The sequence below is a fragment of the Coregonus lavaretus genome (assembly GCF_964263955.1).
Source record: "Coregonus lavaretus genome assembly, chromosome: 13".
Taxonomy (NCBI): domain Eukaryota; kingdom Metazoa; phylum Chordata; class Actinopteri; order Salmoniformes; family Salmonidae; genus Coregonus; species Coregonus lavaretus.
Window position 1 is genome coordinate 24,249,406 of NC_140000.1, and position 112,288 is coordinate 24,361,693.

At 43.2% G+C, this 112,288-nt stretch overlaps 6 protein-coding genes and 1 pseudogene across 8 annotated transcripts; 5 read left to right on the plus strand and 2 right to left on the minus strand.

Annotated features, from left to right (window-relative positions):
* Positions 1-3,243: 3,243 nt before the first annotated feature.
* Positions 3,244-12,241, plus strand: LOC311140287 (nuclear receptor subfamily 1 group D member 2-like). Its single transcript, XM_084175270.1, has 8 exons — positions 3,244-3,687; positions 6,117-6,344; positions 8,098-8,186; positions 8,350-8,494; positions 8,682-9,361; positions 9,626-9,802; positions 10,084-10,294; positions 10,905-12,241. Exons 1-8 carry the CDS (start codon positions 3,669-3,671, stop codon positions 11,099-11,101), a joined length of 1,746 nt encoding a protein of 581 aa, XP_084031396.1. The 5' UTR covers positions 3,244-3,668; the 3' UTR covers positions 11,102-12,241.
* Positions 12,242-21,723: 9,482 nt separating this feature from the next.
* On the plus strand, positions 21,724-32,254 carry LOC311139985 (retinoic acid receptor beta-like; the record flags this gene model as incomplete). The annotated part of the gene is made up of 9 exons (XM_084174970.1): positions 21,724-21,874; positions 25,208-25,359; positions 26,904-27,045; positions 29,110-29,139; positions 29,250-29,416; positions 29,966-30,142; positions 31,056-31,260; positions 31,552-31,710; positions 32,088-32,254. 9 exons carry the CDS (start codon positions 21,724-21,726, stop codon positions 32,252-32,254), a joined length of 1,350 nt encoding a protein of 449 aa, XP_084031096.1.
* A 1,807-nt stretch (positions 32,255-34,061) lies between these two features.
* LOC311140134 (serine/threonine-protein kinase Nek10-like) lies at positions 34,062-52,153 on the minus strand (the record flags this gene model as incomplete). The annotated part of the gene is made up of 33 exons (XM_084175072.1): positions 34,062-34,145; positions 34,302-34,372; positions 34,542-34,647; positions 36,394-36,504; positions 36,657-36,757; positions 36,853-36,890; positions 37,034-37,088; positions 37,201-37,266; positions 37,356-37,654; positions 37,814-37,884; positions 37,981-38,110; positions 38,309-38,384; positions 38,599-38,701; positions 38,859-38,980; positions 42,209-42,254; positions 42,422-42,559; positions 43,055-43,183; positions 43,943-44,045; positions 44,131-44,195; positions 44,296-44,373; positions 44,521-44,582; positions 44,696-44,835; positions 45,197-45,421; positions 49,968-50,054; positions 50,156-50,235; positions 50,423-50,490; positions 50,774-50,852; positions 50,952-50,993; positions 51,185-51,269; positions 51,362-51,457; positions 51,544-51,677; positions 51,768-51,828; positions 51,996-52,153. 33 exons carry the CDS (start codon positions 52,151-52,153, stop codon positions 34,062-34,064), a joined length of 3,309 nt encoding a protein of 1,102 aa, XP_084031198.1.
* Positions 52,154-52,987: 834 nt separating this feature from the next.
* Positions 52,988-70,971, plus strand: LOC311140508 (septin-7-like). Of its 2 annotated transcripts, XM_084175596.1 has the most exons (14): positions 52,988-53,114; positions 54,873-54,975; positions 58,696-58,802; positions 62,830-62,930; positions 63,101-63,235; positions 63,975-64,092; positions 64,358-64,450; positions 66,676-66,772; positions 66,882-66,933; positions 67,084-67,212; positions 68,410-68,430; positions 69,131-69,266; positions 69,593-69,735; positions 69,954-70,971. In XM_084175596.1, exons 2-14 carry the CDS (start codon positions 54,966-54,968, stop codon positions 69,991-69,993), a joined length of 1,182 nt encoding a protein of 393 aa, XP_084031722.1. In that variant the 5' UTR covers positions 52,988-53,114; positions 54,873-54,965; the 3' UTR covers positions 69,994-70,971. The 2 variants fall into 2 exon arrangements, with proteins under 2 accessions (XP_084031722.1, XP_084031723.1); XM_084175597.1 differs by lacking the exon at positions 68,410-68,430 and having other exon boundaries at positions 53,025-53,114.
* A 4,834-nt stretch (positions 70,972-75,805) lies between these two features.
* On the plus strand, positions 75,806-87,727 carry LOC311139986 (annotated as a pseudogene). The gene is made up of 13 exons: positions 75,806-76,203; positions 76,319-76,458; positions 76,715-76,890; positions 77,114-77,274; positions 77,570-77,628; positions 77,925-78,006; positions 78,140-78,261; positions 78,913-79,081; positions 83,403-83,548; positions 84,185-84,310; positions 84,513-84,639; positions 85,585-85,718; positions 86,805-87,727. The product of its transcript is annotated as an uncharacterized misc_RNA (transcript).
* A 402-nt stretch (positions 87,728-88,129) lies between these two features.
* Positions 88,130-99,193, minus strand: LOC311140135 (uncharacterized protein; the record flags this gene model as incomplete). Its single annotated transcript, XM_084175073.1, has 35 exons — positions 88,130-88,302; positions 88,458-88,731; positions 89,125-89,309; positions 89,562-89,895; positions 90,405-90,625; positions 90,715-90,751; positions 90,838-90,873; positions 90,958-91,038; positions 91,215-91,283; positions 91,393-91,461; positions 91,622-91,690; positions 91,804-91,872; positions 91,976-92,044; positions 92,152-92,220; positions 92,347-92,415; positions 92,501-92,572; positions 92,662-92,730; positions 92,850-92,921; positions 93,043-93,111; positions 93,248-93,316; positions 93,444-93,512; positions 93,672-93,740; positions 93,878-93,946; positions 94,151-94,219; positions 94,309-94,377; positions 94,958-95,011; positions 96,019-96,063; positions 96,167-96,211; positions 96,303-96,329; positions 96,471-96,515; positions 96,616-96,669; positions 96,835-96,894; positions 96,986-97,006; positions 97,694-98,256; positions 99,067-99,193. The coding sequence occupies 35 exons, from the start codon at positions 99,191-99,193 to the stop codon at positions 88,130-88,132; spliced, it is 3,561 nt and encodes a 1,186-aa protein (XP_084031199.1).
* A 1,600-nt stretch (positions 99,194-100,793) lies between these two features.
* Positions 100,794-110,472, plus strand: LOC311139741 (GATOR2 complex protein MIOS-like). Its single transcript, XM_084174676.1, has 12 exons — positions 100,794-101,064; positions 101,642-102,519; positions 102,688-103,177; positions 103,624-103,722; positions 103,902-104,156; positions 104,581-104,750; positions 106,641-106,706; positions 106,835-106,993; positions 107,426-107,578; positions 107,952-108,156; positions 108,780-108,909; positions 109,113-110,472. The coding sequence occupies exons 2-12, from the start codon at positions 101,701-101,703 to the stop codon at positions 109,201-109,203; spliced, it is 2,637 nt and encodes an 878-aa protein (XP_084030802.1). The 5' UTR covers positions 100,794-101,064; positions 101,642-101,700; the 3' UTR covers positions 109,204-110,472.
* The last annotated feature ends 1,816 nt before the right edge of the window (positions 110,473-112,288 follow it).

Genomic DNA, 112,288 nt, shown 5'->3' on the forward strand with positions numbered 1-112,288 from the left:
CAGAATTTGTGGGTTTTTGTTTTGTCCACCCGCCTCTTGAGGATCGACCACAAGTTCTCAATGGGATTAAGGTCTGGGGAGTTTCCTGGCCATGGACCCAAAATGTTGATGTTTTGTTCCCCGAGCCACTTAGTTATCACTTTTGCCTTATGGCAAGGTGCTCCATCATGCTGGAAAAGGCATTGGTTGTCACCAAACTGTTCTTGGATGGTTGGGAGAAGTTGCTCTCGGAGGATGTGTTGGTACCATTCTTTATTCATGGCTGTGTTCTTAGGCAAAATTGTAAGTGAGCCCACTCCCTTGGCTGAGAAGCAACCCCACACATGAATGGTCTCAGGATGCTTTACTGTTGGCATGACACAGGACTGATGGTAGCGCTCACCCTGTCTTCTCCGGACAAGGTGTTTTTCGGATGCCCCAAACAATCGGAAAGGGGATTCATCAGAGAAAATGACTTTACCCCAGTCCTCAGCAGTCCAATCCCTGTACCTTTTGCAAAATATCAGTCTGTCCCTGATGTTTTTCCTGGAGAGAAGTGGCTTCTTTGCTGCCCTTCTTGACACCAGGCCATCCTCCAAAAGTCTTCGCCTCACTGTGCGTGCAGATGCACTCACACCTGCCTGCTGCCATTCCTGAGCAAGCTCTGCACTGGTGGTGCCCCGAACCCACAGCTGAATCAACTTTAGGAGACGGTCCTGGCGCTTGCTGGACTTTCTTGGGCGCCCTGATGCCTTCTTCACAACAATTGAACCTCTCTCCTTGAAATTGTTGATTTAGGTGCAATCTTACTAGCAGCAATATCCTTGCCTGTGAAGCCCTTTTTGTGCAAAGCAATGATGACGGCATGTGTTTCCTTGCAGGTAACCATGGTTAACAGAGGAAGAACAATGATTTCAAGCACCACCCTCCTTTTAAAGCTTCCAGTCTGTTATTCTAACTCAATCAGCATGACAGAGTGATCTCCAGCCTTGTCCTCGTCAACACTCACCTGTGTTAACGAGAGAATCACTGACATAATGGCAGCTGGTCCTTTTGTGGCAGTGGAAATGTTTTTTGGGGATTAAGTTCACTTTCATGGCAAAGAGGGACTTTGCAATTAATTGCAATTCATCTGATCACTCTTCATGACATTCTGGAGTATATTATAATAATAATAATAATAATATGCCATTTAGCAGACGCTTTTATCCAAAGCGACTTACAGTCATGCGTGCATAAAACATTTTTTTGTGTGTATGGGTGGTCCCGGGGATCGAACCCACTACCTTGGCGTTACAAGCGCCGTGCTCTACCAGCTGAGCTACAGAGGACCAAATTGACATCATCAAAACTGAGGCAGCAGACTTTGTGAAAATTACTATTTGTGTCATTCTCAACTTTTGACCACGACTGTACATACCGAGTGTGCTTGTTTATGGTTAGATGAAGGATTAGTGATGAACTGCCTCTACTATGTACAACATGCCAATATGGCTCTGCAGCAGTCCATTAAGTGGCTGTTTTACCCTTTACCAAGAACAGCTGTTCTAAATGGACCAGAAATTATCTAAATGAAACTATGGGCCCTGAGGTTTAAACAATGAAATATATAACAGGTGTGGCAATGGCAATATCTGATTTAAGATGCATTAATATACATAAAAACAATACCTTTACCAAAATATTTACTATTTATGCAAGTCATTACAATAATAACAACAAACATCTATTTCCATCTTATATGGACCCTAGCCTCATTTAAAGTCCAAGTATACTCTCACTTGTCAGTAGTATTAGCTGCATGCCTTTTAATCAAATTAACTCTTACCTGTCAAAATACATCTGGCATTTGAGGTTGACAGACTTTAACCTGCAATGTGTTACTTAACTACTAGAGCAGTAGGTCTATGATAGGCAAGATACAGGCTTTTTAATGTTGATGACATCAGTGCTCACATTTGTACACACACCGATTGTAATTTCCTAGTAGGGACACAAAGCTTTCTAGCATATTCTTTATTATTGACATAACTTTACTTGTAGAGCCCCTGTGTATTGTTATGAGTTTGTGTAGTGTTTGAGTTGTATTTAAGCGCTAATGCCCGAGAAGCCAGTGTTTGGAGGATTCGTCGAGGGCCGGCAATCCGTGCCAATATATCCTCCAAACACCGGCTTCGAGGGCATTATTACTTTTATACAACGGGTTACCAACATATTCAAATAATAATTTACATATTTTCATTAAAAACGTTATTTTGATTAATTTATTCATACTATTTCATCCTTCCACAAGATAAAGTCCCGATACAAATCTTGGGTTGCTACCCAAGCTGGCTGGTCGTTCGTTTTTATCGGTTCGGTTGCTAGAGACGCGACCCAGTCTTTCAGTCTTTTTGTTCTATATGTTCCATTGCCATACTGTCTGGCAACGTTCTTATCCATTGCTTGCTAGCTAGCCAACTAAGGCTAACTTACAGTCACGTCAAAAAGTGCAGCCAGAATAACAGCAAAGTAGCCTTATTTGCATTTGTTTAAGCTGTTTTCTAGTGACATTTATTTGGATACATCCATAACAATGAGCTAATGAGGTACGATTTCACCTGGCATAGAAGATGTGCTCACTTGTAAGGACACTGTTGTTCAAAGGAGCTAGCCAACAACACAGCTATTGAGCTAACACAATCACTTCAAACTGAAGCCGGAAAGACTGCAAACTAGCTGCACTTGGTTTCTTTTGAACTTTTTTCAATTTACATATCTTTGTATATATCCATTCAAATTATGCCAGCTGATTCATGATTTCGACTAGCTGAGAAACGCTGCCTGCCTGTCTGTCTCATCCCGACTCCCGACACGTTCATTACTATGGGACAGCTGAAAACGGAAAACGGAAAACTAGTTGTTATTGGCAGAAAGGTATGGAACTCTCTTATTTGTTTATTAAGGACTTTGTCACCAGGCAGGCCAAAACTCCATCCCACCAAAACAGGCTGGAATGTCAGATGGTCTTTTCAAACAGCTCTTACACTAAAATGCCATTATCATGATTTTCACAATTTCACAGTATTATTCCAAGCTCATAGTGTTGATATACAGGATGTGTGTGTGAAATAACAGGAAAATCAAGTTTTTGAGTGCACTGTGCCTTTAACTCTGCCTCTGGTCTGTGAAAGTGTGTCACTGGGTTAAAGTGTCTGTCAAGCGCCCAGGCAAGTGGGAGTGGCTGACAACTGGGTCACATGGTTAACACTATTGAGAACATTCAGTACAGAAGAGTCATCAAACAACGGAGTTCATCCTGCGTTTCTCATCTTGTTACACACAAAATCAATTCGGGTTGTATTAGATGCCACAGAATTGTCTCGGAACATTTTGACTGAAAGAAGAGCAGAACTTGTTTTGTTCAGGATACTGACAGTGGAGTGCAGATAATTATATTAATGCTACAAATATTTACTACAGTAATGTCATTGAGACTGAAATAAGAAAAAGTGTTGAGCTTTAGATGATCGACGCTTTGAATTTGAGTTTGTTACAGTGAACCACTGTGCTACTAACGAAAATAGCACTTTGCAATCCTTGAAGAAAACATCCAGTACACTTTGTGAAACTGGCGAATTATTGACAAGACATTGAGTCAGCATAGGTTGCTTTCTCTAACGATTCCCGGAATCGAGGAGCCTGCAGACATGGGATCAACCAAGCCTGGTAAGACCGGCTTTATTATCCGTGCTATTACAATGTTACAATGTATCTTGTCACTGTCCAACTCTCGCTACATTGAACAGTTACTTTGTTACAAATGTGTTACTTTGTTACAAATCTAGTGTTACTGTCGCTTTCTATAAATATTGTGTCGTTCTAAGTATCTGTTCTAGAAAAAAGCTTGTGCAATCTGGCTATTATCTGTTCATATTTTATATAGTTGTGTGCTTTTTATAAATTGTATATGGAACACAATTAGAAACCTTCTAATAGATTATTTAGCTTTTCTGGTATACTTATTGTCAAGCCATGTATATGGGTAAGGAATGGCATTGTGCTACGGGGTTTTTGTTTTGACACTACGATGTTCTGCTTTGCTTCACCTCACATGGACCAAGCTGCCTAGTCATGTGCGGATCCCTCTCGACTCTCACTGCTCATTGGTCGAGAAGAGGCTGTGACGCAATCATTGCGTAATTCTGTCCCAGCTCAAGGGCTGCATGCAGGTCCACGTGAGACCACGTGACCTAGATTTTCTCTTAGACATGACAGCTCCACACGTGGGTGGGTTTTGGAAGCGAATAGTCATAGCTGGTTAGGTAATCATGGCCAGGTCTTCGAGAGCATGAACTACATTTATGGCTACATAGTAGAGCATATATGTTGATTTAGTGTCTGAGCCTCCTCTACCCAAAGCAACAGGTGTATTATTTTCCCTAGCTGAGCTTATTTAGCCCATATTCAAGCTTTTGGTTTAATAATGTCAACATTCTTATGTAATATCGTGACATAACACCAATGACTACAGGAATAACTTTGCTTTTGCCAGAAACAAAAATATGATATATTATTATGCCCTGTCAAGCAAAAGAGCAGTAACTGCTCATAAATTGAAACTTAGAAAAATGACTTCAGGGTTTTTAAATTATCGAGCCAAATGAGTTGTAGTCAGATCATTGGAGATATTATCTGTTGTCTTTTCTCAGTTTATTTTGTATTCAGATTGACCCTGACCTCTGACATTATCTCTGTATTCATATTGACCCTGACCTCTGACATTATCTCTGTATTCATATTGACCCTGACCTCTGACATTATCTCTGTATTCATATTGACCCTGACCTCTGACATTATCTCTGTATTCATATTGACCCTGACCTCTGACATTATCTCTGTATTCATATTGACCCTGACCTCTGACATTATCTCTGTATTCATATTGACCCTGACCTCTGACATTATCTCTGTATTCATATTGACCCTGACCTCTGACATTATCTTTGACCCTGGACGGCAGTTACTGCCTTCTTGCTTGGTACACCCACTGGAATGACAATTTTTTAAAACACAAACTTGTGTTTATACATTTATTTGTATGTGGCTGTCAGTGTCATATAGTTTGATACTTGTTTCAACAGGCAACAATAAATAATGCCAAGGTAAACCATAGTAACTGCAGCCCAAAGCTTAGTGATTCAAGGTAAAAAGCAGTAACTGAGGTGAGCGATTGCAGTTGCTGCTTTTTTCCTTGGTTTCACTAACTTTTTCCAGCTACTGCAAACATGACGTCCCATTTGATCCGAAACAGATTTTGTCCACATGATAAAGCATGTATTTAGTGTATCAAAAATGTCAACTCATTTTTGACCTAATGTGCAATTACTGCTTTTTTGCTTTGTAGAGGGCGGTATTCATCAATTTAATATATTATAGAAGAACTGAGAAACCCAACGCCAACCTAGATGGAATAGAAATGTTAAAGCGCATACAAATGATTACAGAAACACATATGTTTTTTTTTTACACTTTAAAGTGTCATGTTTTGACGGTACACCATTAAATAATTTAGGTAAAATTGAAGATATTTGTGATTGTTATTAGGTTTCGGTGTATCATGTAACACACCTTATCACCCTGTGCCCAAAAGTCTTCAAATAAAGTCTTCAAATAAAAATAATTTTTGTTCAATAATGGTGACATGTATGACCCTGGCTGGGACTGCAGGCTTTGCTGTACTATTTAGGATAACTGTACACACCCACAGAGCCGGCTTGTAATGTAACAGTGGTGTTATTCAGTCCCCAGGCATGAGGTAGTAAAAGCAGGTCAAACACCAGGATGAATGAAGGAAGGGGGGAAACGGTCTGGCATACATATATTGGGTGTGGCAAGGGCAAACAGGCAGATGGTTTATCAGATTTTATGGTTTATATTATGTTTATATATGGTTTATTATTTACCTTTGACCTAGTTGGTCCAATTCCATCACTATTATAACCTTACTCTGACTTACAATTGGGTAAAAACTTAGAATAAAACTTTGTGTCCCTCTTAGTTGTAACAAAATATTACGACATCAATATTATGTTTTTGATATGACGTAAATTTGAGTTAATTCCACTAACCTTGTGGTTTTTTCCTTCTCCCCTCAGGTGGTGTAATAGCCTACATCTCTTCTGGCTCCGCCTCCAGCCCGGAGTCCTGTTTGAGTGACAGCTGCAGCAGCGGCTACCTGTGCTCCTCTCCGCCTCATCCCTCACTGCCAAGCAGGGCAGTAGGAATCATGGTGGACATCGCCCGCCCTACCACAGCCAAGCAACCACGTAGCCACGGCACAGAGAAGACTGGGCGATCCACCTCCACCAAGAGCAGCATCACCAGTGAGTGTATTTCAGTCCTGGAAATCCATTCAGTATGGCAAGGATACTAGATACAGTGGGGGAAAAAAGTATTTAGTCAGCCACCAATTGTGCAAGTTCTCCCACTTAAAAAGATGAGAGAGGCCTGTAATTTTCATCATAGGTACATGTCAACTATGACAGACAAAATGAGAATTTTTTTCCAGAAAATCACATTGTAGGATTTTTAATGAATTGATTTGCAAATTATGGTGGAAAATAAGTATTTGGTCAATAACAAAAGTTTCTCAATACTTTGTTATATACCCTTTGTTGGCAATGACACAGGTCAAACGTTTTCTGTAAGTCTTCACAAGGTTTTCACACACTGTTGCTGGTATTTTGGCCCATTCCTCCATGCAGATCTCCTCTAGAGCAGTGATGTTTTGGGGCAACACAGACTTTCAACTCCCTCCAAAGATTTTCTATGGGGTTGAGATCTGGCCACTCCAGGACCTTGAAATGCTTCTTACGAAGCCACTCCTTTGTTGCCCGGGCGGTGTGTTTGGGATCATTGTCATGCTGAAAGACCCAGCCACGTTTCATCTTCAATGCCCTTGCTGATGGAAGGAGGTTTTCACTCAAAATCTCACGATACATGGCCCCATTCATTCTTTCCTTTACACGGATCAGTCGTCCTGGTCCCTTTGCAGAAAAACAGCCCCAAAGCATGATGTTTCCACCCCCATGCTTCACAGTAGGTATGGTGTTCTTTGGATGCAACTCAGCATTCTTTGTCCTCCAAACACGACGAGTTGAGTTTTTACCAAAAAGTTCTATTTTGGTTTCATCTGACCATATGACATTCTCCCAATCCTCTTCTGGATCATCCAAATGCACTCTGGCAAACTTCAGACGGGCCTGGACATGTACTGGCTTAAGCAGGGGGACACGTCTTGCACTGCAGGATTTGAGTCCCTGGCGGCGTAGTGTGTTACTGATGGTAGGCTTTGTTACTTTGGTCCCAGCTCTCTGCAGGTCATTCACTAGGTCCCCCCGTGTGGTTCTGGGATTTTTGCTCACCGTTCTTGTGATCATTTTGACCCCACGGGGTGAGATCTTGCGTGGAGCCCCAGATCGAGGGAGATTATCAGAGGTCTTGTATGTCTTCCATTTCCTAATAATTGCTCCCACAGTTGATTTCTTCAAACCAAGCTGCTTACCTATTGCAGATTCAGTCTTCCCAGCCTGGTGCAGGTCTACAATTTTGTTTCTGGTGTCCTTTGACAGCTCTTTGGTCTTGGCCATAGTGGAGTTTGGAGTGTGACTGTTTGAGGTTGTGGACAGGTATCTTTTATACTGATAACAAGTTCAAACAGGTGCCATTAATACAGGTTACGAGTGGAGGACAGAGGAGCCTCTTAAAGAAGAAGTTACAGGTCTGTGAGAGCCAGAAATCTTACTTGTTTGTAGGTGACCAAATACTTATTTTCCACCATAATTTGCAAATAAATTCAAATTTTTTCTCAATTTGTCTGTCATAGTTGATGTGTACCTATGATGAAAATTACAGGCCTCTCTCATCTTTTTAAGTGGGAGAACTTGCACAATTGGTGGCTGACTAAATACTTTTTTCCCACTGTATATTCAAAATGGCAAAGGATAGGAAATGAATTGTATGAGTTGCCACACTATTCTCAAGTCTACATGAGTCATCCTCATGTACGGGTGGAATAGTACATTTGTTAGAGAGGTATGAATTAGTAGTAACATTGATGTGTGTTTTTCCTTACAGAGATCAACGGCATAGTGTTGTTGTGTAAAGTGTGCGGCGATGTAGCCTCAGGGTTCCACTATGGCGTCCACGCCTGCGAGGGCTGCAAGGTAAGACTAGTCCTGACTGCTTCTCATGGAATTCCACACTGCTAGTCCTAGGTTTCATTCATGTTATTCAATGGCTCTGTGTCATAAGTGTTTTAACAGTGCCATTAGTGTTTTAACTGGGTAATAACCATGCATAAACAATGTTTTATGCTATTATTCTCAGGGTTTCTTCAGGAGGAGCATCCAGCATAACATCCAGTATAAGAAGTGTCTGAAGATGGAGAGCTGCACCGTCATGAGGATCAACAGGAACCGCTGTCAGCAGTGCCGCTTCAAGAAGTGTCTGGCTATGGGCATGTCTAGAGACTGTGAGTCTCCACTTTTACATGTACATAGAAAATAATAACTTAATTTTTCCCATATGGAAATACAATGGTTAATGGGGGTGAGGAGTTTCCTTTTAGAAGTTTGATGGATTGACTGACTGTAGGGATATTTGAGCCCTTATTAGTGATATATGTACTAATGTGTGTTATTTTTGATTGCCTTCTCCAGCTGTTAGGTTTGGCCGTATCCCAAAGAGGGAGAAGCAGCGCATGCTGCTGGAGATGCAGAACGCCATGAACAACATGATGAACAACAACAGCCAGCTCCACAGTATGCTCCACGGCACCCAGAGTCCACCCCGCCCCATGGAAGGGCTCCCCAATGACGGCAGCTCCTCTTCCTCTTCTTCCTCATCTATCTCGTCTTCATCAGGCTCCAACCCTTCCTCACCCCGTTCCGCTCAAGACTCCATGGAGACCAGCTCTGCCTCTTCCTGTTCGTCGGATGACGAGGTTCCTCCTTCCAGGGTGTGTCACCAGGGCACATTCACGTACCGCCGTGAGCAGCGACAGTCCATCAAAGAGGAACCGGACGAGTCGCCTTCGCCGGTCGCCAGGGAAACTGAAAAAGACAGGAGAGACAGCCGCATGGAGGAACCGCAGGAGAGCTGGAACCGCTGCAACGAAGATGCCATCGCCAGGGGTTACCAACCTAGTTGTAACAGCTATCAACACGTCACCAACGATCTCTACCGGGAAGAGAGAGTTGTTTACCAGCAGCGGCCTCCGCAACTAAACGGCGCCCCAAGCCTCCATCACAGGACCCTCAACAAAATGCACAACGCACAGAACGTCTCCAATGGTTACAGTGGACCATCATACAGCCTACAGGACCACAGGACAAACTTGGTGAGTGTCCTTTTATCATTTAACTTGCCTTTATTGAAAGATTGAGGAAATGATGAGATTGAAAGCCTTTACAAACTGTTACAGTAGAAATGCATTGTATACTGCACACCTGAAATTACACCATAACCATGCCTAAAGCACACATGGAAAATACCTAATAAGCCCTATCCTCTAAATCCCCTCCATCTTGTTTCTTCTGCATTATTGCTCCTGTATCCTGTTTTCCATTGCTGAGGGCCCTGTTCTCTACTCTTGTCACCCCAGGTCACTCCCAGTCTCTATGTGGACCCCCGCCAGCGCAGCCAGGAGATATGGGAGGAGTTCTCTCTGAGTTTCATCCCGGCTGTGCGCGAGGTGGTGGGGTTTGCCAAGAGGATCCCGGGCTTCCGAGACCTGTCCGAGTACGACCAAGTCAGCCTGCTCAAAAACGGAACGTTTGAGGTAAGAATCCCTGGACTATCTGAGACCAAAAATAGATATTTCCCACCTCTGGCTGTCGTGTTCCAAATGAACATTGCACTCTCTTTAACTCTGAGTGTTGAGTTGAATATAGTACAGTCTGTAGAAATGTTATGGTAGAGTATCAGTGTATTTTAACTCAACATTGAACTCTCTCTAACCCAGTTAGGTGGGCATTATCACTGTTGCCGGGATGTTGTCCAGTGCTAGACACCATAAATCCCTGTTCTAACACACCGTCTCTCCTCCCTCTCTCTCTCCAGGTGCTTATGGTGCGCTTCTCTTCGCTGTTCGACGTGGCCGAGCGCACGGTGACCTTCCTGACGGGGAAGTGTTACAGCTTGGAGCTGCTGCGCTCGCTGCGGGCCGGGGAGCTGCTCACCTCCATGTGTGACTTCAGCGAGAAGTTGGCCGCTCTGCAGCTGGACAAGGATGAGATGAGCCTCTTCATTGCCGTCGTCCTCGTCTCCGCCGGTAAATAACACTGTCCCTGTAAACAGTGGCCTTGTAAAACACAGTGCCCTTTTAAACACGTTGTAATTGTAAACACACTGTCCTCATGTCGCTGGCTGGCTGTCCTCTGGCTGACTTGTTGGCTGGCTGGCTGTCCTCTGGCTGACTGGTTGGCTGGCTGTCCTCTGGCTGACTGGTTGGCTGGCTGTCCTCTGGCTGACTGGTTGGCTGGCTGTCCTCTGGCTGACTTGTTGGCTGGCTGTCCTCTGGCTGACTGGTTGGCTGGCTGTCCTCTGGCTGACTGGTTGGCTGGCTGTCCTCTGGCTGACTTGTTGGCTGGCTGGCTGTCCTCTGGCTGACTGGTTGGCTGGCTGTCCTCTGGCTGACTGGTTGGCTGGCTGTCCTCTGGCTGACTGGTTGGTTGGCTGGCTGACTGTATTATGGTTCTGCGTCTAAAATGGCACCCTATTCTCTATATAGTGCACTACTTTGGTCAAAGGTGACATTTAAAATGCAGTCCTGTACATACCATTCAGCCACTGGTGTTAACAAACACACAATACTTATGTGTACGATGAAACCCAAAGCCTTCTTTGATACTGACTGTTCTTATGCTCTGTTCTGTGATCAGATCGTTCGGGGATCCAGGACTTGAAGTCAGTGGAGGCGCTGCAGGACACGCTGATCCGAGCGCTGCGGAGTCTGATCATGAAGAACCACGCCAACGAGACTACCACCTTCACCAAGCTGCTGCTGAAGCTGCCCGAGCTGCGCTCCCTCAACAACATGCACTCTGAAGAACTGCTGGCCTTCAAAGTGCACTCATAATGGGGCTCATCTGACTCCTAAATACCCTCCTTCCACACTTTAAAACCAGGACTGACCTCCTCTGCCACTCCTATACCAGGACCTAGGGGAGACCTTGGGGACCTACTGTTTGCAGTCGACGAACTGAGTGTATTTCTCCAAAATGTAGTGAGAAGTTATTTTGGACTATGTTGAAAGGGACAAAGGTCAGAGAAGAGAAGATACTGTACTCTATTCATAGGAGATGGCTATGAACAAGTGTGTGTGTGAGAGGCTTGTAGTTTTGCCAAGTTAGAGGTACCTTTCTATTTTTAAAGAAAAAGATGAAGAAATACTATACAGGCTTTTTGAAATGAAGAAGTGCAGAACTACTTGGTTTTGTTAAAGCCGTTTAATTCCAAAGTGTATTGCTCACGAGCAGTGTGAATGTGATGATTATGCTATCTATTGGATGTTTCAAACGATGCGCAATATCAATTGGTCACTGTTTTCGACCCAATATATGTTTGATAAAAGCCCTCAAGACTCAATGTAAACATCTATCTATCAGAAAGAATGCTTGATGAATCAGATGATTGCTGCTATTGCATGGCTATCCTTAAGTGAACAACTTGATGTTGTCGTGCCCAACCCTCTGAGGAAGGAGTCATTTCTTTATTTTTGAATTGTTCAACTGCATTGTCATCTTTACTGTCCTTTGTGGACATAGGGTATTTCATTCATCTGAATATTTTGAATATTTTATTTTTTGCAAGTCTTTGACAGCTGCTTCTACCACGCCTCCTTCTGGGGAGTTGTTGATAGGACACTTTTTCAGCAACACAACTTTGCACATTGTGTTGTGGACTGTCAACCTCCAAAACCACAGATGCCAGCACAGACCCACATCATGTGTGCATAATGTAAACATGATGATACTGAAGTGTTCCTTAACTGATTTCCCACCTTCCTCACAGTGAGGAGTCACTGGGTGGTTTTTACTTTACCTCCTGGCATTTTGGCACAGCACATGACTTTGCAACTGAAATCTTTTCCCATCTGTTGTTTTTGGGGAATGTCTATATGTGTCTCCTTTTACTGACAAGATTGCAATTTGTAAATAAATTATGTATATCTATCAGATAAATATATAAATAGTATAAATAAATACAAGTGAAGTTATTTACGGTCTTGAGGTTTTTTGTGTGCAATATGTTTGAACTCATTTGGTGATCTAATATGAGCATCCATGAGGGGTAAAGCACTAAGAACTGTAGTTTTATGGTTAGTTATATTGCGATATCATTTATAGGGGTACCGTTATTGTATAGTGATTTTCCATATTACAAACCAGGTCCAATTAATTGGCTTAAAGCACAGGTGACAAACTCATTCCAAGGAGGACCGAGTGTCTGCGGGTTTTCGCTCCTCCCTTGCACTTGATTGATGAATTAAGGTCACTAATTAGTAAGGAACTCCACACATCTGTTTGTCTAGGGCTTAATTGAAAGGAAGAACCAAAAACCTACAGTTTCGAATGAGTTTGACCCCCCTTGCTTAAAGTCACCACCCAACTCTGTAACCACATGGACCTGAAATGCAGTGACTAAGTTCCTCCACAAGGGTATGCTGTCCACACATTTTTATGTCGTACAACTATTTCCATGTTGAAAACTGAAAACTGATATCAATACGTTTATTTTTGTAATACAATGTCGGACAACATCAGCAGAGGAGCTGCACAGTGACCGACAGAAGTGGAGTCTTTGTAACGGATGCGTGAGTGTAAGGTAAGTACAAAGTACACTTATTTCAATAAAATTCTGACTTATGAATAAGTTATAGCTTGCATTTGCATTTTAATGGACTTTGCATAAAAATGCCCTGAAGAAGCAATAATGAGCATTAATTATATTTTTATAGTTTTTTGGACAGTGATAGTCAGCTCTCTCGTAGCCGGCCGCGACCGGGAGACCCATGGGGCGGCGCACAATTGGCCCATCGTCCTCCAGGGTATGGGAGGGAATGGCCGGCAGGGATGCACCTCAGTTGGTAGAGGATGGCGTTTGCAACGCCAGGGTTGTGGGTTCGTTTCCCACGGGGGGCCAGTATGAAAAATAAAAATAATCTATGCACTCACTAACTGTAAGTCGGTATGGATAAGAGCGTCTGCTAAATTACTAAAAATGTAAAAAATTAGACAGGAAGGGCTGAGATGGGATTCATACTGACGTCGCCAGGGGTATATGTGGTTCTGAGTCTGGAGGGCTGACCACTACGTCAGACTCCGGCACAATGGGCATCAAGTCTGTCCTAGAATAACACATTTCATTTCAGTGTGCTCAGAGAATTATGTTTTACACATAGTATCAACCGGGATTGTGCCCCACACTGTTTTTAGCGTAAAGGTTTGAATAAATATTTCCTTACCAAATTCTAGAGAGCTATTGGTTGACTTTTGTTTTTCATTTGTATAGTGTCCTGAATAGTTGTCCAGCACCAGCTAGCTAGATCATGGACATACAGGCTTTCCTAGAGTTTCCCCTCACCACTGTTGAATTAAAAGGATACTTAGATTTTAAAAAAATACCAGCATTAGCATTATTGGGCTAAAACAATGTATCTTATAACCTCAAAGTATCTTGAAACATTGTAGTTGATGTTTGTGTATGGTGGGTCACATCCTACAGGCCTTAGTTTTATCACACCTGGACTACTGTCCAGTTATATGGTCAAGTGTCACAAAGAAGAAGATAGGCAAATTACAGTTGGCCCAGAAAAGAGCAGCACGGCTGGTCCTTAGATATACACAGAGGGCTAAATATCAATTACATGCATGTCAATCTCTCCTGGCTCAAAGTAGAGGGGAGATTGACTGCATCAATACTTGTCTTTGTGAGCGGTATTGACATGTTGAAAGTATCTGTTCAAACAGCTAACACACAGCTCAGACACCCATACATACCCCACAAGACATGCCACCAAGGGTCTCTTCACAGTCCCTAAGTCTAGAACAGACTCTGGGAAAATAACAGTACTACATAGAGCCATGACTACATGGAACTCTCTTCCACATCAAGTAACTCAAGCGAACAGTAAAATCAGACACGCATTCTATTGTGGTATTATGGATTTCATATTGTAAATGTGTAATAATAGAGTAATAATGTATTGTATTATGTATTGTTTTATTTATGGTTGTTGTTGTGTTTTGTTGTGATGTAACTGTTTTAATCCTGTTTCGACCCCAGGAAGAGTAGGCAGCTAATGGAGATCCTACTAAATACTAAATGAACATAGTTCTTTATAGAACCTTTCAAAAAAAGGTTATACATAGCAAAAGAAAGGGATCTGCTATGGTTACAAGCCAAATAACCCTTATTTGGCATTACATAGAATGCTCGCTTTCGAATAACTCTTCTAAGAACGCTTTTCCATAATGCACCCCACCGATCCTCATTCCTCACCTCACCTGACCTCACCTCACCGGTACCCAAACCAAAAACAGATTTAATTTGTCGCTCAGTTATGTATTAAGCCATGTCATCATGGAATGCTCTGCCACCATAGGTTACTGCAAAAAGCAATACATACAACAACAACACTTCTCTTCTTTTTAAAGATCTAATTTAACTCTATTGTATATAAGAATATAAATATGTATATATGAATAGTGTGTAAATAGTATTTTTGTTTTCTCTTGGTGTCTTAAAAAAAGTAATATATTAGGTTGTTCTTGTCTATAACAGTTCTGTTCTTTTTCATGTATTTGTACATTTTATGTGGACCCCAGGAAGAGTAGCTACTGCATGTCCTAATAAACTAAACTAAACCTCGTCACCAGGCTAATTGCTAGAGCTGGCTGGTGAACGAGACTACCCCTGACCTGATGTGACCTGCAATAACCTAATCTCACCTTCTACACACTAAAAACAAATGGTTCTATATAGTGCCAAATAAGGCTTATTTGGCTTGTAACCACAGCGGAACCCTTTTTGGTGCTATATGGAACCTTTTTTTGAAGTTTCTATAAAGTACCATGCTCATCGGTTTTTTATTCTGGTTTAATAGCCATATTATATTGTTAAAATTCTGTAGGTTTTAATATTGTGTTAATTAACCAGTTGAATCAGGTGTGCTAGCTCTGGAACGGCTGGGGGTCCCTGGGGAAAGAATTGAGAACTATTGACTTAGTCAACCGTTCTCAATTGACACAAGGCCATACGTGAGTCTTTCACAAGACATCCTCACTGGACATAGTCATAAATAACATGTACTAGCATAAAACAACAGATTAGATCAACTGGAATGACACTCACTCATGGTTGCACAAAAAGAGCTGTGAACAAACCACCCCCCAAAATATTTGAATGAGCCGCCGCTCCTACATTTTAATTATCGCTAAAAGAGGAAAAGCAAAGAACCATTGAAGGGCTCAAAGGGTTAAAGGGTTATTTGGATCAGTATGGTTCCACATAGAACCATCACCCTTCCCAAAGAACCCTAGAAGAACCCTAATTTTTTGGTGTGTACCTGTTTGATTATGCCCAGGTATGTGTTTGCAACACATGAGGTTGGTGGCACCTTAATTGTGGACTTGCCCATGACCTGGGCCTAACCACAGAGCTACTGCAGAGAGAAGTATATTGGCCTGGCCACCGTAGACAACATGGAGGATATGACTACACTGAATAACATTACGGCTGATTATACTGACATGGTCTGGATAGGACTGTATGATAACTGGATATGGTCATTGGCTAATAGCACTGGTGAGAAAGATACAGGGTTTCAAAACTGGTGGACCGGTCAACCGAATAATAAGCATAGCGATCAGCACTGTGTAACGATAGAGGGGAAAATGGGGATAGAACAGACTGGAATGATGTGCCCTGTAGTGATTGGAAATCCTTTGTCTGCTATGATGGTAAGAGCCATACACAAACTGTTCCGTCAATTCAACAGCAACTGCGGAATGGTTTCCACTATGGAAATTATACAATGTAGTGGGACGAGATGGGATTGTGGTTGGGATTGAATGTCCTATTGTGTCATTTAAGGAATTTCATTTTATTGTTTGTTTTACAGTAAGAGTATAATGTTTATCTCATTGTATGCATAAAATAAGTAAAATGTGTGCAGAGGTTTGGTAACTAAATCGAAATATTAAATTGATGTGTGCAGTGGTTTCTCAAGTGTAATCTGCAAATTGTTGTTAACCTGTGTTTTGTTGGAAATAATACTTTGTGTAAGTAATTATGTAGTTTGTACATCTGCTTTGAAGATACTCAGTATTTTTAGTAATTTAGTAGTATTTTTAAAAATGTTTTTGGTTCATTACAACATTGGACAATGATAATATAGCTTAGTAATTTTCAATGAAACAATTGTGTCAGACACACTTTGTAAACATCCTTTGAATACTCTGCTCTGTGTCACATGACCCATGCTATAATCCATGCAACTCATCTATCTACTGGTGTAGGATCTTCATTTGATCAGGCTTTTTCTTTCCTGCACCACAGGAAATGCAGATGGGCTTCATGATTTACATAAATTAACTGACAACCTTTCATAACACACGGTTATATTAACAGTATTGCACTTTTCAGGTAGCTAATAGCCTAACCACCCATCAACCAACATTATGGACTAAACGTTGAAATCCTGTAGCTGCAGGATTATTTTGCAGTGGCAATACTGGTGAAATTTAGATCCTACATCTGAATGAATTTGACTGTGTCTTTTACAAATATGGGTCAAGTGCAGATGAATGTCTTTATTCCACATAGATTAGGGTTACAACATGGTCCCAAAACAGAGACAGCATGGGTGTCCTCAATCCCCATTGGCAACGGATGCCCCATTTTGAATAACCATGGCAACCATACATCAATCAAGAAGATGGTTTTCCTTTGTTTGCTTCTTAATAGGCCTGACACTATCCCTTTAGAAAATCAAACACCCCTTTAAAAATAGTTTGATTGAACATAGGCAGCTTTAAAGCCACTTTGTCCCTCTCATCCTGTTGCTGCTTGTGTAACAGCCCGTATAAAAGATATATAACTCCAATAAATAACTCTTTAAAGATGTGATGAGCTGAGTGAGGGCTAACAACAGGCTGTAAACAGCTAAAAATCAAAGATAACATTAAAGAAAATGTTGCCTTTACTCATAGTACCGCTTTTCCAATTCTTGCCTTTTTAAGGGTGAGAAGATGAGTATCTGTCATTCCTTCCAGAACTAAACTATAAGGATATTCCCCAGGGTTTGGAATGGGATGGGTGTAATGTAGTTTGATGTTGAACAGCAATAACATGCCAATATTTAGTCAATTATACTAGTTCATTGATGTAGTTTATGTGGGTAATGAGTTTGTGTAATTGGAACAGATTTATTGGATTATGTGTGAAGAGAAAGAGGACTGTCATATGTCATATACAGGACCATATTTATTCAACAATAATAATGTATTCATCACAAATAAATGTACTGTGGTATCGATGTTTCACTGTGATCTGAGTAGCACTGGGGGAGGATGCATTGTGACAATCTAACTATGGTGTTAAGGTAATCTGCTTCCCATATTAGGGCATCCTTATCTAATCAGTGCATATTTGCTAGTAATCTGCACTACTGCACTCCTTTGAGATGACATTTCACAGCTATTTCACATGCGTGGGAAGAGAGTGCTTATCTTGGTAGAAAGTAATGCTATAATTTTTTTATGCTCAACCATTGGTAGATATCAACATGCCACAGAAACATATGGCATCATATAAAGTGATGAATTGATGAACAGACAGGCAGACAGACCAACAGACAGACATGCAGACCAACAGACAATGGTGGAAAAAGTACCCAATTGTCATACTTGAGTAAAAGTAAAGATACCTTAATACAAAGTTACTCAAGTAAAAGTGAAAGTCACCCAGTAAAGTACTACTTGAGTAAAAGTCTAAAAGTATTTGGTTTTAAATATACTTAAGTAGCAAAAGTAAATGTAATTGCTAAAATATACTTAAGTATTGAAAGTAAAAGTAAAAGTATAAATCATTTAAAATTCCCTATCTTCAGCAAACCAGACTGCACCATTTTCTTGTTTTTATTTATTTATGGATAGCCAGGGGCACACTCCAACACTCAGACATAATTTACAAACGAAGCATTTGTGTTAAGTGAGTCTGCCAGATCAGAGGCAGTAGGGATGACCAGGGATGTTCTCTTGATAAGTGCATGAATTTGACAATTTTCCTGTCCTGCTAGCCATTCAAAATGTAACAAGTACTTTTGGTATCAAGGAAAATAAATGGAGTAAAAAGTACATTATTTTCTTTAAGAATGTAGTGAAGTAAAAGTTGTCAAAAATATAAATAGTAAAGTAAAGTACAGATGCCCCAAAAAACTACTTAAGTAGTACTTTAAAGTATTTTTACTGAAGTACTTTACACCACTGCCAACAGACAGCAGGTCATGTACCATGTCCGTGGTGCGGTGGCGCTGAAACATTTTTCCAGAGAGAGAGAGCGTGAACGGGGATGTATGATGGAAATTGACAGATTGAAAGCGAGGGAGTACATACCAGCAGCATACCACCCTGCATCCCACTGCTGGTCTCTGAAGCTAAGCAGGGTCGGTCCTGAGTCGATCCCTGGATGGGAGACCAGACGCTGCTGGAAGTGGTGTTGGAGGTCCAGTAGGGGGCACTCTTCCTTCTGGTCTAAGGAGATAATAATAATAGATTTATTGTCACATACAATGCCACAGGGCAGTGAAGGGGACATTGCCCTGCAGAGGGTGCCGTCTTTCGGATGGGACGTTAAAACGGGTGTCCTGACTCTCTGTTGTCACTAAAGATCCCATGGGACTTATTGTAAGAGTAGGGGTGTTAACCCCGGTGTGCTGGCAAAATTCCCAATCTGGTCCTCATACCAACATCGCCACCTAACCATCCCCAGCTTGCAATTGGCTCATTCATCCCCTCTCCTCCCCCTGTAACTCTTCCCCAGGTTGTTGCTGTAAAATATAATATGTTCTCAGTCAATTTACCTGGTAAAATAAGGGGAAACTTGAAACTTTGAGAGAGAGAGAAAGGGAGATACTGTAAAGGGAGAGGGAGTGAGGCTGCCTGGGCTGGGTGGTGGGGGGGCAGCAGGCTGCAGGAATGCTCTGCATGCCTGTCCTCTGAATGACCCCTCCTCCCTGGAGTGTGGGAGATACTGGGTAATTAGCCTCCTTTAACATTGGAGCTATGGTCCCGTGAATGAGGTTAGCAGTGGCATTGAGGGAAACTATTAAGTGTATTTACCGTGTAAAAAACTAAAATTCTAAAATGTTCATCTTTATTCTCTCAGTCAAACCACCCCCATCCGGTTTATGTACATTCCCAGTTGATATTTTTGAGTTAATCCCCCACTCCTCCTATTTCTTTTGGTTTGTTTCCAGTTGATGTACCTGCAGTTGGTGCTGTTATGTTGAAATTGAGCAGATGTCTCCCCCCCCCCCCCCCCCCCCCCATCTTGATGGCCTAGTTTTACTCTCCTGCACTAGATTTAATTATGGTGCTCTCTCTCAGTGAATTTGTCTTCCTTATGTCAGGAAATAGAAATGGAAGAACACATGGATTAAGAAAAACGGAAGCTAAAGAGTATGGATTTTCCAGAGACATTGTAGTTTAGATCCCAAAATGCCAATACTGTGACATCCTCCTTATTTGTTTTATTTATTTATAGACTCTCTTCATTTTATTGAATTCCGAGTGTCCCTTTAAAAGTGACAGTTAAAGTGGCCTTTTCTGACAGTTACAGGTTCTGAATTTGCCTTAGCCACCTCTTTGCTTACAAACCACACATTCACAGGGAAAATATATTCTTAAAAACAACTACGTAAATCGGCTTTAAAGCCACACTGTGAGCTGCATAATAATATTTACATTTACATTTTTAGTCATTTAGCAGACGCTCTTATCCAGAGCGACTTACAGTTAGTGAATAATTTATTTATATTTTTATACTGGCCCCCCCGTGGAAATCAAACCCACGACCCTGGCATTGCAAACGCCATGCTCTATCAACTGAGTTACATCCCTGCCGGCCATTCCCTCCCCTACCCTGGACGACGCTGGGCCAATTGTGCGCCGCCCATGAGTCTCCCGGTCGCGGCCGGCTGCGACAGAGCCTGGATTCGAACCAGGATCTCTAGTGGCACAGTTAGCACTGCGATGCAGTGCCTTAGACCACTGCGCCACTCAGGCGCAGTGGTGGGATTGCCAAATGTGTGCAGTCTTTTTGGTTAGGAAAGGCAGTTGTACTACTCTCATTAAAGTATTTAACCTATCATATCTGTTCTTTAAAATCAAGGGGTATAATTCTTCAGTTTAAATTAATGTATATCTTACAGACTGCGGCTTTAAGGTTCCTTATCGGGGACGTCCTTGTTATTTAAGGTTTTACTTAAAGCAAAGGAATTTGACATATTTCAAATTAGAATCTATGTCCACATACCTCTTCTGACCTCTCCTTTCTATTTCATTCCATCTCTATCTTTAGCGCGAAGCTCAATCATTTTCTTATCATCTATTTTCTGCTGATGGGAGAGCTTAGAGCATAGCCTTCGTTATAACACTGTTCAATACTTGAACTGCTTATCTATCTTACCCACCCAAGATTTTCACTTACAGAAACATTTAGGTCCATTTTTAGGTATAGAGTACACAATTGGCCTTATGTGGAAAAAAAAGAGTAGGGCCGATGTCATTAATATTAGACCTACTTTCCAGATATGAAACACAGCCTAACTTCCACTTATTCACAGGGTGAGATTTAGATGATTGCACGTGGTTGCTAGATAGCCTACATTTTGAATTAGGGGAATCATGCAATGAAAGTATCTATTTTATTCCATTCTGTTCTGTTCTATTTCATTATATTCTATCGTATCAGACTTCCCAAAGACATGTCATTTCTATAGTCAGTAAAAAGTGTGAAATCAATGAAGAATGAAATCAGAATCCTACAACCTGCTCGCACACTGTATTTCTACTACCATTTGACCTAACATTCTACCCAACATTCTACCTAAGTGTGCACCAAATATTGACGTTCATCACGTCTGGTGAGGGAATCCTGGTACTTAGACAGTGTTTGGGTCATTTGAAGGTTAGCAGCCGCCGAAAAAGTTCAGGGAAAGTTCACCCGCATATATTAGGTAATTCAATCGGTCCCTGTGACATAACTAGTATGAAGTGGTTGTGCTGAGACAGCATAACCCATTCGTCAATAAATGGGAGCTAATAACTCCAACACAAACTTTGTTATGTAAAATAGCCAACAATTCTGTTTTATATCGGATTTTCACAAGGACTGACTATTTTGCTGTGCTCCCTGCGCGCGATGGACCCAATGATTGTTTGATGAATGCGTCGATGGAAATCGTTTCTCGGATATTTTAGCATGGACTCAAATTAATAAAATATAATTTTGGTCAATTACAAACTTTTAACAAAAATGTCCATCATACCCTTGACTGATTGGGGGGAAATAATCCTACTTGGGCGTGCGAATTAAGGACAGTTGCGTTCCATTTGTTCCATTTTTACATTTATTTAGATCCTGGCGCATCTTGATAAGGAAGGACTCGGCCTTACACTAATGTTATAGAAAACCATGTTTGACTGTATGGATTTTCTCGCAGTCTGTCCAGGAGAAATGCTGGATTTCTATACGGCAAGTCCTTGTCTGCTCCAGGAACCATCTCTAACTGCATGCTTCACTGGACTAACAGAAACCGATTGGCAAATTCATCGGATCGCGCAATGTAGGTGAAGCTTTATTTTTATTTGGTCTATTTGAGGATTTAAGTAATTTTCCCTCAGTTGCCCACTGTTTTACTCTACATTAAATCTAAATATTTGTTGTGATCATGTTACATGAGGAAAGACTGAACGTGGGACTTGACTTGATTCACCCAGTTGTATCTTCTCCTCACACCTTTGATGCAATATTTATAATATAGCCTATTCCTGTGTCAGTTGTTCGTACATTGTAGCCTAAACTGTTCCCTGTGCAGTCCTGTATCATTGCATATTTAATCCAAAGACAATGTAAACATATTTATTTAGGTCATGTTGTATGTAGGCTACCATCTTTTTTTCAAGATGTAGTTCGATGGCATTTTTCATGTATCTTTCTGAATATGTAATTGGTGGTTCTAGTTCAAATGAACTAAAATTTGAATATTATTTCAGATATAGGGCCTACAACAAATTAAATATAGAAGCCTGCACAGTAAAATCAAACTTAAACAAAAAATAACTCACAACAGCATTTATGTAGGCCTACACGTTCAAGTTTATGTTAAAGGTGTAATCTGCAATATTTACTGCTTTAAGGTCATTTCAATTAATGATACCCATTGAATCTTGAAGAATAACTTATAAATGCCTAATGCGTTTAGTACAAGTGTATTACACCACTATAAGCCAAAATATAAGGTTGCTTTTTGATTTTACTCCAAAAGCAACCTTTACTGTTTGTAAATAATGCCTTTGTAAACAATGTATAGCTTCAAAATATGTTTCAAACTATAATGTTGATATAACTGTCAGTCCTTGCATCCATAGCTTCATTGATAATTGGAGAGTGGTTACATTTCTCAAGCCCCATCCCTCAGCTTTATAATATAATATATAATATAGCAAACCAAGTGACAGGGCTGCCATTTGGCTGAAAAATGATTGACTGATTGTGCCTTTATAGCATGGGAATAGGGTCAATATTGTTGTTATTTTACTTGTGCACATTGTTTGCTTTGTTGCAACTGATGATTGCATTAATTTAGTATTGGTAAGCCTACCTTCTAGTTTATGGAATGAATTCACCGTTGTGCAATCAATCAGTATACTTACTTGTTATCCTAATCAATAATACATGGATTATTACTGTGAACTCATTGATAATGAATTGGCCATACAATCTGCACTCTTATTTGACTTGTCACACCTCTGTTGTATTTTTTTTCTTCATACTGGCCCCCTGTGGGAATCGAACCCACAACCCTGGCATTGCAAATGCCATGCTCTACCAACTGAGCTCATCCCTGCCGGCCATTCCCTCCCCTACCTGGACGACACTGGGCCAATTGTGCGCCGCCCCATGGGTCTCCCGGTCGCGGCCGGCTACGACAGAGCCTGGATTCGAACCAGGATCTCTAGTGTCACAGCTAGCACTGCGATGCAGTGCCTTAGACCACTGCGCCACTCGGGAGACTACTACTACACTCACTGTCCCTCTTCAACTAGTTGTTGACATTTACAGATCAGATTAGGAAGTCAAATTCCGTTCTGATACCTTTGGTTTCCTCTATCAGCTGATAGATCTAGCTGTCTCTTTGGAGGTTTTTATTTAGCCTAACACCAGGGCTTCACAGGACATTATGTTCCTTATATTTTCTGCGATATCAAAGCCAAAGCCTATTACAAAATTAGACCTTCTCTGGCAGCGCTCAGTTTGGAGATGGAGGAGCATCTCAACTGAAGCCAGTGCTCAGGACGGTCACTGGGTTTCACCGAGGGTTCATTGGACGGTCACCAACAAGAGGTCAGACGAGACCCAGACTGCTTGGCTTGTCTCCCCCACAGCAAAGTAGTTGTTGGGAACTCTGCAAGCAAAGCCTAATAATATATTTACCTCATTCATCACTTAGGCTATTTTATGAGCACATTAATGTTGTATGCGCCAGCGATGACATCCAAATAACTATAATTGCTGTTCCTGTTTACAAGTGTAATATTAAGAGTGTTTGGATCTCACTGAGCAATTGGCCTCATGGTGAGTAGCCTATTCACAACCACAGAAATTCCCTCACTACAGATTGTCTTTACTTTCAGCATCTAGCCCCAAAAGTCCCCCAAAAGACCTCAGTGAGAGTGTGATAGCATTGTGATAGTGTGCAGAGGAAGTTACTTTTCTTTGACATAGTGTAAGCAGATCGTGGCAAAACATTACTCTTTACCAGTTTCTCTCCTAAATGTGGGTGAGCAGCTCCCTCCCCCTCCAAACCACTTAGGCTAGCATAAGATTCCACTGCTTCATCAGTCAGTTGATCTTCTGGCATGCTCCGCCATTGTTTTGCAGTGGAGAGAATACTTGCTAATGGGTGTGTTCTGTTGTTTGACCCAGAAGGGGTAGGTTCAACTGGAGGCCATGGGTTCAAGGGGATGGATATAAGGAATTTTTTATTTTTTTATTTTTATAGTTATCTGTCACTGGCCCTATGTGCTTTAATGGTGGAGGTGATAAGAAGCCAGCATGGATGCTTGTCCTGTCGCAGTGGGGGCTCTCTATAAAACTGAAGCGATGTCTTAAGAGTGTCTGTTGGCGTCTTTTTTTTTATCCCACAAAGTATGGCATTGGAATAGTATGACTCTATCTTGCCTCTTCTTCACCCTTGCACTCTCTGGGAAAAGGACGACTTAGAAATCTTAAAAGAAAATGTATAAAAATAGTTTTACCTGAGCATTATCTCAGTCAGATATGCCTATCAACACAAGGCCTCAACATGTCCCCGGGAACACAAGTGGACTTGGCACTGTGGGCTGATATGACCTGTGTTTTCAAGTCATCTACAGTACATTTGTGAATCCTTTTCCATATTAAAAAAACTGATTGAATACTATGTTGCGTAGTCACTTTGTAGAATGTTTACTGACCATAAAAATAACTGTTGGTCTTCGAATAAAAGAGGAGGCCCAAGGACATATTGCAATTTGTTTGATATTTCAACCGTTTTTCGGGATCAAATACTGTTTTACTTCAACACATTACTGTTTGAAGAACATTAAGCTACATACATTCGATGTATGACTGCATTTTCAGCAGCTGCATTGGAGTTTTCTCCCTCTCCCAGCATTGTCCTAAAATCACTTTCCTCTCCTCCTCGTCTTCATAGTAGAGATTTTTGTGAATTAAAGTGACAGAAAAATGATGAAAACCCAGTCACATCTTATGATAGAAAGACGATAAGGAAAGGAAGCCATTTCAGAGTGTATGCAGTGGCAGCCCTCATCCCACTCCCAACACTCAGTGCCTGTCTTTCTTACCAGAGCCTCATCATCCCTCTCTCCGTCCCTCTCTCCCTCCTGTGTGTCAGCAGCTGTGGAAACCCAGAGCTCCAGCTCAGAGGACCTGTTCGCCAGTCCTCTCTCACCTCCGCCCCCTCCTCGCACCTACAAACCCTGCTTCGTGTGCCAAGACAAGTCCTCAGGCTACCACTATGGTGTCAGTGCTTGTGAGGGCTGTAAGGTAAGGGACCAGACTGATCATGTACATATCGCAAAACCCATCTGACTGCTCAAACGATGAATAATTCCACTTGTATTTCTTCAACGGTTTTAACGTATTCAGCATTTCTACTTTGGAGTTCAATCCAAGATCTAATTTACCTATGATATGGATATGTAAAGCAAGAAACTGCAACAAGCATCACACACACACACACACACACACACACACAATTCCCACTATTCTCTTGGGTTCTCAAATGTCCCCCATCTACCACCCTTTAATAGTCCATGGCAGTGAGCTATAGTGAGTAGGTGTTAACACAATTGTTAATGAAAGCAACGCCGATTGGCCCTCCGCTGTAGCTGAATGCTCGGGCAACTAAGGCTCCACAAAGAGAAGGTAAATCATTGATGGGCAGCACAGCAAACAAGACCAAGAGCGTAGAGGAGACCATGACTACAGATTACATTCTCTCCTCCTCATCTTTTAGAACAAGATGAAAGGTAATGATCCTAATTATAGATTAAGTGTGAGATCACATCTGTGTTAGAGATGAGAAGTGGCATTAGTTACAGAGTTGGCTCTGTGACTGTTTAATGCAGGAAGTGAGCATGGAGCTTATCTCTCTTATCACCTTCACAAGCCTGCCCTGGAGGGGGACCTCATATAAGGAGCTGCATGAAAGAGATTTGTCAATTGTTCGTTTTCTCAATGCGTCGAAAGTGGAAATGGAAAACAGTAAAAATTGCATTCTTTAGAAATATCAGTTGGTGTCTGTTGATACATGTATTGATCTGACCTGGCATATCTATTTAGATGTTCAAATTAAAAATATTTTTACTCTAGAAGGAAGGTAGCTTGTAGATTTTTTGATTATTTTTTTACTCCTGTAGCCCAGAAGTAACCCAACTTACAGTACAACTATGTAACGTTACCCAACCTACAGTATTTAACCCTAAATAGTAGATTCAAGGCCACTAGGGACTGTTTGGCTGCCGTGTTTACCCAGAGCAAACACTAGTATCACTAAAACAGCTGTGTCGGGATCAGACAGCATCAGTCAATACTATTGACAGACTATGGACAGGACACAGCTTCAGACACAACACGTGTGATGTTACCCTGCTACACCCTATACTATTGACGTGTTTCACAACATGATTCTGGTTGCATTTGGTCTGTTGTTTTTTCTTTCTATAATTTCATTGTGATTGTGTGATAACAGTAATTCATTATAAATGAAGTAATTAAAAGTAGTTTTTTTTCTTTGCATATGGAAAACACATGTTGATGTTAAAGGGATACTTCGGGATGTTGACAATGAGGCCCTTTATCTACTTCCCAAGAGTCAGATGAAATCATGGGTACCATTTTTATGCCAAAATTCCGAAGTATCCGTTTAATATCATAATTTAAGAAGGATATATGTATTCAGATGGTGATGTAATAACTACGCCACCTCCAAAGTCATTAGAGCTCCTTTCAGATATCTATAGAATGTTAACTTCTGGTTGCTTCTCTATTGAAAACATATTATTATCCTTTCCATTGGTGCCTCCCAGGGTTTCTTCCGTAGAAGTGTCCAGAAGAACATGGTTTACACGTGCCACCGGGACAAGAACTGCATCATCAATAAGATCACCAGGAACCGCTGTCAGTGCTGCCGGCTACAGAGGTGCTTCGCCGCGGGCATGTCCAAGGAGTGTAAGTGTCAATAATATTTCAGAATGTCTCCATTCAACCACTGAAGAGCAACATTTCTAAACATCGCCCAACTCCTCTGTAATACACCCCAAAACGGCAAAACACTGCTATGCAACATTCCCAAACTGTCTCATAAAACTCTTACTCAAAATACTCAGTGCCTTCAGAAAGTATTCACACCCCTTGAGTTTTTCCATATTTTGGTGTGTTACAAAGTGGGATTAAAATGGATTGTGACAATATGTAACTTTTTGGGCGACCTGACCAAATTCACATAGAAATGTGTGTTATAGACCTATCATTCTACTTGAAAGCAAGCCTAAGAAGCGATAGATCTGTTCTATGTGTGCTATTTCTATGCTTCCCGTTTATAAGTTTTGTTTGTGCGTCTTTTACTTTCGGTTTTGTACACCAGCTTCAAACAGCTGAACCAAACATATTTTTGATGATGGAAAATATATTTCACATCGGTTTAGATGGTACAATGATTCTCTACACTTGCTGATTTTGTCACATAAACTGAAATTAGGCGAACTATTAGAGTTTTAGCAACCAGGAAATGGGGGAGCGATTTCTGCATTGTGCAACTTAATTGTCATTTTTTGTCAACGATCTACACAAAATACTGTGAAATGTCAAAGTGGAAGAAATGTTTTACTTTTTTTTACTTAATAGAAAATAAAACGCTCATATATTTTGATTAGATAAGTATTCAACACCCTGAGTCAATACATGTTAGAATCACCTTAGTTTTTCTGGGTCATTTGACTTAAATCGGCTTGAAAATCTATGGCAAGGCTTGAAAATGTCTGTCTAGCAATGATCAACATCCAACTTGACAGAGCTTGAAGTATTGTACAATCCAGGTTTGCAAAGCTCTTAGAGGTTGTTTTGGAATATTTTTTATTCGGTACAGGCTTCCTTCTTTTCACTCTGTCATTTAGGTTAGTATTTTGGAGTAACTACAATGTTGTTGATCCATCCTCAGTTTTCTCCTTTCAGAGCCATTTAACTCTGTAACTAGTTTAAAATCCCCATTAGCCTCATGGTGAAATCCCTGAGTGGTTTCCTTCATCTCCGTCAAGGACGCCTGTATCTTTGCAGGGACTGGGTGTATTGATACACCATCCAAAGTGTAATGAATAACTTCACCATGCTCACGGGGATATTCAATCTCTGCTTTTTATTTTTACCCATCTACCAATAGGTGCTCTTCTTTGCAAGGCATTGGAAAACCTCCCTGGTCTTTGTCGTTGAATCTGTGCTTGAAATTCACTGCTCTACTAAGGGACCTTACAGATAATTGTATGTGTTGGGTAAAGAGATGGGGTAGTCATTCAAAAATCATGTTAAACACCATTATTGCACACAGAGTTAGTTTTAACTCAACAAAATGTGGAAAACGTCAAAGGGTGTGAATACTTTCTGGAGGCACTGTACCTAAAAACCTGTCTGATGATGTCAATGCTTCTGCTGTCCGAACGTTTTCCAAGAAAACTAATTCCACCTCTGCTGTCCAACACATGAAAGCACTTCAAACACCATTGCCCAGAAGGCCACTGACCCAGATACAATCTCTGTTGTGGGTAGGGGGATGGTGTCATGGTGATGGATGCCTACCAATGTCATTCATCCCTTCTACCCAGCATGTCAGCATTACATAAATCCATCAGCACATGTATCAGCCTTGTGGCCTTGTGGCTGGTATGTAACGGCTACTACTACTACCATTGTCACTGATTGGTGTGTAATGCAGTGTTTACACAATGATTACAGGAAGTAGGGCAGACTAGATTAGACTATCCATTGACTGCACAGATCAGTCTGATGCATGAGACCAGTTGCATAAGATGGATCTCTCCCTGAGATCTGGCTCAGTAGAATGAGTGGCCTGTTGAAAACCAATGGTTGAAGTACGTTAACATGATTTATAGATCAGTTGGAAGGTAACATGATTATTTTTACATTACTTACACACTCATTGGTAAATGTGCATGGCTTGTTTAGAAAAATATGGTAATTTAACAGACTCTTTACTGTTAACACCTACTATATATTCTGCAGGTGTTGCCCACAAGGGAAATCACACTAGAAGTATTGTGTTACAAGCACCATGATCTAACCAACTTAGCTATTGCAACCAATTCAATTTCTTTTTTTTCTTCTTGAGTTAGCTCTGTTCATATTTCATCCTCTCTTCCCAGCTGTCAGGAATGACAGGAGCAAGAGGAAGGAGAAGAAGGAGACTCCCAAGATGACCATCATCGAGACATATGAGCTGACAGCAGAACTGGGCTGTGTAGTGGAGAACATCTGTAGGGCTCATAGAGAGACCTTCCCTTCCCTCTGCCAGCTGGGCAAATACACTACAGTGAGTAACAACCACTGCCATGTTAGCACCATAGATATGTATTACATGTATCATGGATAGTGTTCCATTTAATTATGTGGGTAGCCCTGTCTCTGTTAAGGCTCAGAAACACTATCCCTGTACCATAATTCATTAATCTAAATGGATCATACTGGTTGTATTGTTGAGATAATACTCAAAACGAATTGCTCTCTCTCTCTCTCTCTCGCGTGCGGCCTCTCTTTCTCTCTCTCTCTCTATTTCTCTTTTCCTTTCTTTCTTTTCTCTCTCTTTGTCCCCTCCCCATCCCTCTCTCTCTCCCTCTCTCTGCCCCCCTTCTCTCTGCCCCCCTTCTCTCTCTCTTTCTCTCTTTCTCTCTCTCTCTCTCTCTCTTTCTCTCTCTCTCTCTCTCTCTCTCTCTCTCTCTCTCTCTCTCTCTCTCTCGATCCCCCCTATTCTCTATCTCGATCCCCCCTATTCTCTATCTCTCACCTCTCCTTTACCCTTTCTCCCCCCCCCCCCCCCCCCACCCCCCCACCCCCCTCTCTCTCTCTGTCCATCTCTCTGTAGAACTCAAGCTCAGACACTAGGATCCAGTTGGACCTGGGGCTGTGGGATAAGTTCAGTGAGCTGGCCACCAAATGTATCATCAAGGTTGTGGAGTTTGCCAAACGGGTGCCTGGCTTCACCGGCCTGACCATAACTGACCAGATCACCCTCCTCAAAGCAGCCTGTCTGGACATTCTGGTGAGCTGTGTGTGTGTGTGTGTACTGTACGTTTGTGTGTGTATACTGTATGCGTGAGGGGATGTGTGTGTGTGTGTGTGTATACGTCCACATCATCATCTCCAAAGCACATCTCGCACCTCATCAACTGGCCCGTGTGGAGTTAGAAGGGTTCACTCACAGTGTGCTGTTTGGTGCAGACACTATGGATCTGCCGTTACATTGTCTCAGCATACGTTTGTGCTGAAGACAGACACGGTGGTGATGGGTTCAGACAGAGTGTTACTGCTGAAGTTATGTTTTATTCTCTTTTATCTCCCCAACTCTTCTGGTTTTCATTGTCAACTCTGTCCTTCTCCAGCACCATCAAAGGTTGGTGGATTCTCACTAGCTGCACAATGGTGATTCACTCACGGCTCTATTTTCTCTATGGGAGCTCCTTAATCTGAAATCAAAGTGCCATCATGTTTATTTTCCATTACTGAGGTGGTTTCTAATGAGGTGTGTAGGGACAATTACTGTGCAAAATTTATGGTGATTTATGTCGTTTGTGAAACTTGACTCAGTGCCTTGTTGTGATGTAGCATTATTTATGCTCTGACGGGTTTTTAAAAGAGTTTTGGAAGTTCTCGCTCTTGATCTGTCTATCTCTTTCTCTATCTTTCTCTCTCCCTCTATCTCTTTTTTCTTATGCAGACTCTTTCATTTACATTTACATTTACATTTACGTCATTTAGCAGACGCTCTTATCCAGAGCGATTTAGGTTTATGTTTTACCTCTATACTTCTCTCTCTCTCTTTCTCTCTCGTTTTCTCTTTGCCTGAACTGTCTTTCATGTCTTTTAATTTCCATCCCCCTCTTCTTGAACCTGCATCTCTCCATTGCCTTTTTCTATACTGAGCCATCCCTTATGTCCCCTCTGTCTCCCTGTAGATTCTGCGGATCTGTACGAGGTACACACCTGACCAGGACACTATGACCTTCTCAGACGGGCTGACCCTGACCCGTACACAGATCCACAACGCTGGCTTTGGCCCGCTCACAGACCAGGTGTTCACCTTCGCCGGCCAGCTGCTGCCCTTGGAGATGGATGACACAGAAAGCGGCCTCCTCAGCGCCATCTGCCTGGTGTCTGGAGGTACTGCAACTAGCCATAGCTTCAGTACAGGCAGAATGTTTTATATGGAACGTGAACTATCTTTTTTTTGTTTTATGAATGGATGTACTTTTTGTACATTTATTTACAAATATTTACTCCAATAAATTAACCTCATTGTTGTTTTTGTGTGTAGAAGTTTCCGTGGGTGTAGTTAAATAATACATATAGCCCATGTAGAGGAGTCACACAAACAAAATAGATATATGAGCTGTATTAGCTGTAGATTAATGATGTGTAGGTCTCACACTGACAATGTCTCTCCTGTGTCAGATCGGCAGGATCTGGAGGAGCCGTCTAAGGTGGAGGTCCTGCAGGAGCCCTTACTGGAGGCCTTGAAGATCTACTCCCGTAAACGCCGGCCCAGCATGCCCCTCATGTTCCCTAAGGTCCTCATGAAGATCACCGACCTGCGCAGCATCAGCGCCAAAGGTTAGAGGTCAACTCCCTATCGGCCATGACACTTACTTTGACCTTAACTATAAACCTCCAAACAACAGGCTTCATGGCTTGGCTTCATGACCGTTATAACCAGGTGTTATGGCATATTGTGTTTTTACAACACCAGTGCACATCCAACCACATCCAAGGATGTAGTGTAAAGAGAAAAGTAGAAAATCGGGTGGCCTGTGGATGTCGGTGTGGGCAACATGTCTAGTCAGTGTCAGAACCCTTTAAGACATGCTGGGTGGAGGTGGGTTAAATAGGAGAAAATAAAGAAAATCTGCCTCTGATTAGAGTGATATAGTTAAGAGACACTTCTACTACTCTAGAAAGTCTAATTGACATTTTCTCTTCTAATTCCACAGGAGCTGAGCGTGTGGTGACGTTGAAGATGGAGATCCCAGGTTCCATGCCTCCTCTGATCCAGGAGATGCTGGAGGAGATGGAGAACCTGGAGAAGCAGAAGCAGTCTGAGGAGGAGCAGAGAGCAGACAAGAACATCACACCCACACACACCATGTCCACACAGTAAATAGACACTGGCCTGTTTGCCTGAAAACCTTACAAGAAAAATATACCTCCAATGGGATGTCCCGGAAAGGAAATTATGAGGATGGTCAAATGTGAACAATACCAGTGAACAGTGTATTCAGGGTTGAATATGTAAAGGGAATTGTAAATAGAATCATGTTACAGTACTTAGTTACTCATAACTGGATGTGATTGGAGATATAACAAGACTAGCCTGTGTGTTGGACAGTATCATAAGGTGCTCAGAAGGTGCATTGCAGTACTAGAGAGTAGCTTAACGTATTAATCTCACACAGAGCCTTTCTATACGGATGGGAGTGGAGATTCATGTGAATTATGAATAGACATTCCATTGTGGTGCAACACAGGGGCAAAGCATGACAATTTGCATTATATGTATTCAGTTTAACTCTCGAAAAGGATGCATTTCTCAGAGGTCATTACTGGGTGTGTGTAGGTCACAAATGTATGAGATTTTAAAACAGCAGAACTGGGCTGTTTCCATTATTTCAAGTCTTGCATGATTGGCTTTGTTATAAGTAAGTGCCATTACTCTCATCATGTCAACATATATTCTACATACCATTGTATGGCTATGTTTCTCTCTATGATGAATGTCATGGTGCATATTTGTGATATTGATTATGATCATATTTCAGATAGTTATTGGTCTATTAAAGTCTTGAAACTATTAATACCCTGGGTGTGTCTGACTCGTAAAAAGAAAAATCTTTACACGATCCAGTGCTCCATACAAAGGTTGATACTGCCCCCTGTGGTCTTTGTAGAGAATTACACTCATTGCCTCGGTGGAAAAACTACCTTAAAAACAAACACTTATGATATGAAAGAGTCAAGAGTTGCTCAATAATCTAAAGCCAAACATAAAAACAGGATTCTCCACAAAAATAGATTTATTTCCCATGTAATGGAAATGCATGCAAGAGTTACTATTACTTAACACACAGACCTGAGTATACCAATTCCTTTCTGTTGAAAGTTAAACATAGGTAGAAAGTGCATCAAGCTTCACCTGAGATTTCCTCAAAGCATAGCTGTTTAGAAACAAATTAAAATGTACAATTCATAACATTTAACAGAATATAATCTGGAAGTAGACAATTTAGTTATGCAAAGTCCTCAACAACAAAAAATGAATTGTATAGAGACATTAGAAACATCCCTTCTGATGTGCAATTCTGCCATACAATACTAGAGAGATAAGGCAGCAAAATCCTTATCCTGAGTCTACTTCCAGTTAAAGAAAGTGTAACCTGAGAGAGATCACAACAGAATCACACAAACCTCACACAAGCACACAACAGCACCCCACTGAGAAAGACCCTACAAACTGTATAGATTTGTACATGATCCATGTATGAGTACATTAGCTCAGTGCAAGCTCAAAGTGGAAAAACTCCCAAGTAACCATACAGCAAAAATGTCATAGGCCATAAATAGGCCCCTCCCCCTCCCTCTCCCTCTCTCTGCCCCCTTCTCTCTGCCCCCCCCCCCCCCCCCCTTCTCTCTCTCTCTCTCTCTCTCTCTCCCCCCTATTCTCTATTTCTCTCCTCTCCTTGATAGAGAAGTATGACTGCTTACTTTGACCCGAAATCAGTACTCTGACCTTAATTGTCTCTGTTTCAGCCTGTAGTGAAACACCTCCCCTTTATGCAGACTGTGTATCATTGATCTACTTCTTTGTCAAGGTTATCAGCCTCGCAAAGAAATTTAATGCTATCCCATTTCCACAACGTGACTGGAAAATACCAGCACACTAATAAAGATATGATTTATAAGGATGGAGGTCACTTGTTTGCCCCTGTTGCACCCTGGTCATTCCTCATTGCATTGTAGTATCCATTCTCCTCCAGAACCTCCTCTATAATGGCCTGAAATGAAATATCTTATAGCATTCATATTTCTTAACCAGTTTCTCCATTTTAGCCAGGCATAGACATCCACAAATATGTCAACTATAACAGGCTATCTTACTGTATGCATCTGCCTTTTATTTCTATACATTAAAAAATATCCAAGCTACTAACCTGCATCTGCTCATAGTTGATTCCCTCCTTGAGATTCCCATTTTCCATATCCCCTGTAGCACAAAGTTGCACTTGTTAGCAGAGCAATTTTAGGCATCTAAACACCTAGGCAGAGTTCTAGCGACCCCCATGGGAGACAATGTGAGAACACAGCACTTATCATGTAGCTGTGCCTCTTGGCTCAGTATTCTGTTAGATTGCTATGTTAACCAGTATGCACTAGCACTGAGGTTAGTTTACCTTGCTTGGCAGCACCTAGATGGTCTCCTCCAAAAGACTGGACCAGAGACCACCATTCTGAGTTGGCAGAGCCTGACTCCATTAGCTCTGGAGACCCCTGGAGCAGCTAGAAACAAAATGGAGATCAACACATACTGATTTAACCCATTAAATCAAATCAAATTTTATTTGCCACATGCGCTGAATACAACAGGTGTAGACCTTACAGTGAAATGCTTACTTACAAGCCCTTAACCAACAGTGCAGTTTTAAGAAAAAAAGTGTTAAGTAAAAAATAGATTAAAAAAAGGTAATTGAGGTAATATGTACATGTGGGTTGAGTTAAAGTGACTAGCAGTAGCGTAAAGGAGGGGGTGGGGTGGGGGTGGGGTGGGGGGGGGGGTACAATGCAAATAGTCCGGGTAGCCATGATTAGCTGTTCAGGAGTCTTATGGCTTGTGGGTAGAAGCTGTTAAGAAGCCTTTTGGACCTAAACTTGGCGCTCCAGTGCCGCTTGCGGTGCGGTAGCAGAGAGAACAGTCTATGACTATGGTGGCTGGAGTCTTTGACAATTTTTAGGACCTTCCTTTGACACCGCCTGGTATAGAGGTCCTGGATGGCAGGAAGCTTGGCCCCAGTGATGTACTGGGCCATACGCACTACCCTCTGTAGTGCCTTGTGGTCGGAGGCCGAGCAGTTGCCATACCAGGCGGTGATGCAACCAGTCAGGATGCTCTCGATGGTGCAGCTGTAGAACCTTTTGAGGATCTGAGGACCCATGCCAAATCTTTTCAGTCTCCTGAGGGGGAATAGGCTTTGTCGTGCCCTCTTCACGACTGTCTTGGTGTGTTTGGACCATGATAGTTTGTTGGCGATGTGGACACCAAGGAACTTGAAGCTCTCAACCTGTTCCACTACAGCCCCGTCGATGAGAATGGGGGCGTGCTCAGTCCTCTTTTTTTCCCCTGTAGTCCACAATCATCTCCTTTGTCTTGATCACGTTGAGGGAGAGGTTGTTATCCTGGCACCACACGGCCAGGTCTCTGACCTCCTCCCTATAGGCTGTCTCACTGTTGTTGGTGATCAGGCCTACCACTGTTGTGTCGTCGGCAAACTTAATGATGCTGTTGGAGTCGTGCCTGGCCATGCAGTCATGGGTGAACAGGGAGTACAGGTGGGGACTGAGCACGCACCCCTGAGGGGCCCCCGTGATCGTATACAGATGTGTTGTTACCTACCCTTACCACCTGGGGGTAGCCCGTCAGGAAGTCCAGGATCCAGTTGCAGAGGGAGGTGTTTAGTCCCAGGGTCCTTAGCTTAGTGATGAGCTTTGAGGGCACTATGGTGTTGAACGCTGAGCTGTAGTCAATGAATAGTATTCTCACGTAGGTGTTCCTCTTGTCCAGGTGGGAAAGGGCAGTGTGGAATGCAATAGAGATTGCATCATCTGTGGATCTGTTGGAGCGGTATGCAAATTGGAGTGGGTCTAGGGTTTCTGGGTAATGGTGTTGATGTGAGCCATGACCAGCCTTTCAAAGCACTTCATGGCTACAGACGTGAGTGCTACGGGTCGGTAGTCATTTAGGCAGGTTATCTTATTGTTCTTGGGCACAGGGACTATGATGGTCAGCTTGAAACATGTTGGTATTACAGACTCAGTCAGGGAAATGTTGAAAATGTCAGTGAAGACACTTGCCAGTTGGTCAGCGCATGCTCGGAGTACACGTCCTGGTAATCCGTCTGTCTCTGCAGCCATTAGATGAACTAGACTGGTATATAGGCTTTCAATGCCACGCTAACTACCGCAGTGCAACTCCATAGTTGAGACAGACTGCACTAACGTTGTTGTAAGTTCCTGGTGTCTGGTGCTTACCTTGTTAAGCTCCACCTTGAGATTGTAGGGACTGCTTCCATAGTGGAACAGGGATTTTTTGAATCTCTCAATCACCCGCCGTTTGACACTGTGCTGAAGAGCTGGGGGAAGCTGAACATAAAATGGTTAAAAACAGTACAATTTAAAATATAATGGCTAAAATGTCTAGCCATACTGTATACACCAACCAATTGGTACATAGTTCTCATTATTATTACCTGAACTCTTAATCAAATGAAAATCTAAAGTACATAGAGACTTACCTGAGTGATGTAAATGATCTTATGCAGTTGTACCAGGAGTCTTTGGACAGGGTCATCAATCTGCCGAACCTTCCTCTGAGATACACAGATTCCTGCTGACGCTATGAAACCCACATGTTTATCAGTTGAGTTGAACCCACTTAACCAAAGAGTTGAAGGAGGAAAGAAGAACATCCTTCAAAATGGCCCAATTTACCTGGTCGAGGATTTGGCTTCGGAACAGCAAACTCACCACTGAGGAAAACAAGATGATTCTTTTATCACCTGACTGACAAACTGTTGTCATCACACAAACAGTACCTCTTCAGATGAAATTATGATATGGGTAATATTCAACAGCATATAATATATCAGAGTATGATCGTATACAGACTCACCCAGCTAAGTTTTGTTCATCTGCCACAGAGGCACCGACGCTGCGCTTTATCAGCCCTTTAAACAATTACAAATATAAATTGATTCCAATCCAAACATTACACTTGGAAATACTCCTAGTAGTTGAAAGATCTAAATTCAAGTGAGCATTTTGAATTCAAGTACTCACCAGCGTCTTTATACCCCGAGGCAGTGGAGATGTTGGTATGAGAGGGATCTAGATCTGAGCCATTATCTATAGAAACACATAGATCATAATCAACATGGTAGCAAATGTTTTATGAGAAACATGAATTATGGCCATATAATCCAGGGAAGATTTACCTTGGCTGTGCATTTGTTTGCTTTGGTTTGAGCTGTGGCCTAAAGAGAAGTATGGTACCATGGACTCATCAGTCCTACTAGTGGTTTTCTCCTGGTCTTTAGATGAGTGGCAGCAGCTGACCTTGCCCCGATGGCTCTCCAGGAAGTACTTCTGTGCTCGCTTCCTGTCTCGCGCCGCCCTCCTCTCCAAAGCATTCTGGGAGGTGTACAAGCTGTCCATGAACCTCATCATGATGTCAGAGATCTTGGAGCTGACTTCCACGATGTCTGGACGCAAGTCTGCATCAGTTGTCAGGCACCTGAGGAGTATTATGGGAGTTATTTAGGTAATAATCAGATAATGTAGCATCTTATCAAGCACTGTCCATCATTGATTTGTGTGATGCAATGGGAGCCCTTTGCTATCCACATCAAAGATCTTTAAGTGAAAAATAAATGAATTCACTTGATCATCTTACCATTTAATCATGTCTGTGACTCTCTCTGAGAAAAGGCCTTCCTCCACTGGTTCATAGACTGCCTCCACAATCTACCAACACAAACCACAGTTTAACAATAATAGCCTTAGATACACAGAGAACCTATGTGAGTAGTGTGTGTGTGTATGTGTATTTGTTTGTGTTACCTTGGTGGCGAGGGAGAGCATGTTACTGCTGTAGAATGGAGGCCTCAGTGTGGCCATCTGGTAGAGGATACATCCTATAGCCCAGACATCAGCCTTCTCCCCATACGGCTCACTCTTCACTATCTCTGGACTACACAAATACACACACACACACACACACAGACACAAAAAAAAGAGGCAGTTTTAGAGATCATTCAAATGATATTGGAGTGTCAGTAATGAAGCTTGCTAAAGGAAGTCGTACCTTAGAGATGACCTACTTCATCATCAGAACAGATCTCCCTGAAATCTCCCCTGATTATGAGTAACTATTATACACAGAACTCACCAGGAGTACAGTATGGTCCCAACCACTGATGTTAGCTTGCTGTTCTCCTGTTTCTGTTTAGCCAGCCCAAAGTCAGCTGAAATAGATTCAGGTCACATGTTACCAAAGACAAATGTTTTATCGACACATATACCTTCAGGCAAAAGGGCATGATGTAAGTAAAATGAATGATAAGTGGTTTGCTGAAGAATTTGACTTATTCACATTTACAGTACCTGCGCTTCTAGTTTTAGTAGGAGATGACATGAGAGAGAAATAGAGCATGAAAGGAACAACTGTGATTGACTGACTGATAGAGACTTTGTCCATCTTTCCCAGCATGACGTTATTAGGAGTGAGGTCTCGGTGGACGATCCTCTTCTCCTTGTGCAGGTACCTTAAAGCCAGACATATCTGAGGAATTTCATCGGGAGAAAGAAAACAAGGATATGCACTCTTTAGTAAACAACATCATAGCATTGATTCACTCATTCATAGTAATTATCCAAGAGAGAATTCACGGTCACAGTAGGTTTCTTGTCAGTGCAATGCAATGGAGGCCGATACTTACCTGGATGAATATGTTCCAAAGTCGCTCCTCTGTGAATTGCTGCTCCTTCTCTTTCAGAGAGTTGAAATGGTCCCAGAGGGGAACTCCTTCTATCAACTCCATGACAATGTACAGCCTGTCACCTAAAACAGTGTTCATAGCCATTTATAAAGCTGATACAGTGGGGGAAAAATGTCACGGTTTCGGCCGAGGCTGCTCCTCCTCCTGGTTCGGGCAGGCTTCGGCGGTCGTCGTCCCCGGAGTACTAGCTGCCACCGATCTATGTTTCATGTTCTTGTTTGGTTTGTGTTAAACCGTAGACATCACGTTATCGTCCGTTGTTTTGATCGTGTGATCATTCTATTAATAAATATGTACGCATTCAACGCTGCGCATTGGTCTCTCCCTGACGATCGTGACAGAAGAAACCACCAGAACTGGACCAAGCAGCCTAGTGAGGAGCAGAGTGGGTGGACTTGGCAACAGTGGAGGCAGAGCTTCGACTGGGTCAAGCCGAATGAGGAGCTGAATGGCGGAGATTGGAAGCAGAAGAGCGAGAGTTGGGCGAGAATTATCGAGGCCTGGCCCACGGGGAGGAGAGACTCCCAGAAAAGTTTTAGGGGGGGGCTCACGACGTCGGACCAGCAGGAGGCCGCGATAGAGCGGCCCAGCGGGTTGCCAGAGGAGGCCGCCAGGTTACGGGGGCCACTGGTCGAAGAGGGGATGGAGGATGTAGAGGCACGGCGAGAGGTACTGGCGTGTGTTGCCAGTCCGGTCCGGCCCGTTCCAGATCCCGGTGTAGGGCCAGTGGTGTGAGTCCCCAGTACGGTCCGGTCCATTCCTGCTCCCCGCACCAAGTCTGTGGTGCGTTTCGTCAGCCCTGTCCGGCCCGTTCCTGCTCTCCGCACCAAGTCTGTGGTGCGCGTCGCCAGCCCAGTCCGGCCCATTCCTGCTCCCCGCACCAAGTCTGTGGTGCGTTTCGTCAGCCCTGTCCGGCCCGTTCCTGCTCTCCGCACCAAGTCTGTGGTGCGCGTCGCCAGCCCAGTCCGGCCCATCCAAGCTCCCCGCACCAAGTCAGTGGTGCGCTTTGTCAGCCCGGTCCGGCCCGCTCCTGCTCCCCACACCAAGCCAGTGGTGTGCGTCGTCGGTCCGGCACGGCCCGTGCCTGTTCCACTGGTGCCTGGTCCGGCACCGGTCAGATGCGTTACGCCGGAGCTAGAGCAATCCGCTCCATCAGTGTGCAGTCCAGCTCCGGCCAGCGGGGCCAGACCGGACCAGGGGTACTTTGGGGGGTTGGAGAGGGAGTGGGGATCAGGCCCGGAGCCGGATCCGCCGCCAAGGCGGAGTGCCCACCCGGTCCCTCCCCTGTGGTATTTAGTTGGCGCGGTCGGAGTCCGCGCCTTTAGGGGGGGGTACTGTCACGCCCTGGCTCTGGGGACACTGTTATGTTGAGCCAGGGTGTGTAATTCTATGTTTGTATTTCTATGTTGGCCTGAGTGACTCCCAATCAGAGGCAACGAGTGTCAGCTGGTTGTCTCTGATTGGGAGCCATATTTAACTGTCTGTCTTTCACTTTGTGTTTGTGGTTTCTTGTTCGTGTTGGTTTGTGTTTAAACCATAGACGTCACGTTTTTCGTTTGTTGTTTTGATCGTGTGATCATTAAATAAATATAAATATGTTCACCTTCAACGCTGCGCATTGGTCTGTTCCATATGATGATCGTGACAAAAAAAGTATTTAGTCAGCCACCAATTGTGCAAGTTCTCCCACTTAAAAAGATGAGAGAGGCCTGTAATTTTCATCATAGGTACACGTCAACTATGACAGACAAAATGAGAAAAAAAAATCCAGAAAATCACATTGTAGGATTTTTAATGAATTTATTTGCAAATTATGGTGGAAAATAAGTTTTTGGTCAAAAACAAAAGTTTCTCAATACTTTGTTATATACCCTTTGTTGGCAATGACACAGGTCAAACGTTTTCTGTAAGTCTTCACAAGGTTTTCACATACTGTTGCTGGTATTTTGGCCCATTCCTCCATGCAGATCTCCTCTAGAGCAGTGATGTTTTGGGGCTGTCGCTGGGCAACACAGACTTTCAACTCCCTCCAAAGATTTTCTATGGGGTTGAGATCTGGAGACTGGCTAGGCCACTCCAGGACCTTGAAATGCTTCTTACGAAGCCACTCCTTCGTTGCCCGGGCGGTGTGTTTGGGATCATTGTCATGCTGAAAGACCCAGCCACGTTTCATCTTCAATGCCCTTGCTGATGGAAGGAGGTTTTCACTCAAAATCTCACGATACATGGCCCCATTCATTCTTTCCTTTACACGGATCAGTCGTCCTGGTCCCTTTGCAGAAAAACAGCCCCAAAGCATGATGTTTCCACCCCCATGCTTCACAGTAGGTATGGTGTTCTTTGGATGCAACTCAGCATTCTTTGTCCTCCAAACACGACGAGTTGAGTTTTTACCAAAAAGTTCTATTTTGGTTTCATCTGACCATATGACATTCTCCCAATCCTCTTCTGGATCATCCAAATGCACTCTAGCAATCTTCAGACGGGCCTGGACATGTACTGGCTTAAGCAGGGGGACACGTCTGGCACTGCAGGATTTGAGTCCCTGGCGGCGTAGTGTGTTACTGATGGTAGGCTTTGTTACTTTGGTCCCAGCTCTCTGCAGGTCATTCACTAGGTCCCCCCGTGTGGTTCTGGGATTTTTGCTCACCGTTTTTGTGATCATTTTGACCCCACGGGGTGAGATCTTGCGTGGAGCCCCAGATCGAGGGAGATTATCAGTGGTCTTGTATGTCTTCCATTTCCTAATAATTGCTCCCACAGTTGATTTCTTCAAACCAAGCTGCTTACCTATTGCAGATTCAGTCTTCCCAGCCTGGTGCAGGTCTACAATTTTGTTTCTGGTGTCCTTTGACAGCTCTTTGGTCTTGGCCATAGTGGAGTTTGGAGTGTGACTGTTTGAGGTTGTGGACAGGTGTCTTTTATACTGATAACAAGTTCAAACAGGTGCCATTAATACAGGTAACGAGTGGAGGACAGAGGAGCCTCTTAAAGAAGAAGTTACAGGTCTGTGAGAGCCAGAAATCTTGCTTGTTTGTAGGTGACCAAATACTTATTTTCCACCATAATTTGCAAATAAATTCATAAAAAATCCTACAATGTGATTTTCTGGAGAAAAAAAATCTCAATTTGTCTGTCATAGTTGACGTGTACCTATGATGAAAATTACAGGCCTGTCTCATCTTTTTAAGTGGGAGAACTTGCACAATTGGTGGTTGACTAAATACTTTTTTCCCCCACTGTATCTTAATAATGTTAACTCAAAATAGTGGTGTGTGTCTGATACTTACCTTCCAAGAATGTCTTGTAATATTTCACAACATTTGGATGGGTCATCTTCAGGGAACAGAGAAAAAAGCATGAGTGCTCATCATTCAAAAATAAGTACTGACTGGTGTGTTGTAGGTAATACTGTATATAACCACATGGTAGAATACCAACAAACAAAAGCTACGTGTGAGACATGAACTACTGTATCTGGCCAATAGTAAACCAATGCTAACCTGTTCCTTAATGATGGTGAGCTCAGACACTATCTTCTCCACATTGCTGTCTCTGGACTTCTTATCTTTGCCAAAGGCAGGGTTGTGGAGATTCACTTCCTTCAGAGCCAGAAGGTTCTGACCACTCTGTTTCCTCACCTCTCAGCACAACCCCACACAACAACCAAAACCAAACAGGCAGAAAATATACCATAAAGAATGTTCATGTGTGGAATGATATTAGTGCCTAAATACATTTCAGATTCAATTTCTTTTGGCACTAAAATCACTCCATAGTCATGCCAAATTGTACAAATTCAAACTCAAGCATGTAGAGGTAGCTAAATTCTAGTGATTGCAATTCATGATCATGAGTCATTGAAATCAAAGCACAATCAGACATGCCACATAAATCACAACCACATAGGGTGAACGCACCAATTTGCGAGTCGCTCTGGCTAAGAGCGTCTGCTAAATGACGTTAATGTGCCCTTGAGCAAGGCACTTAACCCTAATTGCTCCTGTAAGTCGCTCTGGATAAGAGCGTCTGCTAAATGACTAAAATGTAAATGTAAAATGTAATGGTTGTCATGTGTCCACTCTTACAGGCACGTTAAGGTTGGCACTGATGAACGGCTCAGTGGGAGGCTCTACCTTGAACACACTGCCGAAGGCCCCAGTGCCTAGATGGTCCAGTATGGAGTAGCCATTGATCACTCTCAGAGGAGGGCGGTTCTGGTCGACAGCCTCAATGCTCTCCCTCAGGCTGTCCAATTCCTCCTGCTAAAGGCAAGCCAATACACGCCAGTAAACAATCCTCACTGAGTTGAGTAGGGTAGTAATGACCGCAGAGCATAGGTAATGAAAATGGTAATTTAATCATTATTATGATTATATGGGGCTTTACTTTACAATCTAAATGTATTTAACAGATAAGAGGAGACAGGTGAGGGCCCTTGAATGTACAGATAACTGCCAAAATAAAGGAAACACTTGAGTAAATGAGGGATACAAAGTATATTGAAAACAGGTGCTTCCACACAGTTGTCGTTCCTGAGTTAATTAAGCAATTAACATCCCATCATATTTAAGGTCATGTATAAAAATGTTGGGCAGGCCATTATTTTGGCTACCATGGGTATGCCACCATAAGATGACAATGCCCCCATCCACAGGGTACGAGTGGTCACTGAATGGTTTGATGAGCATGAAAACGATGTACACCATATTCCATGGCCGTCTCAGTCACCAGATCTCAACCCAATTGAACCCTTCTGGGAGATTCTGGAGTGGCGCCTGAGACAGCGTTTTCCACCACCATCAACAAAACACCAAATTATAGAATTTCTTGTGGAAGAATGATGTTGCATCCCTCCAATAGAGTTCCAGACACTTGTAGAATCTATGTCAAGATGCATTGAAGCTGTTTTGGCTCGTGGTGGCCCAACGCCCTATTAAGACACTTTATGTTGGCGTTTCCTTTATTTTGACAGTTACCTGTATGTTACAGTATAGTCGTTTTTACAGTATATTAGTTCTCACAGTGTAGAGAGAAACTTTTGCTTGAAGTGCTTCATAGACAGTGATGTCTCTCACATAATGTCCAACATCAATGAACAGCTCAAATAAATCTGTAGGAAAGAGCCTGAAACAGAAAATCACTTTCACACATTTTCTGAAAGGAAAGAATATGTACATTGACTTTAAGAAACAATGTCTTACGTCATCACCTTTTAAACAAATGTCGGTTACGTTCCATGCTGAAGAGGAAACGTAGGGTCCGAAATGCATAGCACTGTCAACATCAACAATAACATAATTACTATCATTGTAGTGTAAGGACAGACATGACATGATAATTGTAATTACACCATTATGTAATGCATGTGTAATACCTGTAGGGATATTGCTTTTGGTCCGTTGCGAGAGCTTTGTGGCAGAATCAATTTCGCTATTACATAGACTCCATTCTCCTGACGTAGCAAAGAGAACGTATTTCAAAATGTCCTTTCCACTAACACAATTCTGAATCAATATCATAGTCCTATATATTGTCCAGTTCATTGACCATTCTAATGGCAGCCAACACTCTGTTTCTGTTTGTGGGTAGGTGCCCTTACCTGAACCACCTGATGTGCAGTGGTGTCATCCAAAACAAGCTCAGTCAGAGCTGCACAGCATGCTGCAATAGACAAGTCAGGAAAAGATCGACATTTACACAAGATCATGTTGGACATAGATCAATCTATATGATCTATAGCCAAAATATCCAACATATCCAGTGTGTGTTCCTACCTGACTGTAGAGACATGGTGTCGTCCACATCCTCCTGTGGACTGAGCTCCTCACTGATGCACTGTCTCTGGATGTGTCCCACTGCATTGGCGCTGTAGAGGGCCTCGATAGAGGAGCGGTCCGAAATATACGCCTGCTCACTGGAACAGACAACATACATTACATTACGGAACCCTACTGATCTGGGTTGCATACCGCTTTCTCATAATCTGAATTTTGTCATGGTCATAATATGCACTAACCAATGCTTCAACCACTGTCTTTGACCCACTAATATCTTGAGTAACTCTTGATTAATCTATGCTCTAAAGTTTACGATACTATATTAGCCTAACCAGAGGTTGCATATCCTTCTCTCATAATCATAATTTACTCAAGGTCATATAATATGCACTAACCTCACCCAATATACTGCATTTGACCCAGTGAACTCCTGAATAGTCTATGCTCTCCATTAACTTTTATGATACCTCTTTAGTATATCCAGAGGTAGCCTCTCACCTGTTGAGGATGCGGAGCACCTGTTGCACACCTCCCCAGGTGCGTATCTCAGCACTGGTGTCTGGCTCCTCACACAGCTGGACCAGGACCCACACTATGCTCCACAGCAGCTTCAGGTGTTCCCCGTGCAGCAGGCTGAGCAGCACCGGCAGGCCCTCGCACTCCCTCAACTGCTCCCGCACCTGCCGCACCGGGGAAAGCAGCCGCAGCAACTCTGCACTCATCCTGAAAGGAATTCAAAGAAAAATGGATATGCAAAACATATATCAAAGCAAGACATTGGAAGGTACAGTGAGGGAAAAAAGTATTTGATCCCCTGCTGATTTTGTACGTTTGCCCACTGACAAAGAAATGATCAGTCTATAACTTTAATGGTAGGTTTATTTGAACAGTGAGAGACAGAATAACAACAAAAAAATCCAGAAAAACGCATGTCAAAAATGTTATAAATTGATTTGCATTTTAATGAGGGAAATAATTATTTGACCCCCTCTCAATCAGAAAGATTTCTGGCTCCCAGGTGTCTTTTATACAGGTAACGAGCTGAGATTAGGAGCACACTCTTAAAGGGAGTGCTCCTAATCTCAGCTTGTTACCTGTATAAAAGACACCTGTCCACAGAAGCAATCAATCAATCAGATTCCAAACTCTCCACCATGGCCAAGACCAAAGAGCTCTCCAAGGATGTCAGGGACAAGATTGTAGACCTACACAAGGCTGGAATTGTCACGGTTTCGGCCGAGGCGGCTCCTCCTCCTTGTTCGGGCAGGTTTCGCCGGTCGTCGTCTCCGGAGTTCTAGCTGCCACCGCTCGATGTTTCTTGTTTGTTTGGTTTTGTCTGTTAGTCACACCTGTTTTGTGTTAGGTCTCATTTAGCACCCTATTTAGTTTCCTTGTTGTTAGGTTTGTGTTGTGTGTGATTGTTCGTGTCGTGGTTGCGCTACCCGTGTCGGTACGCTATTTCTCCTGAGCTTCCTCCTCGTTGTGTGAGGAGAGATTTACGCACCTGTGTGTGCGCTTGTATTTTACGCCTGTGTGCGTCTTTTGCCTCCGGGCTGTTTTGGATTAATTTTCGTGCTCAGTAAAGTCTTGTTGGACTTACCCTCTGCTGCCTGCGCCTGATTCTACACCACACCCATACACAGAACCGTGACAGAATCACACACCAAGTGTGGGCGCGGAGGGCACACCGCGGCTAGGTGCTGGGGAGGGTCCCCTGGTGAGGGAGAGAGCAGGTCATACAGTGGGGAGTCCACCCAGGTGAGTAGGCGCCCTACTTACCCAGAGCTTTCTGTCGTTCACTTTACCTTACCTGTTTGTTTCCCACAGGTTGCACCTCGGTCCCAGCATAAGGCGCTAGTCGATTCAGGCGCAGCTGGGAATTTTGTAGACCGGAGATTCTGTGTTAAGTTAGGGATTCCCCTCCTTCCAGTCGAAAAACCCTTTCCTGTACATGCCCTAGATAGTCGTCCGTTAGGATCTGGGTTGATTGGGGAGGTCACAGCGCCACTTAGGATGATGACGCAGGGGGGTCATGAGGAGACGATTCAACTCTATCTTATCGACTCTCCTGCGTATCCGGTGGTACTGGGGCTTCCCTGGTTGATGACCCATGATCCTACTATTTCGTGGCGAGAGAAAGCTCTTAAAGGGTGGTCTGCTCAGTGTGAGGGGTTATGTCTGGGTGTTTCCGTAGGGGCGACCTCGGTGGAGAGTCCGAACCAGATGCCAGCACTGCACATTCCTCCTGAGTATGAGGATTTGGCGCTCGTGTTCAGTAAGACCAGAGCGGCACAGTTGCCACCTCATAGACAAGGGGATTGTGCGATAGACCTCCAGACAGGAGCAGCGCTTCCGCGGAGCCATGTGTATCCTTTGTCACAGGAGGAGAAAAGGGCAATGGAGACTTACATTGCCGAGTCTCTGAGACAGGGATACATACGGACCTCCACTTCTCCCGCGTCCTCGAGCTTCTTTTTTGTGAAGAAAAAGGATGGAGGTTTGCGTCCGTGTATTGATTACCGCGGTCTCAATCAGGTGACGGTGAAGTACAGCTCTATTTACTCACGTCTTCCGGCATTACGGGGTGCCCGAGGATATAGTGTCCGATCGAGGCCCCCAGTTTACCTCCAGAGTCTGGAGAGCATTTATGGAACGTTTGGGGGTCTCGGTGAGCCTTACCTCGGGTTACCACCCGGAGAGTAATGGGCAGGTTGAACGAGTCAACCAGGATGTGGGTAGGTTTCTGAGGTCATATTGTCAGGGCCGGCCGGAGGAGTGGGCGAGATATGTGCCCTGGGCCGAGATGGCACAGAACTCTCTCCGCCACTCCTCCACCCAACTAACCCCTTTTCAGTGTGTATTAGGGTACCAGCCGGTTCTGGCACCATGGCATGAGAGCCAGATCGAGGCCCCCGCTGTGGATGAGTGGGTGCGGCGCTCGGAGGAGACGTGGGACGCTGCACACGTGTGCCATACGTCGACAGAAGACGAGCGCCGACCTACACCGCAGTGAGGGGCCAGTGTACGCACCTGGAGATCGAGTCTGGCTCTCAACCAGAAACCTGCCCCTCCGCCTGCCCTGCCGGAAGCTGGGTCGGCGGTTTGTGGGGCCTTTTAAAGTCCTGAGGAGATTGAACGAGGTGAGTTACAGGTTAGAACTACCTATTGATTACAAGAATATTAACCCCTCGTTCCATGTGTCTCTCCTCAGGCCGGTGGTAGCTGGTCCACTCCAGGACTTTGAGATTGAGGAGACTCCTCCGCCCCCGTTGGACATCGAGGGGGCTCCGGCGTACACGGTTCGGACCATCCTGGATTCGAGACGCCGGATGGGGGGTCTCCAATATCTCGTGGAGTGGGAGGGGTACGGTCCGGAGGAGCGGTGCTGGGTGCCAAGGAGGGACATTCTGGATCCGTCCCTGATGACCGAATTCCATCGTGGTCATCCTACGCGCCCTGCTCCGCGTCCCCCTGGTCGTCCCCGAGGCCGGAGGCGGCGCGCGGCTGGAGCCGCGCGTCAAGGGGGGGGTACTGTCACGGTTTCGGCCGAGGCGGCTCCTCCTCCTTGTTCGGGCAGGTTTCGCCGGTCGTCGTCTCCGGAGTTCTAGCTGCCACCGCTCGATGTTTCTTGTTTGTTTGGTTTTGTCTGTTAGTCACACCTGTTTTGTGTTAGGTCTCATTTAGCACCCTATTTAGTTTCCTTGTTGTTAGGTTTGTGTTGTGTGTGATTGTTCGTGTCGTGGTTGCGCTACCCGTGTCGGTACGCTATTTCTCCTGAGCTTCCTCCTCGTTGTGTGAGGAGAGATTTACGCACCTGTGTGTGCGCTTGTATTTTACGCCTGTGTGCGTCTTTTGCCTCCGGGCTGTTTTGGATTAATTTTCGTGCTCAGTAAAGTCTTGTTGGACTTACCCTCTGCTGCCTGCGCCTGATTCTACACCACACCCATACACAGCACCGTGACAGGAATGGGCTACAAGACCATCGCCAAGCAGCTTGGTGAGAAGGTGACAACAGTTGGTGCAATTATTCGCAAATGGAAGAAACACAAAATAACTGTCAATCTCCCTCGGCCTGGGGCTCCATGCAAGATCTCACCTCCTGGAGTTGCAATGATCATGAGAACGGTGAGGAATCAGCCCAGAACTACACGGGAGGATCTTGTTAATAATGATCTCAAGGCAGCTGGGACCATAGTCACCAAGAAAACAATTGGTAACACACTACGCCGTGAAGGACTGAAATCCTGCAGCGCCCGCAAGGTCCCCCTGGTCAAGAAAGCACATATACAGGCCTGTCTGAAGTTTGCCAATGAACATCTGAATGACTCAGAAGAGAACTGGGTGAAAGTGTTGTGGTCAGATGAGATCAAAATCGAGCTCTTTGGCATCAACTCAACTCGCCGTGTTTGGAGGAGGAGGAATGCTGCCTATGACCCCAAGAACACCATCCCCACCGTCAAACAAGGAGGTGGAAACATTATGCTTTGGGGGTGTTTTTCTGCTAAGGGGACAGGACAACTTCACCGCATCAAAGGGACGATGGACGGCGCCATGTACCGTCAAATCTTGGGTGAGATCCTCCTTCCCTCAGCCAGGGCATTGAAAATGGGTCGTGGATGGGTATTCCAGCATGACAATGACCCAAAACACACGGCCAAGGCAACAAAGGAGTGGCTCAAGAAGAAGCACATTAAGGTCCTGGAGTGGCCTAGCCAGTCTCCAGACCTTAATCCCATAGAAAATCTGTGGAGGAAGCTGAAGGTTCGAGTTGCCAAACGTCAGCCTCGAAACCTTAATGACTTGGAGAAGATCTGCAAAGAGGAGTGGGACAAAATCCCTCCTGAGATGTGTGCAAACATGGTGGCCAACTACAAGAAACATCTGACCTCTATGATTGCCAACAAGGGTTTTGCCACCAAGTACTAAGTCATTTTTGCAGAGGGGTCAAATACTTATTTCCCTCATTAAAATGCAAATCAATTTATAACATTTTTAACATGCGTTTTTCTGGATTTTTTTGTTGTTATTCTGTCTCTCACTGTTCAAATAAACCTACCATTAAAATTATAGACTGATCATGTCTTTGTCAGTGGGCAAACGTACAAAATCAGCAGGGGATCAAATACTTTTTCCCTCACTGTACATGTGATTGCTACTGATATAGTCATGCTGTTGATGGGGTGTAAGGCGAACTGTTTATTTTTAAGCAACTTTGTTGTGTAAAGATTAACGCAAAGAGTGTGACTGATTAGGAAGTTAGGTACTGTACCTTTTGGACAGTAAGTCATACTCTTGTAGTATAACAAGAAGGTTCTCCATGATTGCCAACTCTCCTATCTTCTCCTTGCATTCTGAACTAGGGGATAGATCAAGTGATGTATTTAAGTGTTAGCTACAGTCTATACTTTTACTAAAAGTATGCATGATGTCCCAAGGTCCCTCTATAAGAGCAGTTACCTATCAGCCAATGAGGTGAGTGCTAGGAGGGCACCTAGTAACACACTGCTGTCACGCGTTGATAGGAGCTTTACCAGGGTCTGAGCATGAAATATTATATCATTATATGCTCATTAGTTACTACTTTCCCAGACAGAAAAAACTAAAACCGATCCACAAGTAATAAGGATCAGACATTGCACTAATAGTCAGTTAGGAGCACAGTTCTTAATTTAACACAATCCTACAGTATTTGTATGAGGCAGTGCAATTTGTGCAATTGTTTACCTTATGAGCTCCACTCTCAATAACCCACTGCCTTTGGTCCTCCACTGCAGACAGTTTCTGAAACATATCTATTCAGGAATGAAGAGACAAGGAATGATAAGGAAGGACATTGAGGGAAATACAGGCTACTTTTGGGGGGGACGATGGATGGCGCCATGTACCGTCAAATCTTGGGTGAGATCCTCCTTCCCTTAGCCAGGGCATTGAAAATGGGTCGTGGATGGGTATTCCAGCATTACAATGACCCAAAACACACGGCCAAGGCAACAAGGGAGTGGCTCAAGAAGAAGCACATTAAGGTCCTGGAGTGGCCTAGCCAGTCTTTTGGGGGGGGGGGATTTGATAACTCACATGTCATAGTGACCAACTTCTCTATGGCAAATGTCTGCTCTCCACACTCCAGATAACTGCTGCACACCAACTCCATGTACTGAAGAGGAAGGGGAAGGGATAGAAAGCAACAGCGATAAAAAGCAACACAGGACTGTCAGACTAGAAGGTTTTTAAAATAGATTTAAAGTACATTTACCCTTGCGAGAAGATCAACACCTTGGAGTTGATGAAAAACTCTCTGAAAAGAGAGGGTATGAAGAGAATTAAAAAGATACCTGAATTCAGAGTGTTGAATTGTCCTACTTGCTTGTCAGGTTTTTGTCAACAAGTCATAAGAGAAAGGCAGCACAAGTCATATCTATTTTACAAGGAGCCATGCTGATGCATCATATGGTGTTGAAGGAAGAAAAGGCCCACCATTAGTTTTACCTGATAAAGTGGTTCTCTTATAAGCAATCGTAAACAGATGAGCACTCTAAGGACAGACTCAGGTGGTGCATGGTTGACCCAGTCACTACAAAGGAAGTACACACATAACTGAGCAACTTTCAAGACCTTTGTCAACAACATCAGCTGCACAAAAATTGTTGAAACCATATGGACTACCTGCACAGTCTGTTCTTGACCAAAGAGGTAAGGATCTCCAAAAATAGCTTATGTTGAGGATGACTGCTGAAACAATGTTGATTTCTGTATGTTGCACTGTTAGAACGGAAGATGTGTAAGAAAAGTTAATTATGTGATCAATCATATTTAAGGAATCCAAAATGCATTATTTAGGGGTATACCTGAATTTCTCCAGCTCAGGATCTTCAGAGGTTATGTGAATCTGATTATTTTTGCTGGCATTATTTAGCTGGAGAGTGGTCTGGGATCTTCCTCCACTGTTGCGGACCTTACATGACTGACTCAATGCTGCCACCTGGAATGTCAGGCAGACAAACCTGATCACATCATACTGTACAACACAAAATAGAGGGTTTGACATTCATATGAATTGACATTTCCTTACCTGGTGTCTGTGAGCATTAGTTGCAAGCAGGGACAGAAGTTTCCTGAGATCATGTGATTCCCTGAAAATGTTACACTTAGGTCAATCCTTTTATTCCAGTCAAAACAGGATATCAGTTGTGTGCTAATATTTTAGTTCAAAATGTCCCCAAAAAGTAGGCCTATTTTGACATTATGTATGTGCAGTATCTGAATTGACTGAAACTGAAATTACTTCAATACAACTTACTTGTTCTCTGGTCCCTTTGACTTCTGGAGTAGTTTGTCTGCTCTTATCAACTTTTTAACTGGGTTGGGCATTATACAAACTCCCCTCTGTTTCCATAGGTAATACCTGACGTTCAACTTCCGACAATTGACACAATATAACAATGTATTCAATATCATGGCATTTGGTACATTGTAACTGCTCTCAATATACAAATAAACATAGTCTGTTTTAGAAACATTAGACTAGCGGTAACAATGAACAACAACAAATGCGACATAGTTCAGGCATAATGCAGCCATCCACTACAAGGGAACTCAAAACAAAGGAGAAACATTTGACCAATGAGCAGTCTCTTACCCTCCTTCACCATGGCAAATATGTAGGATACACCTGTTATTTTATTATTATTTTTCAAGCTTGTTTTCTCCTTGAAGGTGGCAGTTTATTCATGGCCATATCATGGGAAAGTATGTGCCCGAATTGGAAAAGGTCATACTGAAATTGATGATAGTTTTAACCAATAGGAGGAAACAACATTATTATGTGGTAGTTTCTATGGATACAACTGACGCCTTTTCACATTCTGTCAACAGATAATTTTGTCTTTGGAATGTAGTTATTTGTTGTTCCCCTATTATTATAGCTCAGTAGTTCCAGTTTCACCAAGTGCATAAATAAACACATTAATACTAAATAACTGTAATTAACAAGTAGGTTTATAGCTCTTATTTTGATTAGTATTTATTTTTCATAAACTGCTAACCTGTGTGCATCTATCTATATGCAAAAGAAACTTCAGATTTTGGAAAGTTAGGTAAATGCAGAGTTTCTGTCAGGTATCTGTTGATGGAAAATAAATAAGATGAAAACAGAGATTCTCTAAGTTTTTAGCGAAATGTAATATTGTTGTCGCGATAGCATGTGGATAACTCAGGCAATGCACAAACTACCGCGAGATATTTGGTCCTTCATTTTTGCTATTCATAATCTCAGTACGCATTGTATCTGTCGTACTCGTCGTCGTTCAGGTGTGACATTACGTCGGCCATAGTACGTAGGTATGCGCTAGTGGTAAGAAGGGGAATGTCGGGTTGTGGATGATCGGTTTCTGTGCGGTAGCGAACGACAACATTATGGGTGAGCCTACTTACTGTATCAAACATTTCCGAAAACTGCTTTGGAGATGACATTTATAACTTGTTGTATCAGAGTTGATTTTTAAAGTAATGGTTGTTCGTGACTTTCTAGTTGTCTGAGTAACCAACGCCCAGTCGTCCCCCAACCAGTTGTTGGATGAGATGCTAGCCTAGCTAGCAGGTTAGCATTAGCTAAGGCATTTCCTGTGTGGTTATTTTGTCCCTCATCACGAATTACTTGACCCAATTTTACCTACCTAGTGGTTCATTCCAAAAGCTAATGTTTTATTTTATGTATCTGGTGTTTGTTAAGTAAACTCCATCGAGGTAACACTAACTAGCTTTTTTAGTGTGGCGATAACGTCATCTTTACCGCCTAACGTTAGCCAGCTGGCTTGCTAGCCTACGATTCAGAAAATGCTAACGCCAAGTCCTTAGCCTTAAATTAAATTATTGTCCCAGTAGTCACCAAGCAAGCCATTGTTTCTTGTTAATGGTTAACTAGCGAAACAATGTCAAGCAATTTATTTTCTTCCAGCTATTTCATACATTTGATTACCAATGAGTGCTACACTGAAAAATAGATTGAAGCGTGTGTGTGTGTGTGTGTGTGTGTGTGTGTGTGTGTGTGTGTGTGTGTGTGTGAGAGAGAGAGAGTGACCATATAGTGTAGAGGGAAACCGCAAAACAGAGTATGTTCTGATAATCTCAGGGAAGGGGACAGATGAGGATAAACACTCGCTCAAGCCAACACAGTTAGATTCTCAGACCTCGGATAGATCTAAGGACAAGTCAAGGGTGAAGATGGGTATCCTTGGGTGTCTGCCTTTTCAAATTGGTTTGGGGGTAGGACCAAGTGAAAGTGAGCCAGGTTTTTATTAAAGAAGCCCTATTAAATTGCGATGAAGATACTCTCATGACTGCATGAGAAAAATGTGTACACCTCTCACCACTTCCTTCAGTTGACCCGCTAACTGAAACGGAAATACACTTGCAGAATCATGAAGAAGGATTTGAATCAGTTGCCATTTTTTTTTGCTTTGTAACAGTGTATGCAGTGGAGGCTGGTAGGAGGAGCTATAGGAGGACGGGCTCAATGGTATCAAACAAATGGAAACCAAGTTGGACTCAGTTCCTTTTATTCCATTCCAGCCATTACAATGAGCCTGTCCTCCTATAGCTCCCCCCACCAGCCTCCACTGGTGTACAGGTAGTGATCTCACTCATACCAACGCAAATGCAACGTTTCTTACATGGAGATAAAGAAGACATACCATTTTAAACGATAATTTCGCACAGACATAGGCTTTCAATTGAAAACATTTGAACAACAGTCCAAGGCTAGGGGCATCAACAGAGATTGTACTCCTTTTATAGCCCAGGGCGAAGCCAATAACATTGTATCATACTATCCAACTCTGTGATGTTATGCTTGCTAGCCTAAACACACATTATTTATCTGCAGGCTTTACAGTTTGTGAAATTGATTATGAAAACAGAATGCTTTGTTAGGATGATTGCTGATATTGATTGTTGTTGTCGCCTGTGTTCTCTCCTCTGGCTCTTCCCTCACTTTGGACCACATCGCATTATTATTTCCATAACACAGCTGTAAGTATGGATGGATTGGTCAGTTAGGCCAATGTTTATTTGCCTGCTTATCAGAATGACTTTCCCCTAATTTTGAAGTAACCTAGGCCTGTTACATAACATTGCAAAAGCTGTGGTGATGATGTTGTGCTCGTATGTTACTTTCCAGCAACAAAAGAATCTGGAGGGATATGTGGGCTTTGCTAGCCTTCCCAACCAAGTGTACAGAAAGTCTGTGAAGAGAGGCTTTGAATTCACCCTGATGGTTGTGGGTAAGAAAATGCTTTTCATATATTGAGGTCATGGTTCAACAGAGTCATGTTTTCAGTCATTTCAGTATACACAATACAGTTGACCAGTTAAAGCTGTAAATGGTAAGTTAGATTTGGAGACAGGAATATATGTGTGTGACCACAGTTGTGTACAAGCAAAGTGCGTGTATGTGTGTGTCCTGTGATTTTTAACCTCCTCGAGTCAGGAGAGGGAAGATAACCTCTCTCGTTTACTTTTTTTTCCACATCCTGCTTATTAAAATAGCATTATTTTGATTGGATTTATTCAAAACTGTGCAGTATTATAAAAAATACAAGAGTGCTGTTGAAGTACTTGGATGTGGTCGTTGAACTCGGCAAGGACCTTCATTTGCTAATCAGTCACTGTTTGGAGGGAAAATGTTTCTTTGGGTCAAACCATTTCCTGTGGTCGGCATAGCAGAATTGGTCCCTCACTGTTCGTATCGCATTTCATCTGAACCACAGCCTCTTTCTGAGCCAGTCATGGGTTTATCATTGATCAATTTAAGAAGTTAGGCTACACTCCTCATTCTATCTAAACATGTCTGCCTTGCCAGGCACTCGCATGCAACAGGGTTCCTCTTAAACAAGTCATGATTTACCCTGCTGTATAAAATGTCCTTTAAAGGCAGTGTGTTGGATGGTGCCCAAGTTGGCTGTTGGGGCCCAAAAATGCCTTGAATAATTTGCCAGCCTGATTGCTGCAATAATAATAATAACATGATTTTAAAGTCCTATTTCTGGGAATGCAAACGCATCACAAACGATGCATACTGTGCATATGTGAAGTAGGCTAGTTTATATCAATACACCAGTGTTTTCCATATAACAGGACAGGTTGGCATGCTGCGCTCAGCGAGGCATAGTGTGCTGTGTCAGTCACTGCTGATAACGCTAGCCCTTTCTCACACTACACCACCAGTGACCTAAACCAGCAGGGACATGTGGGCTCAAAGCTCCGCCTTCTGCTGAGGCAATGTGTATGTAACAGTGTACGAGAGTGATATTGCTGAATTAGCAAACAGTCAAACTATCAACCTTTTTTTTTTTTTGCTGTGGATTTTGTATACATTAATGTACATTTTAAAACAACATCTACAGCAAAAAAGAAAATGGTTGATAGTTTTACTGTTTACTAAATCAGCAATATCACTCTCGTACACTGTTACATACACACTGCCTCAGCAGTAGGCGGAGCTAGCTCCTCTACTCAGTCCTGAGGAGCAGTGCCTGGCAGTGTGACTGGCACAGCAGTGACTGGCACAGCACACTATGCCTCGCTGAGCGCAGCACGCCAACCTGTCCCATTACCTGGAAAACACTGGTGTATTGATAGAAACTAGCCATCTATATTCATAGGAGAATGAAGATGGGCATTGAAATGCACATTGTCAAATGCAGTCACTCAACACATAAACGGTAGCTCTCAACTCCCAATACTGTAGCCTGTAAATGGCAGCTCGTTGACGATCGAGCCGTAGCCCCCAGCCAGTGAGGTCGGTGCCAGTGGTCATTTCCACTGCCCTAATGATTCCATTCACCAGGAGCATGGAGACCAGGAACACAATGGTTAGCCATACTGGAGAAACGGGACCACACAGCCAACATAAGAGGCATTCTCTAGCCATGTTCAGACTAGGAGCTGTTGTCCTATCCCTTTACACAATCATTCAGATGGATGGTCGTCTTGGACAAATGTCAATGGCCCTCAATCAAAGACATGACCTTTGATGGGATTTATTGGCTGGTCTTTATTAGATGCTTCTACAGTACTATTGTATGCCTCTAAAGTTGCATGACTGGCTATCACACAGTGGGATGTACCTGCTTTCAACATGTATTGTTAGCTATTTATAATGTCAGTGTTCCCCTATATCTTTAAATGTTGTGTTCTTGCTGATATAGCTACATTGTATACTGTGCACACTAGGCCTATACAGTGGGGGAAAAAAGTATTTAGTCAGCCACCAATTGTGCAAGTTCTCCCACTTAAAAAGATGAGAGAGGCCTGTCATTTTCATCATAGGTACACGTCAACTATGACAGACAAATTGAGATTTTTTCTCTCCAGAAAATCACATTGTAGGATTTTTAATGAATTTATTTGCAAATTATGGTGGAAAATAAGTATTTGGTCACCTACAAACAAGCAAGATTTCTGGCTCTCACAGACCTGTAACTTATTCTTTAAGAGGCTCCTCTGTCCTCCACTCGTTACCTGTATTAATGGCACCTGTTTGAACTTGTTATCAGTATAAAAGACACCTGTCCACAACCTCAAACAGTCACACTTCAAACTCCACTTTGGCCAAGACCAAAGAGCTGTCAAAGGACACCAGAAACAAAATTGTAGACCTGCACCAGGCTGGGAAGACTGAATCTGCAATAGGTAAGCAGCTTGGTTTGAAGAAATCAACTGTGGGAGCAATTATTAGGAAATGGAAGACATACAAGACCACTGATAATCTCCCTCGATCTGGGGCTCCACGCAAGATCTCACCCCGTGGGGTCAAAATGATCACAAGAACGGTGAGCAAAAATCCCAGAACCACACGGGGGGACCTAGTGAATGACCTGCAGAGAGCTGGGACCAAAGTAACAAAGCCTACCATCAGTAACACACTACGCCGCCAGGGACTCAAATCCTGCAGTGCCAGACGTGTCCCCCTGCTTAAGCCAGTACATGTCCAGGCCCGTCTGAAGTTTGCTAGAGTGCATTTGGATGATCCAGAAGAGGATTGGGAGAATGTCATATGGTCAGATGAAACCAAAATAGAACTTTTTGGTAAAAACTCAACTCGTCGTGTTTGGAGGACCAAGAATGCTGAGTTGCATCCAAAGAACACCATACCTACTGTGAAGCATTGGGGTGGAAACATCATGCTTTGGGGCTGTTTTTCTGCAAAGGGACCAGGACGACTGATCCGTGTAAAGGAAAGAATGAATGGGGCCATGTATCGTGAGATTTTGAGTGAAAACCTCCTTCCATCAGCAAGGGCATTGAAGATGAAACGTGGCTGGGTCTTTCAGCATGACAATGATCCCAAACACACCGCCGGGCAACGAAGGAGTGGCTTCGTAAGAAGCATTTCAAGGTCCTGGAGTGGCCTAGCCAGTCTCCAGATCTCAACCCCATAGAAAATCTTTGGAGGGAGTTGAAAGTCTGTGTTGCCCAGCGACAGCCCCAAAACATCACTGCTCTAGAGGAGATCTGCATGGAGGAATGGGCCAAAATACCAGCAACAGTGTGTGAAAACCTTGTGAAGACTTACAGAAAACGTTTGACCTGTGTCATTGCCAACAAAGGGTATATAACAAAGTATTGAGAAACTTTTGTTATTGACCAAATACTTATTTTCCAACATAATTTGCAAATAAAATCATTAAAAATCCTACAATGTGATTTTCTGGATTAGTTTTTCTCATTTTGTCTGTCATAGTTGACACACGTGTACCTATGATGAAAATTACAGGCCTCTCTCATCTTTTTAAGTGGGAGAACTTGCACAATTGGTGGCTGACTAAATACTTTTTTCCCCCACTGTATGTTGATTGAATTGCATTGATTCACTCATTTCAAATGACACTGATGGACAATGACCCTAATGTAGCAACACTGCCATTAGGCTATATGATCCATGATAAAAAAAATAAAAAATAGATTCAGTTTTATTGCAACAGTTTTTTTCTTTCTTCTAGGTGAATCAGGATTGGGCAAGTCTACGTTGATCAACTCTCTGTTCCTAACAGACTTGTACTCTTCAGAATACCCTGGGCCGTCACACAGAGTCAAAAAGACTGTACAGGTAGTTTAAAACACTTCTGCATAACAGTCCTGTATTCTCTTGTTGAATATCCTTCTTCCACTGATGACCATGTTAGTTTGCCTCAGTGTTGATACCTTGGCATTTGAAACACATTCTGCGATATAGAGCAGACTAAAGTATTCATACCCCTTGACCTATTCCACATTTTGTGTTACAGCCTGAATTCAAAATGGATGAAATATATTTTTTTGTTTGTATTATCTTTTACCAGATCTAATGTGTTATATTCTCCTACATTAATTTCACATTTCCCCAAACTTCAAAGTGTTTCCTTTCAAATGGTATCAAGAATATGCATATTCTTGCTTCAGGTCCTGAGCTACAGGCAGTTAGATTTGGGTATGCCATTTAGGCGAAAATTGAAAAAAATAGTCCGATCCTTAAGCTGTTAAGTCAAAACTGTAACTCGGCCACTCAGGAACATTCACTGTCTTCTTGGTAAGCAACTCCAGTGTAGAGTTGGCCTTGTGTTTTGAGGTTATTGTCCTGCTGAAAGGTGAATTAATCTCTGTGTCTGGTGAAAAGCAGACTGAACCAGGTTTCCCTCTAGGATTTTGCCTGTGCTTAGCTCTATTCCGTTTCTTTTTTATCCTGAAAAACTCCCCAGTCCTTAACAACTACAAGCATAGCCATAACATGATGCAACCACCACTATGCTTAAAAATATGGAGAGTGGTACTAAGTAATGTGTTGTATTGGATTTGCCCCAAACATAACACTTTGTATTCAAGACAAAAAGTTAATTGCTTTACCACATTTTTTGCAGTATTACGTTAGTGCCTTGTTGCAAACAGGATGCATGTTTTTGAATATTTGTATTCTGTACAGGCTTCCTTCTTCTCACTCTGTCATTTAGGTTAGTATTGTGGAGTAACTACAATGTTGTTGATCCATCCTCAGTTTTCTCCTATCACAGCCATTTAAATGCTGTAACTGTTTTAAAGTCACCTTTCCGGCAACTGAGTTAGGAAGGACGCCTGTATCTTTTTAGTGACTGGGTGTGATGAAACACCATCCAAAGAGCAATTAATAACTTCACCATGCTCAAAGGGCTATTCAATGGCTGCTTTTTTTTTTTTTACCCATCTACGAATAGGTGCCCTTTGCAAGGCATTGGAAAACCTCTTTGTGGTTGAATCGGTGTTTGAAATTCACTGCACGACTTGAGACGTTTCAGCTTTTCATTTATTTAATGAATTTGTAAAAAGTTTGAACAACATTGTTCCACTATGACATTATGGGGTATTGTGTGTAGGCTTCTGACAAAAATGTAATTCATTTAAAATTCGGGCTGTAACACAACAACATTTGGATAATGGCAAGGGGTGTGAATACTTTCTGAAGGCACTGTATGTCATTTAGTCCAGAAACTTGCTCTACGCGGTCTCCAAAACACAACGTTATCTCGACACAGATGCTCATCTGTTTTTCTGGTTCCTCTGCATAGTTAGGTAATAGTACAGTGTTGGGCTGCATGTTGATACATGCAGCTAGAATGAGAGTCACCCACTGGCCTCAATGTGTGATACACACATTTAGACTAGTAATTGGGGACAAGTTGTCTTCCTGAGAAGTTGTTTTGGTACTCTTCTTTCCCTTCATTGGGATTGGCAGTATGCTAATTCCTTCTGTGTTGTTGCAAACACTCTTGTGGAGACCGGTGTTTGCTCAACGCAGTGGGGCCTGCGTTGTTGTCCAAAGGTTAAACAACCAGAAGTGTAGTGAGTGCTTAATATTCAATCAATCAATCAATCAATCAATTTTATTTTATATAGCCCTTCTTACATCAGCTAATATCTCGAAGTGCTGTACAGAAACCCAGCCTAAAACCCCAAACAGCTAGTAATGCAGGTGTAGAAGCACGGTGGCTAGGAAAAACTCCCTAGAAAGGCGAAAACCTAGGAAGAAACCTAGAGAGGAACCAGGCTATGAGGGGTGGCCAGTCCTCTTCTGGCTGTGCCGGGTGGAGATTATAACAGAACCATGCCAAGATGTTCAAAAATGTTCATAAGTGACAAGCATGGTCAAATAATAATCAGGAATACATCTCAGTTGGCTTTTCATAGCCGATCATTAAGAGTTGAAAACAGCAGGTCTGGGACAGGTAGGGGTTCCATAACCGCAGGCAGAACAGTTGAAACTGGAATAGCAGCAAGGCCAGGCGGACTGGGGACAGCAAGGAGTCACCACGGCCGGTAGTCCCGACGTATGGTCCTAGGGCTCAGGTCTCTCAGTTGGCTTTTCATAGCCGATCATTAAGAGTTGAAAACAGCAGGTCTGGGACAGGTAGGGGTTTCGTAGCCGCAGGCAGAACAGTTGAAACTGGAATAGCAGCAAGGCCAGGCGGACTGGGGACAGCAAGGTGTCATCATGCCCGGTAGTCCTGACGTATGGTCCTAGGGCTCAGGTTCTCAGAGAGAAAGAGAGAACGAGAGAATTAGAGAGAGCATACTTAAATTCACACAGGACACCGGATAAGACAGGAGAAGTACTCCAGGTATAACCAACTAACCCCAGCCCCCCGACACATAAACTACTGCAGCATAAATACTGGAGGCTGAGACAGGAGCGGTCCGGAGACACTGTGGCCCCATCCGAAGAAACCCCCGGACAGGGCCAAACAGGAAGGATATAACCCCACCCACTCCGCCAAAGCACAGCCCCCGCACCACTAGAGGGATATCCCCAACCACCAACTTACAATCCTGAGACAAGGCCGAGTATAGCCCACAGAGGTCTCCACCACAGCACAAACCAAGGGGGGGGCGCCAACCCAGACAGGAAGATCACGTCAGTAACTCAACCCACTCAAGTGACGCACCCCTCCCAGGGACGGCATGAAAGAGCACCAGCAAGCCAGTGACTCAGCCCCTGCAACAGGGTTAGAGGCAGAGAACCCCAGTGGAGAGGGGAACCGGCCTGGCAGAGACAGCAAGGGCTGTTCGTTGCTCCAGCCTTTCCGTTCACCTTCACACTCCTGGGCCAGACTACACTCAATCATATGACCTACTGAAGAGATAAGTCTTCAGTAAAGACTTAAAGGTTGAGACCGAGTCTGCGTCTCTCACATGGGTAGGCAGACTGTTCCATAAAAATGGAGATCTATAGGAGAAAGCCCTGCCTCCCGCTGTTTGCTTAGAAATTCTAGGGACAATTAGGAGGCCTGCGTCTTGTGACCGTAGCGTACGTATTGGTATGTACGGCAGGACCAACTCGGAAAGATAGGTAGGAGCAAGCCCATGTAACGCTTTATAGGTTAACAGTAAAACCTTGAAATCAGCCCTTGCCTTAACAGGAAGCCAGTGTAGGGAAGCTAGCACTGGAGTAATATGATCAAATTTCTTGGTTCTAGTCAGGATTCTAGCAGCCGTATTTAGCACTAACTGAAGTTTATTTAGTGCTTTATCCGGGTAGCCGGAAAATAGAGCATTGCAGTAGTCTAACCTAGAAGTAACAAATGCATGGATTAATTTTTCTGCATCATTTTTGGACAGAAAATTTCTGATTTTTGCAATGTTACGTAGATGGAAAAAAGCTGTCCTTGAAACAGTCTTGATATGTTCGTCAAAAGAGAGATCAGGGTCAAGAGTAACGCCGAGGTCCTTCACAGTTTTATTTGAGACGACTTTACAACCATCAAGATGAATTGTCAGATTTAACAGAAGATCTCTTTGTTTCTTGGGACCTAGAACAAGCATCTCTGTTTTGTCCGAGTTTAAAAGTAAAAAGTTTTCAGCCATCCACTTCCTTATGTCTGAAACACAGGCTTCTAGCGAGGGCAATTTTGGGGCTTCACCATGTTTCATTGAAATGTACAGCTGTGTGTCATCCGCATAGCAGTGAAAGTTAACATTATGTTTTCGAATAACTTATATTCTTATGACAATTCTTAGGAAAGTTGTATTGTTCACTGTCTATCTCACTGTCATACACCAAATATGAACAGTAACAGTATGCATTAAGACAAGACAACTATTGAATGCTAATACAATTCTCTATTTCCCAGGTGGAGCAATCCAAAGTGTTAGTAAAGGAAGGTGGTGTCCAGCTCCTGCTCACTATAGTCGACACCCCAGGATTCGGCGACGCTGTGGACAACAGCAACTGGTATGCAAAGCTTGACAACTCCTCCATTTTGGCTCCAATAAATGCATTGATCTTGACCCATTTGACAGCCATTTTGGCTCATAGCTTGCAAACAGGTTTCCACGAAGTAGCATCCATTCTGGCTCAATGTGTGTGGGTTTGTTTCCTCCCTGGGGCTGTGTTCCGTGCAGCTGGCAGCCGGTCATCGACCACATAGACAGCAAGTTTGAGGATTACCTCAACTGTGAGTCGCGGGTGAACAGACGACTGATGCCCGACAGCAGAGTGCAGTGCTGCCTCTACTTCATCACCCCCTCGGGACACGGGTGAGTCTGGGAGGGGGGAGAAAGAGAGGTTGGACAGTGTGAATGAAGGGGGAGGGCTTCTTATGATTTAATAAGATTTCACAAGTGTAAAGTAGAATACTCCATATTAGAAATTTCAATCATTTTTGGCTACTGCCTCTAATAGCCTTTCTCTCTTTAGGGTTGTTTTGCAATATACATACATAGTTGTGTTTCATATGACTGATAGTGCTAAAGGACATTGGCTCTCTGTCAGAGAAGGCTGTGTGTATCGTGGCTGTGGGGTAAGGAGGGTGTGTGCGTGCGTTCACTGTTCATACTCTGTTCTATGAGACATTGTGTCCATACAATCCCCCAGTCAGTGTTGAGACAGGCTCTTAGGATGAGAAGCTTATGCTGGCCTCACACACACTGACCCCTCACACACACTCTCCTCACAGCACCAGCTGATATAGCTCACTCACGCTCGAGTGCCTTGCACAGTGACACTGCTAACGAGAAACAGCTGGGGAAAGTGTTCTGGACACACAGACCATACTGTTATTTGTGTTGTCATCGTTGATAAATTACTTGTTTGTTTACACTACTGGAGCTCCATTGCAAAAATGGTTTATTAGTTAATAGAATTAAGGAAAGAAATGTGAGCTTCGTGGTTTGCTATTCAAATACTGGACCTGTCAGGAATCTGTCCAAAAGTACCCCTAACCCACCATTTATGGTATTAATAATAACATGATTATTTTGTCATGTCTCCATCCAGACTGAAGCCTCTGGATATTGAGTTTATGAAACGGTTGCATGAGAAGGTGAACGTCATCCCACTGATTGCAAAAGCAGACACTCTCACCCCAGAGGAGTGCCAACAGTTCAAGAAGCAGGTCAGTGGGCTCTGTCTGGGGGCTGGGCATCAAGATTTACGCAGACAAAGAATTGAGTGTTGCAGATAGAAATGCACAGTTTGGCCAGAATGGTGTTTCCCTATTCCACATACTGCTCTGACGATGCCCTCGAAGTTTCCCCAGGGTAGTACATTGATACAGTCTGAATGGAGTTGATACCACATGATAAAGAACTGTCCCACATGTCTTGGATTGTCATTGGGGTCCTTCTTAATAAAACATACTGAACCTTCCCTCTCCTCAGATCATGCGGGAAATCCTGGAGCACAAAATCAAGATCTACGAGTTCCCAGAGACGGATGATGAGGAAGAGAACAAACTAGTGAAGAAGATCAAGGTATGAAACAAATGTACCGCATGTAGTTGTAAGCACCATCCATGCACCAACGAACTTAGTCATTTAAACTGTTTGGCACCAGTCCCGCCTGGATTTTTGCTAAATCAACAATTCCCGCTTATTATGCGAGGGCGTGCAAATTACCAATAACTGTACTATTACCCAATAAAACAGTAAAATCATTGCAATATTACCGCATAGAACTCTCCAGTCACCGCACACACAAAAAGAGTGCTGGACATTTTAACCAATCACGCACTTTTACTGCATAAAATGGTTCAATCAAGCAAGATGTCAACAAACATTTTCCCTTGTCAGGACTTTTTTGTTACAAATTGGACAAAATCATCGCAAATTGCCATGCAAAATGTCTGAATTGCTGCAGCAAAGTATTTTGGCCCACCACTAGCCGATCACAAAATCCTGGAGGGGCTGTTACATACATACATACATACAGTTGAAGTCGAAGTCATTAAAACTCGTTTTCCAACCACTCCACAAATTTCTTGTTAACAAGCTATAGGTTTGGCAAGTCGGTTAGGATGAACCAAGTTGTGCATGACACAAGTAATTTTTCCAACAATTGTTTACAGACAGATTATTTCACTTATAATTCACTCTATCACAATTCCAGTGGTTCAGAAGTTAACATACACTAAGTTGACTGTGCCTTTAAACAGCTTGGAAAATTCCAGAAAATTATATCATGGCTTTAGAAGCTTCTGATAGGCTAATTGACATCATTTGAGTCAATTGGAGGTGTACCTGTGGATGTATTTCAAGGCCTACCTTCAAACTCAGTGCCTCTTTGCTTGACATCATGGGAAAATCAAAAGAAATCAGCCAAGAAAATAAATAAATAAATTGTAGACCTCCACAAGTCTGGTTCATCCTTGGGAGCAATTTCCAAACTCCTGAATGTACCACGTTCATCTGTACAAACAATAGTACGCAAGTATAAACACCATGGGACCATGCAGCCGTCATACTGCTCATGCGTTCTGTCTCCTAGAGATGAACATACTTTGATGTGAAAAGTGCAAATCAATCCCAGAACAACAGCAAAGGACCTTGTGAAGATGCTGGAGGAAACCAGTACAGAAGTATCTATATCCACAGTAAAACGAGTCCTATATCGACATAACCTGAAAGGCCGCTCAGCAATGAAGAAGCCATTGCTCCAAAACCACCATAAAAAAGCCAGACTACGGTTTGCAACTGCACATGGGGACAAAGATTGTACTTTTTGGAGAAATGTCCTCTGGTCTAATGAAACAAAAATAGAACTGTTTGGCCATAATGACCATCGTTATGTTTGGAGGAAAAAGGGGGTCGCTTGCATGCCGAAGAACACCATCCCAATCGTGAAGCACGGGGCAGGCAGCATCATGCTGTGGGGGTGCTTTGCTGCAGGAGGGACTGGTGGACTTCACAAAATAGATGGCATCATGAGGAAGGAAAATTATGTGGATATATTGAAGCAACATCTCAAGACATCAGTCAGGAAGTTAAAGCTTGGTTGCAAATGGGTCTTCCAAATGGACAATGACCCCAAGCATACTTCCAAAGTTGTGGCAAAATGGCTTAAGGACAACAAAGTCAAGGTATTTGAGTGGCCATCACAAAGTCCTGACCTCAATCCTATAGAAAATGTGTGGGCAGAACAGAAAAGGCGTATGCGAGCAAGGAGGCCTACAAACCTGACTCAGTTACACAAGCTCTGTCAGGAGGAATGGGCCAAAATTCACCCAACTTATTGTGGGAAGCTTGTGGAAGGCTACCCGAAACATTTGACCCAAGTTAAACAATTTAAAGGCAATGCTACCAAATACTAGTAGAAAGAGGAGGAAGGGAAGCGCTACTAAGGTACACAATAGTAAATGTTGGTAGACAGAAGGTGCTCTTTGGTCAAAGGGGTGAATTGGTCATCAAAAAGAAAGGAGGACCAAGGCACTCTTCATATAATTAATTAAAATGCCTTTATTAGTATGGCATGTTCAATAGAAACAAGATTATAATTTTTTTTTATCCGACGCGTTTCGGCTAAATGGCCTTAAAGTGGTGAATCCTAACTGACCTAAGACAGGGAATTTTTACTAGGATTAAATGTCAGGAATTGTGAAAAACTGAGTTTAAATGTATTTGGCTAAGGTGTATGTAAACTTCTGACTTCAACTGTACATACACACATTCTCTCACACATCATTGTGTTATTTTGCTTGCAGGACCGTCTTCCCCTGGCCGTGGTGGGCAGTAACACCATCATCGAGGTGAATGGGAAAAGGACCAGAGGACGACAGTACCCCTGGGGAGTGGCAGAAGGTACCAGGCATGATGGGAGATGTAGTTTGATCAGGGAAAAGGAAAATCTATAGAAAGAGGCTCCTTTAGGAGAGGGGTTTAAATATGTATTGATTTTCTTTCCTTGCAGTTGAGAACGGAGACCACTGTGATTTCACCATCCTACGAGACATGCTCATCAGGTACAGACCTTAAAACATGAAGTTACAAACATTTATAGAAAATGGGGAAATGACAATGCATTTTTTGTAGCATTGTCAACCACATTGACCTTAGCCTCAACTTTAAAGGTTTCTAAGACTTGTTTTGTCTGTCTTTCTGTGTGCGTACAGAACCCACATGCAGGACCTGAAGGATGTGACCAATAACGTCCACTATGAAAACTATCGCAGCAGGAAGCTGGCGGCCGTCACCTACAACGGACAGGACAACAACAGGGTCAAGGGTCAACAGTCGACCAAGTGAGTCCAACAGCTACCAATGGTTCTCTATTTAACAAGGCATAGCCTAACTATTTTTGTCAATGATCAAAGGCATATTTTACCTGACAGATAATCTACTGGACATCTGAGACTTTTGAAATGTTTTATCATATTGATGTGATTTTTAGGCTGTATAAATGGATGTTATTGTCGTAGTGGTGTCTCTCGAGTGGCGCAGTGGTCTAAGGCACTGCATCGCAGTGCTAGCTGTGCCACTAGAGATCCTGGTTCGAATCCAGGCTCTGTCGTAGCCGGCCGCGACCGGGAGACCCATGGGGCGGCGCACAATTGGCCCAGCGTCGTCCAGGGTAAGGGAGGGAATGGCCGGCAGGGATGTAGCTCAGTTGGTAGAGCATGGCATTTGCAACGCCAGGGTTGTGGGTTCGATTCCAGTATGAAAAAAATTAAATAAAAATAAACATGTATGCACTCACTAACTGTAAGTCGCTCTGGATAAGAGCGTCTGCTAAATGACTAAAATGTAAATGTAAAATGTAGTGTTCTTGGAGGTATTTTTGTCCAATATAGGTCCATCATTCCAAATGCAGGTATTACAGCTTAAAGGGATACTTCGGGATTTTGGCAATGAGGCCCTTTCCCTACTTCTCCAGAGTCCGATGAACTCGTGGATACCATTTTTATGTCTCTGTGTGGAGTTTTAATTAAGTTGCTAACTAGCGCTAGCGCAATTGCTAACTAGTTTCGCGAGCCAATGCTATCTCGAACTTCCTTCATACTGGACACAGATATACAAATGGTATCCACAAGTTCATCTGACTCAGGGGAAGTAGAAAAAGGGCCTAATTGCCAAAATCCTGAAGTATCCCTTTAAATTCCACACTGCTGCTCTCTCACACCTAAGACCCTCTTATGTACACCAACCACGCTCAGCATCTTAGCTCTTTACTGAGAAACACCCTCACACACTGCGGTTCCTAACGCACAGCTACTCACCAAACACATGCTACTAATGTAAGGCTACTACACACACCGTTTCATGCCTCTTGAAAAGTAGTTTTGTTTATTTGTGAACTTTTCCTTGTTTACCGTGAGAAAGTAGATGTTTCGTTCTTAGTCCATGTTTTTGTTAGTGCGGTCAGTCCGTTTAGTTTTTCCGTTGTCGTAGTGCATGATTTCATCGCAGCATGCTAAGTGTGTGTGTTTCTGTTTTTTTAGACATGACACAGGTGAAGGCATGTAAGTGGTCAATTTATGTTTTCTTAGAACCTCCTGTAAGATCATTTTTTTAATATACCTTTTTCCTCCCCTGTTCGTGTTACTTTGTCTGGGTTCTCTCTTTCTCCCAGTTCAGGGTGTTTTCTTCTCCTTTCTCCCCCCCCCCCCCCCTTATGTCAGACAAGGTCTCAAGGAACACTGTAGAGATGCCAACATTGTGAGAAAAGTTAACTGGGAATTGATAAATATGCATATTACATTGCAAATACTTCAAATGGAATTAGCGTAGTTGGACATGAGCGGAGTCTTATCCATTTAAATCTTTTTTTGTTTGCTCAACTGGTGGCTTCTTCTCACTTTCAATTGAGTTTACTAACATTTAGCTAAGCTAACATCCCAAAGCACCACTATTTCACTACAGTTACTCACTAGCCTATGCTAACAGCTTAGCTAACTCAGCTCAGGGACTGCTTGGTGCTGGTCTTTGAGTCCCTGCTCCAGAACCAATTGGGTTTCTTCTTCCCTCTGCTTATCCACACTTCAGTCACCACACTGTTGGGTCCTACCATTCCTTTCATGCATAGATCCTTGTATGTACCAATTCCCTGCAGAGAAATGGGGGTGACGTTACTGTGCGGATTGTTCCACTGTGTTGGTGAGGGAGGGGGTCGGTGACGGTGCGCTGTAGGACTGGTCTGACTGTGTGCGTGTGACCCTGCAGGAGCCCCCTGGCTCAGATGGAGGAGGAGCGGAGGGAGCACGTGGCCAAGATGAAGAAGATGGAGATGGAAATGGAGCAGGTGTTTGAGATGAAGGTCAAGGAGAAGATCCAGAAACTGAAAGATTCCGAGGCGGAGGTAACATCAGTCACATTGCCTTACTACACTACTGTCCTCTACCGTATGGTTTGACTTCTTACTTCCTGATGCATAAACGCTGTCACTTTTCGTTGGGTGTTGATGCACTGAAAGTGTTAGACCGTGAGTGGGGTGTGTGAGCGTGTGTTTTAATGACTAGTTCTCATGTGTGAAGTTCACTGCCCCTCTCTCTGAAGTGTTACATTTTCAAATGTACTCTTATTTAACCAGGATAGTCCTCTTAATAACAATTGTCACTGTTTTTCAGTGAGTCATACAGTTGTGAACATGTCTTTCACATTTTCTGACTCTCTCTTCTTCTGCAGCTCTCGAGGCGTCATGAGCAGATGAAGAAGAATCTGGAGGCCCAGCACAAGGAGCTGGAGGAGAAGAGACGCCAGTTTGAGGATGACCGGGCCAACTGGGAGACCAATCAGCGCCTGGAGCAACAGAGAATGGATGCCTCCAGGTAACACTGTCTGTCACGCCCCTGATCTGTAGTGCTGACTTTGGTTGTTACTAATGTAGCTCTATTTATTGTCTGTTGGATAGAGAAAAAAGCTAAACTGGACACAAAATCAACGGTCTGTGCAGAACGTAATACCAGCGTGTCCCACAAGATGTCACTGTTGTATAATCCTATCTCATCATTATATTGCCTCATGTACTACATTATCTCCTCTACAGGACTCTGGAAAAGAACAAAAAGAAGGGGAAGATATTTTAGAGACAGTCTGCAGAAACACCAAGTTGTACTTGTTGCCTGCCCGGACATCCGTGTGTGGCACCAAACCAACACCAAAGCTCTTGTACAGCCCAGCTGGGTCTGCATGTACTGTCACAATGACCGGAAGAGAGCTGCCTGTGGATTTCTCCAAGGAATGTGTTTACCTTAACGAAACTTACCGTCTTAGACAGGCCAAACCCATATATAACTGAGTACTGTTACCCCCTCCCCCCCCCCCCCTCCCCCCCTCCCCCCCCCTCCCCTTGCTATATCTATTTAACAACTGATGTCTACAGTTTTATGCAGAGCAACAACAAAAAAATGAACTGTTGTACAATCATGTTTCAGGGGTTTTATTCATTTACATGCACAAAAGCTCTTCCATGATGTGGAAAGGAAAAGGAAATGGCATTAAAATCCTTTTATTTAGCAAAGTGTAACAGATAAACCTCATACTGAACAGCTCCCCATGCAATGTAGCCTAACACGAAACAACTGTCTCAGTGTCTCAACAGGAGTAATGGGAAATCTAAAGAGGCTAAAATGCACCTTTTTTATGGCTAAAGCTTTTTTCAAAATGTAACGCTTTCTTCTGATTTTAGCAAATTTCACTAGCCTTGGACCACAATTAACTTCATAAATGTTATATTTCAGTTAGTTTATTTTTATATATACCGAGCCAGCTAAAGTAATACTTTTTTGTATGTTCGAGAATTCTTCTGAAGCTTTGACCAGTTTCTGAAGAGGATTGACTGTTTAAAATGCATTCAGTAGTCGTGCAAAGAGCAAAAAAAAATATGAAAGGAATATTTCTGTAACTCCACATACGTGTGATCAGATTAAGTGGGAAAGGAAAGTCAACACCACAGTTTGCTTTGGCTATGTACTCATCTGTATTTTTTATTTGTATTGTACAAAGTCACTTAATAAACATGTGATGATAGACTTGCAATGCAATAAATTCTGCTAAGAGATGCATGTTGATACTGCATGACTAAATTCAGAATACCTATTATGTAGGCCTACTGAAATTTAAACAGTTTAAATGTGTTACTTATTTTGCTCTGTAGTTGAGTATTAATCTGCTTTGTCTACAAATCTCTGCCAGAAGGCAACATGGGTTTCCTTTTTTCTGCGTTTCTCAGTTGTTTTACTTTTGATGTAAGTATTCTGCCACATTGCATGCATAATATGAATGTTTTCAGAGGACTAACAGGTTATTTGCCTGAAAAGATTTGACATATTTCACACCACAGTAATATGGATATTCCTCCATTTTCTAAAGCAATTTTTGCAAGTACTGTTAATTTGCTGACGCAAAATGTTATCAAAGTATTGGACATCACACTTGACTGAAACAATCATGCAAACACTTTCAGTGCATCCCGGTACACACTTGGTTCTTTCGATGCAAAGTTGTATGTAGCTGCTTTTGAGATCCATTAGAAGGAACCTGCAGGAATAACAGTTATCAACTGTATGTCCTAAGAGAAAAACACTCTCACTCAGAGAATGAGTCATAGATACACTCAATGCTGGTAGTTTACCTTGTTCCTCTGAGCTCCTTTTACCCATCAGTCCAACAAAAGACTCAAATTTCTGCCCTGGAAAAGAGGTGAGAGTAGGGCTATTTCAGACTGAAAAAAGTGAATCTCCCACAGTGATCCCATTTTGACATTACACACCAGAGAGTCTCTTGTAGGAAGTGTATATGGCATGAGAACAGTTCCACCTTAGTGGATTTCATACCTTATATCATAGAATTACATAATTTAATAGGATCTCTGCCTTATATCCCATTCATATCTTCATACGTGTAGCCTCAGTAAAATTGAATAGAAATGGTCATTGCCAACAGTGTCTAGTGCATGCAACACTTACTTCTTCTTGTTACCTGGGATTTCGCTGCAAAGAGTGGAAGGGACAAAGCAAAAATGCAGATGAGCTTTTATAGAAATAGAATATATATCCTTTAAAATATTGAATTATTACTAGAAAGTAGTTAGCCTACCAGAACCTCTTTTCCCCATAAGACCAAAGAATTGGCGTGAATCAGGTTTTCGAGTCATTCTTTTCAGGATTTCTGGCCATTTGCTCTGAATAATAAAATACACAATTTAGCTTATTCATTTGATAGTAGCCTAGGTTAATCATGAGATGTTTATTATGAAGCCTATCACTGCGTGTGGCATCTTCCTAAATAGTCCACATTTCCAAATGTACAGGACAGTGCTGAAACATTTATCTTAATATCGACAATGACACTATAAGCCATTGTCAAATATTTCAAACACATTTTTGCCAATTTGAGAGAAGTATCCTACCGTTTCATTGTCTTCTCTCCAACTGTCATCAAAATTGATTTTTTGGCAGAGGACAGTTGCCAAAACGAGGGAAAATACCATAACGAGTAGAATTATCTTCATTGTGGTAGCAGATGTGCTGTGCGTAAAGTTGTTCCTCTTCATGCGTTTATTTTATTTGATGAGAGTAACTTCACTGATAAAATCTGACTATAATGGTCTGAATAAATATTGAATTCCTATAATATCAAGAGTTTCAAAGATGCAGCCTGCTGGAATAAGTCATGGAGCAAATTTTCACAGAGAGAAGTGCGTCTATCCATTGGCGCGACAATGCAATCGGCATACCTGTGCGCGCCGGCGTTTTTATGCAGAGACAGAGCTGAAGTGGATGTCAATGTCAAGCAGTTTCGTTGTAACATAATTAGGTCATATTATGAGTCAGCAGGTTTGCCTTTGTGTTTTAATTTCTGAAGAGGCAAACCACTGTTGCATCTGTTCAACAGAGGCCTAAAATCTAAATGTCTGGAACAAGGATAGCCTACTTTTGGCACTGTGCTGGGCTCTCAATCAATCAATTCCATCCAGAAGTACAACATATACAAGTGACGTCAAAACGTCATATTTAATACATGGCAGCCTATTTATAGCGCATTTTAAGGACCCAAAGCCACTTTACATAGTACACTGCTCAAATAAATAAAGGGAACACTAAAATAACACATCCTAGATCTGAATTAATGAAATAATCTTATTAAATACTTTTTTCTTTACATAGTTGAATGTGCTGACAACAAAATCACACAAAAATTATCAATGGAAATCAAATTGATCAACCCATGGAGGTCTGGATTTGGAGTCACCCTCAAAATTAAAGTGGAAAACCACACTACAGGCTGATCCAACTTTGATCTAATGTCCTTAAAACAGGTCAAAATGAGGCTCAGTAGTGTGTGTGGCCTGCACGTGCTTGTATGACCTCCCTACAATGCCTGGGCATGCTCCTGATGAGGTGGCGGATGGTCTCCTGAGGGATCTCCTCCCAGACCTGGACTAAAGCATCCGCCAACTCCTGGACAGTCTGTGGTGCAACGTGGCGTTGGTGGATGGAGCGAGACATGATGTCCCAGATGTGCTCAATTGGATTCAGGTCTGGGGAACGTGCGGGCCAGTCCATAGCATCAATGCCTTCCTCTTGCAGGAACTGCTGACACACTCCAGCCACATGAGGTCTAGCATTGTCTTGCATTAGGAGGAACCCAGGGCCAACCGCACCAGCATATAGTCTCACAAGGGGTCTGAGGATCTCATCTCGGTACCTAATGGCAGTCAGGCTACCTCTGGCGAGCACATGGAGGGCTGTGCGGCCCTCCAAAGAAATGCCACCCCACACCATGACTGACCCACCGCCAAACCGGTCATGCTGGAGGATGTTGCAGGCAGCAGAACGTTCTCCACGGCGTCTCCAGACTCTGTCACGTCTGTCACGTGCTCAGTGTGAACCTGCTTTAATCTGTGAAGAGCACAGGGCGCCAGTGGCGAATTTGCCAATCTTGGTGTTCTCTGGCAAATGCCAAACGTCCTGCATGGTGTTGCGCTGTAAGCACAACCCCCACCTGTGGACGTCGGGCCCTCATACCACCCTCATGGAGTCTGTTTCTGACCGTTTGAGCAGACACATGCACATTTGTGGCCTGCTGGAGGTCATTTTGCAGGGCTCTGGCAGTGCTCCTCCTGCTCCTCCTTGCACAAAGGCGGAGGTAGCAGTCCTGCTGCTGGGTTTTTGCCCTCCTACGGCCTCCTCCACGTCTCCTGATGTACTGGCCTGTCTCCTGGTAGCACCTCCATGCTCTGGACACTACGCTGACAGACACAGCAAACCTTCTTGCCACAGCTCGCATTGATGTGCCATCCTGGATGTGCTGCACTACCTGAGCCACTTGTGTGGGTTGTAGACTCTGTCTCATGCTACCACTAGAGTGAAAGCACCGCCAGCATTCAAAAGTGACCAAAACATCAGCCAGGAAGCATAGGAACTGAGAAGTGGTCTGTGGTCACCACCTGCAAAACCAGTCCTTTATTGGGGGTGTCTTGCTAATTGCCTATAATTTCCACCTGTTGTCTATTCCATTTGCACAACAGCATGTGAAATGTATTGTCAATCAGTGTTGCTTCCTAAGTGGACAGTTTGATTTCACAGAAGTGTGATTGACTTGGAGTTACATTGTGTTGTTTAATTGTTCCCTTTATTTTTTTGAGCAGTGTATAAAAGAAACACCTAGAAACAAATATCAAATTTTAAAAATGGCAGACTAAACAGAAAGAGTAACATTAAACAAAAAGTAGGGAGTAGGTTTCAATAAAAGGAAAGCGTGTGATGTGTCAGAGTGAGCGAGAAAGCAGGTGTGTGTGAGTGACAGCGAGAGAGAGACAGAGACAGAGAGAAAGAAAGAAAGAGACATAGTGTTGGTGTCTGTGTACAGTGAAATACTTGAAACAAGCATAAGCACACGTAAGGTAATAATCATTGCGTGTGTAAGACGTTTTAGCATTTATGGGCTACCGGGCATGGACTACCGGGCATGATGACACCTTGCTGTCCCCAGTCCGCCTGGCCTTGCTGCTATTCCAGTTTCAACTGTTCTGCCTGCGGCTACGAAACCCCTACCTGTCCCAGACCTGCTGTTTTCAACTCTTAATGATCGGCTATGAAAAGCCAACTGAGAGACCTGAGCCCTAGGACCATACGTCGGGACTACCGGCCGTGGTGACTCCTTGCTGTCCCCAGTCCGCCTGGCCTTGCTGCTATTCCAGTTTCAACTGTTCTGCCTGCGGTTATGGAACCCCTACCTGTCCCAGACCTGCTGTTTTCAACTCTTAATGATCGGCTATGAAAAGCCAACTGAGATTTATTCCTGATTATTATTTGACCATGCTTGTCACTTATGAACATTTTTGAACATCTTGGCATGGTTCTGTTATAATCTCCACCCGGCACAGCCAGAAGAGGACTGGCCACCCCTCATAGCCTGGTTCCTCTCTAGGTTTCTTCCTAGGTTTTGCCTTTCTAGGGAGTTTTTCCTAGCCACCGTGCTTCTACACCTGCATTACTAGCTGTTTGGGGTTTTAGGCTGGGTTTCTGTACAGCACTTCGAGATATTAGCTGATGTAAGAAGGGCTATATAAAATAAAATTGATTGATTGATGGGCCACCGTACAAGTGCACGCGCCCACTTCATAAATCCCTTGAAATAAACAAGGAAGTATTCGTCCTTATACCATCTGTCAACCCCCGATGCTGTCAGTTTAAATTTGTATTTTTAAATGCATATTTTGCATTCACACAGCAATGACCCAAGATACTGTTGTGCGCATATTGATTTAGAAAATTATCGACATACCGCCGCCGTTGTGAGAGGAACATGGCTTGGTTATCATCAACTCTGGCGCTGTGCTGCTTAACAGTAACGTTAGGCCTACATGTAATTCAAATTGATGCAACAGCGAAAATGAGAGTGATGAAGTCAACTCATAATGTAGACTACGACGAGCGTACATTTTCGCCATCTACATTTGCGCACAGCACCATCAACTTCAGGTCCAAAATAACTCCTCAACAAGTCACGCGATTGGAGCCAGGTAACACCGCTCCAGCTTTCAAAGTGCCAACCCTAGATGGAGAATTCGTTTACCCGCCACTTGCAGGGTTGAAAGGGCCATTGATAATTCATTCTTTTACCAACAAGTCTGCCTTTTTGGAGTGCCTGTGGAACTCCGAGTCGTCACTAACCGACTTGGTCCATGACCTACCCGAGAGCACCCAAGTCCTCTTCGTGTCTCTTGATGACAGCTCTGTCAACGATGCCTTATGGATGAGAGATCAAGTCCTTCGTGTAACATCGCATAGGTAACATTACAAAGGAGCAACACAAATGTTTACTGTTGCTTGTTAATATAGAGGAGACAGGTCATTGAACTGAACTGACATATTACAACTTTCCCATTGTGTTTCTGTTCAACAGAAAGCAAGCGGTTTTGTCCAGATTGCACTTCTCCCCTTTTCCTGTATTTGGTTTGGGGAACTGGATTCCCAGTGTGCTGTACTCTTGGGGTTGTTCGGGACACAACTGTGGCCTTTCTCAGGCAGTTTTTACCTCTACAGGTAGGGAATACTTGCTATGCACTGCAGGACTGGTGCACTCATCAAAGCACCTGTGGAAGTTTAATTGTCCCTTGCATTTACTGTTTGTGGTCCATTTAACTTTAGTTTTTGACACTATTATTATTCTATCCTGGATATAGTTCATAGTTCTCAGGGTGTCATCAGAGTTATTTAATGACAGATAGGCCATGTATTTATTGAGTTCTATGTCCATCTTCTGGAAGTGAGGTATTTATTGAATTTTTATTACATACAGGGTGGAATATGCCTGTGACTGTCAAGAGACTTGATGCGCGATACGATTGGCTGATGGGTTGCTGGAGCCAGAGGAAACACCAGTTGATTGATGCAGGCGATGGGTGTGAGCCCGCCCCCTCCGCTGCAGGTGCTGTTGCCTGGGTTTCCGAGGGCAACTGCTCCTTTTTCACCAAGGTCAGTTATGAGAGGGACAGCGACAGACAGAGAGGGAGAGGTGGAGAGATTCGGGGAAACATTTAACTGTCATTTTCCAGGTTTAACAGAAGAGTTGTTATACATTTGTCCATAATGTTGCCCATAGAGTTTGAGAGGTTGTGTAAAGACTCACAAACAGACTTTCAATGTGCTTGAACTCGACATGAAGGAACACATTGACATTGTTTGTTTCCTTTCCCAGGTGAAGAACATGGCCAAGTCCAATGCCACAGGTGTCCTTGTCCATGCACTTCCTGGAAACCCGATCCAGGATATGAACTGTGTGGGAGATGAATGTTCTACACCACTAGGCATACCTGCTGCCATGGTGCATTGTGAGCCCTCTGTGGCCCAGGCCCTTAGGTAATTAACACTCTGACTGACTCATACAGTGTTAGGACAAGTATCTTTCTTCACTTAACTCACTAGAAGCCATGCTTCCTCTAAGGATAAAGTGTTCTCTCAGTAGTCTTAGATGGATTACTCATGGATATTATCTATTGACTCCTGACCTGATGAGATATGCGTGCAATGGTCAATAGAACATACTGTGTATGTTATTTTAAACTTGTTGATTGTCCAATTCTCAACCATGAATAAATATTGGACCAAATAAAGGGAATATATGGATGTTTATATTCTGTTCTATGTTTTGTAGATATGGGCACATGGTGAACGTGTCCTTTCAGAGTACCCCCTCTCCAAACTTCTTCATTGGTACATATTACCTCAACTACCTCAACTAGCCGGTGCCCTCGCACATTGACTATGCAACGGTACCCCCCTGTATATATAGCCTCCCTACTGTCACTTTATTTTACTGTATATATAGCCTCCCTACTGTCACTTTATTTTACTTCTGCTCTTTTTTTCTCAACACTTTTTTGTTGTTGTTTTATTCTTACTTTTTTGTTTAAAATAAATGCACTGTTGGTTAAGGGCTGTAAGTAAGCATTTCACTGTAATGTCTGCACCTGTTGTATTCGGCGCATGTGACCAATAAAATTTGATTTGATTTGACCAGCAGGGGGCACTGTCTGAGATGGGCTGGTTCCTTTACCCCTCCTTCAAGTTCATCAACTGGCAGGCCCAGTGGTAAGCAGTAAGCACACTATGGATTGCCCAGTTATTGCAGTATACTGAAGACATCAGGAATTCGTATGTCAGGAGTATGTGATGAAAGAGCAAGATTTTCAGCTATTGGGTAGCTGTAACCATTCCCTCCTAGGTTTGATTTCTATGAGGGGCTTCAGACTAGACTCCGTGACCCAGCCTGGGTGGTCCCTGTGTTTGAGAAGGTCCAGATGCAAGGAAAGAGTGGAGCAGTAGCCACTGTGAACCTGCCTTCTGGTAAAGAAACCTCATTGTATCTCCACCAGTTAATTTACATATACACTGAGTGTACAAAACATTAGGAACACCTGCTCTTTCCATGACAGACTGACCAGGTGAAAGCTATGATCCCTTATTGATGTCACTTGATAAATCCACTTCAATCAGTGTAGATGAAGGGGAGGAGATGGGTTAAATAATGATTTTTAAGCCTTGAGACAATTGAGACATGGATTGTGTGTGTGCCATTCAGAGGGTGAATGTGCAAGACAAAATATTTAGGTGCCTTTGAACGGGGTATGGTAGTAGGTGCCAGGCACACCGGTTTGAGTGTGTCAAGAACTGCAACGCTGCTGGGTTTTTCACGCTCAATTGTTTCCTGTGTGTATCAAAGAATGGTCCACCACCCAAAGGACATCCAGCCAACTTGACACAACTATGGGAGGCATTGGAGTCAACATGGGCCAGCATCCCTGTGGAATGCTTTCGACACTGTGTAGTCCATGCCCCAACGAATTGAGGTGTCCCTAATGTTTTGTACACTCAGCATTTATGGTCGTGCCATACACTAAGTCAACCATAAATGCATCAGCTTTGAATATAATTACAATTTGATAGATATTTCAAAGGGATAGGAATATTGACTTTGCCATTTCACTGTGTCGGTAGACATGTTGGATTTTGATATGCTGGAGTTGGACGCATCTCTGTCCTGTCCCAGCCAAAGGGATGACTCCTGCGCCCACTGGGACCACACTGTGCAGCTGTTTGTGTGCTGTGACCATTTCAGTCCCCACTGCAACATGGAGATGGGGCGCTGGATAACAGCCTTCCGCAGGTATAGTCTGTGCATTTGTTGTCACATGACATGGATACCATGTGACATGAGTCCCCAAAATGCGTTTTGATATTCATTAAGATCACTCAAGAATGGCAAAGCTGTTCCATTTCCATTGACTTAAAGGTCCAATGCAGCCTTTTTATCAAATCAAATCAAATCAAATTGTATTTGCCACATGTGCCGAATACAACAGGTGTAGACATTACAGTGAAATGCTTACTTACAAGCCCTTAACCAACAATGCAATTTTTTAAAATAAAAGCAAGTAACTAAAGAGCAGCAGTAAAACAAAATAACAGTAGGGAGGCTATATACAGGGGGGTACCAGTACAGAGTCAATGTGCGGGGGCACCGGCTAGTCGAGGTAATTGAGGTAATATGTACATGTGGGTAGAGTTAAGTGACTGTGTATAAATAATAAACAGAGTAGCAGCAGCGTAAAATAAGGGGATGGAGTGGGGTGGGGGGCAGTGCAAATAGTCCGGGTAGCCATGATTAGCTGTTCAGGAGTCTTATGGCTTGGGGGTAGAAGCTGTTAAGAAGCCTTTTGGACATAGACTTGGCGCTCCGGTACCGCTTGCCGTGCGGTAGCAGAGAGAACAGTCTATGACTAGGGTGGCTGGAGTCTTTGACAATTTTTAGGGCCTTCCTCTGACACCGCCTGGTACAGAGGTCCTGGATGGCAGGAAGCTTGACCCCAGTGATGTACTGGGCCGTACGCGCTACCCTCTGTAGTGCCTTGCGGTCAGAGGCCGAGCAGTTGCCATACCAGGCGGTGATGCAACCAGTCAGGATGCTCTCGATGGTGCAGCTGTATAACTTTTTGAGGATCTGAGGACCCATGCCAAATATTTTCAGTCTCCTGAGGGGGAATAGGCTTTGTCGTGCCCTCTTCACGACTGTCTTGGTGTGTTTGGACTATGATAGTTTGTTGGTGATGTGGACACCAAGGAACTTGAAGCTCTCAACCTGTTCCACTACAGCCCCGTCAATGAGAATGGGGGCGTGCTCAGTCCTCTTTTTTTTCCTGTAGTCCACAATCATCTCCTTTGTTTTGATCACGTTGAGGGAGAGGTTGTTATCCTGGCACCACACGGCCAGGTCTCTGACCTCCTCCCTATAGGCTGTCTCATTGTTGTCGGTGATCAGGCCTACCACTGTTGCGTCGTCGGCAAACTTAATGATGGTGTTGGAGTCGTGCCTGGCCATGCAGTCATGGGTGAACAGGGAGTACAGGAGGGGACTGAGCACGCACCTCTGAGGGGCCCCCTTGTTGAGGATCAGCGTCGGCAGATGTGTTGTTACCTACCCTTACCATCTCCATATCAAATAATTTCTGGGTAGCAATGAAGTACCTTACTGTGGTTATATTCAATTAAAATGGTCAAAAAGAAACCCAAATAGCTTCTTATTAAAGAGCAATTTCTCAAACAATAATTTTGCTAGGACTTTCTGGGAGTGGTCTCAGTGAGGGGCCTAATTGGAGGAGCCTAATGGGAGGGATATGTAACCTGAAAACTAGCGGTAATTGGCAGAGAGGTTTGAAACGCTCTTTGTTATTGGTCTATTAACTTATACCGCATGATGATGTTGCCAGGCAGGTCAAAACTCCACCCGTGCAAAACAAGCAGAAATTCCAGGCAGTCTTTTCAAACAGCTCTTACACTAAAAGGGTATTATCATCATTTTCACAATTTTACAGTATTATTCCAACTTCATCGTGTGGAAATATATACTGAACAAAAATATAAACGCAACATGCAACAATTTCAACGATTTTACTGAGTTACAGTTCATACAGTGGGTAAAAAAAGTATTTAGTCAGCCACCAATTGTGCAAGTTCTCCCACTTAAAAAGATGAGATAGGCCTGTAATTTTCATCATAGGTACACGTCAACTATGACAGACAAAATGAGAAAAAAAAATCAGGAAAATCACATTGTAGGATTTTTAATGAATTTATTTGCAAATTATGGTGGAAAATAAGTATTTGGTCAATAACAAAAGTTTCTCAATACTTTGTTATATACCCTTTGTTGGCAATGACACAGGTCAAACGTTTTCTGTAAGTCTTCACAAGGTTTTCACACACTGTTGCTGGTATTTTGGCCCATTCCTCCATGCAGATCTCCTCTAGAGCAGTGATGTTTTGGGGCTGTCGCTGGGCAACACAGACTTTCAACTCCCTCCAAAGATTTTCTATGGGGTTGAGATCTGGAGACTGGCTAGGCCACTCCAGGACCTTGAAATGCTTCTTACGAAGCCACTCCTTCGTTGCCCGGGCGGTGTGTTTGGGATCATTATCATGCTGAAAGACCCAGCCACGTTTCATCTTCAATGCCCTTGCTGTTGGAAGGAGGTTTTCACTCAAAATCTCACGATACATGGCCCCATTCATTCTTTCCTTTACACGGATCAGTCGTCCTGGTCCCTTTGCAGAAAAACAGCCCCAAAGCATGATGTTTCCACCCCCATGCTTCACAGTAGGTATGGTGTTCTTTGGATGCAACTCAGCATTCTTTGTCCTCCAAACACGACGAGTTGAGTTTTTACCAAAAAGTTATATTTTGGTTTCATCTGACCATATGACATTCTCCCAATCCTCTTCTGGATCATCCAAATGCACTCTAACAAACTTCAGACGGGCCTGGACATGTACTGGCTTAAGCAGGGGGACACGTCTGGCACTACAGGATTTGAGTCCCTGGCGGCGTAGTGTGTTACTGATGGTAGGCTTTGTTACTTTGGTCCCAGCTCTCTGCAGGTCATTCACTAGGTCCCCCCGTGTGGTTCTGGGATTTTTGCTCACCGTTCTTGTGATCATTTTGACCCCACAGGGTGAGATCTTGCGTGGAGCCCCAGATCGAGGGAGATTATCAGTGGTCTTGTATGTCTTCCATTTCCTAATAATTGCTCCCACAGTTGATTTCTTAAAAACCAAGCTGCTTACCTATTGCAGATTCAGTCTTCCCAGCCTGGTGCAGGTCTACAATTTTGTTTCTGGTGTCCTTTGACAGCTCTTTGGTCTTGGCCATAGTGGAGTTTGGAGTGTGACTGTTTGAGGTTGTGGACAGGTGTCTTTTATACTGATAACAAGTTCAAACAGGTGCCATTAATACAGGTAACGAGTGGAGGACAGAGGAGCCTCTTAAAGAAGTTGTTACAGGTCTGTGAGAGCCAGAAATCTTGCTTGTTTGTAGGTGACCAAATACTTATTTTCCACCATAATTTGCAAATAAATTCATAAAAAATCCTACAATGTGATTTTCTGGATATTATTTTCTCATTTTGTCTGTCATAGTTGACGTGTACCTATGATGAAAATTACAGGCCTCTCTCATCTTTTTAAGTGGGAGAACTTGCACAATTGGTGGCTGACTAAATACTTTTTTCCCCCATTGTATAAGGAAATCAGTCAATTGAAATAAATTCATTAGGCCCTAATCTATGGATTTCACATGACTGGGCAGGGGCACAGCCATGGGTGGGCCTGGGAGGGCATAGGCCCACCCACTGGGGAGCCAGTCCCACCCACTGGGGAGCCAGGCCTAGCCAATCAGAATGAGTTTTTATCGCCACAAAAGGGCTTTATTACAGACAGAAATACTCCTTGGTTTTATCAGCTGTCTGGGTGGCTGGTCTCAGACGATCCCACAGGTGAAGAAGCCGGATGTTGAGGTCCTGGGCTGGCATGGTTACACGTGGTCTGCGGTTGGAAGGCCGGTTGGACGTACTGGCAAATTCTCTAAAACGACGTTGGAGGTGGCTTATGGTAAATAAATTAACTTTCAATTCTCTGGCAACAGCTCTGGTGGACATCCCTGCAGTCAGCATGCCAATTGCCAGCTTTCTCAAAACTTGAGACATCTGTGGCATTGTGTTGTGTGACAAAACTGCACATTTTAGAGTGGCCTTTTATTGTCCCCAGCACAAGGTTAACCTGTGAAATGATAATGCTGTTTTATCAGCTTCTTGATATGCCACACATGTCAGGTGGATGGATTATCTTGGCAAAGGAGAAATGTTCACTAACAGGGATGTAAACAAAGTTGTGCACAACATTTGAGAGAAATAAGCTTTTTGTGTGTATAGAAAAATTCTGGGATCTTTTATCTGAGCTCATGAAACATGGGACCAACACTGTTGCGTTTTATATTTTTGTTCAGTGTATATATAAACCACAGGAAAATCACATTTTTGACTGCACTGGGCCTTTTACCTCTGTGCTCATGGCCTTTACCACTTCAAAGCCATCCCCTTTGGCTTAAAAAAATGCTCCTGCAATTTTTTTAAACAATGTTAATGTTCCTCCCCCAGAGGCATTGGGCGCTGGCTCACTGATGTTTTTCCCCTGGTGCCTCTGTTGAACAATGGGAGATGTACCTTCACCATGAAGACTGTGCCTTGGGCCATGCCCTGGGTGGTGTCTCTGAGTCTGAGATTCAGTCACACAAATCACTCAGGTAAGTTATAATGCCTACATAACACGGTCACAGGTGTTATAAAGCCTACATAACACTGTCATTAGACATTCAAACTCTACACTTTTTAATTAGTATTTTACTGTTCATTGTGTATCCGAATTCTTCTCTAAAATATGTATATTTTTTTACAGTATAAAAAAAATGCTAAGTGATGGTTAGGGTTAGGCTATAGGACTGATTCTTTCACAAAAATAAAAAAACATTTAAATAGGTTTCCAGTAGGTGAGTATGCCGTCCTGTTGTGTATAGTTACTACTAGTGACAAAGCAATGGACAGAAATTACTAGTCTTGAGCAAATTTGACAATTTTATCCCTCGTTCATCATGTGTAGAAAAAGATGAGCACTTCCATCCTAGGGAAAGTGGAGTGTCATGCAAAATAACAGGATGTCTGCAAATTGTTGCTAGGAAGTTGTCCTGGCAAAGGACAACCCCCCTATGTGTCTCAGTCACGGCAGAGTAGTCATGGGAAAAAGTACTCCAGTATCAGCCTTTTCTCACTACACCAATGAAATACCGTCTAAAGACAGTATCATACTGTATTCTTATATGGCAATGAGTAACAGAATGAACTCTTCAAACAGATGTTATAACTAGATTTTGCTCTTGTTACAGCCAATCACAGAGACATGCTTTACCCCTTTAAGCTGATGTCATTGTACAGTGGAGGCACCTTTTGACAAGGAATACAACAAGAGATACCAACCAATCAAATTCACTGTCCCAGCCTCAACAAAAAAGGTATGATGCAGAATTGATATTACTTCTGTTTATATTTACTCATAATAAATTAAGTGAAATAAAGGGCAGTTATCATATGTTCTTTTATTTTTTAATATGCCTTTGTTTTAGTTGGTGCTTTGGCCATAATGTGTGTAGAAAGCTGCTTACAAATAGAGGTATTATTGTAATCAGTCATTTTATGTACCATATTGTGTCTTAGGTGGAGTTGTATGCTGTGATCACAGGCCACGGGAGCGACGAGAACGGTTGCGGCGAGTTCTGCGTGACATCACACCACTTCCTAGTCAACGGAGCGTTCAATAACACCCGTATTTTTGACTCGGCAGGTGAGAAATGACTAACGTTAGAGTTTGGTCATGCAGATTCATATAATCTTCCCATAGTCTGGGCCATAGTTACATTAGCATGATGAGGTTGTATTCCTCCTAGGGCAATTAGATTTAACCACGGGCCAATTTTTTTCTAATTGGATGGACTGGGGGGTGGAACATTATTGTTATCATTTTTACACCGCAAGTAAGCCCAAATAGATATTGTATTTCACAATAACATAATCATTTCATACCGTGATTACATTGAGACACGGTCACCTATGTCTCTATGTATTTGTGGAAATACTTGGGAACAGATATCCTAAATTAAAGGAATTTGCTAAATTCCTGGAAATGTGTATTTTTTGCCCAAGAACAAAAATGATCATTTGTAAAAATGTATTTTGGGGGCCAAATAAAATCACTTTCAGCTGAATGTGGCCTGCAAGCTGCCTGTTGCTGACCCGTCCTAGGGCATTTGCCTGTTGCTGACCCGTCCTAGGGCATTTGCCTGTTGCTGACCCGTTCTAGGGCATTTGCCTGTTGCTGACCCGTCCTAGGGCATTTGCCTGTTGCTGACCCGTCCTAGGGCATTTGCCTGTTGCTGACCCGTCCTAGGGCATTTGCCTGTTGCTGACCCGTCCTAGGGCATTTGCCTGTTGCTGACCCGTCCTAGGGCATTTGCCTGTTGCTGACCCGTCCTAGGGCATTTGCCTGTTGCTGACCCGTCCTAGGGCATTTGCCTGTTGCTGACCCATCCTAGGGCATTTGCCTGCTTGTGTCCCTATTCTATTATTGTTTGAGTGAGTCAGGTGTGGGTCTGTTGTCATACATTCTGTTCCAAATGAATGTAGATACTACCATATCAATGTATTTTACTGCATTTACCATGCTTTTAATACAGCGTTCTTTAACGATCCCATTGTCCTGACTGTTTCCTGGTGTTGTGTTATTCTCCAGGTTCAGCCCTGGGGTGTGCCATGCGGGTGGGAGAGGGGGCGGTGCCCAACGAGCATGGCACCTGGCTGTACGGGCGTGGAGGCTGGTGTGATGGGCTACAGGTCAACCCCTGGAGGACTGACATCACCACACAGGTATAGAACAATTGCCAGGCCACGTCAGGAGAAGTTGCGCGTGCGGTTCGTCATCAGAAAACGATTTATTTACCTAGCAGTAGATACGATCACATGCAACTTCAAATGCAGCTCACGCAAGTTAACAAACATAGAATCAGATGGTTATCGTCTACAACGTCGCAGATGTCATCAGAGGATTGATTAAATCACAAATAGAGCTAGTTAAAGTGTACTTGTTGAACATAGCTATAGCCATCAGTCTTGCATGTTTCCATGGCCATCACTCAGTCACTGTTAAGTTTGTCAGGGTCCTGACTTGGCGTTGGCTATCCTGCTACAGAGCTTTTTGGTATGGGGATGCGTGCGCATCGCTCGAACGTGACATTTGCTTGTAAACAATTATTGGCTCTATACGTCCTTTCCATAGAAATATAATTTATCATTAGATCTATCATATTTTTATTTATATGGTTCTTTCATCCTCACCTCATACTGGATTGATATTGAACTATGAAATGATGTAACATATTTATATTTTCCAGTTTCAGAGTACAATGTTGCCACCTTCAAATGCATAGTAAAGTGGCAGTCTTTCACCATGTATTTGGCAGTCTTTAACCATGTAAACACTACCATAACAGAGTCTTTGTAAATTTGAAAGCCTTTTTTGGTGTTTTAGATGTTATTTCTGACATTTGAAAGAGTTTCAAGACAACAATTTTGCTCATCTTCTATCACACACATTGCAGGTTTTTTGACGAAAAGGTTAAGCATTCAATTTCTCAAAATGTTTGCTACAGTTGGCATTTGTGTCCAGTAGTTTGCAGTGGAGTGCCCTTCATGAAATTAGCCTATTAGATGAGTACAGCACTTGATCACCCATGAGTCCTTGGGAAGGCACACATGACCCTCTCTTTCCAAAGCTTCAGTTACATTTTATTCATTTGATACACACGCATAATTTTCATGACCATTTCATTACCACAAGCTTAATTTGTAATCCATAGATATTACAGTATTGGGGCTGTTGTTTATGGTTGTTTGATTACTATAGTGTTTCTCCTGAGGCCTTGATGTGTTCTTTCTTGTTGTCTTCTTTCTCAGCTGGACATGAGTGGGATTGAAGCCAATACTCTGCTCTACTTTGGCCTTTACAGTGGACAGGACCCCAATCCGTCTCACGACCCTGGCTACATTGTCATGTTCTCTTATCTGGTGTTCTACAAGTAAAGTCTCCCTGACAACCTGATTGTCTTGAATGTGAATTCTAATGACTGTGATTGATGCGAATGAAAACCAATCATGATAAAATATGTATTTTCTAATCAGACCGGCACTTCTTTTTATCCAGTAATATTGTAGCCTATTCTATGTTTGGGTGTGTCACAATTTTCCCACTCGAGTTTTCACTCAAGTTCGATACAAAGAAGATGTAATCTCATCTTGAGTAGCTAATTTTGCTCTTCAGAAAAGTTGAAGAAGGTGCTATTGTTATCTTGGCTACTTAACCTGGTCAATTATGTGTAATTACACAATCTTAGCTTTTAGTGTCAAACTTCAACTTTCAGGCGATGACAAGATGCTTTTCCTGACGCAAAATCAACCACTTTCTGCTTCTTCAATTATTCAAGTGTGTATTTCTGAACGGTTTACTTGCAAAGGTTGGGGGAGTGGGGGTTGGTTACAATTGCTAACACAGACACGAATGCATTAAACAGTGTAATATTTCATAAAATGTTAAAAATATATAATATCTGGATGTTCAAATTAACATTCTCTTTGTTCATTTAATTAACTTTAATGAAATTGTGCAGTATTATAAACATTAATATCCAGAAGTCAGTTTTCTTACAAATGAGTTACTTATAGAAAAGTTAATCACGGATAAAGGTTAGTGTTAAGACATTCTACCATGTTTGCAACATTACTATTTACTGCTCAACAGTGTTTTTAGAAATCAATAAGGTTAGCACTGCCCTTATTACTCCATCTTGAACATGAATAAATGGAATGGTTCCCTCACTGTATACTTCTTTCAAAAGCCCTAAGTCTCATTCACTTACAGTTACCTCCAAGAAATGAGTGAGCTTATGTTATACCAAAGACACAGATATACAGAGTTATGTAAATTGCTTATTGCCCCTGAGGGGATAAATGAAGTTGAATTGAATTAAATTGAATTGGTGCGATGTTACCACCAACAGTTCCAAGACAAGGGAATACGAATCCAAAATAATTGTGATTGAATATTTGGTCTCAACATCACCTAGTACTCTCTTCGACAAGTTTTCTATCCCCATGTCAAAGTACTGGTGAAGAGGTAAGGCACTGATATTGAAATTGACCCACCTTTGACCCAAATACATCATCTGTCTCATCAATACAATCGATTTGTAAGCGTTCAAAACGAGTCAACAAACGTGTGTATGTTAGACCTTCACACAGGTTTTTCTGCAGCTCTTCTCCGACTCAAACTGGTTTTGGTTCCCCTGACAGCCTCCGAACCAGAACTGGGCACAGGCATTCGCCGTAGTGTCATAGTACCACTTCACAACGTAATCCCAGCAAGGCCCGGGGTCCAGAATCTGTCCACATCTCTCATCTGGGGAAAAGGAAGAGAAATGGACGACATTGCTTTTACTTCTACTGTCTAGCGTTCTATGAAATTACAAGAATAGGAAATGGGGAAATATCAGCAAAGGTGATACACAGTAGTTTGAGCTCTGGAAAAGTGCAATATCCTATCAATCAAATTACCTGGTATTAAAGCATCCTGGGGCAGAGGTAGAGAGGTTGGGGGGAGCCTGGGTAGCTTTACTACGGGAAGGGGCCTCTGAGTGGGGGCCTGGGTGCCCGTCATGACCACACTGTGGGTGGGATTCTTCACCTCTGATGGAAGAAGGAACTCTGGTAGGCGCTTGAAGGGTTCCCTGTCAAAGGATGGGACCCTGTAGGTCTCTGAGATATCTTGGTCCCCTGTCTGGGGGCCCTGTGGGAGAAAGACTCTGTCTGACTCTCCTGGTGGACTTGGCTGTTTAACAAAGGGTAAAGAAATGGTTAAATGGATATATGTATTCTGTACATCTGCTATAGTATGTGATTGCAATTGCATAGGTTTGAATCTGGGTTATTGTCTATAGTATGTGATTGCAATCAAAATCTTCACACACTCAATTCATGGCTGATTTAGCGGAAATACGATTTTGGGCCCAAGTTCAGACACTCTCCTTATGTGGGGCCTTTTTAGCAATCTTTTTGTTATGGTGAGTTCTCTCCTAATTTTCTTGACAATATAATATTTTACAATGACATGATATATTGTACTGCACTTTTCAAAGCTTAGTGAGTTCAGTAAACACACAGCCCTATTCTGATCATGACAGAACCACTATGGAAAGTGGAAGTGTTGTTTTGTTCTTCTCACCACCATCTGTGTTTTCTTGAAGTCTCCATTGAAAGTGGGCGTGTCAGTATCAGTCCTCTCTGGGGTTTCCCTTACAATCCCGGCTTGTCCAGGGGTTCTGGGGGAGTATCTGGAGCTGGGGATGGAGCTGAATTGGGCCCCGCCATTACTCTCACAGATCCGACTCAGCAGCTTGCTCTCAAGGGCTGGATGATCCAAGACAAGACAGTACCCAGATATTATTGGGACTAGGTAATAAGAACCAGCAATTTAAAACGGACAGACATTTAGGACTTTGTTTTTTCTTTGGCTAGTTTTAACAGCACAGGTGTTTCTATGGCTTTAGAAGTATTTAGGCCTACATAGACTATATAACTGTGGCTTTACAAGATGTTCCTTACAGGGAACATTAACTTCAGTAAGGATGGACATCGTAGTAAAAGGTACTTCCTGCTTACCAGGAAGTGTCCTGAAGTCATCAATCAGGTAGACATGTTCCCTGTCTGGGTCAGAGGCCATGAGGTGGAGCTCTTTCTTAAACTCCTCATACAGCGGATCACTCTGGTTCACCACCCCGATAACAAACGTCTCAATGTTACTGCCATTGGCCTCTTTCACCGCCTCCTCCAGCCTCACAGAGTCCCTCTCGTCCGCCTGTCCATCTGTGATCACTATGGCCACTTTCCTCACCCCGGGCCTGGCCGCCCGGAACACCTGGTTGGCCTGATGGATGGCGCTGCCTGTGAAGGTGCCCTCGCCCAGGTAGGTCATAGTGCGGACCGCCCTCTTCACCTGGTGGTGATAATTATTGATAAAATCTCTGATGTAGCCTGGTCCCAGATCTGTTTGTGAGGTCTTATGTGACAATGACCATAGGAGTTGGCAAGACAGCACCAACAGATCTGGGACCAGGCTACTGATGTTGCTTTGTTCAAACGACTTTTAACCATGATACTGTACTAGAGAGTAAGACTTTTTTATTTGATATGCTCACAGTGGACAGGACCCCAATCTGTTTCACGACCCTGGCTACATTGTCATGTTCTCTTATCTGGTGTTCTACAAGTAAAGTCTCCCTGACAACCTGAAAACCAATCATGATAAAATATGTATTTTCTTATCAGACCGGCACTTCTTTTTATCCAGTAATATTGTAGCCTATTCTATGTTTGGGTGTGTCACCATCTTGCACTGTTTTCCCACTCACCTTGCGTTGTACTGTTATGTCATATGAATTGAATGTAATCATTACAGAGGCCTCAATAAAGTTTTGAAAAATGTAAAACTGAGATAGTCTTGACCTGGTCCCGGCTGGCCTGCTGGTGCAGACTGACCACCACCATGTTGATGTGGCTGTAGAGAACCACCCCGACGCGAGTGGTCTCTTGGCTCACGGAGGCGCGGTCGACCAGAGCGTTCACAAAGTCCTTGACCACATTGAAGTTGTCGGGGCCCACGCTCTCTGAGCTGTCAATCACAAAGACCAACTCCAGTGGGCTCTCACGGCACTTCACCCCACAACCTGGGGAAAGAGAAAGATTCATTGAAAGTCTCTGCCAACAGACATTATAGGTATGGTATTGTACCTGGTGTGTGAATTACCACACTTACCACATATAGATCTGACCAGTTTGATGACCTCCTCTCTCTGTAACAGATGGTAAAACACTTTAGTGTCTAGTAATTGTAATATTACAGTACGGAGGTACAGTGTACAAAACAAACTCTACTTACTGTTAGGCCAGGTTCCCCTTTTTCTCCCAGTCTGCCCTGTAATTCAGGAGATCACTTAATAACAAATATATACATCTGATAATGTCCATGCTTTTTCCAGATTTCTAGTAAGACTAGTACCAAAGGTCCAGCCGCTCCTGTCTCTCCAGTCTCTCCCTTGTCCCCCGTTCTGCCTCGTGCACCCACAAACCCCCTGTCACCCTGTGGGAACGGTAAAACTGCATCATTTTTCTATAACCTGGAAAGCAATATAATTTTGTCAAGTTCAAGACCATTTGTGAGACTGGATTTGGGTCTAGGTGCCTAGATTAGAGATTGGATAACATCTATTTATTTATAAAGCTAAATTTTTAGGTTGTTTGTGTGGAGGTTCTTACCTTATTCCCTTGAATACCCTGTCCTGGGGGCCCCCTGGGGCCCGTGATCCCCTGGAATCCTGACTCTCCCTATCAGACAAACTCAATTCAGCAATTTGACCTGTGGAAACACAGCACTAGTATATGCCTGGCTGTACCATGACCTAACATGGCGTACTAAATGGTCCTTTAACTGTACCTTTGGTCCTTGAATGCCCTCTCCAGGCAGTCCCTGGGGACCCGGTGCTCCAATCTGACCAGCAGACCCCTGCAGAAAGAATGAAGTGATCTTGATGCTCCGCCAGACATATGGTTCATATCAATCTTGCTGAATCATTGATATCCTGTGTACTCTAATCATGACGGCTAATTTTCTCCTCCGACACATTGATAAAATGATTATTATTGGTCTGAATAGGATTTATGACCTTGGGACCCATTAGCCCGACTCCTGGTGCCCCAGCTGGTCCTGTGGGGCCTGGAGTTCCCCGGTCTCCCTGAGCAGAAAGATCCTCAGGTTAAATACTCACATATAGATCACAAAACAAAAACATAACGTTTTTTTGTGACCTAAATCGAGTTTATGCAATCATTACACTGGAAAACTCACCTTAGGACCAGGTAAACCTTTTCCTTCTGGTCCAATCTCGCCTGCCAGTCCTGGTATCCCAGGGGGTCCCTAATAAGCATGACAGACCATGCATTCATACAGTATACATACTGAATAGTCAGCATAGATCAATGAATATGATCATAATATTAGAGAAAATGGGGATACTTACTGGAGTTCCAGGAAGGCCTTCCCCTTCAAGCCCAGGTGGACCAATGGGCCCTGGTAGCCCTCTCTCACCCTAAAAAGTGAGAGTGGTTTCACACCAATGGTCTTATGTGGTTCATTGGACATTGAAGAAATACTTGCACCTCTCAAATCAAACTGAAAGAAGCTGAATCAAATTACCTTAGGTCCAGTGATCCCTATTCCTGGTTCACCGACATGTCCGGGTGGGCCTACTGCACCAGGATCCCCCTGTAAACAAAACAACCGAACATAGAATAGAACATAGAACACTGACATCATCCTTAAGATACGGTAACCCTCCTAATAAAGTGGTAACCAACAGTGTTGTTAATGTTCCTTCTCACCAGAACTTACCTTGATACCGGGTAAACCCCGCCCAGGTGGTCCATTTGTACCTGCTCGTCCAGGACTTCCTGGTTCACCCTGAAACAGGAAACACTTTTTAACAGCACAACAAACCATGCTTTGGGTCAGTAGTGTTGAGCATGACTGTTGTGCATGTGCTTACCTTGGCCCCCATTGTCCCCACAGGCCCTACTGCTCCTAGCTGGCCTCTGGAGCCCCGCTCCCCTCGGTCCCCCTGAGAGAATAGTCACAGCTTGATTTCAGACACTCTTTTCCATACATCCGTTGAAATAGTGAAAATGCTTTAATACAACTGATTTGTACCTTTTCTCCAGGGACACCTTTTCCGGGTGCCCCATCAGGTCCCCTGGGCCCCTGAGAACCAATGTCACCCTGATACCATGTGAAATAAATACACAATACTGTCAACAATGAATGCTGTCAGTTGACAGACTGGCATGAATGTACTGTCCTAGTGATAATGACATTGCATCACAGCACACTGTGCCCACCTTCTGTCCTATGGCCCCATCCTCTCCAGAGAGGCCCGGAATACCAGGTAACCCCTCCGATCCTGGGTCTCCCTAAAGGAGCAGGGGGTCAAATTGTTATCAATGAATGATTCATTACACATTTACAAATCTATATTTACACAGTTTTACTTGATCTGGTGTAAATACTGTCTTACTGAACCATCAGACTTACTTTAGGTCCTGGCTCCCCAACACCTCTCTCCCCTGGGATTCCAGGCTCACCTGAGAAGCCTTGGCTTCCCTGAAGAACAAACAGTATATGGGACATCATATTTACTAAATTAATATACTGTACGGTTGCGTCTTGCATTCAGATCTAAGATTTTAGTTTTTGCTTGACATTAAACTCCCTTTGATCGTGTGACCTTCGACCTTACCTTTTGGCCAATAAGTCCCACACCTGGATTCCCTCTGGGGCCTGGAGGGCCAACTGGCCCTTGGTTCCCCTGAACAGAAGGGGACATTAGAAGAAAAGGAATATGAGTATAAGTGTGTGTGAGTATATAGTATGTGTGAGAATAGACTAATTGACATTACACAAAAGGATCTGACTGCAGTTTAATCAGAATGTACCTTTTCTCCTTGAATCCCTGCCCCTGGCATTCCCACCGGTCCTTGTGAACCAAGCTGCCCAGGATTTCCCTAAGAGAAACATAAGACCTCCCATCAATTATCATTTCACTGAAGGAATATGGGATCATTCTCAATGGATCATTGATCATTTATCATCATACGGACCATCTTTATAATATTTTTGAGACCTCAACATAGCAATGTCCAATAGTCTTAAACTTGCTTTACCTTATCACCTTTGACCCCAACACCTGTGAGACCACGCTCACCTCTGGGGCCCTCGTAGCCTCGATCCCCCTGAAAAAGAAATACTTGAGTCCACATTGAGTTTTTAAAATATTAAATATCCATGGCCCATTGTACTTATGTGTACAATTATACATAACAGTATACATGAAACAGGATAATACTCAGACACTCAAATATTTGCCCACCTTTGGGCCAGGGAGCCCCTCCCCAACAGCTCCCTGGTTACCCTGTGCTCCAGCAAGTCCTGGGGGTCCCTGAAATAAACAAACAGTCTCATCACTTTTGACACTCAAACAGTTTCAACATTTACTGTCCAGTAAATGGCAACATTTAGTTTTGTCTTTAGATTACCATTGTCAGATCTGATCATATGAATCAGAGGTAGAAGGATAGGGTCATGTATAACTTTCCCATAGCGATCACTGTTTGGGTATCCAAAGCTGGTATCTAATACTTACTGGCTGTCCTGGCTCTCCTATTCCAATGGGACCAAGGGGTCCTGGTCTTCCCTGAATTCCTTTGGCCCCCTGGGAACAATGACACATTTCAACATTTAGGTTTTTACATAAACTGTAAATGTATAGCATAATCACTGTATTGGTTATTATTAGGATACCTTTGGACCTGGGAACCCAATGCCAATTTCACCTGCTGGTCCAGATGCACCGGTGGGTCCTTGGTCCCCCTGTGTTAGAGGTGTATGGTCACTGTGTGAATACGTCAAAACACCTACTACTTGAAACCAACACCACCAACAAGTTAGTCATAAAACACTTCTATTCCAAGTTCATACTGTGAGAGAAAACTCATCCACAGTGCTTCTCCACAGAGGAACTCTATCCATTCCAACAGAAGTCTACCAGGATGGAAAATGGCAATAAAATGCAGACAAAGGATCTTCATGGGATTCAATAATGCATCTCAGAGTGAGTGGCATTTACGAAGAATACAGCAGTCACTTGTTCCTGCTATACTTTATGCAATTGCTAAATGGCTCTAAATCACTCTTGATTCCAAGGCCTTCCTTGTTTAAGAGTTCTGGTTGGTGTGACAGAAAGTGAAGGATCCGTATTTAAATAGACATGGACAGAAAGGTCAACTCAGCTCACATGGCTCCTCTGGCCATGCAACACACTTTGACAATAGAGATGCTGTGTGAAAATGTGTTTCCATGTAGGAAAGTGTCATACAGTAGCACCCATGAATGTAATTGGCTGATTTCCTAGCACCCATGAATGTCATTGGCTGAGAATCAGTGTGCCTACTTTAGGTCCTGTTTGGCCCTCCGGACCCTGGTCCCCAGGTGGTCCGTTAACACCCTGTGGAAGAAACAAAAGAAAATCCAGAAATTGCCTTAATGAATAAAAGCACAATGAAGTTGAATTATGTAATGCACTAGTTACATTGCAGTATCCTAACAGGTCCATGTGAAATGGTTTTGAAATGGCGCCTACGCAGCCATTTTTCTCACTGTACATTATGTAGTTACACTTTGTATAGAATTGATAGCCCAGAAAATCTAACTCAGCCCTGATATCTGCCAAAACTATGTTGTGAGGAGGGGTATTTTATATTTTACAATGTACCAGTTAGTAGTCAATTCTTACAACTAATGCAATAAAGATGAACAGAACAGTAGTTTCCTTCCATTCTCAGGGCCTGGTGTCAAAACAACACAACCACTGATACATTTACATTTTAGTTATTTAGCAGACGCTCTTATCCAGAGCGACTTACAGTTAGTGAGTGCGTACATTTTGATACCATGCCAGACGAGGGGCTGATAGTGAGGAGGAATAGTGGCACTGTACTGGCAACCCTGTCCTAGCAGCTAATCCTACGACACAAAGTCTGCTCCTGGAAAAGAATAATATCCTGCAAGCCTGGATTCACTGCTTTAGATACTCACATTAGCATCAGGATTAGGCGTAATCCAAAATTCACATTCCATAAGTGCATGGGTGGGAAAACGACAAACTCAACTTCCATTTTCCATGTTTGAGAATGAAATGGAAAAAGGGATCTCTCTGACTGGTGATGATCATTAGTATTCTTATATGTAGTCTGTTCTCAATGTCTGTACTCAGGATTCTGGGTATTTTTAAACTTGTTTCACCCTGTCATCAAACAACATTTCAGTGCAAGAAGTACTCAGCCTTTGCTCTAAAGTGCATCATTCATTGAGAATCAATTAACCTATTCCATATGATCATACTGTATCATATGCAATCATGATTAAGACAAGGTCCTAAATAGGTAGCGAAAGATACCTATTAATGTATTGAAGTAGTAGTGTTCTTAGAAAAACAACAATTTTACATTGTACCTGGTCTCCTCTGGGTCCCCGTGGGCCAGGAGGTCCTCCAGGGCCCTGTAAAATGACAAGATGACATCATGCTTCAGTTGGCACACATACTGTAGAATAGATCACAATGTTGATTGATCCAAAATGGCACAGTAATCAGTGAACTTACTTCATCTCCTTTTTCCCCAGGAGTGCCACAGTCTCCTATCTCCCCCTGAAATACAGCACAGGTTCAACCAATCATTGGCAAGACACTTTAAGCAAGACAGTTGTATTCTGAAATGTCTTGAAAACAGATGTCCCACCTTGTCACCTTTATAACCAGGACTGCCCTGTAAATTAAGAATAACAGTGTTCAACGCCCTGTACTGAAAGGTATCTCAGTCAACTATGGAAATATGGTGGCTAGATGGAAGTAATTAGAATAGAATGCCTCAGAAAATAATTACAGAACAAAGAAATACATAGTATACCTCAAGACCTTCACTTCCTGGTCGGCCACTGACTCCAGGTTCTCCCTTGTAGAATTGAGACAGTGTTATAAATGTGAGATCAGGATTGTACGTAAATCACTGAGGCCATTAAAATAGTGAAATTCACTATCTTCTTAATACTTACCCTTGATCCTTTTGGACCAGATGGTCCTTCATATCCTGGATCTCCTTTTTTACCCTTGACGAAACACACAATTAATAAGTTAGTTTATGGAGTCATTATTGAATGAGAGTATTCTGTATTTCTAACAATGTTTTGTGTGGTGTGTCAGTCATACTGGGATACTGCATAATCCTTACTGTTGACGTACATGTTCAGTTGAAAAACATCTAGTGTACTCACTGGGTTTCCAGTAGGGCCTCTCTCCCCTCTTTCACACAAACACACTTTAGCCTGTGGACACTGATACAATGAAAATAATACAAAATCAATCGTATCACTCCACCTGCTACTTCCAGTGCCATTGTAGTGTTTATTGTTTTGAAGTACTTACCGCCTCAAGCGCTACTGCACCCTGGATGGGAAAAAATACAAGAAGATTGTGTGAGATTTTTTACCTAGAAACAATTCCAACAGTACCACTATTGACTGAACATTGTATTGTACCTGAGCAAGCCTTACTGTACATGAACAATGGTACAGATGGTCAAGACATTGTTCTATGGAAGAATAAAACAACAGAGAGGATAGATAGCTAGATCACTTCCTGTCAGTTTTGCTTAATAAAGTTGTTCTCTTTTAAACCTCCGCTAATGATGAATATTAGAAAAACTATGATGGATTTTTGGAAAATGTATAATTAATGCTATTGTCTGCCCATAGACAGGCCTTGACCTCATTGAGACTATAGACAAATCTCTGTGTTTATGGAAAATGCATATTAGGGGAAGAATTCCCCACACAGGAACAATTCTGCCATTGAGGTTTGAGCCCCCGCTTAGGACTCAGTCATGATAACAAGACAAGTTTATCTGAGGAGCTCAGTACTGTTGGACAGTGATGTTGTGTGGCAACTAACTCAAACGTAGTTTTCGCCACTTCTTACCCTCACAAACCTCAGGAAAAAGGTGTGAAGACAATGTGGTGGTACTATCATACCCTTTTCACAATAATGATCCCAAGCCATACCATGCTGGCCTGGTTCAGCATACCAATCATCTTCAACTTGAGTGTATGGTGACTTTAATGACAGAACACTCACCAACCATTTCAGTAACTTCTCCTCTAGCTGGGGGTCAGTGAGACTGTGGACGAACTGCTGGGCCGGCGTGCTGGCGATAGCCCGGAGCTTGGCACTGTTCTGGCGGGCTAGGTCCGACAACCCTACAGAAAAGAGCTTCACGCCACTACCCTTAGCCTCTGCCGCTGCTCCGATCACATCAGGGTTCCTCGGATGATCAGCACCGTCAGTCATGAGCACCGCCACCCTGACGCTGTCCTCCTTGGTCTCCTGGGTGAAGAGCTGCGTGGCGTTGGTGATGGCGTAGGTGGAGTAGGTGCCGTGGCCAATGTAGGCCATGGAGCTGACTCTGCTGTGGAACACATCCAGGTCCTGCCAGGCAGTAAAGCTGTGCTCTACAGACACGGAGCTGCTGTACTGCAGAGCAGCCATCCGCAGCCTCAGTGTCCATCCAGACACCTGGAGCATGGTGAGACGAGTGCTGAAATGCAGAACAAAGGACTTCTGCTTCTCGAACAGGAAGGTCTTGGCACCCTCCGAGCTGTCCAGAATGAAGGCCACCTCCATGGAGCATGTTGCCATGTCTGGGAGAGGGATACATACATGTGTTTCACATGGAGATCGATTGGATAAACTTCAGGCTAATGTCAAAAGCAAATGAACATCTACAATGAACAAAAATATAAATGCAACATGCAACAATTTCAAAGATCTTTGCTGAGTTACAGTTCATATAAGGAAATCAGTCAATATAAATAAATTAATTAGGCCCTAATCTATGAATTTCAAATGACTGGGAATAGAGATACTTTTTTTTATTTATCTGAAAACCAGTCAGTATCTGGTGTGACCACCATTTGGCTCATGCAGCGCGACAGATTTATTTCGCATAGAGTTGATCAAATTTGACATTGTTCCATGTTGCGTTTATATTTTTGTTCTGTATACATCTACTTAGAATAAATCGCTGTTACAATGATTTAGACTATGCACCATCAGACATTGATAAATTAAATATTCCTGTTGGGTGAGACACCTTAAAGAGCAACTGAATGTAATAAGCAACTTCTCCTTTTGAAAACGGACTATGTGACTATATGAGTCAGAAAAAAATATTTGAGTGTCAAAGTTTACTAAAAAGTGTAAATTTGATAATTTTCTTCATAAAGTCAGTCCAAACTGAGATTTGCGAGATAATTAGGAAAAAACGGTAACTGTTATTCTCAGTTTCCTAATGAGGAGGATTGAAACAGAGGCTAAATCAGGTAAGTTCAGCCCCCCTTTAACATATATGGGTTATTTCAGATGTAATGTAGCCATATAGATCAAAATAATCATGCATAAGCACAGTGACTGACCATCATCACTAACGTGGACTTAATGACTTCATTTACCATTTCCTCCATCTCTGAGGACGCTGTACTTTCCTTTTCTTCTTCTCTGGCCTCTGGCCTCATGTAGAACTGCCAACAGTAAAAGGAACAGTGCCACTCCTTTCCCCATGTTGTCCTTTCTCAACATTCACACCCTATACATAAAAAAACAAACATATGTCTTATTCAAGTGTGACATCATTCTATATGTCAGGTGTGGATGCGCTCTCCTCCTCAATCACGATCATTCTTGATTCTCACCCCAATTGTTGGTTCACAGAATAAATCAGTAGGCTACATGAGCCATCTGCAGTCACTGTATCAACTATGGGCTGAAGCTGGCAAAATAAATGTACTTTATGAATTCCTTTAATGTTGTCAAATATTTATACAGAGCACACCTCCTTGGCACGTAAAAAAACCCAACTAAAACAACATGCCACATCATTCATGTATTGTTTTTTTGCCTAGAAAACAAAGTCATCAGTGTAAAGTAATCTATTTTTCATCTTTTACATTGCACAAGAGAAAATAATTGGCCAACTACTCAAAAAGTTGTCATTTGATTTGAAAATGTGGATTTTTATAATCTTACCTTAGTTCTCATTTAAATACAGCCACCGGTTTTGGCATAATCATCTGGAGTGGTTTAGGAAGCAGCATCTCGTCCTGATCACTGGTTCGGACTAGTCCACGACGTGAAGTGTGATTCGCATAGGGATGGACAGCGCTCTGTTCCTCTGGAAGAATGTGTAGATTATTGTGCGCTACATGTCAATATGTATTATCTTCATGTATCTTAATGAAATTTCACAGTTTTACAGACTCACAGACACTGAATAAATTGTAGTCACCCATAGTAGCGCGCGTAATACTGTAGCTTTGGGCAGTGTACACACGACTTTCATGAATTCCTTATAACGTATTATGCTTAATTAAGCATTATAGATCCGTAATAAGCTAAGGATAAAAAGTTAAAACACGTTGTGGTTTATTTAAACATTTCACTTTCCCCACAGTCTATGTTTGAATCCTGTTATTTGCAATTTAGAACTGTTTGTAACCTTTCTGCATGGTGATTGTTTGGATGTTGTACATAAAGGTCCCAACTGATACATAATATGACGATTTTCCTCTTCTTCTCCACTTGCACGCCTACTAACTTGAAAAACAGGCATGATGTTTTTTCAATAGATAGAAGCAGTCAGAACCGGAACCCAGGCTCCACGTGGAATGAGACTTAATTTGATTTACAGTAGGATAAGGCCAACCTGCCAGTGCTATGGTAAACTAGGGTTAACTTGTTATGTCCCAACTCATGTTCTGCTGGTATAATAAAACAAATATATAATTTAGTGAAAAATATGAGGGCTGAATTTTCTTCTCTTTCTCCAACTTTTCCGGGGAACCCTGGCGCTTCCCTGCGGACCCCAGTTTGAAAACCCTTGATCATCTAACAGATGTAAAAGCCTACTAAACATGCATATCTACTATTACAGTATTGTAACGACCCTGGGTTTATAAACGCGGATATCGACTCTGCCACGGGAGCATGCTTTTGGGGCACAGTCGGAAGGTTGAGGGTTCGAGACCTGCTCCCTGCCGTTTCATTGCAGTATAATACAAACGTAGTAGTATCCCAATATCGTACATCTTTGGTTGTAGCGCCACCTTTAGGAATTGACAGTGACGTGTTCCCCAAAATTCTAACTTGTTTGTGCGTAACCGGACCCCTCGAATAGCAATCTGCTTTTCCGGGGAAATATTCTGGTGTAACACAAAAACAAGCACGGCATAGGTTTGTGGTCGTCACTAGTTACCACAGCCACAAAGCCCGCCTATTTCTACAATTTATCTTCTTAAAATGTGATTTTAAACCTGACCCTAGCTTTAAATTAAGACCAAAAAGCAAATGTTTGTTTTCATGAAATTTTACGATATAGCCAATTTTGACTTTGTGGCTGTGGTAACTAGTGGAAACTCTGGTTTGTCAATCTGTTGACATGTCTGTAGCAATTTGTAAGTTTCTTTCAATAATTGTTGTATCTTTATTATTAGAAACACAATTTATGAATGTTTATTTGCGGTACATCTGTTTCCTTGATACTGGTACTTCAGGAAGCTAATCTTGCAATGTCAACAAAATTGTAGCTAGCTAGCACTGCAGCTAGCCAGATAACGTTAGTTAACTACTGTAGCTAGCTAAGTTAGCATACGTTCAGATTTTTTGCTAACAAATCTGCTGCAAAGTATCTTATATCCACATGTTTTTGTTTAATTAACTAGTTAGTTAACTACAATGTTGCAGTAACAACGTTATTTTACGCCTAGGGATTGCTAGCTAAGTCGTGAGTTTCTAACGTTAGGTAACTAGTTAGCTGTGCCACTTGTCACATGTCACTAGCTAGCAGTTAGCGACCTAATGTGTTGCTCCCGTGCTACACATAATGGTAGCTAACTACATTGTGACAACATTTGTACAATATCTTAAGCTAAGTTTATAGAAAGTAGGCTAAACATGTTAATTTGCTCACTACTAGTCTACATGGTATATACCAGTTGGTAACTTTCAGCTGTAAATGCTGTTTTCCCCCAGTATACCAAGTTGTAACCAGCAAGACAATTCTCCTGGACAGAAGCTTTTCCATTTGAACAATGAGTGGTTCAAAGCCAGACATCCTGTGGTCTCCCCACCACGCTGACCGCTATGTCATCTGTGACTCAGAGCTTGGACTGTACCGCATTGGACCTGTGGGGTGCGGCGAGACCAAAGCCGGAGCCCTCCCCCTCTCTGAGGAGACCGCTGCTACCCTATTAGCTATCAACTCTGACACCCCATACATGAAATGTGTGGCCTGGTACCCAAAGCACGAGCCTGAGTGTCTGCTAGCGGTTGGACAGGCTAACGGCAGGGTAGTCCTCACTAGCCTAGGGCAGAGCCACAACTCCAAGTGCAAGGAGCTGATGGGGAAGGAGTTTGTGCCCAAGCATGCACGTCAATGCAACACCCTAGCCTGGAACCCTTTGGACAGCAACTGGCTAGCCGCAGGGCTGGACAAGCACAGAGCAGACTTCTCAGTGCTCATATGGGACATTAGCAGTAAGTTCTCCCCAGAGGCTAGTGTAGCCGCTGAAAAGATCCGTCTCTCGTCAGGAGACACAGACTCTGGCCTAGTGGTGACCAAGCCCCTGTATGAGCTAGGCCAGAACGATGCCTGCCTGTCCCTCTGCTGGCTGCCCCGTGACCAGAAGCTGCTCCTGGCTGGCATGCACCGCAACCTGGCCATCTTTGACCTGCGCAACACCAGCCAGAAGACCTTTGTCAACACCAAGGCCATCCAGGGTGTGACAGTGGACCCCCACTTCCCCGACCGCGTGGCCTCCTTCTTCGAGGGCCAGGTGGCCATCTGGGACCTGCGCAAGTTTGAGAAGCCAGTGCTCACGCTCACCGAGCAGCCCAAGCCGCTCACCAAGGTAACTTACTGGTATGCTTGTTTGTTTGTGAAATTCTGTTATCCCCTGCCATCCAATGTACAATCGACTTGCACATATCAGGAGTGTACTTTTTGTGTGATAGCATAATGCATAATTGTGCTATAGCCTACATGTTTTGGATGTAACTCACTGTCCTTCCATTCCCAGGTGGCCTGGTGCCCCACGCGTATGGGCTTGTTGGCCACGCTAACGCGCGACAGCAACATCATCCGCCTTTACGACATGCAGCACACGCCCACGCCCATCGGCGACGAGACAGAGCCCACGATCATCGAGCGCAGCGTGCAGCCCAGCAACAGCCTCATCGGCAGCTTCGCCTGGCACCCAACTTCCCAGAACCGCATGGTGGTGGTTTCGGCCGCCAACCGTGCCATGACCGACTTCACAGTGTTCGAACGTATCTCTTTAGCCTGGAGCTCCACCACTTCGCTCATGTGGGCCTGCGGCAGGCACCTGTATGAGTGTGCCGAGGAGGGGGGCGTGGGAGGGGAGGGTACAGTAGAGAAGGACATAGCCACTAAGATGAGGCAGAGGGCCCAGTCCAGGTACGGTCATGATACGGTCCAGGTGTGGAAGAACCATCTGCTGGCCGGAGGGGACGACCCCCAGCTCAAGTCCCTGTGGTACACTCTATTCTATATCCTTTATTACCCTCAAACTCAACTGGACCTTTTTAATTGTTCCCCTCTAATCAGGGACTGATTTAGATCTGGGACACTAGGTGGGTACAATTAATTATCAGGTAGAACAGAGACCCAGCAGGCTCCGGACCTTGTTGGGTAAGAGTTGAATACCCCTGCTTTATTATATTACTGGTGCATACTAATTTCTAAACATATCTGGCTTTGCGTGAGTAATTATGTGCTGTTTGTTCTGTTTATTTTAGATAAAGTAGACACAATGTCCTTGTGTGAGAGACATGCCTGGCGTTCTGCTTGCACTGTTGTGATTCATTGAATGATCATTTGTCTTTGTTCTTACACCTGACAAACTGGATACAAACTAAGTTGCTATATTGTATGTCACTGTTTGCACTGTGGTTGTTATGATGTCCCAGCGTTCCATTTCCTATGTAAGTATCACTCATGAAGCAGTACACTGAAGACATGGAGCAGAAACAGCAGGCGAACAAACAGGCCCTGGTCTATTCAGGCATCAAGAACATAGTCAAGTCCAGCTCAGGTAAGCAACCTAAAGATATCGATCATCTTTAGGCCTATGTCTAGGCTAAATATACAGGCTGAACCCTTGAAAGTACTATGTAACACTTTTTCAGTGTTTCGCCCTAGGATTTTCTTCACATTGGAGCAAAAAAGACCCTGAAGTAACATTTGTATATTTGTTGATCTCTACTCCACCAGGCACTACGGAGAACCGGCGGTGCTGGAGCGGCTCGGACCTCCAGACGGACGTACCCAGGTTCCACAGCGAGGAGCGCAGCCTTGCCCTGCGTCTATGCGGCTGGATCAGTCGGGGGCCTGACATCAACGTGGAGCCCTTCCTGCGCTCCCTGGAGGGGGAGGGCGCGTGGGAGCGTGCGGCCGCCGTGGCCCTCTTCAACCTGGACATTCGCAGGGCCATCCAGATCCTCAACAAGGGAGCCTCCGCTGAGAGAGGTACTGGAGTGGAGTCATCTGTGATAGGGCTATGTAATGCATTTTTAAAGATTCTTTGTAAGGGCTCAAAAACTTGTTTGCAATATACACAGCATAAAGTGTGCTACTAATTACTGCCTGGTCACATGACTGACAGGGAGACTAATTAGATATAAAGTGTTAACAGCACATGCATTGTCCTCCTGTGTCTGAGGTGTCACTTCCATCACAGCAAAAGTACCATAACATACTGCTAGGATTTCACCACTGTAAACAAAAGCAGTATTCAGTCAGAAAGTATACCCACTAATATTAGGTTAGGATTTGGCTATAGTGTACAGTGGAAGCTCATAAACCAAGATAATAAACTACTAATGAACCAGGCTAATAAACCAAGCTATCCAAGCTAAATAAACCAAACATCCCCACCCTTCCTTCCTCGCAGGGGACCTGAACCTAAACGTGGTTGCCATGGCTTTGTCAGGCTACACGGACGAGAAGAGTTCCCTGTGGAGGGAGATGTGCAGCTCTCTGAGGCTGCAGCTCAAGAACCCCTACCTGTGTGTCATGTTTGCCTTCCTCACAAGTGAGCCTGGCAGCTACGATGGAGTACTGGTATGCAGGGAAGGGGGTAAACCATTGATATAGACTGGGTTGACAGATTTTTATATGCATTATCCAACCCTTTATAACATTCATTATTATGTTAGGCAAAAGTACAAAAGGCTATAGTACAGTCGTGGTCAAAAGTTTTGAGAATGACACAAGTATTGGTCTTCACAAAGTTCGCTGCTTCAGTGTTATGAGATATTTTTGTCATATGTTACTATGGTATACTGAAGTATAATTACAAGCATTCCATAAGTGTCAAAGGCTTTTATTGACAATTACATTAACTTTATGCAAAGAGTCAATATTTGCAGTGTTGACCCTTCTTTTTCAAGACCTCTGCAATCCGCCCTGGCATGCTGTCAATTAACTTCTGGGCCACATCCTGACTGATGGCAGCCCATTCTTGCATAATCAATGCTTGGAGTTTGTCAGAATTTGTGGGTTTTTGTTTGTCCACCCGCCTCTTGTGGATCGACCACAAGTTCTCAATGGGATTAAGGTCTGGGGAGTTTCCTGGCCATGGACCCAAAATGTCGAAGTTTTGTTCCCCGAGACACTTAGTTATCACTTTTGCTTTATGGCAAGGTGCTCCATCATGCTGGAAAAGGCATTGGTTGTCACCAAACTGTTCTTGGATGGTTGGGAGAAGTTGCTCTCGGAGGATGTGTTGGTACCATTCTTTATTCATGGCTGTGTTCTTAGGCAAAATTGTGTGAGCCCACTCCCTTGGCTGAGAAGCAACCCCACACATGAATGGTCTCAGGGTGCTTTACTGTTGGCATGACACAGGACTGATGGTAGCGCTCACCTTGTCTTCTCCAGACAAGGTGTTTTCCGGATGCCCCAAACAATCGGAAAGGGGATTCATCAGAGAAAATGACTTTACCCCAGTCCTCAGCAGTCCAATCCCTGTACCTTTTGCAGAATATCAGTCTGTCCCTGATGTTTTTCCTGGAGAGAAGTGTCTTCTTTGCTGCCCTTCTTGACACCAGGCCATCCTCCAAAAGTCTTTGCCTCACTGTGCGTGCAGATGCACTCACACCTGCCTGCTGCCATTCCTGAGCAAGCTCTGCACTGGTGGTGCCCCGATCCCGCAACTGAATCAACTTTAGGAGACGGTCCTGGTGCTTGCTGGACTTTCTTGGGCGCCCTGACGCCGCCTTCACAACAATTGAACCTCTCTCCTTGAAGTTCTTGATGATCCGATAAATGGTTCATTTAGGTGCAATCTTACTAGCAGCAATATCCTTGCCTGTGAAGCCCTTTTTGTGCAAAGCAATGATGACGGCACGTGTTTCCTTGCAGGTAACCATGGTTAACAGAGGAAGAACAATGATTTCAAGCACCACCCTCCTTTTAAAGCTTCCAGTCTGTTATTCTAACTCAATCAGCATGACAGAGTGATCTCCAGCCTTGTCCTCATCAACACTCTCACCTGTGTTAACAAGAGAATCACTGACATGAAGGCAGCTTGTTCTTTTGTGGCAGGGCTGAAATGCAGTGGAAATGTTTTGGGGGGATTAAGTTCATTTTCATGGCAAAGAGAGACTTTGCAATTAATTGCAATTCATCTGATCACTCTACATGACATTCTGGAGTATATGCAAATTGCCATCATCAAAACTGAGGCAGCAGACTTTGTAAAAATGAATATTTGTGTCATTCTCAAAACTTTTGACCACGACTGTACAGGAATTGTCAAATGGGGCTAGGGACCACCAGGGGGCCTCAGTGATTTTTCATGGGATCCACAAAAAGAAGGGAAACTACAAATGAATCCTAAATATCAGCAGCAGCATGAAGAGGGCAGTGTTTGACATAGTAGTTTGAAGATTCCAACATAAAAAAAAGTACAACTTAGTCATACAAACCTTGTTGTGTTTCCCTCCTTAGTATGAGAGTAGTGTGGCCGTAACTGACCGAGTGGCCTTCGCATGCATGTTCCTTAACGACGCACAGGTAAGACTTCCTCCAGCAAACACACAACAACATATACTAAATAGAAAATCATTGTTTTTTTCACTGATTACCCCGTTTCTATCTATTGAAAGGAATGTGTTTCCTTTTCTATGTGTGTTGTTATGTAGCTGCCTCGCTACATGGAGAAGCTGACCAGTGAGATGAAGGAGGTGGGGAACCTGGAGGGGATCCTGCTGACGGGGCTGACCAAAGACGGAGTGGACCTGATGGAGAGCTACGTGGACCGGACCGGAGACGTCCAGACCGCCAGCTTCTGCATGCTCAAGGTATGGTCAGAGCAGGGGCTGAATAGTCTTGCACTGCCCGACATCACACCGTAGAACGGTTGTAGTCGAGGCAACAGGCTGACTGACCTTGTGGTTCATACTAACTATGATCACCTGTCCCATGTTGGCTAGAATTAGACAGTTTCGCTCAAGATCGATTGTTGGATCTTTTACCCAAGGTTTTTCACACATTCAGGCTTATAGATTTGTTGAATTTTTAAGATTAGCTGGGGTTCAAATGCTTACTGATAGAATGAAAAACAACTGTAAAAGTGACATCACAATACAAATTTCATAGAAGCTATGCTGATAATGTGAGACTGACACAGTTATGGGAGCCCACTTCCATTCTGATTCAAACTCAAATGATTTTATTTAAATAACTTTGTCACCGTAAGGGGAGCTTCATGACCTAGTGTTCTTCCCTCCCAGGGTTCCCCAGGGGAGGTGGTGAAGGACCCGCGTGTCCAGTGCTGGATCGAGAACTACCGCAACCTGCTGGATGCATGGAGGTTCTGGCACAAACGGGCTGAGTTTGACATCCACAGGAGCAAGCTGGACCCCAGCTCCAAACCACTGGCACAGGCAAGGAAAGGGAACACTGCACTAAGAGATGGACAGTTGTTCATAGTTATTCATTTCTCTGTATTTTGGTCTATCTGTTCATAAATCTGCACATGGAGGATGTGACTGAGTGACCAACTTGCTTGCAGGTTTTACATAAACTTAAAAGACAATAATGAATATGAATATCCTGATTTAATAAGTGATGCTAGTTATTTATTTGTTATTGGTCAGTTAGATAATGAAACACTATATTGGACCCGTACATTAATTTCTAGCTTCATAATCTTAACAATGATCTCGATGCTATAACCTATTAATGTGGCTTCTGCTTGCTCTAATTTAACCTGCCAGTCCTTATCACACTTGACTGTTGTGTTGTTGCCTGCTGCAGGTGTTTGTGAGCTGTAACTTTTGTGGGAAATCCATATCGTACAGCTGCTCGGCCATGCCCCACCAGGGCCGCGGCTTCAGCCAGTACGGGGTCAGCGGCTCGCCCACCAAGTCAAAGGTCACCAGCTGCCCCGGCTGCAGGAAGCCCCTCCCCCGCTGTGCCCTCTGCCTCATGAACATGGGCACGCCTGTGTCCAACTGCCCAGGTACTGGACATGGTATGCTCCACAGATAGGCTCTGGGTGGAAGTTGGCTGTAGCCACAGATATAGGATCTGTTTACCTTCCCCTAAACCTAACCATAACCATTATGGGGAGAGAATGAAAAACTGATCATGGATCAGTGTCAAAGGTCCACTTTACCCTACTCTCACAGTTCTGCAGCCAGCCTAACTTCCTCATTACACACCCTATTATGCAAATAGGAATGCAAGTGCGTACACACACTTCAGGGTAATTGAGCGAGAGAAATGCATACAGTGCATTCGGGAAGTATTCAGACCCCTTCCCTTTTCCCACATTTTGTTATGTTACAGCCTTGTTCTAAAATTGATTAAATTAAATGTGTTCCTCATCAATCTACACACAATACCCCATAATGACAAAGCGAAAACAGGTTTTTAGAAATTGTTTGCAAATGTATCAAAAAACTAACAAAAAAACACACCTTATTTACATAAGTATTCAGACCCTTTGCGATGAGACTAAAAATTGAGCTCATGTGCATTGTGTTTCCATTGAACATCCTTGAGATGTTTCTACAACTTGATTGGAGTCCACCTGTGGTAAATTCAATTGATTGGACTTGATTCCACTGTTGTTTTTTCCAGGCACGGGGAAGTCAGACGAGAAGGTGGATCTGACCAGGGAGAACAAACTGGCCCAGTTCAACAACTGGTTCACCTGGTGCCACAACTGCCGCCATGGTGGCCACGCAGGTCACATACTCAGCTGGTTTAGGTAAGAACATTACCGGAACGTTCTGATAATATTTTCTGTATCGGAGTAGTTTTGTGAACAGAATGAATCATAGGTCTTGTACGATGTCAGGCAATGTGGTAGCTTTGTGAGAAGTGTCACATTTTCAGTGGTTTGTGCATTTTAATGGTTATCTATTGGTTGTTTATTGATTAACCTTTGGTTGTCTTCTCTGTTCCCCATAGGGACCATACAGAGTGTCCAGTGTCGGCCTGCACCTGTAAGTGCATGCAGCTGGACACCACAGGAAACCTGGTGCCTTCAGACAGCCACTAGAGGGGCCTCTGGGAGGGGCCACAGCCTAACCACCAGCCTAAAACCTGCCTGTGCACTCTCACTACACTACAGCACCCACCAGTCGACACACCCCAGACTAAGTCAGGTTGCTGGGTACTGTTCTGGACAGGCCGCTTGAATAGTGTGAACACTGGGTGATAGCTTGAGTTGAATAAAAACATAACATCTTTTCATAATCTTATGGTAAGAGGGGCTAGATGTGTTACTGATGAATCAATGAATGTCTTGAAGGATTGTGGCTTGATGCTTACTAATGACATTAAGGAGATCCTTAAAGGGATATATTATAAAGGTTGTGTTATAAACGGCCTCCTCTAACCAAACCTGAATCAGGATGATCCTTTAATTCCTAGCTTTCGCTTATAGCCTTAATTTCCCCTATGCCTCAAATCAGCCAGCAGGTAAAGGATGTGATTGTGTGCCAATATATTGTAGCTATGTTTTAAGACTTATATTCCTAGTTATTTTCAAACTTTTTTTTCTAGTTCACAATCAGACAGATATCTCGAAAAACATTGACAAAGTGATGAAGGAAGAAAGTTAGTTACCCCAGGCAACTGAAAGAGAACACATTGACAATGCTCTCTCTCTTCTGGTTACACTGGCCTGTGCCACTCTTCATCTCACATTGTATGTTAGGGCTTACAGTGCAGGGGCAGGGAGGGGGGAAGTTGTCTGTGTATTCACCTCCCCACTCCCGGCCTGTGGCTGGTGAAAAGAGGCAGAGAAAAAACAGCAGCTGCTCGGCACTCCGACAAGACCCTCCAGATTGTTCTCCTCATAAAGAACTTCAGCTGCCGGAACACCACTGAACACCATTGACTCAAAGAAGGCGAGAGCTGGAGAGCGAGAAGGCCCTCGGTTCTCTCTCCCCGGGCTAAAATCGCGCACAAAATATGCATACCACACATCAATCCGGGATGGGTGTCCAGACGTACTCCACAGGGACGGCTATGTGTAAGCTGCATTGTAAATGAGTTTTTCTTTCTCTGCCACCAACCCCCTTGGACTCTACTGATTCGACTCGGGGAACCATTGTAAGTGAGAGGAGCCTGCACCGAGCTGGCTAAATCACTTAGTCATGGCGTAGGGAGGGGGCATGCGAGCTACTGTATTCTGTTTTTCAACACTGTCCGTCTGCGTCGGATGTTTTATGGTGTACCCTTTTGTGACCCATAATGGAGTGGGGTTGACAAATTCGGTAGGCGTGTACCATTCTGAATAAAAAGTTACTTGAACTTAAGTCTCCTAAAAGCGTTTTTGCATTTGCCTTTTGAAAACGGAATCAAAGTAACAAATTGCTTCAATCTTTGGTGGAAACGAATGCTCTTTTAATTACAACTTTAGGCCTACGTCTTTGGTATTCTCTATCATGTATGATGCAACCGTTACCATTTTGTCTCACATTTACATTTGCCTGTCTAGAGGAAATAAAATACACAATGACTCCAGTAAATACAGTGGGGGAAAAAAGTATTTAGTCAGCCACCAATTGTGCAAGTTCTCCCACTTAAAAAGATGAGAGAGGCCTGTAATTTTCATCATAGGTACACGTCAACTATGACAGACAAATTGAGGAAAAAAAATCCAGAAAATCACATTGTAGGATTTTTAATGAATTTATTTGCAAATTATGGTGGAAAATAAGTATTTGGTCACCTACAAACAAGCAAGATTTCTGGCTCTCACAGACCTGTAACTTCTTCTTTAAGAGGCTCCTCTGTCCTCCACTCGTTACCTGTATTAATGGCACCTGTTTGAACTTGTTATCAGTATAAAAGACACCTGTCCACAACCTCAAACAGTCACACTCCAAACTCCACTATGGCCAAGACCAAAGAGCTGTCAAAGGACACCAGAAACAAAATTGTAGACCTGCACCAGGCTGGGAAGACTGAATCTGCAATAGGTAAGCAGCTTGGTTTGAAGAAATCAACTGTGGGAGCAATTATTAGGAAATGGAAGACATACAAGACCACTGATAATCTCCCTCGATCTGGGGCTCCACGCAAGATCTCACCCCGTGGGGTCAAAATGATCACAAGAGCGGTGAGCAAAAATCCCAGAACCACACGGGGGGACCTAGTGAATGACCTGCAGAGAGCTGGGACCAAAGTAACAAAGCCTACCATCAGTAACACACTACGCCGCCAGGGACTCAAATCCTGCAGTGCCAGACGTGTCCTCCTGCTTAAGCCAGTACATGTCCAGGCCCGTCTGAAGTTTGCTAGAGTGCATTTGGATGATCCAGAAGAGGATTGGGAGAATGTCATATGGTCAGATGAAACCAAAATAGAACTTTTTGGTAAAAACTCAACTCGTCGTGTTTGGAGGACAAAGAATGCTGAGTTGCATCCAAAGAACACCATACCTACTGTGAAGCATGGGGGTGGAAACATCATGCTTTGGGGCTGTTTTTATGCAAAGGGACCAGGACGACTGATCCGTGTAAAGGAAAGAATGAATGGGGCCATGTATTGTGAGATTTTGAGTGAAAACCTCCTTCCATCAGCAAGGGCATTGAAGATGAAACGTGGCTGGGTCTTTCAGCATGACAATGATCCCAAACACACCGCCCGGGCAACGATGGAGTGGCTTCGTAAGAAGCATTTCAAGGTCCTGGAGTGGCCTAGCCAGTCTCCAGATCTCAACCCCATAGAAAATCTTTGGAGGGAGTTGAAAGTCCATGTTGCCCAGCGACAGCCCCAAAACATCACTGCTCTAGAGGAGATCTGCATGGAGGAATGGGCCAAAATACCAGCAACAGTGTGTGAAGACTTACAGAAAACGTTTGACCTGTGTCATTGCCAACAAAGGGTATATAACAAAGTATTGAGAAACTTTTATTATTGACCAAATACTTATTTTCCACCATAATTTGCAAATAAATTCATTAAAAATCCTACAATGTGATTTTCTGGATTTTTTTTCTCATTTTGTCTGTCATAGTTGACGTGTACCTATGATGAAAATTACAGGCCTCTCATCTTTTTAAGTGGGAGAACTTGCACAATGGGTGGCTGACTAAATACTTTTTTCCCCCACTGTATCAGGGGATATAGGT

Excerpts from the sequence above, each read along its gene's own strand:
- LOC311140287 (XM_084175270.1), top strand. Across the intron at positions 6,345-8,097 it reads CACCAAGAGCAGCATCACCA|AGATCAACGGCATAGTGTTG; the intron begins GTGAGTGTATTT and ends TTTTCCTTACAG. Across the intron at positions 8,495-8,681 it reads TATGGGCATGTCTAGAGACT|CTGTTAGGTTTGGCCGTATC; the intron begins GTGAGTCTCCAC and ends TGCCTTCTCCAG.
- LOC311140508 (XM_084175596.1), top strand. Across the intron at positions 66,773-66,881 it reads CCCCTGGGGAGTGGCAGAAG|TTGAGAACGGAGACCACTGT; the intron begins GTACCAGGCATG and ends CTTTCCTTGCAG. Across the intron at positions 66,934-67,083 it reads CTACGAGACATGCTCATCAG|AACCCACATGCAGGACCTGA; the intron begins GTACAGACCTTA and ends GTGTGCGTACAG.
- LOC311139741 (XM_084174676.1), top strand. The coding sequence starts at position 101,701 with ATGAGTGGTTCAAAGCCAGACATCCTGTGGTCTCCCCACCACGCTGAC. Across the intron at positions 102,520-102,687 it reads AGCCCAAGCCGCTCACCAAG|GTGGCCTGGTGCCCCACGCG; the intron begins GTAACTTACTGG and ends TTCCATTCCCAG. Across the intron at positions 108,157-108,779 it reads GCCTGTGTCCAACTGCCCAG|GCACGGGGAAGTCAGACGAG; the intron begins GTACTGGACATG and ends TGTTTTTTCCAG.